The sequence below is a fragment of the Pan troglodytes genome, chromosome 20 (genome assembly GCF_028858775.2).
Source record: "Pan troglodytes isolate AG18354 chromosome 20, NHGRI_mPanTro3-v2.0_pri, whole genome shotgun sequence".
Classification (NCBI taxonomy): domain Eukaryota; kingdom Metazoa; phylum Chordata; class Mammalia; order Primates; family Hominidae; genus Pan; species Pan troglodytes.
In genome coordinates this window covers 12170059-12312873 of record NC_072418.2, presented here as the reverse complement: position 1 = coordinate 12312873, position 142815 = coordinate 12170059, and the positions used below count along the sequence as shown (strand labels likewise).

Sequence of the window (142815 nt, the reverse complement as noted above, 5' to 3'; positions counted from 1 at the left end):
CCTCATAAAGCAACCTTTTCCCAAACTGCTCACTTCATCACTCTCTTTAAATTAGTCAATCAGAATTAGTTTAGCCGTGAGGTCCAACCCTAGCCAATAGGGGAACGACATAGCAGTAGGGATCACGTGTGTCAGGAATAAGAACCCCTTTCCCTCCCTTGTCCAGGTGTGCGCCCACCATTGCTCCATCTGTGAGAGTGCACCCTTCTATAGAAGTATCTTGCCTTGCTGAGAATTAAAAAGAAAATTTTATATTCAAGTGTTATTTCTTTTGTGGCACCAAAACTTTATATATGACAGACTGGAAGTTCAAGAGCAGCCTGGGCAACATAGAAAGATCTCTTCTCTACCAAAAATATTTTTAAAAATTAGCTGGATGTGGTGGTGTACATATGTATTCCCTGGTACTTGGGCAGGAGGATTACTTGAGCTCACAAGGTAAAGGCTGCACTGAGCAATGATAACGCTACTACACTCCAGCCTGTGTGACAGAGTGAAACCCTGTCAAAAAGAAAAAAAAAAGTAGAATGTGATTTTAAACATCAGAACTAAACAGAATGATATGCTCAGAGAGGTTTCCCTATCCCTATCCTCTCCATTTTGTTCTTATCCCACCATTCTGTTCAAGCCCTTCCCATCTATCCCCGATAGATTCTGAATCTTATTATTTTCAGGATAGTCCTATCAGTGTTTCCCTGTACTCAGAATGAACAGATAATTACATATTTTATTTTTATTTTTTTGAGACTGAGTCTCACTTTATCGCCCAGGCTGGAGTGCAATGGCGCGATCTTGGCTCAATACAACCGCCGCTTCCCGGGTGCAAGCAATTCTCCTGCCTCATCCTCCCGAGTAGCTGGGATTACAGGCGCCCGCCACCATGCGCGGCTAATTTTTGTATTTTTAGTAGAGGCAGAGTTTCACCATGTTGGCCAGACTTGTCCTTCAGAACTTTTTAACTGGAAGATATGCTGCCAGGCTGCTGAGCATCGTCACTTAGTCATGTAAGCCCCCTCTTTGATTCCCCTTCTCCTCTGGGAGTCTTTCTTCCTTTCCACCCTTTCTGAGCAGCGACCCACAGGTAGAAGCCTGTGGATATTCTCTTGCTGTTTGCTACCTCCCGCCACTCCTAACCTGTCAAAGCACATCCCAAATAAAGCTTGTGTGCTACTGCCGCCTTGTGGTACGTCTTTTTCCTTTCTCAGCCAAGAAATCACTTACACCCTGAATGCGTATATGGTTTTATTTTTCACATTTAGATCCCTAGTCCATTTAGAGTTTATTCTTGTATATGCTGTGAAGTATGGATTTAATTTCATCTTTTCTCTGATGGCTACCCAGCTGTCTTAGACTTTCCATTACAAATGGCTTTTTTTGCCTCATTGATCTGAAATACCTTTTTTTTTTTTTTTTTGAGATGGATTTTCACTCTTGTTGCCCAGGCTGGAGTCCAGTGGCGCGATCTCGGCTCACTGCAACCTCTGCCTTCTGGGTTTCAGCGATTCTCCTGCCTCAGCCTCCCGAATAGCTGGGATTACAGAAAGCCCACCACCAAGCTTGGCTAATTTTATTTTTGTATTTTTATTAGAGACAGGGTTTCACCATGTTGGACAGGCTGGTTTTGAACTCCTGACTTCAGGTGATCCTCCCGCCTCGGCCTCCCAAATTGCTAGGATTACAGGTATGAGCCACCGCGCCTGGCAAAATACCACATTTATGAACCAAATTCCTACATGTTCTTGGGTCTGTTTTTAGATATTTTATTAGTCTGTTTCTGCTTCATGTGCTAGTACCACATAGTTTTAATTATAGAGGCTTTATAGTATGTCTTATTTATTTTTATTTTAATATAATTTAATTATTTGCCTTGTGTGAAAACTGTTAATAGTATGTTTTAACATCTGCTGCTCATCATTGCTTTTGTTTTTGTTTTCTTGGTTATTATCAGATATTTATTCTTCCACATAAACTTTAGTATCAACGTAACTAACTCCAGAAAAAACTTTTAATATTTTTACTGGGATTATGTTACATTTCTGAATAAACCTGGGGAGAATGTCTGGTGTCAGCGCTATTTTACAATGTAGGAAATGTGGTCCTGGCCCATGTGGGAAGATCAGAAAAATAACAATAGAAATACATGTTTTTGGCCAGGCGTGGTGGCTCACATCTGTAATCCCAGCACTTTGGAAAGGTGAGGCAGGCAGATCATGAGGTCAGGAGTTCGAGACCAACTGGGCCAATATGGTGAAACCCTGTCTTTACTAAAAATACAAAAATTAGCCGGGCATGGTGGCGCCTGCCTGTAATCTCTGCTACTCAGGAGGCTGAGAGAGAAGAATCGCTTGAACCCGGGAGGCAGAGGTTGCAGTCAGCAAGATCGTGCCACTGCACTCCAGCCTGGGCAACAGAGCTAGACTCCATCTCAAAACAAAAACAAAAACATATTTAAAAAAATTTTTTAAATAGAGACGGGGTCTTGCTGTATTGCCCAGGCTGGTCTCAAACTCCTGGCCTCAAACGATCCCTTGGCCTCCCAAATTGCTGGGATTATAGGCATAAGCCACCGTACCCAGCCAGAAATACATACTTGATGAAGACAAAAAAAAATCAAGATTTACAGAAAATATTATTATATTGAAAATGTGGCCGGGTGCGGTGGCTCATGTCTATAATTCCAGCACTTTGGGAAGCTGAGGGAGACAGATCATTGGAGGTCAGGAGTTCGAGATCAGTCTGGCCATCATGGTGAAACTCTTCTCTACTAAAAGTACAAAAATTAGCTGGGCGTGGAGGCAGACATCTGTAATCCCAGCTACTCGGGAGGTTGAGGCAGGAGAATCGCTTGAACCCGGGGGGCAGAGGTTACAGTGAGCCGAGGTCATGCCACTGCACTCCAGCCTGGGCAACGGAGTGAGATCTGTCTCAAAAAAAAATAAAAAAGGAAAAAGAAAAACGAAAAAAGAAAACGCAATGGAACCAGCAGGTTCTAAAAAATAAAGAATGAAGAAATAAAGGCCTACAGAAAGCCTGACGGAATAGAAGAGATAGACCATGCCATTCACTGGCAGCTTTATCAATATGGAAGAATCATGGAAAGGCTCTAGGAACATGAGATGTATACAAACAAGCTTTATATATATGTATACACATATATATATTTTAATAAAGGATGTTGCTATTTTGCCCACGCTGGTCTTGAACTCTTGGACTCAAGCTATCCACCTGCCTTAGCCTCCCAAAGTGTTGGACTTACAGGCCTTAGCCACTGTGCCCACCTGGGAAAAGCTCTGCAGGAGCATCCCCTGGGGTGCGTCCCATCCCCCACGCCCGCCCTTCCAGCAGGTCCGGCCACCTGAACCGCCGGCTAGCCGGGTCCCACCTCTAAACCGCCCCCAAGTACGGGCCTGTCCGCGCCCACCCGGGAAGAAACTACAATTTCTGTGTTTGACTGGGTCCTATGTGGCTGAAACTCGAACCCAGGAGCCCCGCCCGGCCCGAGGCTCGGAGCGGAAGTGACGTCAGCGCACAATCGCCATCTTTTCCGGCGCTGGCTCCGCATGGTCAGTGCCATTTCGCCTTTATCGTGGTGGAGTCCACCCTGGCTGTGGTGAGTTCCGCCTGCTTGGGGATCCCGGAGATAGCGGGGGGCGGCAAAGGAACGATTGGGTGCTGTCGCCCAGGAGCCTCTCCGATCTGCCTCGTTTCACTCTCTTCTCCAGGGGCTGTCGGTCCTCCCTGCGCGGCCAGTGGCTAGAGGCCGCAGGCTCAGTGGGTCCCAGTCAGGAGCCAGGTCGGGAAGTGTGTTTGTCCCGACTCCGCGCGTTTTCTGGAGTGGTTTCATCCGCTGTGCTCCCTTCTTCAAAAGCTTGGAAAGCAACCTTTGTGAGTTTCTTTCTTTCTGAAAGTAAAAGGATTTCTGCCGTTCCAGTCAGGTTGGCTCCGGCCCCGCATTTCCGCGCCTCAGGAACCTGGCGTTTCCGGCGTGTTCCTGGTGAACACCTGCAGAAAATTGGTTTCAAGAGGGCTCTGACTTCCATTTCTTTGCTTAAAAATGTCTCGTCTGAGAATCTGGCATTGATGTCCTATTCTTATTTTTGACACATTACTTTCTGATGGAAAAAAAATAGTCGTTTAGGGTGTGCCTATATCTGCATGTAAATATGAACACGTGTAGACTGTGAGCCTTTAGTTTCTTATTTTATTTTCTTGGACTTAATGTTTCTTGTTGTTACCAGCTACAAGCCTTTCTACAAAAGAAAGGCAGGCTGGGCGCGCTGGCTCACGCCTGTAATCCCAGCCATTTGGGAGGTCGAGGCGGGCAGATCACCTGAGGTCAGGAGTTCGAGACCAGCCTGGCCAACATGGTGAAACCCTGTCTCTACTAAAAATACAAAAAATTAGCCAGGCGCGATGGCGGGCGCCTGTAGTCCCAGCTACTTGGGAGGCTGAGGCAGGAGAATGGCGTGAACCCGGGAGGCGGAGCTTGCAGTGAGCCGAGATCGCGCCACTGCACTCCAGCCTGGGCAAAAGAGGGAGACTCCGTCTCACCAAAAAAAAAAAAAAAAGCCAGGCTTGGTGGCAGTCCCCTGTAATCCTAGCTACTTGGGAGGCTGAGGCAGGAGGATTGCTTGAACCTGAGAGGCCGAGGTTGCAGTGAGCCGAGATCTGCCACTGCACTCCAGCCTGGGCGATGAGAGCGAAACTCCGTCTCAAAAAAGAAAGAAAGGCAATAATACACAGCTGTTGTCTTTATCTGAAGTTCCTAGGTCTGTACCCCAGCACAGAGCTTCAAAACAGGGGCCCACAGGAAGAAAGGATGGAGGCTTTTGTTTGTTTTTTTCAGACGGAGTCTTGCTCTTGTCGCCCAGGCTGGAGTGCAGTGGCGCGATCTCAGCTCACTGCAACCTCCGCCTCCTGGGTTCAAGTGATTCTCCTGCCTCAGCCTCCGAGTAGCAGGGACCATGCCCAGCTAATTTTTTTTTTTTTTTTTTTTTTTTTTTTTTTTGTATTTTTAGTGGAGACAGGGTTTCACCATGCTCCCCAGGCTGGTCTCGAACTCCTGACCTTGTAATCCGCCTGACGGCCTCCCAAAGAGCTGGGATTACAGGCGTGAGCCTCCGCTCCTGGCCAGGATGGAGGCTTTATTAAACTGATACTAGAATTATTTATTATTAAAATCAGAATATTATTCTAGTATTAGTGTAATAAAGTAGTATCTATTGAATTTATTAACAGCATGTTTAGACTAAGTGTAGTTTTGACATTTTTTTCCGAAAAATTTGATCCTAGGGAAAACTTGAACATCTAACACACCCAGTCTAGTAGATTTTTTTTTTTTTTGAGACAGAGTCTTGCTCTGCTACCCGGGTCGGGGTGCAGAGGTGCGATCTTGGCTCACTGCAACCTCTGCCTCCCAGGTTCAAGTAATTCTCCTGCCTCCCTAGCATTAGGTGCGTCCATGTGAAGAGACCACCAAACAGGCTTTGTATGAGCAATAAAGCTTTTAATCACCTGGGTGCAGGCAGACTGAGTTCGGAAAAGAAGTCAGCAGAGGGAGATAGGGGTCGGGCAGTTTTATAGGATTTGGGTAGATAGTGGAAAATTACAGTTACAGGAGGTTGTTCTCTTGTGGGCAGGGGCGGGGATCACAAGGTGCTCAGTGGGGAGCTCCTGAGATTCATTGTCCAGGAGAAGGAATGTCACAAGGTCAATTGATCAGTTAGGTTGGGGCAGGAACAAATCACAATGGTGGAATGTCATCAGTTAAGGCAGGAACTAGCTATTTTCGCTTCTTCTTGTTGTTCTTCAGTTGCTTCAGGCCATCTGGATGTATACGTGCAGGTCACAGGGAGTCTGATGGCTTGGCTTTGGCTCAGAGGCCTGACACCTAGTAGCTGGGACACAGGCACATGCCGCCATGCCCAGCTAATTTTTTTTTGTATTTTAGTAGAGACAAGGTTTCACCATGTTGGCCAGGCTGGTCTCGAAATCCTGAGCTCAGGCAGTTCACCTGCTTCGGCCTCCCAAAATACTGGGATTACAGGTGTGAGCCACTGTGCCTGAACACTTACTTTTTAAGCATTGTGCTTGTTTTCTTTCACCTCAGGTAAATACATTTTATGGTGAACAATTTGAGTGTCAATTGAGCATAATTGCACACGTGATACTTGACCTTTAAATACTTGGTAATGCATCGCCTAAAAAAATGGCACTGTCATTCTGCAACCACAATACTAGTATTTCACTTAAATAAAAAATCATAATGTCATCTAATGTCTGCTTTTTATAATAACTAAAATTCTCCGCATTGATTCAACGTATGCTCTTGGATGTTTTTGGGTTTAAGATCCATTCAAGATTTTTACATTGCAATTGTTAATGTTTTCAGTGTCTTTTTACCTAGAACAGTTATTATTGTATATTATATTGACTTTTGGAGAGTCACACTGTGGGATATGAGGATATGATGAGGTTTCTCTTCAAATAATCTCATCAATCTTTTATTCTTTAATTCATAGTACCCCCCCCTTTTTCTCCTTTTTTCTCCTTTTTGCCTTTGTTAGATGCCCAGGCATGCCACAGTACAAAGCGTTATCAGTACCAGCTCACATACCTTTCCTTACTTGGAAAGAGGACTTTCTAGCTCATTACAGACATCCCTTCCCCTTCCTCTCCACTTTTCTTTTACGTGCCCACCCTATCTAAAAAAAATCAAGTGTTTCACCAACCGGGATTTGTTTAGATTGTACGACCTGACCCCGGCCAATAGGGAAAGGGTACAGGGGCAGGACTTGCATCAGGAGTAAAGGCTCTCATGCCCTTTTGTTCAGGTGTGCTCTCATGGCAACTGGTCAAGGAGGCACCCCTCTGCACAGAAGTAAAATTGCTTTGCTAAGAATCCTTTGTTCGAGTGTTCAATTTCCTTAGGATTTTGAGCGTTATTCCTAACACTCATTCTCTTAGAAAGTCATACAATCAGATATTTCTGATTGGATTCTCATGGTGTGTGTAAATATTCCTTTATTTCATGCGATTTCCTACAAACTCGGGGTTTTTGGCCTAAAGGAGAAGCTGACAACCTTTGTTTGATAAGGGCTGACAGTATGTACTTCATGCTTTGGGGACCAGAAAGTCTCAAATTACTCAGATCTGCCTTAGTTACTTCATGTCCCATGATTAGTTGTTCATTCTCTATCGCATGGTAGTGGCAAACCACAACCTGTTTCTCAAAAGAGAAACAGTTAATCTGCACAAGAGGGCATGGATTGACTCTGGAATACCAGAGGCCTCTACTCTACATCTTCTGTTGGTGTATGCCAGAGGCTTCCAATAAATAGGATGCCATTTAACATGGACACGTTGAGTATCATTGGGTCTGCTGGATCAGGTGGACCAAGTGCTTGGGAAGCCTGCAGTGCAGCCTGAAATTGCTCTTGTCTACAGTTGAAACTAGAATTCTTACAGGCAACTGTGTGGGGCGTTAAAGCACATACAAATGTATATGTTGCCTCCAAGATTCAAGAGGTTTACGGGTGGTAGCTCTATTGATAGTTCTATTTTTAGTTTTTTGAGAAACCCCCATACTGAGTTTTTTTTTTTTCTTTTTTGAGTCTTGCTGGATCACCCAGGCTGGAGGGCAATGGCATAATCATGGCTCATTGCTCCTTTTTAGTGGTAGGTGGTATTAGGTGAAGTAACTTGGAGGGACATCTTGCAGGGAATGTCTTTTTGTAGGGAATGTCTTTACATGATCCAGACAAGGGAATATCTATCTTTTTTTTTTTCTTTTTTTCTTTTTGAGACTAGTTTTTCTCTGTCACCCAGGCTGGAGTGCAGTGGCACAAACTGGGCTTACTGCAAACTCTGCCTCCCGAGTTCACGCCATTCTCCTGCCTCAGCCTCCTGAGTAGCTGGGACTACAGGTGCCCGCCAACACGCCCGGCTGATTTTTTGTATTTTTAGTAAAGACGAGGTTTCACCGTGTTAGCCAGGATGGTCTCGATCTCCTGACCTCGTGATCCGCCCGTCTCAGCCTCCCAAAGTGCTGGGATAACAGGTGTGAGCCACCCGCGCCTGGCTGACAAGGGAATATCTTTACCCACAGACATGATGGCCCCAGAATTTCCCACCCCCTATTTGAAAATTCAAAAAAAGTTTTTTGATTCATAATAGACGTACATGTTTTCTGAGTACATGTGATAATTTGATGCATTTATATTATCAAATCAGGGTAAGTAGAATATCTGTCACCTTAAATATTTATCCTTTCTTTATTGCAGGAAAATCAAGTTATTCTCTTAGCTGTTTTGAAATGTACAATAGATGAGTGTTAAATGTAGTCACCCTACTGATCTATTGAACACTAGTTCTTATTTCTTCTAACTGTGTATTTTACCCATGAATCAACCTCTCTTTTTTTTCCTAGAGACGGAGTCTCACTGTTGCCCAGGCTGGAATGCAGTGGCAAGATCTCGGCTCACTGTAACCTCCGCCTCCTGGGTTCAAGTGATTCTCCTGCCTGGGACTACAGGCGCACGCCACAATTCCCAGCTAATGTTTGTATTTTCAGTAGAGATGGAGTTTCGCCATGTTGGCCAGGCTGGTCTCGAACTCCTGACCTCAAGTGATTCACCTGCCTTGGGCTCCTAAAGAGCTGGGATTACAGGCATGAGCCACTGTGACTGACAGGTTTTATGTGTGCATATGTGTGCAGACAGGTCTTCCTGTGTTGTCCAGGCTGGCTCAAACTTCTGGGCTCAAGTGATCCTCCCACCACAGCCTCAAGTTTTGGGATTACAGGCATGAGCCACTACACCTGAGTATTGTTCTCTATAGTGGCTGTACTAATTTACATTCCCATCAACTGCATACAAGGATTATCTTTTCACCACATCCTCATCAGTATTTGTTATTCCCTGTCTATAAAAGCCACTCTATGAGGTGAGATGACATCTCATTGTGGTAATGTGTGATTTGTATTTCTTTGATGTTTAGCCATGTTGAGCATTTTTTCCGTATACCTGTTGGCCATTTGTATGTCGTTTTTTGAGAAACAACTATTCTGACCTTTTGCCAATTTTTTGATCGGATTTTTTTTTTTTGCTATCAAGTTGAGTTCCTTATATATTTTGATTACTAATCTTTGTCAGGTGGATAGTTTGTAAATATTTTTTTCCCATACTCTAGATTGTCTCTTCAGTTTGTTGATTGTTTTGCTGTGGAGAAGTTTTTAGTTTGATGTAATCTCATATGTTTATTTTTGCTCCTGTTGCCTGTGCTGTTGAGGTCTTACCCAAGAAATCTTTACCCAGACCAATGTCCTGGATTGTTTCCCCAGTTTCTTCCTCTAGTAGCTTTATAGTTTCAGGTGTTAGATGTCTTTAATCTGTTTTGATTTTGTTTATGCTGAGAGATGGCATCTAGTTCATTCTGCATATCGTTATTCAGTTTTCCCAGCAGCACTTATTGAAGACTGCTATTTTCCCATTGTATGCTTTTGGTGCCTTTGTTGAAAATGAACTGTCTATAAATGTGTAGATTTATATTTAGGTTCTCTGTTCTCTTCCATAGATCTATGTGTTTGTTTTTATGTCAGTACCATGCTGATTTGGCTATGGTAGCTTTGTAGAATATTTTGATATCAGACAGTTTGATGCTTCCAGCTTTTCCTTTCCTTCTTTTTTTTTTTTTTTTGAGACTAAGTCTTGCTCTGTCTCCCAGGCTGGAGTGCAGTGGTGCGATCTCGGCTCACTGCAATCTCTGTCTCCCAGGTTCAAGGAATTCTCCTGCCTCAGCCTCCCTAGTAGCTGGGACTACAGGCACGCACCACCATGTCTGGCTAATTTTTTGAGGTGGAGTCTCATTCTGTCACTCAGGCTGGAATGCAGTGGTGTGATCTGGGCTCACTGCAAGTTCCGACTCACTGCAAGTTCCACCTCTTGGGTTCACACCATTCTCCTGCCTCAGCCTTCTGAGTAGCTGGGACTACAGGCACCCACCACTGGGACTACAGGCACCACGCCAGGCTAATTTTTTTTTTTTGTATTTTTTTTTTTAGTAGAGATGGGATTTCACCATGTTAGCCGGGATGGTCTTGATCTCCTGACCTCGTGGTCTGCCCACCTTGGCCTCCCAGAGTGCTGGGATTACAGGCGTGAGCCACCACGCCCGGCCCACAGCTGGCTAATTTTTGTATTTTTAGTAGAGACGGGGTTTCATCATGTTGGCCAGGCTGGTCTTGAACTCCTGACCTAATGATCCACCTGCCTCGGCCTCCCAAAGTGCTGGGATTACAGGTGTGAGCCACTGCACCTGGCCACTCCAGTTTCGTTTTTTTTGGTCAGTATTTCTTTGGCTGTTTGAGGTCTTTTGTGATTGCATATACATTTTAGGATTTTTTTTCTCTTTTTGTGACGAATTTCATTGGTATTTTGAGAAGGGTTGCCCTGAATTGTAAATTGCTTTGGGTAGTATTGTCATTTTAACAATATTCTAATCCATGAGCATGGAATATCTTCCCATTTTTTTCTGTATCCTCTACAGTTTGTTTCATCAGTGTTTTATAGTTTTCCTTGCATAGCTCCTTCACATTTTTGGTTACTTTTTTTTTTATTTTTCTTTATTTTTCTTTTTTGAGACGGAGTCTTGCTCTGTTGCCCAGGCTGAAGTGCAATGGCTCAGTCTTGGCTCACGGCAACCTCCGCCTCCCGGGTTCAAGTGATTCTGCTGCCTCAGCCTCCTGAGTAGCAGGGACTACAGGCGCACATGCCTCCACGCCCAGCTAACTTTTGTGTGTTTTTTTAGTAGAGACAGGATTTCACCATATTGGCCAGGCTGGTCTCAAACTCCTAACTTAAGGTGATCCACCCGCCTCAGCCTCCCAAAGTGCTGGAATTATGGGCGTGAGCCACTGCACCCAGCCTGGCCTGTAGTTTTGTTGCTGTTGTGCTCTTCTCTGCTTTTGATATGAGAATAATGCTCACTTTGTAGACCAAGTTTGGAAATATTCTCTTCTCTTCAATTTTTTTTGAGGAATTCGAGTTGTATTATTCTTTCAGTTTTTGGTAGGATTTAGCAGTGAAGCCATCAGTTTCTGGGCTTTTCTTTGATGGGATTCATTTTGTTACGGCTTCAATCTTGTTATTGGTGTGTTGAGGTTTTCTGTTTGTTCATGGTTCAATCATGGTAGGTTGTATGCGCCCAATAATTTGTCCATTTCTTCCAGGCTTATCAATTTGTTGGCATATAGTTTTTTGTAATAGTTTCTAATGATTGGTTGTATTTCTGTGGTTTCTTTTCTGTTTTCTTTTTTCATTTTTTATTTTATTTGGGTCCTTTTTTCCCCTTAGTCTAGCCAAAGGTTGGTTGATTTTGTTTATCTTTTCAAGTAATCAACTTTATGTTTTATTAATATTCTGTATTGTTTTTTATTCTCAATTTTGTTTATTTTGGCTGTGGTCTTTATCCTTTTGATTTAATTGTGAGTCTGATTTGTTTTTGCTTTTCTAGTATCTTAAGGGTATCATTCGGTTATTTTAAATCTTTCTACTTTTTGTATGTACGTGTTTATTGCTGTAAAATACTCCCTTAGTACTGCTTTTATCCCATAGATTTTGGTATGTTGTAGTTTCACTTTAATTTGTTTCAAGAAATATTTTAATTTCCAAATTTCTGTGTGCTTTTGTACCATGGATTTTGATATGTCAACGTACCAAAACAATGTTCTGTTGTGTAATTTTTTTTTTTTTTTTTGAAGAGACAGGGTCTCCTTATGTTGCCCAGGGTGGTCTCAAAGTCCTGGGTGCAAGCAGTCTCCCCATGTTGGCCTCCCAAAGTGCCGGGATTATAGGCATGAGCCACCACTTTGAGCCTGTGAATCAAGGTTCCTCTTGTTAGTGATTTCTAGTTTTATTCCCTTGTGGTCAGAAAAGATGATATGATTTCTACATTTTTGAATTTGTTGTGACTTTTTTTTGTGGCCTAAGATATGGCCTGTTCTGGAGAATATTCCATATGCTGAGGAAAGGAATGTATCTTCTGTAGCAGTTGGATAAAATGTCCTGTGTTACGCCTTTTTGGTTTAGTGTATTGCTTAACTTCTTCTGTGTTTCTTTGTTGATTTTCTAGCTGGATGATCTGTCCATTACCGAGAGTGGGGTGTTGAAATCCCCTACTATTACTGCACTGCAGTGTGTATCTCCCTTTAGATTTATTAATGTTTGCTTTATATACTTAGGTGCTCCAGTGTTGGGTGCATAAATATTGACAGTTGTTATATCCTCCTGCTGAATTGACCCCTTTATCATTATATAGTGACCTTCTTTTTTTTTATTTTTGAGACAGAGTCTTGCTCTGTTGCCCAGGCTGGAGTGCAGTGGTGTGATCTCAGCTCACTGCAACCTCTATCTCCCAGGTTTAAGCAATTCTCCTGCCTCAGCCTCGTGAGTAGCTGGTATTACAGGCACACACCACCACACCCAGCTAATTTTTGTATTTTTAGTAGAGATGGAGTTTTGCCATGTTGGCCAGGCTGGTCTTGAACTTCTGACCTCGTGATCTGCCCATCTCAGCCTTCCCAGAGTGCTGGGATTACAGGTGTGAGCCACTACTCCCAGCTATAGAGACCTTCTTTATCTCTTTTTGTTTTTGTTTTTTTGAAACGAAATCTTGCTCTGTTGCCCAGGCTGGAGTACAGTGGCACAATATCGGCTAACTGCAACCTCCGCTTCCTGGGTTCAAGTGATTCTCCTGCCTCAGCCTCCAGTGTAGCTGGGACTACAGGCATGTGCCACCATACCAGGCTAATTTTTTTTTAATTTTTAGTAGAGACTGGGTTTCACCATGTTGACCACTCTGGTCTCTTAACTCGTGATGTCAGGTGATCCGCCTGCCTCAGCCTCCCGAAGTGTTGTGATTTCAGGCATGAGACATTGTGCTGACCTGAATACGGTATTCTTAGATATCAATTTTTTTCTTCCAGCACTTTGAAAATTTCATCCCATAGCTAAGCAAGGTGGCCCATGCCTGTAATTCCAGCACTTTGTGAGGCTGAGCCTGGTGGATTGCTTGAGCTCAGGACTTTGAGACCAGCCTGGGCAACTTGGTTGTAAAAAGTAAAGTAGAGATTTTTCTTTAAAGACTTTTTTTTCCATCTAATGAGGAATAAATAACTTCTTTTTAGAAGCAAAACTTATTCAAAGACCTGTGTTAACATTCTTAAATATCTGCTAGCTGTAATAAAGAAATCAATGTACTTTATGTTCTTGGCTCCCACAATTTAGCCTAAATATTTGCCCTGGCATGCTTATACTAGTCCAAGCAAGCATTAGGTCATAGCCTGTTCCTCTTCCTTATTTGAAGATGTTTTTGCCTTTCTCAGCATTCCACAAGTTACTTCCTCCTTCCTTTCTTCTCCTCTGCCTTTACGCCTTTTAAAAAGTTCTAAGCCAATCAAAACAAGTACAAAATGTGAGGTTCCATTCCAGCCAGTGGAAACTGGACACAGCAGTAGGGTGGATGCATCAGGTTATAAATGACCCTGTCTCCTTTGTTCGGTGTACACTCATGGCAAATCTGCTGGGGAGTGTACCCTTTCTGCAGAAAGTGTAAAAATGGCTTTGCTAGGGCCGGGCGTGGTGGCTTGTGCCTGTAATCCTAGTACTTTGGGAGGCCATGGTGGGCAGATCACGGGATCAGGAGATTGAGACCATCCTGACTAACACGATGAAAACCTGTCTCTACTAAAAAAAAAAAAAAAAAATACAAAAAATGAGCCGGGCATGGTGGAATGTGCCTGTAATCCCAGGTACTAGGGAGGCTGAGGCAGGAGAATCGCTTGAACCTGGGAGGCGGAGGTTGCAGTGAGCCGAGATCGCGCCATTGCACTGCAGCCTGGGCGACAGAATGAGACTCTGTCTCAAAAAAATGTATAAATAAATTAAAATGGCCTTGCTAAAGAAATAAAATTTATGTTCAAGTGCTATTTCTTTACGGCACCGGGAAACAAGCATTTCAAACATGGTGAAGCCCCGTCTCTACAAAAAAAAAAAAAAGAAAGAAAAATTAGCCAGGCGTTGTGGTGCACATTTGTAGTAACAGTTACTTGGGAGGCTGATGTGAGAGTATGGCTTGATCCTGGGAGATAAAGGCTGCATTGAGCCATGATTGTGCCACGGTACTCCAGCCTGGGCAACGGAGTGAGACCGTCTCACAAAAAAAGAAAGAAAATGTCATCCTACTCCCTTCTGGCCTGTGTGGTTTCCCTTGAGAAATCCTGTTGCCAGACCAGCTGGAGTCCTTCATATGTTATTTGCTTCTTTTCTCTTAATGCTTTTAAGGTCCTGTCTTTGTCCTTGACCTTTGAGAGTCTGAAGATTGTATGCTTTGTAGTAGTCTTATTTGGATTGAATCTGTTTGGTGTCATCTTCCCTTCCTGTACCTGGATATTTATATTTTTCTCAATTTTTGGAATCTTGTTATTTCCTTAATAAAGCTTTCAAAGCTTACCCCTTGCACTTGCTGCATTCCCTCTTGAACACCAGTGATTCCTAGGTTTGGTCTTTCAAGGTAATTTTCTGCATCTTGCCGACAATCTTAGTTCCTTTTCATTCTTCTCTTCTGGCTATATTTTCAAATAGTTTTTCTTCAAGCTCAGTGAATCTTTCCTCTGATCCATCTTGCTGTTGAGAGCCTCTACCATGAACTTTTGAGTTGAGTATTTCTCAGTTGTAAGATTTCTCTTTTTTGTTGTTGTTAATATATTCTAAAGTTTTTTCTGATACATTTCTGAGTTGCTCTTCTGTGTTATTTTGGAGATCACTGAATTTCCTTAAAACTGATATTTTGAATTCTTAGGGAGCTCACATATTGTCATTTCATTAGGTTCAGTCACTGATACTATTTTCGTCCATTTTAGGAGGTCGTGGTTCCCCATTTGCTGTTGTTTCTTGTGGATGTACATCTGTGTCTGTGCATTGAAGGATTAGTTATTTATTACAGTCTTTGTCTGGCTTGTGGTTTTTATTGGGTATGTTTTCTTTTTATCTTTGTTGTTGTTGTTGTTGTTGTTGTTTTGAGACAAGGTCTCTCTCTGTCACCCAGGTTGGAGTGCAGTGGTGTGACCATGGCTTACTGCAGCCTCTACCTCCCAGGCTGAAGCAATCCTCCCACCTCAGCCTCCTGAGTAGGTGAGGTGCACGCCACCACACCTGGCTACTTTTTGTACTTTTTAGTAGAGATGGGTTTTCATCTTGTTGCTGGTCTTGAACTCGAGCTTAAGCGATCTGCCTGTCTCAGCCTCCGAAAGTGATTTTCTTTCTTTAAAATTTCCCTAGGTCACTGCCTCGTTTTCAGCACTAGATGGAATCTTAAATCCACGTTTGCCTTTGCTATAGCAAACTATCAAGAATACTGCCCATTCAGAATGAGGGAGTCCTAAAGGGCATATTCCAGCACTGTGGGAAGGCTGGCTGTGTGTTCATGCCCAGGTGACCTGTGTAGCGTACCCCTATAGTATGGTGCTCCTGAACAGCCACTCTGACTTGGCTTCTCCTTTGGCCAAGTTATAAAACAGAGTTTCCAGGGCTGGGATGGTAGTCCTGCCTCCCCTCTTTGTCCCTGGATGTCCTCAGGGATGTTTCTCCCTTCAGGCATTTGTAATGCTTCCTGTGGGTTGAGACAGGGAGGGACTGATCTTTTACCAGGGAACCCAGGATGGTGGAGAAGGTGGTTGTCCACATTGATCTCAGTTTTTTCCAGTGTAGAAACTGTGAATTGGTAGAAATTTTCCACATTCTTGGAAATTTGATTCTCTTAACGTCTCCCTTGGAGTTTTTTCACTTCTTTGTAGCCCCAGAAACTGCCTAATTTTTATATTTTAGATCAGGGATATTGCTGGTGATAATTTTCACAATATGCATTTGGTTTTAGTTTTCTGTCAGGGGATTGAAACCAGCTTGCTTCTGTACTACCATTTTGGAACCGTAAATGCTGCATGCTTCTAATAAAGTTGTCTAAGGTATTTTCAGGCAGGGCACAATGGTTCATGCCTGTAATCCTAACACTGGGAGGCTGACGTGGGAGGATTGCTTGAGACCAGGTGTTTGAGACTAGCCTGGGCAACGTAGTGAAACCTCACGTCTATAGTAAAAAGAAAAAGAAAAACAATTAGCCAGGCATGGTAGTATGTGCCTATAGTCCCACATACTCGGGAGGCTGAGGCAGGAGGATTGCTTGAGCCCAGGAGTTTGAAGTTTGACGTTGTAGTGAGCTATGATCATGCCACTCTAATCCAGCCTGGGTGACAGAGTAAGACCCTGTCTCTAATTTTTAAAAATGTGTTTTCTACTTCCTATTCATTGGATATGATCAGTATAATGGTGTCAACATAGTGTACTAGTGTGTTTCATGGAATGTCATTTTCTCTGGGGATTAAGTTACGACAGAGACCTGGAGAACTGACACATTCTAGGGGCAATGTTATGAAGATACATTGTTGGTCCTGCCAGGTGAAAGGTAACCGAGTCTTGTTTTTTTCAAATTGGTATGGAGAAAAGACATTAGCTATGTCAATGCCTGCATACCAAGTGACAGAAATTATGTTGATTTATCTAGTAAAGGCATTACATTTTGAAAAATGGCGGTAATTGGAGTGATCACCTAAGTTCATGATTTATGAATGATTTCAGTGTGGTAATTGAGTGACAGGTTATGATTCTCCACTGGGATAAATCCAGTTTTTGGCTACTATAGTTTAGACTTTTTACATAGATGGAGCAGTATTCAAGTACAGAGATTGGCACACTATGGCCCATGGGCCATATCTGTCTCTCCATGTGTTTTTTGTATATAAAGTTTAATCAGAACACAACCGTGTTCATTTGTTTACATTTTCTATGGTGTTTTCCATGCTACAACAGCAGAGTTGAGTAGCTGCAACAGAGACCATGTGGTCCATAATGCCTAACATATATTTTGTGGCTCTTTAGAGTAGGCTTTGTTAACTGCTTATCTATTTCATTTCTAGGGACAGCACGATCAGTTAGCCACCACCACAGATCTCTGTAGGTCAGGGCATTCTGATTACTGGTACATTTCCGCTGTCCTTGATAGTTGATTTTCTCACCTTGTGTTTGGTGATTAAATACTACCTTCTTGATTTCTGCTATTCTGGGTCCCCTTCATCTCGATTGAAAGCAGGGAACTCGGCTGGGTGCGGTGGCTCACGCCTGTAATCCCAGCACTTTGGGAGGCTGAGGCGGGCAGATCACCTGAGGCCAGGAGTTCTAGACCATCCTGGCCAATATGGTTAAACCCCGTCTGTACTAAAAATACCCCCCGCTCCCCCACAAAAAATTAGCCAAGTGTGGTGGCAGGTGCCTGTAATCCCAGCTACTTGGGAGGCTCAGGCAGGAGAATCGCTTGAACCCAGGAGGCGGAGGTTGCAGTGAGCCTAGACTGCGTCATTGCACTCCATCCTGGGCAACAAGAGCAAAACTCCATCTCAAAAACAAACAAACAAACAAAAAAACCCAGGGAACTCATCTCAGTGATGGTATTCTTTGCAGTCATACCTGTCCTATGAAGGAGAATACCAACAGAGCTTTTCAAGGATTATGATACTCCTCCCACTACTCTCTTAATAACCTTTGTGAAGAGAGTGTCTTCTGCTCTGTCAACAAAGGGCGGGGGAGTGGGCTATACAGATGACACATAGTAAATCCAGTGCAACACTCCTGTCTCTCTAGGATTCCCTCCTTCACATTATGCCAGGGAAGCTCTGGCATATGAGCCTCATTAATTATAACAATTTCAGCCCTGAGAACATAAGAAATAACTTTATTTCAGGGGTGTCCTAAAGAAGCTCTCTGATTCTTTTGTTTTTGGATGGAATCTTGCTCTGTTGCCCAGCCTGGAGTGCAGTGGCATGATCTCGGCTCACTGCAGCCTCTGCTTCCTAAGTAAAAGCGATTCTCCTGCCTCAGCCTCCTGAGTGGTTGGGACTACAGGCACGTGCCACCACGCCCTGCTAATTTTTGTATTGCTTGAACTAGGGTGGGTGGCAGCAGAGGTTGTAGTGAGCGAAGATTGTGCCACTACACTCCAGCCTGGGGGACAGAGCAAAAATCTCTCAAAAAGAAAAAAAAGAGAGAGAGAGAGAGATGTAATACTAACCATGATATAAGAAAAGCTACAAAAGACACAATATTCGAGCTTTTGACGATATTGTAAAAAAAAAAAAAAAAAGATCTCGGCCAGGCGTGGTGGCTCACACCTGCAATCCCAGCACTTTGGGAGGCTGAGGTGGGCGGATCACCTGAGGTCGGGAGTTCAAGACAAGCCTGGCCAATGTGGTGAAACCCTGTCTCTATAAAAATACAAAAAAATTAGCCAGACCTGATGGTGGGTGCCTGTAACCCCAGCTGCTCACGAGGCTGAGGCAGGAGAATCACTTGAACCTGGGAGGTGGAGGTTGCAGTGAGTTGAGACAGTGCCATTGCACTCCAGCCTGGGTGACAGAGTGAGACTCTGTCTCAGAAAAAAAAAAAACAAAACCAGAAAACAAAATAATGATCTCTCTTTGCACTTGGATTATTTCCTATTTGAATACACGTTTTAATGGTTTATATATATATATTTTTTTAAGACAGGGTCTCACTTTGTCACCTAGGTTGGAGTACAGTAGTGCAATCATGACTCACTGCAGCCTCAGCCTCCCCAGGCTCAGGTGATTCTCCCACCTCAGCCTCCCAAAGTTCTGGGATTACAGGCATGAGCCACTGCGCCCAGTCTTTAATGGTTTTTAAATGTGTATTTAAGTCTGAATAGTGGGTATTTGGTCAGAGATAACCAATCTCCTCAGGGCACAAAAGGATGAGATATATGAAATTTGAGCTCTTTTAAAATAGTTTCACTACTCTCTTTAGGAATATAGTTAATTTTTTCTTGGTTACGTTTGTCATTTCCTTCATAAGCCTCTTCCATTGATGTATCTTTCCCTCTGTACAGGACCTATTCAAACTCAGTCTGTCTCTTGACTGGAGGAGGAGAAGGAAAAGTTGAGCACATTGCCAACCGGAGTTCCCCAAGGTGAGTATGAAGAACACTCCTGGTCAATGAGAAGTTCAGTATGTTTGGAAGCATAATGAAGATATATTTAAAAGATGTACTTTGTCACAGAACATGGGGCCATTGGACTTGGAAGTTTTAGGGTAACTTCAACTTTCCATATTCCTCTCTTTTTCATCTAACCCAGACTTTCATGTGATTTTGCAAATGAGTGCTCTTTTATCTTTTTGTTCATGACTTTAATGTGTGCTCTTTATCCAGATCATTTCTATTTTCCTTCCCTAATACTATTTCTGTTCATTATCTCATTTAATTTCTATAGAATAAATTGTTTAAAAAATTACTAAATTGCTGGGCATGGTGGCTTATGCCTGTAATCCCAGCACTTTGGGAGGCTGAGGCGGGTGGATCTTTTGAGGTCAGGAGTTGAGACCAGCCTGGCCAACATGGAGAAACCCCATCTCTACTAAAAATACAAAAATTAGCCGGGCCTGGTTGTGGGCACCTGTAATCCAAGCTACTCGGAGGCTGAGGCAGGAGAATCGCTTGAACCCAGGAGGTGGAGGTTGTAGTGAGCCGAGATCATGCCACTGCACTCCAGCACTCCAGTCTGGGTGACAGAGCGAGACTGTCTCAAAAAAAAAAAAAAATTACTAAGTTTAGACCCCAAGTCCTTATGATTGCCAAATGTTCGTCATGGATAAACTGTTCAAATCTATGTCTGTTTAATTTTTTTGAGTGTGCTGAATATGACAAATAAAAATGAGCTTTATAATTCTGACTTATTTAACCTACTGTTTTGTTCTCAGACCCTATTTTTTTTTCTTTTTTTCTGTTTTACTTCAGAATGGCAAGTTAAAACCAAAGTGTCAGCACCTCAACAACATTTTTTTTTGGCTTAACAAAACATCAAACGGCATACAAATGGTAAGATTAAGATTTCTTATTTACCACACTCAAAAAAGATTGGGATTCAATTATAAAAAATCAGCAAAAATGAGAGATATTTGAGAGAGGTAACATTTACTCAAGCAGGAGGAATGTCTCTAGAGCAAGGGTCCCCACTGGTACTGTTTCTGTTAGTGTTAGGAACTGGGCTGCACAGCAGGAGGTAAGTGGCAGATGAACGAAACTTCATCTGTATGTATAGCCATTCCCCATCGCTTGTATTACTGCTTGTCATATACTCCGCCTGTCAGTAGCAGCATTCGATTCTCATAGAAGCACAAATCTTACTGTGAACCACCCATGCGAGGGTTCTAGATTGTGTGCTCCTTATGAGACTGATGATCTGTCACTGTCTCCCATCACCTAGATGGGACTGTCTAGTTGCAGGAAAACAAGCTCAGGCCTCCTGCTGATCCTATTTTATGGTGAGTTGTATAATTATTTCATTATATATTACAATGTAATAATAATAGAAATAAAGTCACAGTAAATGTAATGTTGTTGAATCATGCTGAAACCATCCCTATCCCACCCCTATTCCACCCATTTGTGGAAAAATTGTCATCTACGAAATCAGTCTCTGGTAGCAAAAAGGTTGGGGACCTCTGCTCTAGAGGGATACTCTAAATGTAATGCATTTGGGGATACCTTAATCCTATCTTAAAACTTGGTGCTTCAGCATTCTCACAAGTACAAATTATCACATATGTAGCTAGATTATAAAAACAATTTCATGAAAATATACAGGAATTATTTCAAGGTTCTTAGAGCAAATGGCACAGGGTTCTTGCCAGTAGGTTTTCTTCATTCAACTTGTAAGAAAGACATGGGGCAGCAACTGTATGCATGTAATGAAAATGGCAAAAATTATAATCATAATAAACTGTCTGATTTCAGATGGGTAAAATCTATTGATAAATCTGAAAAATCCTTTAATCATCATTCATCCCTTTATTAACAGGCAGAAATCCACAATGGAGGGGAACTCTGTGACTTTATGGAAAATGGAGAAATCTTCAGTGAACACTCATGCCTTAATGCACACATGGGAACTGAAAATACAGGGGACACTTATGACTGTGATGAGTATGGAGAAAACTTTCCCATGTTACACAACAGTGCCCCTACTGGAGAGACACTTTCTGTGTTGAATCAGTGCAGAAAAGCCTTCAGCCTGCCACCAAATGTTCACCAGAGAACGTGGATAGGAGACAAATCCTTTGAATACAGTGACTGTGAGGAAGCCTTTGTTGATCAGTCACATCTTCAGGCAAATAGGATAACTCACAATGGAGAAACACTCTATGAACAGAAGCAATGTGGGAGAGCTTTTACTTACTCCACAAGCCATGCTGTGTCTGTTAAAATGCATACTGTAGAAAAACCCTACGAATGTAAGGAATGTGGAAAATTCTTTAGATATTCTTCATATCTTAATAGTCACATGCGAACCCATACTGGGGAGAAACCCTATGAATGTAAGGAATGTGGGAAATGCTTCACTGTTTCTTCACACCTAGTTGAACATGTAAGAATTCATACTGGAGAGAAACCTTATCAATGTAAGGAATGTGGAAGAGCCTTCGCTGGGCGCTCAGGCCTTACTAAACATGTACGAATACACACTGGAGAGAAGCCCTATGAATGTAACGAATGTGGGAAAGCCTACAATAGGTTTTATCTACTAACTGAACATTTTAAAACTCACACAGAGGAGAAGCCCTTTGAATGTAAGGTATGTGGAAAATCCTTCAGAAGCTCTTCATGCCTTAAGAATCACTTTAGAATTCACACTGGAATAAAACCCTATAAATGTAAGGAGTGTGGGAAAGCATTCACCGTTTCCTCAAGCTTACATAATCATGTAAAAATCCATACTGGAGAGAAGCCCTATGAATGTAAGGACTGTGGGAAAGCCTTTGCTACATCTTCACAACTCATTGAACATATAAGAACTCACACTGGAGAGAAACCGTATATATGTAAGGAATGTGGGAAAACCTTCCGTGCTTCTTCACATCTACAGAAACATGTTAGAATTCACACTGGAGAGAAACCCTATATATGTAACGAATGTGGGAAAGCCTACAATAGATTTTATTTACTTACTAAACATTTAAAAACACACTGAAGAAAAACTCTGAATGTAAGGAATGTGGAAATCTTTTAGGAATTTCTCATACCATAATTACCACATTTGAATTCACACTGAAGAGAAATTTTATTGGTACAAAGAATGTGAGGAGGCCTTCAGTTATCCCCATTCACTTCGAAGACATGAAAGAACTCATACTCTATGTGTCCCCTATAAATTTTAGGAATGTTAGGGAGCCAGTGGAATCTTTTTTTTATTATTTTATTTTATTTTATTTTATTTTATTTGAGACAGAGTTTTGCTGTTGTCATCACCCAGGCTGGAGTGCAATGGCATGATCCCAGCTCACTGCAACCTTTGTCTCCTGGGTTCAGGCGATTCTGCCTCAGCCTTCAAGTAGCTTGGATTACAGGTGCTGTCAACCACACCCAGCTAATTTTTGTATTTTTAGTAGAGATGGGGTTTCACCATGTTGGCCAGGCTGGTCTCAAGCTCCTGACCTCAGCTGATCCACCCGCCTTGGCCTCCCAAAGTGCTGGGATTATAGGAGTGAGCCACTGCTCCTGGCCTTTTTTTTTTTTTTTTTTTTTTTTTAAGTCGTTGTTAATACACATTCTTCTTTTCTCAAGGGATTGGATTGTGGTCACAATCCAACATTTGAGAACTCACCATGGGGCCATACAATGTAGAAAACACAGAAAGCCCTCATTATTTCCTTAGGCCTTTCGAAGTATATAAGATGTTGCAATGGAGAAGAGAAACCCTATTGATACAAGATACAGGCATGCCCTGTAGATATTGTGAGTTTTGTTCCAGACTACCGCTATAAAGCGAATATCACAATAACATGAATCATACAAATGTTTTGGTTTCCCAGTGCATATAAGTTAGGTTTACATCATATGGTAGTCTCTTGTGTGCAGTTGTGTTATGTCTAAGTAAAGTACCTTAGTTTAAAATACTTTATTGCCAAAAAGTGCTAATGATCATGTGAGACTTTGGTGAGTTGTAATCTTTTTGCTTGTGGTAGGTCTTGCCTCAGTGTTGATGGCTGTTGATCAGGGTGGCTGTGGCAGTTTCTTAAAATAAGACAGCAGTGAAGATTGCTGCATTGATTGACTCTTCATTACGTGAAAAACTTCTCTTTAGCATTCGATGCTGTTTGATAACATTTTACGCATAGTGGAACTTCTTTTAGAATTGGACTTAATCCTCTCAGACTTCGCCACTGCTTGATCAACTAAGTTGATGTAATATTCTAAGTCTGTTGTCTTTTCAACAATGTTCACAGCATCTTCAGGAGTAGATTTCATTTCAGGAAACCACTTTCTTTGCTTATCTATACAAAGCAGCCTCTCATCTGTTCAAGTTTTTTCACGAGATTGAAACAATTCTGTCACATCTTCAGGCTCCACTTCTAATTCTAGTTCTCTTTTTTCCATCACATCCACAGTTACTTTTTCCACTGAAGACTTGAACCCCTCAGAGTCACCTATGAAGGTTGGAATCAACTTCTTCCAAACTCTGGTTAATGTTGGTTTTTATATTTTTAATTAAAAAAATTTTTTTTAGAGACAAGATCTCGCTGTGTTGTTCATGCTGGAGTACAAGTGGGTATTCACCAGCACGATGAGAGCACACTGTAGCCTTGAACTCCTGGCCTCAAGTGATCCTCCTTCCTATGCCTCCTGAGTAGCCAAGACTCCAGGCACACACCACCACACCTGCCTTAATGTTGATATTTTGACCTCCTTCCATGAATCATAAATGTTGTTAATGGCATCTAGAATGGAGAATCCTTTCTGCAAGGTCTGCAACTTAATTTATCCAGATCCCTCAGAAGAAGCATTATTAGTGGCAGCTATAGCCTTATGAAATGTATTTCTTAAATAATAAGACTTGAAAGTCAGAATTATTCCAGAATCCATGGGCTGCAGTTAGCAGACATGAAAACGCCAATCTTGTTTATACCTCCATAAGAGCTCTTGCTTAGTAGGTTCATTATCAGTGGTAATATTTTGAAAGGAATCTCTGAACAGTATGTTTTACAGTGGGCTTAAAATATTCAGTAAACCATGCTGTAAATAGATGTAAATAGATACCATAGGAAGAGTAGATGTAGCATAATTCTTAACTGGCCCTTGGATTTTTGGAATGGTAATTGAATATTAGCATTCATTTAAAGTCACCAACTGCATTGGCCTCTAACAAGAAAGCCAGCCCAGGCTGGGAAAAGTGGCTTACACCTGTAATTCCAGTGCTTTGGGAGGCTGAGGTTGGAGGATCACTTGAGGTCAAGAGTTCAAGACCAGCCAGCACAACAGAGCGTGACGCTGTCTCTACAAAGTAAAGAGTCAGCCCGTCCTTTGAATCTTTGAAGTCAGATATTAGCTTACCTAGAGCTATGAAAGTCCTAAATGGCATCTCCTGAAGTAAGGCTGTTTTGTCTCTGTTAAAACTCTAGTAGAGCTACCTCTGCCATTTATCTAGATATTCTGGAAATGCTTGCTGCAGATTCCACATCAGCAATTGCTACTTCACTTTGTACTTTTATGTTATGGAAATGACTTGTTAAACCTCACGAACTGATCTTTGCCAGCTTCCAGCATTTCTTCTGCAGCTAACTCACCTCTCAACCTTCATAGAATTAGAGTTAGGGCCTTGCTCTGGATTAGGTTTTGGCTTAAGGGAATGTTGTGGCTGGTCTGATCTTCTATCCAGACCACTAAAACTTATTCAGTGTTAGTGGTGAGGCTGTTTTCCTTTCTTATTATGTGTGTGTGCACTGGAGTAGCACTTTTAGTTTCCTTCAAGAACTTTACATTCACAACTTGGCTAACTGGCACAAGAGGCCTAGATTTTGGCCTATCCCAGTTTTTTTTTTTTTTTTTTTTTTTTTTTGAGACATGGTCTCCCTTTTGCCCAGGCTGGAGTGTAGTACAGTTATAGCCCATTGCAGCCTCAAACTTACGGGTTCCAGTGATCTTCCTGTCTCCTGAGTAGCTAAGACTGCAGGTGTGCACCACCATGGCCAGCTAATTTTTTTTTTTTTTTTTTTTTTAAAGAGGCAGGACTTTACTGTTTACCCGGCTGATCTTGAACTTAAAACCTCAAGTGATGCTCCCCTATCTGCCTCCCAACACTCTGGGATTACAGGTGTGAGCCACTGCACCTGGCTCTTATCTTGGCTTTTGACATGACTTTCTCACTGAGGTTAATCATTTCCAGCTTTTGATCTAAAGTGAGAAATGTGCAACTCCTTCTTTCACTTGAACAGTTAGAGGCCATTGTGGGGTAATGAATTGGCCTAATTTCAATATTGTTGTGCCTCAGGGAATTAGGAGGCCTGGGAAGAGGAGGAGAGAGGGGAGAGTGGCCAGTTGGTGGAGCAGTGAGAACATAGCATTTGTTAAGTTTGCTATCTTCAAAGGTTGTGGTTTGTGGTACCCCAAAACAATTAAAATAGGAACATCAAAGATCACAGAGCAGCCGGGCACGGTGGCTCACACCTGTAATCCCAGCACCTTGAGAGGCTGAGGTGAGTGAATCATGAGATCAAGAGTTCGAGACCAGCCTGGCCACCATGGTGAAACCCCGTCTCTACTAAAAATACAAAAAATTAGCCAGGCATGGTGGCAGGCACCTATAGTCCCAGCTATTCAGGAGGCTGAGGCAGGAGAATCACTTGAATCCAGGAGGTGGAGGTTAGAGTGAGCTGAGATCACACCACTGCACTCCAGCCCAGGTGACAGAGTGAGATTCCTTCTCAAAAAAAAAAAAAAAAAAAAAATCACATAGCACCACAGTAAGTATAATAATAAGGAAAATGTTTGAAATATTGTCAGAATTGTCAGGATGTAAGAGACAAAGTAAGCACATGCTGTTGGAAAAAATGGTGTTATAGATTTATTCGACATGACATTGCCACAGGACTTCTACTTGTGAAAAATATCTGTAAAGTGAAATGAAGCAAAGTGAAGTAACATGAGGTATGTCTGTAGCTGTTGCTGTAGTGGTTTCCAAATGGTGGTTTTCTTTTCCTTTTTTTTTTTTTTCTTTTTGGTCTGCATTGGGGTCTTGCTCTGTTGCCTAGGGTGTGGAGTGCGGTGGCATGATCATGGCTCACTATAGCCTTGACCTCCTGGGCTCAAGCGATCCTCCCACCTGAGTCTCCTGAGTACCTGGGACCACAGGCACATGCTAACGCACCCAGTTAATTTTTTTATTCGTAGAGCCGAGGTCTCACTATGTTGCCCAGACTGGTCTCAAGCTCTTGGGCTCAAGCAGTCCTCCTGCCTCAGCCTCCCAAAGTGCCAGGATTATAGGTGTGAGCCACCACACCCAGTCCAAAAAGTGATTTTCTAATTCCATAGTTTCTTCTACATTTCTTAACTGGAATTTTGTAAGGAAGAGTTATCCTTATTCATTTATTTACCCATTTACTTGTAGGAGCATGTATCATAAATTCTTAATCTATGGGGTGTAGTTAGCTACTGTAAATTTGATGCACATATTTTTCCAGATTCAGTAAGTAGGATCCCTATCAAGCTATCTTCTGAATCTTTAAAAATGTATTCTCCTTATTTCATGGGTATATAATTATTTTCTGGGCAACAGTTTGTTCATGGTACATTTGTCTCCAGCCCTAGACTCAGAAAAATGTAATTTATTTTAATGGAGAATACTATTTAGAAGCTGCAGTCTCTGTGTAGGGAGGTGTTCCTAGGTAATAGTGCCCTGGCTTTTAGGTCCTCTCTATGGAGGATATGGCAAAGACATACAAAATTATATATACGTATCCACACATTAATAACTCTATTTCTATATTAAAAACATGACCACAAGCCAACACTTTTAATTCCACTGCAGCACTGCTGGGTTATTTCTTGCTTTCCAAATTCCCTTGTCTGTAGCTATCTTTCATCACTTGCAAAAATAGCACGTGCTCAATCCTAGATTAAAATATAAGCTACTCTCAGAATTGATAACTCATACCACTCTTTTTAAAAATCAACTAACCAGAATTCAGTTTTTATTCACAGTTCTTATCTTTAGCTCAGGGCGTAATATAAAAGCACTAGGTTTAAAACTTACTTGGTCAGCAGCAATCCACTTCTAGGTACATGTCCAAAGGAACTGAAGAAAGCATCTCAATGTGTGAATGCCTACCTGTGTTCATTGCAGCATTATTCAGAAGAGCCAAGAGGTGGAAGCAAAGTAAATGTCCATTGACAGATGAATTGGTAAACAAAATGCATTATATACATACAATGCAATATCATTTAGCCTTAAAAACAAAATTCTGCCATATGCTACAACATGGATGTACCTTGAGGACGTTATGCTAAGTGAAATCAGTTCCGAAAGGACAAATACACCCATTTCCACTTATATGGGGTATCTAACGTCAAACTCAGAAGAACAAAGTACTGCGGTATTTGCCACAAGCTGGTGGAGGAGAAAATGAGTTGTTCAATGGGTATTGAGTGTCAGCCACGCAAGATGGAAAAGCTTTTTGAGATTTGTTGTATAAAAATATGCCTATAGTTAACAATACTCTTCGGTACACACAAAGTATGTGAAAGGGTAAATTTTATGTGTTTTTATCACAATAAAAATTGTAATAAAAGAAGTTACTTGGGTCAATTTTGTGCTTTCCCCCCCCCCATTGTTGAATTTTTATCCATTTGATACAAAGTTCATTTCAGTAATTCCTGTTAATTTTCCATTTTGTGTCACACCGTTATCCTTGTCGATTTATTTTTAAATTAGATATATAAAACAGGCCAGGCACGGTGGCTTATGCCTGTAATCCCAGTACTTTGGGAGGCTGAGGTGGGCGGATCACCTGAGACTGGGAGTTGGAGACCAGCCCGACCAACATGGTGAAACCCTGTCTCTATCGTAAATACAAAAATTAGCCAGGCGGCTGGGTGCCGTGGCTCATGCCTGTTATCCCAGCACTTTGGGAGGCCGAGGCAGGCAGATCACAAGGTCAGGAGTTCAAGACCAGCCTGGCCAATATGGTGAAACCCCGTCTCTACTAAAAATACAAAAATTAGCTGGGTGTGGTGGCAGGCGCCTATAGTCCCAGCTACTCAGGAGGATGAGGCAAGAGAATCACTTGAACCCGGGAGGCGGAGGTTGCAGTGAGCCGAGATCGTGCCACTGCACTCCAGCGTGGGTGACAGAGTGAGACTGTCTCAAAAAAAAATAAAAGGCTGGGCGTGGTGGCTCATGCCTAGGTGGGCAGATCATGAGGTCAGGAGTTCAAGATCAGCCTGGCCAACACAGGGAAACCCCGTGTCCACTAAAAATAGAAAAATTAGCCGGGCGTGGTGGTGGGTGCCTGTAGTTCCAGTTACTGGGGAGGCTGATGCAGGAGAATTGCTTGAACCCCAGAGGCAGAGGTTGCAGTGAGTCAAGATTGCACCACTGCCCTCCAGCCTAAGTGACAGAGCGTGACTGTCTCAAAGAAAAAAAATAGGCGACATGACACCCACCTGTAATACCAGCTACTTGGGAGGCTGAGGCAGAAGAATCGCTTGAACCTTGGGGGTGGAGGTTGCAGTGAGCTGAGATTGTGCCACTGTACTCCAGCCTGTTAGAGAGTGAGACTGTCCCAAAAAAATTAATATGTGAAACAATAGTATGTTTTATTTTATACTGGTTTATCTTTTTTTTTTTTTTGAGTCGGGATCTTGCTGTGTCACCTAGACTGGAGAGCAGTGGCATGATTGTACCTCACTGCAGCCCTATGCTCCTGAGCTCAAGCACTCCTCCCACTTTAGTGTCTCAAGAGGCTGGGAGTACAGGCATGCACCACCAGGTGCAGGCAGTTTTTAAATTTTTTACCCTTATTTTTTTTTGAGAGAGGGTGTTGCTCTGTCACCCAGGTTGGAGTGCAGTGGTGCAGTCATAGCTCCCTGCAGCCTCACACTTCTGAGATCAAGCAGTCCTTCTCCCTCAGCCTCCTGAGTAGGTAGGACTACCAGCGTGCACCACCAGGACTGGCTAATTTTAAATTTTTATAGAGACGGGATGTGGCAATGTTGCCCAGGCTGGCCTCAAACTCCTGGTCTTAAGGGATCCTCCCATCCTGGCCTCCTAAAGTGCTGGTGTAACAGGCATTAGCCACAATGCCCACCTAATTGCATATTTTAAACATTAGAACTAAACATAAACGTTTTTCTTGCCTTATCCTTTCCAGTCTGTTCTAATCTCACTGTCCTTTACAACCTGTTCCTATCCCATCAGCTATAGGTAATGAACCTTTTTTTCTGAATAATCCTGTGTTTTCTATTAGCAAAAATGAACATATATATTTGTTATTGCCCATTTAAAAAAAGATTTCAGGCAGGTACGGTGGCTCACGCCTCTAATCCCAGCACTTTGGGAGGCTGAGGCGGGTAGATCACAAGGTCAGGAGATCGAGACCATCCTGGGTAACACGATGAAACCCCCTGTCTACTAAAACTACAAAAAATTTGCCAGGCGTGGTGGTGGGCGCCTGTAGTCCCAGCTACTCGGGAGGCTGAGGCAGGAGAATGGCATGAACCCGGGAGGCAGAGCTTGCAGTGAGCCGAGATGGCGCCACTGCACTCCAGCCTGGGCAACAGAGTGAGACTCCGTCTCCAAAAAAAAAAAGTTTCATACTATACTCTTGCAGTTTCTATTTTTGCCTAACAGTGTATTTTGATAACCATTCCATATAAATTCATAGATATATCTTCCTTTTTCACCTTCATTTTGTAGCTGCATAATACTCCTTTTGTGGATGTACCATGTAATATTCAGCTGCTCTACTACATGTCATCAATTAGAGAATTCAAATTTGCAATTACTAACAGGGATGCAGTTAGTATTCTTGAGCATGTGTATTTTTGTATATTTAGACATTTACATTCAGGACAAATTCCTAGAATTAGGATTGCTGGATTAAATAGGTAGTATATTAGACATTGACAAATTCTCTGTGCTAGGCAGCCTCCAAATTGGCCTCTAGTTTCTGCTTCCTGGTATTTGAGGACTACCCTTGTGTAATCCTCTCATACTGTACTATGATTGATATGTGTAACCACTAGAATATGGCAGAAGTTCTGGTAAGCCAGTTCTGAAATTAGGTTATGAAAGCCCACACATAACTGGAGCCCCAGTATTAAAAACAATTTTTAAAAAGAGCAACTCATGCTTCCTGATGTCAAAAGTTACTATAAAACTACAGAAATCAGGCTGGGCATGGTGGCTCCTGCCTGTAATCCCAGCACTTTGGGAGGCCGAGGAGGGCAGATCAAAAAAAATGTGTTCATAAAAAAATGAACACAATTTTTTTTTAAGTTCACATGACAATTCTTTTATAAATTAATTGGTTTTAAAGTTGTCGATAAAATTAGATATGTCTTCAAAATTGTCAGCATATATTTTTGTCTGGGTTTACTGGTCTGACAGTGTTATGTCTGTCTCTATTAGATACTTTAAGTTCATGAAGCTAAACCCAATCTAAAACGATGATCTTTGTGCAATTCTTTTATAAGTGAGATTTACTTAATATTTTTTATTTAATAACAATAGCTATATCTTCTGAGTTATTGACAGAATAACCATGTATTTAGGGTTTGAACTTTGGTAAACAATATTAACAGGATATAAAATTGGTTAATAAAAAATAATTTAAAACAATGACTAGCTGTGTCAAATCTTAATAAGTAATCTAGGTGTAATTAGAAATTAAAGGTAACTGTAAATGGAATAAATGTTTATAAATAAACTTTTCATGTAATTTAAAATCTTAAATAATATTAATTATCTGGGTCATATCCAAATAAGATATAAGGCAAACAAATTACTGAAAAAATATATATTCATTCTTGGCTTCTTAAAATTTCTTTCTTTTTTTTTTGAGACGGAGTTTCACTCATCACCCAGCTGGAGTGCAATGGTGTAATCTCAGCTAATTGCACCCTCTGCCTCCCAGGTTCAAGCAATTCTGCCTCAGCCTCCCGAGTAGCTGGGTTTACAGGTGCCCACAACCATGACAGGCTAATTTTTGTATTATTAGTAGAGATGGGGTTTCACCATGTTGGCCAGGCTGGTCTTGAATTGCTGACCTCAGGTGATTCACCTGCCTTCACCTCTCAAAGTGCTGGGATTACAGGCATGAGCCACCGTGCCCAGCTGGCTTCTTAAAATTTCTAAAAAGACTAGACATATTTTGGTCTATTACTCAAAATACAAATTTAGGAAAAAGTAATTTTTGTGTGAGAATCTTACGTGGTAAATTTTTGTCCTAAGGTAAAATGATTGGTTGTACCAATATAAAAGGAGAAAACTGTAAGTCTAAGACTGAAGGTTTAAGAAAATGATTAAACGTCTAAACAATTTGAATAGGATTTATAAAAGATAAGCCTTACCGACAGTTTATTGTATGATTGTGTTGGCTAGGATTGAAAAGAAATTGTACATAGGATATTTTTTTCCTAAAAATTAAACAGTGGTGTTGGGTGCACTGATACAGGACCAGAATCTGGTCCTCTATATTGAAAACAAGAAGGTGTTTTTTGTTTTTGACATATTTATCTGCACTTAATAAATTTGCAAGACGTTTTGTTTGTTCGTTCTAAAATCTGTTAGTAGCCATCTTCTAAACTCTAGTTTCTATTTCGGCCACATTTTTTCCTGAGATCGATTTAATTTCTGTAGTTTTCAGGTTTTAAATGCTGTCCTCGTCATTTAAAACAGTAATTTTATTTATTGAGGTGGAATTTCATACAGTTAAAAAAATTTGTAGAGATGATGATGTGGTTTGGATATGTGTCCCCACCCAAATCTCACGTTCAGCTGTAATTCCCAATGTTACAGGTTGTTCCTGGTGGGAGGTGACTTGATCATGGGGGGGTGGATTTCTCATGAGTGATTTAGCACTACCTGCCTCGGTACTGTCCTCGTGATAGATAGTGAGTGAGTTCTTGTCACTCGATTTGGTCGTTTAAAGGTGTGTAGCACCTCCCCCTCTCTCCTGCTCCTGCTTCGGCCATGTGACATGCCTGGTCCTCTGCATTCTGCTATGATTGTAAGTTTCCTGAGGCCTCCCCAGAAGCCAAGCAGATGCCAGCAACATACATCCTGTCCAGCCTGCAGACCTGTGAGCCAATTAAACCTTTTTTCTTTATAAATTACCCACTGTTAGTTATTTCTTTATAACAATGCGAGAACAGACTAATAAAGATGGCATCTAGCTATGTTGCCCAGGCTGGTCTCAAACTCCTGGCCTTAAGTTACTCTCCTGCCTCATCCTTCCAAAGTGCTGAGATTACAGGAACGAGCCACCAAAACCAAAACCAGCCAATTTGTTGAGGTAGAGTTTTGTTTTTTCAGATTTCTCATTCATGTCTCAGAGGCTCAACTTTACTTGCATCTCAGTGTATGTCATTTGCAGGTCATACATCATTGCCTTCTTTTTTTCACATTGAGAAGACCTGGGATGATGACTGTCTCCAACTTTTTTGTCTGCTCCTGTAAGTTTTTTCTTTGGTTCTAAATCGGCTATTATGGCCTGACACTGAAATATTTATCATGAAGGCCTAGAAAAGCAATGTATTTGCTCTGTATAACTTGATTCTGTACTCTCGGCTTTTCTTGATGTACCTAAATTTTTACACTCATAGCCTTGGACATATTCCTAACTAAATCCAAGCACACTTTTCATCAGGTTCAACTTCCAGGTTATTTTTATTTTTATTTTATTTTTTGAGATGGATTCTTGCTCTGTCACCCAGGCTGGAGTTCAGTGGCGCAATCTCAGCTCTCTGCAACCTCTGTCTCCTGGGTTCAAGTGATTCTCTGCCTCAGCCTCCTTGGTAGCTGGGTCTACAGGTGTGTGCCACCACCCCTGGCTAATTTTTGTGTTTTTTAGTAGAGAAAGAGTTTCACCATGTTGGCCAGGCTGGTCTCGAACTCCTGACCCAAGTGATCCACCCGCCTCGGCCTCCCACGTGCTGGGATTACAGGTGTGAGCCACCATGCCTGGCCAACTTCCAGGTTATCTAAATGCGCTTTGCATAAGGAGAAATAATCACACTGTAGAAGGTTTTTCTTTACCTTTTTGGTAGCTGGTCTAAGAAAGGTTTTACAAGAAATTATCGAGATAATTTCCTGTATTGCCTTTATTAAGTTTTTTATCACTTAAAAAAAAAAAACCTGGTTGGTTGGGCATGGTGTTTCATGCCTGAATCCCAGCACTTTGAGAGGCTGAGGTGGGAGGATCACTTGAGTTCAGGAGTTCGATACCAGCCTGGGCAACATGATGAAAGCTCATCTCTTAAAAAAAAAAAAAAAAGACACACACACAAAAATTAGCTGGGTGTGGTAACGTGTGCCTGTAGTCTCAACTACTAGGGAGGCTGAGGTGGGAAGATCACTTAGGCCTGGGAGATCAATGCTGCAGTGAGCTTTTGTGCTGCTGCACTCCAGCCTGGGCCACTGAGTGAGACGCTGTCCCCCATCTACCCCCGAAATAAATAAAAAGAATCAACAGAAAACTCTGGGCTTTAAAAGGATTCATTTTTTCCTAGTAACTCTATTTACTCCTACTAATGACTTTTGATTATCACTGTATTTACATGGATTACTAACAAGTGAGCTGTTATCCTGTTTCAATCAAATGTTTTGAGCCTTTTAACATCTTTGACAAACTTCCCCAAATGCAAATTCTTTTTATTTTATTTTATTTATTTTTTTTTTGAGACACAGTCTCGCTCTGTCTCCCAGGCTGGAGTGCAATGGCATAATCTTGGCTCATTGCAACTTCTACTTCCTGAGTTCAAGCGATTCTCCTGCCTCAGCCTCCCGAGTAGCTGGGATTACAGGTGTGCGCTAAGATGCCTGGCTAATTTTTGTATTATTAGTAGAGGTGGGGTTTCACCATGTTGGCCAGTTTGGTCTCGAACTCCCGACCTCAGTTGATCCTCCTGCCTCAGCCTCCCAAAGTGCTGAGATTACAGGTATGAGCCACCACGCCTGGGCTTCTTTTTTATTTTTTTGAGACGGAGTCATGCGCTGTTGCTGAGGCTGGAGTGCAATGTCATGATCTCAGCTCACAGCAACCTCCACCTCCCAGGTTCAAGCAATTCTCCTACCTCAGCCTCCTGAGTAGCTGGGATTACAGGCACCCACCACCATGCCCAGCTAATTTTTGTATTTTTTCTAGAGGTGGGATTTAATCATGTTGGTCAGGCTGGTCTCGAACTCCTGACCTCAGTTGATCTACCTGCTTCAGCCTCCCAAAGTGCTGGGATTACAGGCATGAGCCACCACGCCTGGCCTGTTTTTATGACTTTTATTCAAAAGATTGTTCTTTACACAAATGTTTTGTTTTTTTCGGAATTAAGAAACTGTTCTATCTTAACTTACCTCTAATATACCTCTGTTTGATAAAGTATATTTTTTGAGCCAGGGTCTCACTCCATCACCCAGGCTGGAGTGCAGTCATGCTGCTGTAGGACAAGCAAGCTTCAAATTGGGACTTAGCCAATGAGGGTTTTTGGCCTTGGCCAGGAAATAATTCAGGGTGAGCTGGTGGTAGAAGAAAGAAGCTTTATCGAAGAAGCAGTGTTTCAGCTCTGGTGGTGGTACAGCTTTGTGACTACTCCTATGGGAAACCTCATAGGCAGTGTGCTGAGAGTAGCAGCTCAGGGCAGTTTTGCGGTCATATTTATATCTACTTTTAATTACATGTAGATTAAGGGGCAGTTTATGCAGAAATTTGTAGGAAAATGGTGGTAACTTTGGTCATCGGGTTGTTGCCATGGAAAGGGGTGGAAACTCCTGGGTGTTGCCATGGCAATGTTAAACTGACATGGCTCACTGGTAGGTGTGTCTTATGGAAAGCTGTTTCTGCCCCATCCCTGTTTTAGCTAGTCCTCAATTTTGTCCAGGTCTGAGCCCCACCTCTGGAGTCAAATTATTCCTCCTACCTCAGTGTGATCACTGCTCACTGCAGCTTCAGCCTGCTGGGCTCAGGCAGTCCTCCTACCTCAGCCTCCTGAGTAGCTAGAACTATAGACATGCACCACTGTGCCTGGCTAATGTTTAATGCCTGCCCCAGCTGCCTGGCTTCTCCCTGCTGTCCACGCCCCCTCCTATCTTGGAGCAAAGTCAGGCCAAGCCGGGTCACCATGAACAGCAGGATAGACATGAGAGAGTCCCAGGGGGAAAGGGGTAGGTCCCTGGTAAGGTTCCTCCTTCTGGCCAGGGACGGCCTGAAGGCTGGTGGCTGGGCTGCCAGTCCCATGAACTGGAATGGTAATTGGTGCCTTTTCCAGGCCCGCCCATGGCCACCCATGGGCCAATTGGCATGCACTTCCTGCCCTCTGAGGCTCACTAAATGTCCCTGGCTCAGCCAGAGCTGAGCAGACAGTGCCACTAGCAGAAGAGAGGAGCTAGTGTCTCTGCTGAGACCCTCAGAGACCTGCAGAGACCACCGAACAACTTGCCTGAGGAGAGGAGCTACCCTGTCAAGGGCCTCCTCTCTGCTGAGAGCTGAACACTCGACAAATGACCTGCCTGCCCACAGAGGGGAGCTACTCACTGTGGGTCTCCTCTGAGCTGTTTTTTTTTTTTTTTTTTTTTTTTTTTTTTTTTTCCTGGAGACAGAGTTTCGCTCTTGTTGCCCAGGCTGGAGTGCAATGGCACAATCTCAGCTCACCGCAACCTCTGCCTCCTGGGTTCAAGTGATTCTCCTGCCTCAGCCTCCCAGGTAGCTGGGATGACAGGCATGTGCCACCATGCCTGGCCAATTTTGTATTTTTAGTAGAGATGGGGTTTCTCTATGTTGGTCAGGCTGGTCTTGAACTCTCAACCTCAGGTGATCCGCACACCTCGGCCTCCCAAAGTGCTGGGATTACAGGTGTGAACCACCGTACCCAGCTCCTCTGAGCTGCTCTAACACTAAATAAAGCTCCTCTTCTTCTTCTTCAACTTGGGTGAAGGTGCCACTGGCAACAGAGGATTTCCAGGGGAAGATAACTGACACCTCAAAGATCCCATAAGAGTAATAGTCAACAAACATTGGCTACCCTTATATTTTTACAACTAAATATTAAAATTTGATATAAAACCATTGGAATCAAAGGAATATAATAAGATTGGCTTGAGTAAATCTATGAATGGCACAGAAGGATCTAGAAACTGATACAGGTATATATAAGAATTACTGTTTTAAAAAGGTGGATACAATTGTGTCCATAATAATTCAAAAGTTTAATGTCATAAAATTAGGAGTAACAGAGTTTTAAAAACTTTAAGAATACAACTATTATGTATCCATAATGATGAAAAAATTGTTTTTTGAGATGGAGTCTCTCTCTGTCACCCAGGCTGCAGTACAGTGGTGCAATATTGGCTTGCTGCAACCTCTGCCTCCCGGGTTCAAGCAATTCTCCTGCCTCAGCCTCCCGAATAGCTGGGATTACAGGTGCGTGCAACCACGCCCAGCTAATTTTTGTATTTTTAGTACAGACAGGGTTTCACCATGTTGGTCATGCTTGTCTTGAACTCCTGACCTTGTGATCTGCCCACCTCAGCCTCCCAAAGTGCTGGGATTACAAGCATGAGCCATTGCACCTGGCCCAATTAAAAAAAAAATTAATAAGGTAGAATTTCATATCAGCAGGTCAAATGTAGTGCCTTAGTCTGTTCCTGCACTGCTCTAATTTAGAAAGAAATTTGAAAAGAGGTTTAATTCCACAGGCTGTACAGGAAGCATGGCTGGGAGGCCTCAGGAAACTTTCAATCATGGTGGAAGGTGAGAAGGAAGCAGGCAGGACTTTACATGGTGGAGCAGGAGAGAGAGAGCAAAGGGGGAGGTGCTACACACTTTTAAACAACCAGTTCTCCTGAGAACCCTATCATGAGACAGGGCTAGGGGGATGGTGATAAACCATTAGAAACCACCCCCATGATCCAATCACCTCCTACCAGGCCCCACTTCCAACATTGGGGATTACATTTGGGTGGGGACCCAGAGCCAAACCATATCAGGCAGTTTCTCTCAATAAGTGGTGCTACAAAAATTGGCCCTCTTTCTGGATGAGATAAAATTGGATCCACTACTCCACACCACATGCCCAAATACATTCCAATAAAAATATATACGTATATACACATATATGTGATCTGCACACCTTGGCCTCTCAAAATGCTGGGATTACAGGTGTGAGCCCCTGCACCCTAACAAAACATATAAATTTTTAAAGTAATACATTTCAAATGAAAAGATTGAAATCTCTGTCATCTAGAGTTTGAAAAGACTTTTTAGGCCAGGTGCGGTGGCTCATGCCTGTAATCCCAGCACTTTGGGAGGCCAAGGTGGGCAGATCACTTGAGGTCAGGAGTGTTACACGTGTCCGTGTGAAAAGACCACCAACAGGCTTTGTGTGAGCAACAAGGCTGTTTATTCACTTGGGTGCAAGTGGGCTAAGTCTGAGAAAGGAGTCAGCAAAGGGAGATAGGGGTGGGGCAGTTTTATAGGATTTGGGTAGGTAGTGGAAAGTTACAGTTAAAGGTGGTTATCATTTGTGGGCAGGGGCGGGGGTCTCAAAGTGCTTGGTGGGGAGCTCCTGAGACTCATTGTCCAGGAGAAGAATGTCACAAGGTCAAGAGATCAGTTGGGGTGGGGTAGGAACAAATCACAATTGTGGAACCTCATCAGTTAAGGCAGGAACTGGCTGTTTCACTTCTTTTGTGGTTCTTCAGTTGCTCCAGGCCATGTGCATATATACGTGCAGGTCACATGGGTTATGATGGCTTAGCTTGGGCTTGGAGGCCTGACATTCCAGTCTTCTTATATTAATCAGAAAAACAAAATAGTGGTGAAGTGTTGGGGGGCAGTGAAAATTTTGGGGGGAGCTATGGAGAGATAATGGGCAATGTTTCTCAAGGCTGCTTCAAGTGGGATGAGGGGCAGCATGGGAACCTAGAGTGGGAGAGATTAAACTGAAGAAAGATTTTGAGAAAAGGGGTGATATTGCGGGGTTGTTAAAAGGAGTATTTGTTGTATAGAATTATTGGTGATGGCCTGGATGTCGTTTTGTATGAATTGAGAAACTAAACGGAAGACACAAGGTCTGAATAAGAGAAGGAGAAAAACAAGTATTAGAGGACTAAGAAATGGGAGGAGCCAGGACATCCTATTAGAAAGTGCCCAAGGAGGTCCAGCATAATTATGTGCCTGGTTGGTGAGTTTTTTGGGCTCTACCTTTGAGTTTTTTATGTAGTCTTAATTCAGGGCACACTGATTCAGATAAAAACAACATTCTAATTTTAGAAATATGCAGAGTCCTCCTTTTTCAGCAGTGAGTAAGTCGAGGCCTCTTCCTGTCTTCTTATATTAATAAGAAAAACAAAACTGTAGTGAAGTGTTCATGTCCTGAGGGGAACAGGATGCTGTTCAGTCCCATTTGCAAATCAATTTTTTGGAAGAAGGAAAACTAGTGTACATGTGCCTGTCCAATTAATAGGTAGACACATGTAGGTGGAGGAGTCACAGGGAAGAAGAGACCTTGTGTAAGGCAAAACTGGAAATGTAAAGTGAAAAGATGAGAGGGAGCACCAAAAGAGGTGCACCCAGACTCCTAGGGATCCAGCTGTGTCCGGAATTGGTGGGTTCTTGGTCTCACTGACTTCAAGAATGAAGCTGTAGACCCTCAAGGTGAGTGTTACAGTTCTTAAAAGTGGTGTGTCTGGAGTTTGTTCCTTCTGATGTTCGGACGTGTTTGGAGTTTCTTCCTTCTGGTGGGTTCGTCATCTTGCTGGCTTTAGGAGTGAAGCTGCAGACCTCCGCAGTGAGTGTTACAGCTCTTAAGGCGGTGAGTCTGGAGTTGTTCATTCCTCCTGTCCAGAGTTGTTCATTCCTCCTGGTGGGTTTGTGGTCTTGCTGGCCTCAGGAGTGAAGCTGCAGACCTTCACGGTGAGTGTTACAGCTCATAAAGGCAGTGTGGACCCAAAGAGTGAGCAGCAGCAAGATTTATTGCAAAGAGTGAAAGAACAAAGCTTCCACAGTGTAGAAGAGGATGTGAGCAGGTTGCCACTGCTGGCTCAGGTAGCCTGCTTTTATTCCCTTATCTGGCCCCACCCACATCCTGCTGATTGGTGCATTTTACAGAGAGCTGATTGGTCCTTTTTGACAGGGTACTGATTGGTGTGTTTACAATCCCTGAGCTAGACACAGAGTGCTGATTGGTGCATTTACAATCCTCTAGCTAGACATAAAAGTTCTCCAAGTCCTCACCAGATTAGCTAGATACAGAGTGGTGATTGGTGTGTTTACAAACCTTGAGCTAGACACAGGGTGTTGACTGGTGCATTTACAAACCTTGAGCTAGACACAGAGTGCTGGTTGGTGTATTTACAATCCTTTAGCTAGACATAAAGGTTCTCCAAGCCCCACCAGATTAGCTAGACACAGAGCACTGATTGGTGCGTTTACAAACCTTGAGCTAGACACAGAGTGCTGATTGGTGCATTTACAGTCTTCTAGCTAGACATAAAAGTTCTCCAAGTCCCCACCCGACACAGGAGCCCAGCTGGTTTGCCTAGTGGATCCCGCCGCAGGCAGAGCTGCCTGCCAGTCCCATGCCATGCCTGCACTCCACAGCCCTTGGGCAGTCAATGGGACTGGGCACCATGGAGCAGGGGGCGGCGCCCGTTGGGGAAGCTTGGGCCATGTGGGAGCCCACCACAGGGGGGCTCGGGCCTGGTGGGCTGCAGGTCCTGAGCCCTGCCCTGTGGGGAGGCGGCTGAGGCATGGCAAGAATTTGAGCATGGCGTGGGTGGGCTGGCAGTGCTGGGGGACACGGCGCACTCTCCGCAGCTGCTGGCCCAGGTGCTAAGCCCCTCACTGCCCAGGGCTGGTGGTGCCAGCCGACTGCTCCGAGTGCAGGGCCCACCTGGAACTTGCGCTGGCCCGTGAGCGCCGAGCGCAGCCCCGGTTCCCACCCATGCCTCTCCCTCCTCACCTCCCTGCAAGCAGAGGGAGCCGGCTCCAGCCTTGGCCAGCCCAGAGAGGGCCTCCCACAGTGCAGTGGTGGGTGGAAGGGCTCCTCAAGTGTGGCCAGGTGGACACCAAGGCTGAGGAGGTGCTGAGAGCGAGTGAGGTCCGCCAGCATGTTGTCACCTCTCACAGCAAGGGCAGCAGCCGTTAGAAGTTGTAATGGGGATTGATAGGGCAACTGGGTAGAGGGAGAGGTTCAGTATTCATGGTGCATTAGAAAACTCATAGTGTCTACAAGCAACCTTTCATTGCTATTCATGGGGTTGTGTATAAGTAAACAAGAAGGGGGCCTGGGAGGAGAGGCTGAAGAACAAGGGGAAGGTAGCCAAGGATGGAGTGAAGTGCAGGACAAATGTCTTCCTAAGTAATAGTAACTGCTAATGTTTTTAAGTTTGCCAGTATTGATAGAGGGCTTATCTATAATGTGGAGCTAAAAAGCCCCATTGGTTTTGGTAATATGTGTAGTTGGGCTTTGGAGATGAAGAGTGAAGAAGCATAGAGAAGGTGAAATGTTACCTAGGGGAATTCCAGTCGGTCTTTGCTGAGAGATGCACAAAGGAGTGACAACAGGGATAGTAGTTTATGTTGTGAGGGGTTCAAATATGGGTGGAGTAGAATTGATATAAGGATAAAGGTTGTTGTTTTTTTTTTTTTTTTTTTTGAGACAGAGTCTTGCTCTGTCACCCAGGCTGGAGTGCAGTGGCACGATCTCGGCTCACTGCAAGCTCTGCCTCCTGGGTTCACGTGATTCTCCTGCCTCAGCCTCCTGAGTACCTGGAACTACAGGTGCCTGCAACCATGCCCAGCTAATTTTTTGTATTTTTAGTAGAGACGAGTTTCACCGTGTTAGCCAGGATGGCCTCAATCAAGGATAAAGATTTTTAAAGTAGATGCGGAGAAGAGCATCAGCTTGCTGATATGAAATGTCTGAGGTTTTGCTAGACCTGTCTAGAAAGTAAAGAAGTTCTTCAGAAGGGTAAAGATGAGGGCTGTTAAAGGAGGTTCAGAGATGTAGGGAGACAGGAGATGTTGCCCAGTCGGTATGTAAGGTGGGGACAGCTGTGTAAGAGCAGGAAAAAAGGGAAATGCAAAGCCAGCAATTGTTCACTAAGGAGGGATTAGAAAGAGTGAGGAGGGAGTGAGCGAGATTGATAGTATGTTGGAGGTAATTAGGGAGGGGTAGAGGATGGCAGGAGAATGGGAATGAGGAAAAGTAAAGAAAAGGACTTCATCAGGGTGAAAGAATTGGAGTGTGCCTTGCCAGCAAAGGTCATCTATCCACTCCAAGGGGGAGTTAAGAGTGGTGGTTAGGGGCTAAGACCAGGAGATATCAGCTATGATGGTTTGGAGAAAAAGTGTAAACTGGCAGTGTAGACAAGGGCAGGACATTTACGGGTAGGTGAGAATGAAGAGTAGGAGTATGACTAGACAGAAGATAGCAGGGATGAAAAGTTTTGGGGTACAGTCCAAGTAGTGGGGGTGACTGTGTGAAGCCCTGTTGTAAAGATCAGGGTAAGGAAGAATAGACCTAACAAAATGAAAGGGTGTATTAGGCTCATAAGTGTCACTATTGTTCTTCAGAAATGCGGGTGAGTTTAAGGGAAGTAGGGGTGAGTACTTGCAACTTCCAGGAGGAAGAGGAGAGATCAGGCTGTCTGTCCAATGGGCACAGCTTTATCCTGGAATGGTGAACCCAATGGGCAGGGTCCTGCAGATGGATGGCCATTGGCGTACTATAGATGACTAAGTGGGGTCCAGTCCACCGAGGTTGTAGAGTTTGAGGGGTCAGATTCTTAAGAACTGATCGTCCAGCTAGGGTGTCCTCATATGGCTGGGAATCTGGAGTAGGCAAAAGAAGATTAGCAGCCTGGTAAATTTCCTGTCTAGCCTGCTGGAGGACTGGAAGGTAGTCCCCTAGAGGGCTGGTGTCTGGAATGAGGTTGGGGCCCAGCAAGAAGGTATGTCCATATAAAAGTTCAAATGGACTGTACCCTGTAGCATCCCGAGGACAGGCTCAAATTCTGAGGAGGGCAGGTGGTAAAAATACTGTCCAGTCCTTTTTAAGTTGAAGGTTGAGTTTGGTGAGGTGTGTTTTTAAAAGACCATTATTCCTTTCTACCTTTCCAGAAGGCTGAGGGCGGTAGGGGGCATGAAGTTTCCATTGAATGCCCAAGGCCTGAGAGACTGCTTGAGTGACTTGACTAATGAAGGCCAGTCTGTTGTCAGACTGTATAGAGGTAGTAAGTCTAAATCGAGAAATTATGTCTGACAGAAGGGAGGAGATGACCACGTTGGCCTTCTGAGGCCCTGAGAGAAAGGCCTCTACCCATCCAGTGAAAGTGGCTACCAGACCAAGAATATTTTAGTTTCCTGACTCAGGGCATGTGGATAAAGTCAATTTGCCAGTCCTGGGCATGGGTGAACCCCTGAGCTTGATGTGTAGGAAAGGGAGGGGGCCTGAGAAATCCCTGAGGAGTGGTAGAATAGCAAATGGAACACTGAGAAGTGATTTCCTTGAGGATAGATTTCCCTGATGGAAAGGAAATGAGAGGGTCTAAGAGGTGGGCTAGTGGCTTGTAACCCACATGGAAGAGGTCACGAAAGGAAGATAGAATGAAATGAGGCTGTGAGGGTGGAAGGAGGAATTTTCCTTGATCCAAGAACCATTTGTCTTGTTTGGGAACAGATTGATAGGTGGAAGTTTCAGTGGGAGAGTAGGTGGGAGTGACTGATGAGAAGGAGAAAAACTGGCCATCAGGGACAGAAGTTGGAAGGCTAGCTGCTTCTTTAGCTACCTTATCAGCATAATTGTTGCCTTGAGCAATGGGATCTGATGTCCTTTGATGGCCCTTGCAGTGAATGAAACAAGCTTCCTTGGAAGTACAGCAGCTTTAAGAAGAGTTTTTATTGAGGAGGCATTAATGATGGAAGACCCTTGTGTAGTAAGGAAACCTCTTTCTGCCCATATAACAGGATGGTGGTGAAGGATGTGGAAGGCATACTTGGAATCAGTATAGATATTGACACGTATTCCCTTTGCAAGAGTGAAGGCTCGAGTTAAGGCAATGAGTTCAGCTTGTTGAGAGGTAGTGGAAGGGGGAAGGGCCATAGCCTCAATGATAGATGTGGAAGACACTATAGCCTAGCCTGCCTTTGCCAGTGATTGGTGATTGGGCCTGGAAGAACTACCATCAATAAACCAAGTGTGGTCTGGGTGGGGAACAGGAAACAGGGAAATATGGGGAAATGGGGAGAATGTCATATGGATTAGAGAGATACAATCATGGGGTACAGATGTAGTATCAGGAATAAGATGAGAGGCCGGATTGAAGTCTGGGCCAGGAACAATGGTAATTGTGGGAAATTCAACGAATGGTGAGTACAGTTGAAGGAGCCAGGGGGCAGAAAGTATATGTGTCAAGTGTGAGGAACAAAATAGATATTGAAAGTTATGGGAACTGTAGAGAGTAAATGGAGCATAGCTTGTGGTTTTGAGGGCCTCTAAAAGTATTAAAGTGGTGGCAGCCACCACATGGAGACATGAGGGCAAGCCTAAAACAGTAAGGTCAAGTTGTTTGGACAGAAAGGCTACAGGGCGTGGTCCCAGCTCTTGTGTAAGAATTCCAACCACACAGTCCTGTACATTGGCTGTGTGTAATGAAAAGGGTTGGGATGAGTTAGGGAGAGCTAGTGTGGGAGCAGCTTCTAGGGCTGTTTTTAAGGAATGGAAAGAGGAGTGGGGAAAGGATTTAGGATCTATAGGGCCAGCTAGGTTTCCTTGTGAGTTTATATAATGGTTTAGTCAGGATGGCAAAACCAGGTATCCAAAGGTGAAAGTACCCAAGCATTCCTAGGAAGGAAAGGAGTTGTTGTTTTGTAGAAGACATTGGGGTTTGGGAGATTAGCCAGACATGATCAGCAGGGAAAGCACGTGTGTTTTTATGAAGAATTATGCTGAGATAGGTAACGGATGAAGAAGAAATTTGGGATTTCGAGGGGGATACGCGATATCCCTTTGAGAATAGATGTTGGAGGAGCCGGAGGGTGTCCTGTTGGGAAGATTTGTAGGAGGGGCTATAAAGTAGGAGGTCATCAAAATATTGAATAAGGTGAGAAGCAGATGGATGGAAAGAAAGTAAATCATGAGAAAGTGCTTGACTGAAGTAACGGGGGCTGTCCCTGAAGCCTTGCGGCAGTACAGCCCAGGTAAGTTGCTGAGACTGACAGGTGTCAGGGTCAGTCCAAGTTAAAGTGAAGAGAGGCTGGAATTAAGGGTGTAAAGGAATAGTAAAGAAAGCATCTTTGAGATCCTGAACAGAATAATGGGTTGAGGAGGGAGGTATTGAGGATAGGAGAGTATATGGGTTTGGCACCATGGGGTGGATAGGCAAGACAATTTGGTTGATAAGGCAAAGATCCTGGACCAGCCTGTAAGAGTTGTCCAGCTTTTGGACAAGTAGGATAGGAGAGTTGTAAGGAGAGTTTGTAGGCTTTAAAAGGTCATGCTGTAACAGGGAAGTGATAACAGGCTTTAGTCCCCTCAAATCCTGTTGTGGGATGGGATATTGGCATTGAGCAGGGTAAGGGTGATTAGGTTTTACCCCCAAGGGATGATAAGGGGTGCACGATCAGTTGCTAAGGAGGGAGTAGAGGTATCCCATACTTGTGGATTAAGGTAGTGAGACACAAGGGGAGGAGGCAAAGGAGGCTTTGAACTGGGGAAAAGGGTGGCAATGAGGTGTGGCTATAGCCCAGGAATAGTGAGGGAAGCAGAAAATTTAGTTAAAATGTCTTGACCTAATAAGGGAGCTGGGCAGGTGGGGATAACTAAAAAGAGTGCATAAAAGAAAGTTGTTCAAGTTGGCACCAGAGTTGGGGATTTTTAAGAGGTTTAGAAGCCTGGCCATCAATACCCACAGCAGTTATGGAGGCAAGGGAAACAGGCCCTTGAAAAGAAGGTAATGTGGAGTGGGTAGCCTCTGTATTGATTAAGAAGGGGACAGACTTGCCCTCCACTGTAAGAGTTACCCAAAGCGTCTGTGATGGTCCAGGAGGCTCCCGAGGTGATTGGGCAGTGTCAGTCTTCAGCTGCTAAGCCGAGAAGATCTGGGAAGGAGTCAGTCAGACAGCCTTGGGCCAGAGTTCCAGTGGCTCTGGTAGTGGCTGCCAGGTGAGTTGGACAGTCCAATTTCAAGTGGGGTCCCACAGATGGGACATGGCTTAGGAGGAATCCTGGGCTGCGGGCATTCCTTGGCCCAGTGGCCAGATTTCCAGCACTTAAAGCAAGAACCTGAGGGAGGAGGTCCTGGAGGAACACCTGGCCTCTGTGGTTTAGGCATTTTGAAGTTCTTATGTGCTGGAGATGTGGCTGGGGTTTATCTCACAGCAGAGGCAAGTAATTGCAACTCAGAAATACAACGCCACTTGGCTGCCTCTTCTCTATTATTGTACACCTTCAAGGTGAGGTTAATTAAGTCCTGTTGTGGGGTTTCAGGGTCGGAATCTAATTTTTGGAGCTTTTTCTAGTCTTGGGAGCAGATTGGGTAATAAAATGCATATTGAGAATAAAATGCATATTGAGAATAAGATGGCCTTCTGGCCTCTCTGGTTCTAGGGTGGTAAACTGTCTAAGGGTTGTTGCCAAACAGGCCATGAACTGGGCTGGGTTTTTATACTTGATGAAAAAAATGCCTAAATGCTAACTGACTTGGGAGAGGTCGGATGAAGAAAAAGGAACATTAACCTCGACTATGCCTTCAGCTCCAGCCACTTCTCTAAGAGGATATTGTTGGGCAGGTGGGGGAGGGCTAGTCATGGAATGAAACTGTAAGCTGGACCGGGTGTGAGAAGGGGAGGTGATAGAAAGATCACAGGGTAGGGAGCAGAGGCTGAGGAAGAATTAGTGAGAGGTGACAGCGTGCTGGCAGTCCTCACAGCCCTCGCTCACTCTTGGCACCTCCTCTGCCTGAGCTTCCACTTTGGCGGCACTTGAGGAACCCTTCAGCCCACTGCTGCACTGTGGGAGCCCCTTTCTGGGCTGGCCAAGGCTGGAGCCAGCTCCCTCAGCTTGCAGGGAGGTGTGGAGGGAGAGGCGCAAGCGGGAACTGGGGCTGCGCATGGTGCTTGCGGGCCAGCTGGAGTTCCAGGTGGGCGTGGGCTTGGCGGCCCTGCACTCGGAGCAGCCGGCCGGCCCTGCTGGCCCCAGGCAATGAGGGGCTTAGCACCCAGGCCAGCAGCTGCACAGGGTGTACTGGGTCCCCTAGCAGTGCCAGCCCACCGGTGCTGCGCTTGATTTCTCGCCAGGCCTTAGCTGCCTTCCCACAGGGCAGGGCTCAAGACCTGCAGCCCACCATGCCTGAGCCTCCCACCCCCTCCATGGGCTCCTGTGCAGCTCGAGCCTCCCTGATGAGAGCTCCCCCCTGCTCCATGGCGCCCAGTCCCATCAACCACCCAAGGGCTGAGGATTGTGGGCACATGGCGCGGGACTGGCAGGCAGCTCCACCTGCAGCCCCAGTGCGGGATCCACTGGGTGAAGACAGCTGGGCTCCTGAGTCTGGTGGGGATGTGGAGAACCTTTATGTCTAGCTCAGGGATTGTGGAAACACCAATTGGCACTCTGTATCTAGCTCAAGGTTTGTAAACACACCAATCAGCACCCTGTCAAAACAGACCACTCGGCTCTACCAATCAGCAGGATGTGGGTGGGGCCAGATAAGAGAATAAAAGCAGGCTACTGAGCCAGCTGTGGCAACCCGCTTGGGTCCCCTTCCACGATGTGGAAGCTTTGTTCTTTTGCTCTTTGCAATAAATCTTGCTACTGCTTACTCTTTGGGTCCATGCTGCCTTTAAGAGTTGTAACACTCACCGCAAAGGTCTGCAGCTTCACTCCTGAGCCAGCGAGACCACAAGCCCACCAGAAGGAAGAAACTCTGAACACATCCGAACATCAGAAGGAACAAACTCCAGACACGCCGCCTTTAAGAACTGTAACACTCACCGCGAGGGTCCACGGCTTCATTCTTGAAGTCAGTGAGACCAAGAACCCACCAATTCTGGATACATTAGGACCTGGCTCAGCTTGGCGAGGAGCAGCCTGAAGGGGAGGGGAGAGGTCAGATGGGTCCATAGAAAAGGAGGATTCAAAGGACAGGAAAGAAACAAAGATTTGGGATGAGTCACATTGGGAGCAAAGACTAGGGAGGGACCAATGTGTAAAGAATGCCTGGATGTCAGGCATCTCAGACCATTTGCCCATTTTATGACAAAAATTATCTAGATCTTGTAGGATGGAGAAATCAAAAGTGCCATTTTCTGGCCATTTAGAACCATTGTCAAGTTTGTATTGGGGCCAAGTGGTGTTGCAGAAGAAAATAAGGTATTTAGGTTTTAGGTCAGGTGTGAGTTGAATAGGTTTTAAGTTCTTGAGAACACAGGCTAAGGGAGAAGAACAGGGAATGGAGGGCAGAAGATTGCCCATAGTGAAGGAGGTAAGTTTAAAGAGAAAGGTAGAGACATGGAGAAGGCAGTGGAGTGGGGTGGGGGTGAGCAGCCCTGGGCTGTAATGTGGGTAAGCAGCCAAAGCAGGCAGCCCTGCAATTGACTTGCCACCAAGGGAATGTGGGTGAATGATCAAGGCAGGCATCCCCGCAGTGATCAGACACCAATGGAATGTAGGTGAATAATCAGGCAGGTATCCCTACAGTGATTAGCCACCAAGGAAAGACTGTCTTCCTGAGTCCGTGACTGGAGCTGGAGTTTTGGGTACACAGATAAAATGTGTCTCCTTTGTCTCTACTGGAGAGGAAAAAGAACTGGAATTGGAAGGACAGAGAGATGGAAGGGTAGTGAGAGAGGCTGGAGAAGAGAGTGAAGAGACTGCTTACCCAATTTGAAATTGGTGAGATGTTCCTTGGGCTAGTCTGAGGACCCGAGGTAGTAGGTGGAGCTCCTCACGGAGTGAGGGTGAGGACGGGGCCGATCTCCCAAGGGAGTCTCCCTGTCCCAGGTTTCAGAACCAAATGTTACACACATCCATGTGAAAAGACCACCAACAGGCTTTGTGTTAGCAACAAGGCTGTTTATTCACTTGGGTGCAAGTGGGCTGAGTCCGAGAAAGGGGTCAGCAAAGGGAGATGGGGTGGGGCAGTTTTATAGGATTTGGGTAGGTAGTGGAAAGTTAAAGGTGGTTATCTTTTGCTGGCAGGGCCGGGGGTCACAAGGTGCTCTGTGGGGAACTCCTGAGACTCGTCCAGAAGAAGAATGTCACAAGGTCAAGAGATCAGTTGGGGTGGGGCAGCAACAAATCACAATGGTGGAACGTCATCAGTTAAGGCAGGAACTGGCTGTTTCACTTCTTTTGTGGTTCTTCAGTTGCTCCAGGCCATCTGGATGTATACGTGCAGGTGACAGGGTTTATGATGATTTAACTTGGGCTCACAGGCCTGACAAGTAGTTCAAGACCAGCCTGGCCAGCAAGGCAAAACCCTGCCTCTACTAAAAATACAAAAATTAGCAGGGTGTGGCAGCATGCACCTGTAATTCCAGCTACTTGGGAGGATGAGGCAGGAGAATCGCTTGAACCTGGGAGGTGGAGGCTGCAGTGAGCTGAGATGGCTCCACTGAACTCCAGCCTTGATGACAGAGTGAGATTTTGTCTCAAAAAAAAAGAAAAGACGTTTTAAAGCAAGGCAGAAAACCTAGAAATTATTTTTAAAAACAATTCTTTTAGCTGCATAGAAAATATTTTTTACATCAAATGTTGAAATAGTAACAGAGCAAAAGACGTAGTTACCTATTTTCTACATGCATAACACATTGGCTCCTTCCCCTATGGCCGCCCTGCTGCGGCCTCGCCCACAGGCCTGGCTATAACTTCAACCCTTTCCTCTGGGCCTGGACCCACATTCCTCCCCGCCCCCTGCCCGTAGCCCTGCCCACAGGCTTGGCTCTAACCTCGACCTTGCCTTCTGGACCCATTTCTGCCTGCAGCCCCCACGCTGAGCCCACCCCAAGGTCCTCCGCAGCCAAGCAGATGGAAAGTAGAATTTTTCTGCCTCGAGGAGGTCTTACACGGCAGAAACCCTAGTCCCGAAACCCCGCCTGGCCCGAGGCGGAGAGCGTAAATGACGTCAGCGGTGCGCCGTTCCTTTTGTGACGCCGGCTGTGAGCGTCTGAGAGTCTTTTTGCCTTTCAGAGTTAAGGCCTCACTGGCCTGGGTGAGTTCCGAGGAGATGAACTGGTTTTGGGGTGATGGACGGGTTTGGCCCGGACGTTAGAGAGGCCTGGCCCGCTCCGCTCGTGTCTGCTGGGCCCGCTAGCGTCCGCTCGGACCGTCGCTCCTCGGGAGGAGTCGGGTTTATAGTTACGGTGTCCGCAGGGTGTTTTCATCTGTGCGCCCCTCTCCAAAGGCCTCCAAAGCAGCGTTTGTGAATTTTTTTCCAGCGGGAAAATAATTGCTGCCTTTTGCATCCGCGTTGGCTCCGTCCCCAGGATCTTCCCGGTTCAGGGACCTGGCGATTTCTGAGTGTTCCGGTGAGCACTGGGTGAAAGTTGGTTCTAGGGGGCCTTTTCTGTCTTCTCTTATGCAAACGAATGTTTCATCTGTAAGTTTGGTTTCGTCTTATTGTGTTGTGTTTTATTTTTGACCATTACTTTCATGGCGAAAGATAAAGATGCTTTTTAGGTTTATAGGGTGTGCGTATTTGTGTATGTGAATATAAACGTTTGTAGACCGCAAGTCTTTCTGCTAAAGAATACTAAGAATAATAACTCATTCTCTTCGAATGGAGTTCCTAGGCCTGTACATCCCAAGAGAGCTTCTTAATCAGACCTCCAGAGGGAAAGGATGAAGGCTTTATTATTCTAGTATCACAATAATCAAATTTACAATGAACAGGATGGTTGGATTAAGGAGTTTGAAACCAGCCTGGCTAAGATGGTGAAACCCCGTCTCTACTAAAAATAGAAGAAAAATTAGCCGAGCGTGGTGGTGGGGTCTTGTAATCCCAGCTACTTGGGAGACTAAGGCAGGAGAATCACTTGAACCCAGGAGGCGGAGGTTGCAGTGAGCTGAGATCGTGCCACTGAACTCCAGCCTGGGAGACAGAGTGAGCCTCCGTCTCAAAAAAAAAAAAAAGAAAAAAAAAAAGAGAAACGAAGGATGTGTGCATTTTAAGCTACATTGATTGTATATCGATGAAAAAAAAAAAAGCAGGCTGGGTACAGTGGCTCACACCTGTGATCCCAGCACTTTGAGAGGCTGAGGCAGGAAGATCTCTTGAGCCCAGGAGTTTAAGACCAGCCTGGGCAACATAGCAAGACTCCATCTCTCCAAAAAAAAAAAAAAAAAAAGAGTTAAATATTCTATACAGATGCCACCAAACTGAATATTTGTGGGCCTAGTCAGCCCTAGGACCCCCAGTTTGAGACCCCTGGGAGTAGGTGTGATCTATACCAGGAGTCCAGAACTGTGGTTTTTGTGACTTTAGGGTTTTAGTCTTATTGGTAGAAGGACGCCTATAGAGTTTTTGTGAATTTGGTTTATGGATAATGAACTGCGGAACTTTCACTGTTTATCATCATTTGACTCCCATTCTGTAGGTGATTGTTTGAGCCACTGTTTCATGTTTGATTAATTAATGATTGTCATTAATTCTTTTTTTTTTTTTTTTTTTGAGACAGAGTCTTGCTCTGTCACCTAGGCTGGAGTGCAGTGGTGTGATCTCAGCTCCCTGCAACTTCCATTTCCCAGGATCAAGCGATTCTCCTGCCTCAGCCTCCTGAGTAGCTGGGATTACAGCCGCACACCACGCCCGGCTAATTTTTGTATTTTTAGTAGAGATGGAGTTTCACCGTGTTGGTTAGGCCGGTCTTGAACTCCTGACCTCATGATCTGCTGGCCTCAGGCTCCCAAAGTGCTGGGATTACAGGCGTGAGCCACCCTGCCCAGCCAAATAAAACCAAACTTTGGTGGAAAAAAATTAACCAGATAAATACTATGAAAAGGTAGTTCTCTTTGAAGACCCATAAAACAGACCAGTGTTAGGCACAGAGTGGTTTGGCCTTGCCTCTCTGACAGTGTGAGCTGGGGATGCAGATTTGATTTGAGTGTTTCCAATCAAGGCCCAGTTGAGGTGCTACCCAATACTTAAAAGTGTATTGTGAGATTATTTTTTCTATGTGTGTGTGCAAAACTTGTACTTGCATTCAGGTTCTGGTTTACCACTTCATTTTTTTTTGTTTGTTTACTTATTTTTATTTTTGTTTCTTTAGAGATAGGGTCTTGCTATGTTGCCCAGGCTGGTCTCAAACTTCTGGGCTGAAGCAGTCCTCCCACCCTGGCCTCCCAAAATGCTGGGATTACAGGCATGAGCTACTGCCCCAGCCGGTGTATATGTTTGACGGCTGATGATTAAGTACTGCTTGTTGATTATTGATTAATACCAACAGGAATCCCAATAACCCTGTTTAAAGAGGAATGGAGATTGCCACTGTCCATTTAGATTAATGAAGTGTCCTGAAGTGATGGTGACATCAATGAAAGGAGGGTTCTGACACGTTCTCACCTCGCGGGATGGCAGCTGTTGATTTGTCCCATGGTAAGCCCTGTTGCTCTTTTTTGGATATCCTGCTCTAGGTTCCCTTTACACAATATAGGGTCTAGTGGTTTGGGCAGCTGGTCATGTTGCTGATTCATTTGGGAGGTGCTGAGGGGTGCCAGAACATGCTGTTTTGTGAGTCAGCCCCTGCCTGTGAATTTCGGAAAGAGGTACTGCATAATCTCCTTCATGAATTCTAATCAGCATGATAGAGTCCCATGCTCTGGGTATATGTTTCCTTACGTGTGAAATGAGACTATTGTACTTTTCCTGATGGGCAGCACAGCTCATCATCACGTTTAGGACTGCTCTGGCATTGTATGGTAGTAGGTTGTATGTTTGCGTTTTGTTTCTTTTCTTTTTTTTTTTTTTTCTGATACAAAGTCTCGCTCTTTTGTCCAGGCTGGAGTGCAGTGGTGCATTCATAGCTCACTGAAGCCTCAAACTTTTGGGCTCAAGCAATCCTCCCACCTCTGCCTCCCAAGTACCTGGGACTGCAGGCACATGCCACCATGCTTGGCTGATTAAAAAAAATTTTTTTTGTAGAGATGGGGAGTTTATGTTCACTATGTTGTCCAGGGTAGTCTCGAACTCCTAGGCTTAAGCAATCTTCTTGCCTCAGCTTCCCCAAGGAGATGGGACTACAGGTGTGTGTTACCACACCAGGCTCATTTTAAAATTTTTTTGTAGAGACGTCTCACCGTGTTGCCCAGGCTGATCTCAAACTTCTCGCCTAAAGTAATCCTCCCACCTCAACCTCCCAGAGCACTAGGATTACAGATGTGAGCCACTGCAACTGGCCTTATGTGTGTTTTCCTGATTTTGCAGGAATATGTGGGAATTTCATACTAGGAGGTAATGACCTCTAGGTAGGTGGATGTGGGGATTATGGTCAGCTCGGGGTTCTCTTGCCTTCATTTTCTTACAGGACATTATCTTTCTGGGGATGAAGAAAAGACACCAGCAGGAAGAATAGTGGCTGACTGCCTAACAGATTGTTATCAGGTAAAAAGCAGCTGTATTCTTATACATAGTGACATACTTGCATCCACCAGGTAGACACATTTCCCTCTAGGCAGAGTTGTCTCCAGACTTCTTTTTTTTTTTTTCTTGAGAGGGAGTCTCGCTGTGTTGCCAGGCTGGAGTGCAGTGCTATGCTCTCGGCTCACTGCAAGCTCCGGTCTCCAGGCTTCTTAAAGCAAATAAAGTGTCACTCAAGGACTGAATCCCCATTTGAATTTCCCCAAGGGTTGGGGCCACCCATATAGGGAGGTGTTAACTTGGAAATCATCCCAGGCCGGGCATGGTGGCTTACACCCATAATCCCAGCACTTTAGGAGGCTGAGGCAGGCAGATTGCTTGAGTACAGGAGTTCAAGATCAGCCTGAGCAACATAGTGAGACCCCGTCTCTACAAAAAATTTAAAAATTAGCTGGGCAAAGTGGTACATGACTGGACTCCCAGCTACTTTGGAGGCTGAAGTGGGAGGATCACTTCAGCCCTGGAGGTTGAGGCTGCAGTGAGCTGTGATTGCACCACTGCACTCTAGCCTGGGCAACAGAGCAAGACTCCGTCTCAAAAAAACTAAAAAAAAAGTGTCCTTTAAGTTGTTTATCAGCATTGATCAGATGTCTGGAATGTGCTGAGCAATGCGCTCAAATAGATGGAAATAAGATGAGATCTTGGGTGGGCACAGTGGCTCATGCCTGTAATCCCAGCACTTTGGGAGGCTGAAGGGGGCGGATCATGAGGTCAGGAGTTCGAGACCAGCCTAGCCAGTATGCTGAAACCCTATCTCTACTAAAAATACAAAAAATTAACCGGGCATGGTGGCGTGTGCCTGTAATTTCAGCTACTCGGGAGGCTGAAGCAGGAGAGTTGCTTGAACCTGGGAGGTGGAGGTTGCAGTGAGCCAAGATTGCACCAGTGCACTCCAGCCTGGGCAACAGAGTTAAGAGTCCATTTCAAAAAAAAAAGAGATCTCCTAGTCTGGTTGTGCTGAGATAAATTCATATTCAAGAAGTGCCATTAATGCACTATGAGTGGAGGAGATGACAGTGAGTATGTTTAGGGTGCGAGGAGTTTCTAGGACCCTTAAAACCTGGGGCTGGTCACTGCAGCCCTTGGAATCCTGCATAGGCATTGGGTCCCCCTTCCTCATCCTCCAGCGAACGCTGATGGGCTTGTTACTTGGCTCCAACCAGCATGTGTGTGATGCTTTAGGATTCAGTGACCTTTGACGATGTGGCTGTGGACTTCACCCAGGAGGAGTGGACTTTACTGGACTCAACTCAGAGAAGCCTCTACAGTGACGTGATGCTGGAGAACTACAAGAACCTGGCCACAGTAGGTAAGACTGGCCTCATCCCTTGCAGCCTTCTATGGAACTGATATGTTTTGTACTTACTGTTTTGCAGCATTGGCAATGTCAACTCTGAATGCAAAGAGAAATAACAGAGACATAGTCCCTGTCCTAAATAGATTTTAATCTACTGTGACCATTCTGAAAATGTGGTCCAAGATTAATAGCAACACCATCTGCCTGTTAGAAATATACATTTTCCTTCTCCACCCAGAAACCTGGAGTTGAAGCCCAATAATCTGTGTTTGAACAAGTTCTCTGGATGACTCTGATGCACAATAATGTTTTAAAAAACACTGGGGTAGTTGTTTCCCCAGAAGAATGAAGATCTCTGTTATACTTCCTTATTCCTTATTTGTTGTTGTTCTTGTTTTGAGACAGTTTCACTCTGTCACGCAGGCTGGAGTGCATTGGCATGATCTCAGCTCACTGCAATCTCTGCCTCCTGGGTTCAAGCGATTCTTGGGCCTCAGCCTCCCGAATAGCTGGGATTACTGGCATGCACCACCACACCCGGCTATTTTTTTTTTGTTTTTTTTGTATTTTTAGAAGAGATGGGGTTTCACCATGTTGGCCAGGCTGGTCTCGAACTCCTGACCTCAAGTGATCCACCTGCCTCAGCCTCCCAAAGTGCTGGGATTACAGGCATGAGCCACCACACTCGGCCATTATTTTGTGCTTGAATAAAAGTCTTAGTGCTTTTTAAATGTGTACATAAGCCTGAATTTTGGTTTAGGGGACAGAAGTAACCAGACTGTTTGGGGCACAGTCAGAGTTGTTATTTGCATTTTTAGCCCTTTTGAAATAGCTTCACCACTTTCATTAGATCTGTAGTTCCTGAATCACAGAAAGGTTTGTAATTTTTTATGAGCCTCTTCCATTAATGTATTTCTCTGTGCTCAGGAGGTCAGATCATCAAACCCAGTCTAATCTCTTGGTTGGAACAAGAAGAGTCAAGGACAGTTCAGGGAGGAGTTCTCCAAGGTCAGTGTTCATGAAGAACAACTCTGGTTGATGAGAAGTTCAGTATGTTTGAAAGCATAATTAGGAAACTTTTTAACATGTACTTTCTCCCTGCACTCTAAACCCCAAGGTTTAGAGAAAGTTAGGAAATATTTAACTTCCCACACGCTTTTATTTACAGAGCAGTCCCCCCTTGTCTGTGATTTCACTTTTCACGGTTTCAGTTATCTGCATTCAACCATGGTCCAAAAATATTAAATGGGAAACTCGGCCAGGCATGGTGGCCCACGCCTGTAATCCCCACACATTGGGAGGCCTAGGCGGGTGAATCATTGAGCCCAGGAGTTCAAGACCAGCCTGGGCAACATACCGAGAACCTTGTTTCTACAAAAAATACAAAAATTAGCCGAGGGTGGTGGGACGCACCTGCTGTCCCAGTAACTCAGGAGACTGAGCTGTGAGGATGGATTGAGACTAGGAGGTCAAGGCTGTGGTGAGATGTGATTGCACCACTGTACTCCAGCCTGGGTGATAGAGTGAGACCCTGGCCACTGACCCCCACCCCACAAAAAAAAAAAAAAAGAAAAAAGAAAAAAAAATTTCCAGAAATAAACAAAACAATTCATAAGTTTTAAATTTCTCACCATTCTCAGTAGTATGATGAACCGTTATGTCATCCTGCCTGGGGTGTGAATCATCCTTTTGTCCAATATATCCACACTGTGTACACCACCTGTGAGTCACGTAGCGGTCATCTCAGTTACCAGATCGAAGAATCATAGTATGTACAGGGTTCAGAACTAGCCATGATTCAGGCATCCACCTGGGGTCTTAGAACATTTCTTTAAGTTAATCATGGCTTTTGTTTGTTTGTTTTGTTTTTTGAGATGGAGTCTTGCTCTGTCGCCCAGGCTGGAGTGCAATGGTGCAATCTCAGCTCACTGCAAGCTCCACCTCCCGGGTTTATGCCGTTCTCCTGCCTCAGCCTCCCAAGTAGCTGGGACTACAGGTGCCTGCCACCATGCCTGGCTAATTTTTTTGTATCTTTAGTAGAGATGGGGTTTCACCGTGTTAGCCAGGATAATCTCAATATCCTGACCTCCTGATCTGCCTGACTCGGCCTCCCAAAGTGCTGGGATTAAAGGCATGAGCCACCGTGCCCGGCCAAGTTAATTGTTTAGATATACGCTCTTTTTTCAGAAATTTCCTACTTTCATTCCCTGATTCTCTCTATTCACTATCAGTTTTAATTTTCATAGCATCAATTTGTAATAAATGATCGAAAAGTTTTACCCCATGTCCTTGTCTTGGCCAATTTTTCCCCCTTTGGATCATTTACATCAAAACCAAATTTTTGATATAGCCCAAATCCCCAAATGTCTTCTGCTTTTTCTTGCCATGTTTAATTTGAAACAAATAGAAATAAGCCATATTGTTTTGAACTCTTTCCATTTCTTTCTCCAAATCCTTTCATTTGTTCTTGTTGTGGTTCACTCTGTTTGTTGCCAAGGCTGGAGTGCAGTGGTGTGATCTGAGCTCCTTACAACCTCTGCCTCCTGGATTCAAGAGATTCTCCAGCCTGAGCCCCGTGAGTAGCTGGGATTACAGGTGCTCACCACCACACCCAGCTAGCTTTTGAATTTTTAGTAGAGGTGGGGTTTTGCCATGTTGGCCAGGCTGGTCTCAAACTCCTGACCTCAAGTGATCCACCTGCCTTAGCCTCCCAAAGTGCTGGGATTACAGGCATGAGCCACTGTGCCTAGCTTGAGTCCTTTTATTTGTTTGTCTGTTTTATTTCAGGATGGGAAATGCGGCTTGAAACCCAGTGGTCTACACTTCAGCAGGACTTTTTGAGGGGTCAGACATCCATTGGGATACAATTGGTAAGGTTTGCATAGGATATTTTTTATTTTCCACCCTCAGAGAAAATCAAGAATTCTGTTATGGGAAGTCAGCAAAAATAAGAGATATTTGAGAGAAGTTGCATACACATGAGAGGGAGCAAAGAATTTAGGGATGCTCCAATTGTGAAACTTGTTTCTTTGGAGCTTTCACACATTCCCACAAGTGTAACTAGACGTTGAGTTTTGTTTTGGTGTTTTTTTGAAACGAGATATTGCTCTGTCACCCAGGCTGGAGTGCAGTGGTGCAATCATGGCTCAGTATAGTCTTGACCTCCTGGGCTCAGGCGATCCTCCCACCTCAGCCTCCCTTGGTAGCTGGGACTACAGGCATGCACCACCACACCCAGCTAATTCTTTAAAATTTTGTGGAGACAGGGTCTTGCTGTGTTTCCCAGGCTAGTCTCAAACTCCTGTGCTCAAGTGATCCTCTGCCTCAGTTTACAAAAGCGCTGGGAGTACAGGCATGAGCCACCACATCTGGCTTAGACTATGAATTTTTTTTTTTTTTTTTGGTCGAGACAAGGTCTTGCTGTGTCACCCAGGCTGGATTGCAGTGGCACAAACATGGCTCACTGAAGCCTTGACCCCTTGGCTCAAGTGATCCTCCCACCTCAGCCTCCTATGTGGTTGGGACTACAGGAACACACCACCATGCCCAGCTAATTTTTTGATATTTTTTGTAGAGATGGAGTTTCGCCATGTTGCCCAGGCTGGTCTCTAATTCCTGGGTTCAAATGATCCACCCACCTTTGCCTCCCAAAATGCTGGGATTACAAATGTGAGCTACTGCACCCATCTAGACATTGAATTCTACAGAAATCTGTTATTATTATTATTATTTTGAGACGGAGTCTCGCTTTGTTGCCCAGGCTGGAGTGCAGTGGTGTGATCTTGGGTCACTGCAACCTCTGCCTCCCAGGTTCAAGCGATTCTTGTGTCTCAGCCTCCCAAGTAGCTGGGATTACAGGCATGTGCCACCAAGCCCAGCTAATTTTTGTATTTTTAGTAGAGACAGGGTTTCACCATGTTGGCCATGCTGGTCTTGAACTCCTGACCTCAGGTGATCTGCCCCCCATCGGACTCCCAAAGTGCTGGGATTACAGGCATGAGACACCATGCCTAGCCAAGATTAAAGTAGATGGCACAACATTCTAGAATAAGAGTTAAGTCATACCACTTAAAATAAATCTACAGGGAAGGACCTGAATGCATGTAATAAAAATGGCATCAATTATAATCACCATTATAATGTTTCTAGCTTCAGATGGGTATGTTCTGTTAATATGTTTGAGAAAAATCCTTAAATCATCATCTTCCCTTCAACAGGAAGGAAAACACAATGGAGGGGAACTCTGTGACTGTGAGCAATGTGGAGAAGTCTTCAGTGAACACTCATGCCTTAAGACGCACGTGAGAACTCAAAGTACAGGGAACACTCATGACTGTAATCAGTATGGAAAAGATTTCCTTACCCTGCATGAGAAAACCTCTACTGGTGAGAAACTTTCTGAGTTTAATCAGAGTGAAAAAATCTTCAGCCTGACACCAAATATTGTATACCAGAGAACTAGCACACAAGAAAAGTCATTTGAATGTAGTCACTGTGGAAAATCCTTCATTAATGAGTCATACCTTCAGGCACATATGAGAACTCACGATGGAGAAAAACTCTACGAATGGAGGAATTATGGGCCAGGTTTTATTGACTCTACAAGCCTTTCTGTGCTTATAGAAACCCTCAATGCAAAAAAGCCCTACAAATGTAAGGAATGTGGAAAAGGCTATAGATACCCAGCCTACCTCAGTATTCACATGCGAACCCACACTGGGGAGAAACCATATGAATGTAAGGAATGTGGGAAAGCCTTCAATTATTCCAACTCATTTCAGATACATGGAAGAACTCACACTGGAGAGAAACCCTATGTATGTAAGGAATGTGGGAAAGCCTTCACTCAGTACTCGGGCCTTAGTATGCATGTACGATCTCACAGTGGAGACAAGCCCTATGAATGTAAGGAATGTGGGAAATCCTTCCTTACATCCTCACGCCTTATTCAACATATAAGAACTCACACTGGAGAGAAGCCTTTTGTATGTGTTGAATGTGGGAAAGCCTTTGCAGTTTCCTCAAATCTTAGTGGACATTTGAGAACTCACACTGAAGAGAAGGCCTGTGAGTGTAAGATATGTGGGAAAGTATTTGGGTATCCCTCATGTCTTAATAATCACATGCGAACGCACAGTGCCCAGAAACCATACACCTGTAAGGAATGTGGGAAGGCTTTTAACTATTCCACCCACCTTAAAATTCACATGCGAATCCACACTGGAGAAAAACCCTATGAGTGTAAACAATGTGGAAAGGCCTTCAGTCATTCCAGTTCATTTCAAATACATGAAAGGACTCACACTGGAGAGAAACCCTATGAATGTAAGGAGTGTGGGAAAGCCTTCACGTGTTCCAGTTCCTTTAGAATTCATGAAAAAACTCACACAGAAGAGAAACCCTATAAATGTCAGCAATGCGGGAAAGCTTACAGTCATCCCCGTTCACTTCGAAGACATGAACAAATTCACTAGTGAGAAACTGTCCATGTAATAAATGTGGGAAAGCTCTCATTTGTTCCAGTTGTTCCAGTTCACTTCAAAGACATGAATGAACTCACTCCGGAGAGAAGAAGCTGCATGAAAATTAACTTAATTCCTGTAATCCCAGCATTTTGAGAGGCTGAGGTGGGTGGATCACTTGAGGTCGGGAGTTTGAGACCACCCTGGCCAACATGGTGAAACCTTGTCTCTACTAAAAATACAAAAAATTTAGCCAGGTGTGGTGGTGGGCACCTGTAATCCCAGCTACTTGGGAGGCTGAGGCAAGTGAATCACTTGAACCCAGGAAGCAGAGGTTGCAGTGAGCAGAGATCATGCCACTGCACTCCAGCCTGGGCGATGGAGTGAGACTCCATCTCAAAAAAAAAAAAAAAAAGAAAATTATTTGATTAAATTGAGTCTGTTAGAGTACATCCCTAATCCGATATGATTGGTGTCCCTATAAGAAGAGAAAGACACAACTGAGACAACAAATAGAAGCTGATGTGAAGTCATCAGATGATGGCCATCTGCAAGCCAAAGACAGAGCACTGGGACAGATCCTTCTATCAAAGCCACCAACCCTGCTGGCACCTTCATCTTGGGCTTCCAGAACTTTGAACAAATAAACTTCTCTTGTTTGAGCCACCCAGTCTGTGGTATTTTGTTGTGGTGGCTCTAGCAAGTGAATACAGTAAGCAATAAGCAAAAACGTTTATAGATTGTCCAAAAGCCTTAATATTCACATGCAAAGCCACACTGGAGAGAAACTATATGAATGTAAGACGTGGGAGAGCCTTCATTGAGTCTTCAGTCCTTTCTACATACAGGAGAAATTACGTAGGAGAGAAATTGTATGAATGTAAGGAGCATGAAAAAGCCTGTGAATGTTCACTATATTTTAATATTCACATGCAAGTTGTCTGGTCGTAGACCATGTGAAAATAGAGGAGAAAAAAGGAAAGAAAGTTTCTTTTACTGTGAACGCAAGGAATGTGACCCCATACACCATACTGGAACTTGGAGTGGACTGAAATCCCATTAGGATTGTGGAAAAGCTTACATTAATGTTTTCTACCTTCTAGAAGGTGTAAGAAGTCGAACTGGAGAGAAGCCTTTTACCTGTAATGCATGTAGGAAGCCTTACATTAATTCCACAGAATTTTTTTTACACATGTAAAATTACCTCAGAACCCTGGGAAGGTAAGGAATATGGTATAACCTTTAAATATTTCACATGCCATAATAAGTACATGAATTCTGATAATACTGTACTGTTTCTTGAGTAGTGTTAGTACCTTATACTATCAAAATAATCCTAAATCCTCCCTCTCAGACCTTCCATCATTACTATATTTCACTTTTATGCCTATACACACACACAAATTAGCATATGTAATCTAATACATTGTAGCTATTTTTCAGAAGTTATCAGATCAATTAAAAATTAGAAAAATAAACATTTTTATTTTACCTTCACTTCTTCCTTCTATGCTCAAAGTTGGATGTAATTCTTATACTTGATCCTCAATACTTAAAGCATTTCCCCCCCTCTGGCTTCTATGAAAATTTTTTGTTATCTTTGATATTCTGTTATTTTTAAATGATATGCCTAAGTATAGGTTTTTGGTGCTCGTCCTTCTTGGTGTTTGCTTAGCCTCCTGGATTTGCGTTTTGGTGTCTGAGTTAATTTTGAGAAATTCTGTCATTGTTTCAAATATTTCTTTCCCTTTTTTTTTCTTTCCATCTGGTATTTCCTTTATATGTAGGATACATCTTTTGTAGTTATCCCACAGTTCTTATATCTTGTTTTTTTATTCTTCTCTTTGCTTTTCAGGTGTGGATGTTTCTGCTGATATATTCTCAAGCTCTTTAGTTGGCTGTTTCTTGGCCAATAATAAGCCTACCAAAGACATTCTTCATTTCTGTTACACTGTCTTCAATCTCTAGCATTTCTTTGTGGTTCTTAGAATTTCCATCTCTGTGTTTACACTGCCTGTCTGTTCTTGGATGCTGTCTGCTTTATCCAGTAGAACCCATGGCGTATCAATCATAATTGTTTTAAATTCCCAGTCTGATAATTTCAGCAATCCTGCTATATCTGGTTCTGGTTCTTACTCTTTCTCTTTAAACTAACTTTTGCCTTTTAGTATGCTTGTAATTTTTCCTTAGCTGGACATGGCATACTGGATAAGAGGAAATGCTGTAAGCAGGCCTCTAGTAATCATGATAAGCTGTGGGGAGAGGGGCAGCATTCTATTGTCCAGGGATTAGATGTCAGTCTTGCAGTGAGTCTGTGCTTCTGCACTGTGAACTTCAGTTTTTCCCACCCTTTAGTTGGGTCAGGATGTATAGAGTTGGCTGGAGTTGGATATTTCCCTTCCTCCAGGTCACTGAAGCTCTGACTAAAACTCCAGGTATGGTGGCTTATGCCTGTAATCCCAGCACTTTGGGAGGCCAAGGCAGGTGGATCACCTGAGGTTGGGAGTTCATGACCAGCCTGAATTGCTTGAATCCAGGAGGTGGAGGTCACAGTGAGCCGAGATTGTGATACTGCACTCCAGCCTGGGAAACAGTGAGACACTGTCTCAAAAAAATAAATAAATAAATAAAAGGCTAGGCGCAGTGGCTCACCCCTGTAATCTCAGCACTTTGGGAGGCAGAGGTGGGTGGATCACGAGGTCAGGAGATCAAGACCATCCTGGCCAACATGGTGAAACCCTGTCTCTACTAAAAATACAAAAAAATTAGCTGGGTGTGGTGGCGGGCACCTGTAGTCCCAGCTACTTGGGAGGCTGAGGCAGGAGAATGGTGTGAACCCAGGAGGTGGAGCTTGCAGTGAGCCGAGATCATGCCACTGCACTCCAGCCTGGGTGACAGAGTGAGACTCTGTCTCACAACAACAACAACAACAAAAACAACCCATCATCAATGCTCAGCCTTTCTTAAACATGAACTCATGGTGGACAGTGCCCTATGAATGTAAGGAATATAGAGAAGCCATCACTAGTTACTCAAACCTTATTGAATGTGTGAAAATTTACTCTGGAGAGATGCCCTTTCAGCATAAGAAATGTTGAAAAGGATTTATATAATCCTTCCTTTTTAATATCCACATACAAACTCACTGAAGAAAAACCCTGAAAATGTAAAGCAATGTTGAAAAACCTAGTTATTTAAATTCATTTCAAGTATATGAACTCACATGGTAAAGAAACCCTGTGAATATAAGTAGTATGATAAATTCTTGAATTTTTTTTTTTTTTTTTTTTTTTTGAGGCAGAGTTTTGCTCTTGTTGCCCAGGCTGGAGTGCAATGGCTCGATCTTGGCTCACTACAACCTCTATCACCCAGGTTCAAGTGATTCTTCTGCCTCAGCCTCCCAAGTAGCTGGGATTACAGGCATGTACCACCATGCCCAGCTAATTTTGTATTTTTAGTGAAGGCAGGGATTCTCCATGTTGATCAGGCTGGTCTCGAACTCCTGACTTCCAGTGATCTGCCTGGTTTGACCTCCCAAAGTGCTGAGATTACAGGCATGAGCCATCACACCCAGCCAGTTCTTCAATTCTTACAGTCCCTTTCCATGTCATTAAAGAACTCACACTGGAGAGAAATCTTATCAATGTTAGAATTGTGGTAAAGCTCTCTGTTGTTCCCATTTACATGAAAGATGTGAACAGTCACATTGTAGAAAAATGCTGTGAGAATTGGGAATCTGGAACCACTTCTTTATTATCTCAGGTCATAATGAACTTGTAAGAATTCACAGTGGCAGGAAACCCTATGTAAATGGAAAATATGGGAAAGGCTTCATTTAATCCATAGGACTGATACCACAAAACTCCCACTAGGAGAAAACCTATGTTTATACGGAATGTGGGAAAATCTTCACTTATTCCTCAAGCCTTAAAGTGTATGTCAGGATTCCCAGTGGAGAGAAGCCATATTGATGTAAGGAATGTGGGAAAGCCCTTGCCTGCCACTTAGTCCTTGATAAACATTTTAGAACACAAACTGGAGAGAAACTATGAATTCAAGGATTGTGGGAAAACCCTTTTATGTTCCACAAGCTTTAATATTCATATGCAATGTATGCTGGAGAATAACTTGATGACTATAATAAGTGGAATGGCCTAGATCAGGGATCCCCAAACCCCTGGGCCATGGACTGGTACTGGTCTGTGGCCTGCTAGGATCCAGGGTGCACAGCAGGAGGTGAATGTAGGATGAGCAAACATTACTGCCTGAGCTCAACTTTCTGTCAGATCAGCAGTGGCATTAGATTCTCATAGGAGCATGAACTTTATTGTGAACTGCACATGCAAGGGATCTAGGTTGCACACTCCTTATGAGAATCTAATGCCTGATGATCTGAACTGGCACAGTTTAATCCCCAACTCCAGTCCGTGGGAAAAATGTCTTCCACGAAACTGGTCCCTGGTGCCAAAAAGTTAGGGGACCACTGATTTAGATTATGTCACATGTCCCATCCACCCATTAACATTAAGGCTTTCATCCCTGGGACCTCAAGATAATGGTGGTATTTGGAGATGTGGTTTTTTAAAGAGGTGATTTTAAAATGAGGCAGTTAGAATGGGGCCCTCATTCAATATGACTGGTTTCCTTATAAGAAGTGAAAGAGATACCAGGGTAGCAGGAACAGAATTTTATGTGAAGTGACCGGAAATGGTTACCTTCAAGGCAAAGAGAGATTCCTGGAGGAGATCCTTCTTTTAAGGCTCATTATAGAGGAAATCATCCTTATCTACAGTTTGATCCTGGACTTCCAGCCTCAAAAATTATGAGCAAATAAATTTCTATTGTTTAAGCCATTCAATGTGTGGGGTTCCTTTTTTTGGTCAACTCTATCAAAATAATACAGTAAAGAATGTGAGAAAACCTTTAGATATTCCATAGTCTTTAATATTCATGTTCAGAGTTAAAATGGAAAGAAACCTTATGAATGTAAGGAATGAAATGTTTTCTGTCTGTGTAGTGTGTGTGTGTGTGTGTGTGTGTGTGTGTTTGTGTTTGAGACACAGTCTCCCTCTGTTGCCCAGGCTTGAGTACAATGGCATGATCTTGGCTCACTGCAACCTCTGCCTCCTGGGTTCAAGCATTTCTCCTCTCTCAGCCTCTGGAGTAGCTAGGATTACAGGCACGTACCACCATGCTCAGCTAATTTTTGTATTTTTAGTAGAGCTGGGGTTTCATCATGTTGGTCAGGGTGGTCTCGAACTCATGGTCTGAAGTGATCTGCCCACCTTGGCTCCCCAAAGTGCTGGGATTACAGGCATGAGCCACCACACCTGGCCTCTTTTCAATCTTTGGTCTGCTAAATGTAAGAAATCACGCAGGAGACCATTTCAGTGAATCTAAGGCATGTGAAAAACCATTTTATTATCCCTTAGAGCATCTGAACTCATCTGGTGAAAGAACTTATAAAACTCACATGAGAAAAAAGAATACAAAGAAGAGGTTTCTTGTAGTATGAAATCAAAGAACGTGATCTTGCACAAAATGGGAAGAGCTTAGAGTGGATTGAAGCCCCATCATAAGGAATGTGGGCCGGGCACAGTGGCTCACACCTGTAATCCCAGCACTCTGGGAGGCTGAAGTGGGCAGATCACTTGAGCCCAGGAGTTCGAGACCAGCCTGGGCAACATGGTGAAACCTCATCTCTACAAAAGTACAAACATTAGCTGGTCATGGTAGTGTGCGTCTGTAGTCCCAGCTACTGAGGAGGCTGAGGTGGGAAGATCACTTGAGCCCAAGAGGTGGAGGTTGCAGTGAGCCGAGATTGTGCCAGTGCACTCCAGCCTGGGTAACAGAATGAGACCCCGTCTCAAGAAAATGTTGACTGAAAAATAAGAGAAACAAAAGGAACGTGGCAGGGCTTTTAAAAACTTCATACCTTATAGAAGGTGTAGAAACTCAGTGGAGAGAAACCTGCTTGTAAATCAAGTGGAATCACCTTTGTTCATTCATAAGGCTTCTTTTGTGCATTGTAAATTGCTGTGAAGCCATGGGAAGGGGAAAAGTGGGATACAACCCTTAGATATTTCACATGCCATAATATCTGCCTGATGGAGCCACCAAGCATGTCCCTTCTTTAAAAGGTCAGGTAAGGGGCCTGGCATGGTGGCTCACACCTCTAATCCCAGCACTTTGGGAGGCCGAGGCAGGTGGATCACTGGAGGTCAGGAGCTCAAGCCCAGCCTGGTCAATATGGTGAAACCCCATCTCTACTAAAAATACAAAATTAGCCAGGTGTTGTGGTGCATGCCAGTAATCCCAGCTACTTGGGAGGCCAAGGCAGGAATTGAAGACCAGCCTGGCCAACATGGCAAAACCCCATCTCTACTAAAAATAGAAAAATTAGCCAGGCATGATGGTGGGGACCTGTAATCCCAGCTACTCAGGACGCTGAGGCAGGAAAGTTGTTTAAACCCAGGAGGTGGAGGTTGCAGTGAGCCAAGATTGCGCCACTGCACTCCAGCCTGGGCGACGAGCGAAGCTCCATCTCAAAAAAAAAAAAGAAGAAGAAGGTGAGGTAGGGGCTGGGCCCAGTGGCTCATGCCTGTAATCTCCGCACTTTGGGAGGCCAAGACAGGAGGACCACCTGAACCCAGGAGTTCACAACCAGCCTGGGGCAACATAGCAAGACTCTGCCTCTTAAAAAAAAAAAAAAAGATCAGATAGGGACGTAGTACTAATCTCTTTCTGAAACTGAATGCTTGACATCTCCAAAGAATTCAGTGACCAGCAAGGGAATGTCCCAGTAAGCTTCGCTGGTCACATAGAAATGGAAACGGAATGAGTGCAGCAGCCTGACATTAGCAGCCTTGTGGCTTTACCTATTGGCAGCTACATCTTTTGGAAAAACTTTATCATAATTTTATCATGCATTTCTCCACCTGAAGCTAAGCTGCTGGCTCAAGGGGACCCTTATTGCCTGGCTGGGCCTCTTCAGTCATGATTGGAATAAGCTGAAAGCTGAATGTGTCCACTGGGTTTCTCCAGGCATCCAGCCTTGGAGTGCAATGGTGGGATCTTGGCTCACCACAACCTCCACCTCCCAGGTTCAAGCGATTCTCCTGCCTCAGCCTCCTGAGTAGGATTACAGGCATGTGCCACCACGCCCGGCTAATTTTTTTGTATTTTTAGTAGAGGCGGGGTTTCTCCATGTTGGTCAGGCTGGTCTCGAACTCCCAACCTCAGGTGATCCACCCACCTCAGCCTCCCAAAGTGCTGGGATTACAGGCATGACCCACCCTGCCCAGCTCTGGAAGCCTTTCTGTATCACTCTTGTTGCCAATAAGATAATTCATTTTGGGGATACATTCAAATAAATGACATGAAGATGAAATTGTCTTTCTGTTTGTCCTATTCTCAGATAAGACGTGTGGCCCCTTAGTTTTCTGTGGTGGTTTTATATGATTAAATTTGTTTTTGAAAGAGTTTCTGAATATATTACTTGTTCTGTTATGCACATTTTATAAATTAGCACTTTCTTCATGACTGCAGTTGTAAACACTTTCTCATTTGCATTATATATTCATTTAACAGTGAGCGTGTGTTTAACTGCCAAGATAAGTTTTTTTGTTTTTGTTTTTTCTTTTTTTTCCCATAAAATCAGATTCTGCAAAACTTGGGGATTTTTTGGTTTTGCTTTGAGATGGAGTCTCCCTCTGTCACTCAGGCTGGAGTCCAGGGGTGCAATCTCTGCTCACTGCAACCTCTGCCACCTCACCTGGCTGTCATGAGGGATTATTAATAGATGCTTTTAGATAGTCCTCTCTAGTGTCATTGATAATTGGTCATACCATGGGTCTACATGGAATTTCTTTTCTTTACTTTTTTTTTTTTTAAGGTGTGCACTTTCATTCAACTGCTGTCAAGTCAGTGTACAGGTAAGCCCTGGCTGCCTCCATTCCTCCACCCACCCCTAGGGAGACCAACAGCCTTTATACATCTCAAGTTGGGGGACAAAAATGGGGGGACATGATGGCTGATCATTCAAAATTAAAAATACAAAGGCAAAGATTTAAAAAATTTTATATAATTTACACAAAAGCAACGCTATCACCACCCCATGTGAACTTGGGAGAGGACTGGGCATTCTCCTTAGAAATGGGGTGGCTTTTGGGAGGGCAAGGGACTTCCTGTAAGAATGCACCTCCCAGCCGGGCGAGGTGGCTCACGCCTGTAATGCCAGCATGGGAGGCTGAGGTGGGTGGATCATGAGGTCAGGAGTTCGAGACCATCCTTGCCAATATGGTTAAACCCCATCTCTACTAAATATACAAAAATTAGCTGGGTGTGATGGTGCACCTGTAATCCCAGCTACTTGGGAGGCTGAGGCAGAAGAATCGCTTGAACCTGGGAGGCGGAGGTTGCACTGTGCCGATTTGCACCACTGCACTCCAGTCTGGGCGACTGAGTGAGACTCTGTCTCAAAAAAACAAAAAAGAGAATGCACCTCCCGATATTTGGAATGACTATTTAAAAAAAGAACAATGTATAATCAAAGTCCTCAGCCACATTGTAGAACGTTTGGGATTCCTCGCTCCAACTAACTGCTGTCACTTGCACCATTCCAGGTTTTAAATCTTAAGCCAAAAAAAAAAAAAAACCAATCTTATTTTCTGCATAAGTTAGGTTTTTGTCAAGAAAGGTTATAATGTAAGTCACCGTCCGCCTAGAAGTATTTGTGGTAGGGTGGACAATACTGAGGCCGGACTCCTCGTATTCCTGCTTGCTGATCCTCATCTGCTGGAAGGGGGACAGCGAGGCCAAGATGGAGCCACTGATCCATACAGAATATTTGTGCTCAGGAGGAGCAATGATGTTGATCTTCTTCATGCTGGGAGCCATGATGGTGATCTCCTCCTCCATCCTGTCAGCAATACCAGGGTACATGGTGGTGTTACTGGACAGCACTGGGTTGGCATCCAGGTCTTTGCAGATGTCAATGTCACATTTCATAATGGAGTTGAGGGTAGTTTCATGGATGCCACAGGATTCCATGTCCAGGAAGGAAGGCTGGAAAAGTGCCATGGGACAGCGGGGACCGCTCGTTGCTGACGGTGATGACCTGGCTGTCAGGCAGCTGGAATCTCTTCTTCAGGGAGAAGCTGGAGGCCACGTGCAGGGACAGCAGAGCCTGGATGGCTATGTACATGGATGGGGTGTTGAAGGTCTCAGACATGATCTGGGTCATCTTCTCATGGTTGGCCTTGGGGTTCAGGGGGGCCTCGGTCAGCAGCACCGGGTGCTCCTTGGGAGAAACATGCAGCTCATTGTAGAAGATGTCGTGCCAGGCTGAGCACAGTGGCTCATGCCTGTAATCCCAGCACTTTGGGAGGCCGAGGTGGGTGGATCACTAGGTGAGGAGATCGAGACCATCCTGGCTAAGACGGTGAATCCCCATCTCTACTAAAAATACAAAAAATTAGCCGGGTGTGGTGGCGGGCGCCTGTAGTCCCAGCTACTCAGGAGGCTGAGGCAGGAGAATGGCATAAGCCCGGGAGGTGGAGCATGCAGTGAGCCGAGATTGCGCCACTGCCCTCCAGCCTGAGCGACAGAGCGAGACTCCGTCTCAAAAAAAAAAAAAAAAAAAAAGGTGTGGTGCCAGATCTTCTCAATGTCATCCCAGTTGGTGACAATGCTGTGCTCGATGGGGTATTTCAGGGTCAGGTTGCCTCTCTTGCTCTGGGCATCTTCACCCACGTAGGAGTCCTGACCCATGCCCACCATAACGCCCTGGTGCTTCAGATGCCCCACGATTGAGGGGAAGATGGCCCGGGGGGCATTGTCGCCCACGAAGTTGACCTTGCACATACCGGAGCCATTGTTAACTACAAGCACCTCAATATCATCATCCATGGTGAGCTGACAGCGGGCGTGTATAGGCGGCAGAGTGGCCAGGGCAAGGCTTTGTGCTCGCGGGATAGATGCAGTCTCAGCGGTCGCATTTCTTCTTTAAAAAAAAAATTAAAAAAAATAGAGATGATGGGGGGCCGGCCACAGTGGCTCACTCCTGTAATCCCAGCACTTTGGGAGGCGGAGGCAGGCAGATCACGAGGTCAGGAGATCGAGACCATCTTGCTAACACACTGAAACCCTGTCTTTACTAAAAAAATACAAAAAAATTAGCCAGACGTTGTGGGGTGCCTGTAGTCCCAGCTGCTCAGGAGGCTGAGGCAGGAGAATGGTGTGAACCCGGGAGGCAGAGCTAGCAGTGAGCCAATGTCGCTCCACTGCACTCCAGCCTGAGCGACAGAGCGAGCCTCTGTCTCAAAAAAAAAAAAAAAAAATAGAGATGGGGGTCTCACTATGTTGCGCAGGCTGGTCGAGAACCACTGGCCTCAAGAGAGCCTCCTGCCTTGGCCTTCTAAAGTGCTGGGATTACAGGCATAAGCAACTGCACCTGGCCTTTATTTTATTTTATTTTAAGACTGAGGCTTGCTCTGTTGTCCAGGCTGGAGTGCAGTGGTGCAATCTCAGCTCACTGCAGCCTCTGCCTCCTGGGTTCAAGCAATTCTCCTGCCTCAGCCTCCCGAGTAGCTGGGACTACAGGTGCCTACCACCACGCCTGGCTAATTTTTGTATTTTTAACAGAGATGGTGTTTCACCATGTTGGTCAGGATGGTCTCGATCTCCTGATCTCGTGATCTGCCCACCTTGGCCTCTCAAAGTTCTGGAATTACAGGCGTGAGCCACTGCTCCTGGCCCTTTATTTTTATTTATATATATTTTTTGAGACAGAGTTTTAATCTTGTTGTCGAGGCTGGAGTGTAATGGCACGATCTCAGCTCACTGCAACCTCTGCCTCCCGGGTTCAAGTGATTCTCCTGCCTCAGCTTCCTGAGTAGCTGGGATTACAGGCACGTGCCACCATGCCTGTCTAATTTTTTGTTTTTTTAGTAGAGATGGGGTTTCACCATATTGGGGTGACAGGCATGTCTGGAACTCCTGAACTCAGGTGATCCACCTACTTCAGCCTCCCAAAGTGCTGGGATTACAGGCATGAACCATCGCGCTCAGCTTCCTTATTCTTTTATTTATTTATTTTTGAGGTGGAATCTTGCTCTGTCACCAGGCTGGAGTGCAGTGGTGCAATCTTGGCTTACTGCAACCTCCACCTCCTGGGTTCAAGCGATTCTCCTGACTCAGCCTCCTGAGTAGCTGGAACTACAGCTATTAATACAGGCGTGCATCACCACACCCAGCTAATTTTTAGTAGAGATGGGATTTCACCATGTTGGCCAGGATGGTCTTGATCTCTTGACCTCGTGATCCACCTGCCTCGTCCTCCCAAAGTGCTGGGATTATAGGCGTGAGCCACCACTCCTGGCCTCTTTATTCTTATTTATAAGAATATTCTCTCTGACCTCGCAGGTCAAATAATAGCTAGTTGTCTTCTCAATATTCATTCTCCCCTACTCCCCTCCCTTTTTTTTTTTTTTTGAGATGGAGTCTCGCTCTTGTTGCCTAGGGTGGAGTGCAATAGTGCAATCTCAGCTCACCACAACCTCCACCTCCCAGCTTTGAGCAATTCTACTGCCTCAGCCTCCCAAGTAGCTGGAATTACAGGCGTGTGACACCATGCCAGGCTAATTTTTTATTTTTAGTAAAGATGGGGTTTCTCCATGTTGGTCAGGCTGGTCTCAAACTCCCAGCCTCAGGTGATCCAACCACCTCGGCCTCCCAAAGTGCTGGGGTTACAGGCATGAGCCACCATGCCTGGCCACTTGATGAGTTTTTACAACATACTGGAAAAATCAGGTCAACTATATGCTAGTGAAGCCATTAAAGCTTCTATCTAGAAGGTGGTTCAGTGTCTGTGGGTAAAAGAGGAGAGAAGTGAGTCATGGGGCAGATAATAAGTGGCCTCAAGAACATGTCTGAATTCCTGTTTTGAGTCTCCTTCCCTAGTGCTACCAGCCCATCCATCATCCTCCTGCGATATCCATCCTGGTACATTCTTGAAGATGCTCATTGCCTGAGCCAGAATATATGAGTGACGTTTTAGAACTCCTTGACCTTCAAGTAAATGGCAGTAGACTTATTGTTGGAGGAGTGGGTATTACTGGACTTTGGGAAAACCTGTACAGAGACATGTTGCTGGAGAACTTTAGAAACTTAACCTTGATGGAGCAGGCTGGCCTTTTTCCTTCTTCTTTCGTAATGCAGCAAATAGTTGTTCTTAAGCATGTCTTGTGTTCCAAGATTTGCCATAATAATGGCAAGTTAGTGGTGAACACAAAATGGATGGTTCCTGTCCTTGTGAGGCAGTCTAGTGACTTCCCAGGAAAATAAAAATCTGTTCATTGCACGGATTTCATTTTCTCTGTTATGGTTTTCAAGGATTAGTTCTATATGGGGTAGTGAGTGAGGGTATTTGCTTTTGAGTCCTTGTGAAAATTTTCTACTCTTATTATTTTGCTGTTTCTAAAATTGGACTTGTCTATCTTCAGAACGCTTTAAATCCAAAGTGTTAGAATTCTTTTTGTGCAAAGTTCTTGTCTCCTACTCATGACTCCCACATCCTGTGTCTTGTCCCATGAGCAGGGTATCAGCTCTGCAAATGTAGTATGATTAAGAAGGTGTAGCACAAAATGGTGAGGTCAGAGAAGAGAGGAATCCTTCAAGTCACCTGTACAGGTGAGCCCCAGGCAGAAAAGTGTCATTGTGTGGGATAACCTTGTCTAGTGAGAAGCCAGTGGAGAAAGATAACAGACAAATAAAGGGGAAGAATTAAAATGTGAAGAAATAATGGGTAAAACTTTCCAAATTTGATGAAAGGCATGAATCTCTAAATCCAAGAAGCTCAGCAAACTCCAAGTAAGAGAAACTCAGAGAGGCCCACAGTGAGTCACATCATCATCAAAATGTCAAATAGCAAAGACAAAGAGTGCTGAAAGAAGTAATTCCTTACATAAAGGAATTCTCTATAGTGAAAAATTTGGGGAGCTGAAAGCCTGAGGGTTGTGACCAACTCAGCATTCCACTGGAGGCTATATGATCAAACAGCAAACTGTTTATCATAAATGCAGCATGTGGGCAAACTCACATCTGCGCCTGCCACCAGAAGTTATGCCTAGGGCAATCGCTCCCTGGTGCTGTGCTCCTTGAGGTTATCTACTGGAATATCTGGAGCCTACTGTTCAAAGAAAGCAGTCATGGAGACCTGCACTAAATCAAGAAACTGACTGACAATCACCCCCTCCTCCCTATTTCCTTTACTCAATAAATATGAAGGGCTCTAGAAGCTCAGGGCCCTTGTTCACTAGAAGCAAGGAGCCCCCAACCCCTTCTTTTAAAACAGATATTTTTGTTTTTGTCTTTATTTCTGTTTGTCCCCCTTTGTTCAGTCCACCAGGGTCTGTGGCAAAGTGGCGTCATGAACAGGGACTTCAAGGACGTGAATGAAGAAGGTCTGCTGGAGCAGAGGAAGTGAAGCTAACAAGATGAACGAGGACCTTGGGACAAATCTGCCAGCAGGGAGTATAAGGTCAGTGCTCTAAAGAAGTACTGGGAATGGGAAGTTCTGAATGAGGGTAACATGGGGCAGAATTTGTCTGTTGAAGTAAAACATTATGTGCAATTGCTTAAAGTTCTGTTGAAACAGTCTGGAGCTCAAGTTAATTCACAGACATTAACTAGGCTTCTGCAGGAGGTTATTACACATAACCCATTGTTTCTGCAGGCAGGCACTCTCAATGTAGAAAATTGGGACAAAGTAGAAGAGGGATTGAAATGGGCTCATCAAAATGTCTCAAAGTAGACCCTTCTGTTTTTCTGCTTGGGTTTTGGTTCACATGGTCCTACTGCCATTGTCTTCTTATTCTGTCAGACAACAGGAGTCAGGTTCTGAGTCTCAAGAATTAAAAACATCATTTGTTTCTCTGACAGTGCCTATTGAAAATAATGAGCAGGAGAAAGGGGAGAATTGGCTGTTTGCTAAGCAGGAAATAGGAGAAGAGAATTGACCTCTGCCACCCCATTCAGTAACCGAAGTAGAAACCCATGTACAAAAAATTTTGCGTGCTGCTGCTACGGCTGGGGAACCTTTAGGACCTTGCAGTTTTGCTATTACTGTAAGGCCTGATCCGAATGATCTGCAACATCTTTTACATGAGCACAGTCCTGTAGAGTTTAAATTACTAGAAGAATTAAAAGCTAGTGTGGTTAATAATGGGTTGCAAAGCCTGTTTACTATAAGGCTGTTAGTATCAATGTTTGGAGCCATGTGCCTCCCACCCTTTGATATAAAACATTTGGCTCGCACTTGCTTATCTGTCAGTGCATATCTCACATGGAGTTTAAATTGACAAGAAATGTGCACAGACCAGGCTGGGCAGAATCATGCCTCTGGTCAAGGAAACACTACAGAGAAAATGCTGACAGGCTGTGACCCCTTTTCAGATCTGGTACAACAATTAACACTCCCAGAGGCCGCTTACCTCCAGTCTGCCTTAGCCGCTAAGCATGCTTGGAGCACAATTCCTGAAGAGGGAGTTCCAGTGCAGTCTTTTCTACTTGTCATGCAGGGATCATGGGAACCTTATGGACAATTTATCACGTGGCTGCAAGAGGCAGTGCAGCATCAGGTCCCTCAGGCCTCTGCTACAGAAATGCTTACCATAACTCTAGCCTATGAAAATGAAAATGCAGATTGCAAGCATGCAATGGCTGCTCTGAGATCCACAAAGAGCTTGGGGGATTACCTTAAAGCCTTTCAGGGTGTAGGAACTGAATCATCATTCTACAATGTTAGCTCAAGCAATGGCTAGTTTAGTAGTTGACAAATCTAAAGGGAGCCAAGGGTCAACCCCCAAAGTGGGAAAATCTTAAAATTGTGGAAAAACTGGAAGTTTTAAAAAGGAATGCCACCAGATCTCAGAAAAGAAAGGACTTTACAATGTGGTGTCCTTTCCAGCAGAAAAAATGCCAGGACTCTGTCCTCGCTGTAACAAAGGAAATCACTGGGCTAATCAATGCCACTCAAAATTTCATCAGAATGGCACCCCACCTGTTGGGAAACGATAAGGGGGCCTGGACCTGGGGCCCTCAAACAATGAGGGCATTCCCAGTTCAGACCACAACCCCACTTCAGGGGTGGGTCCCAAGACAAATATTGATTCCCTTTCCCCAGGAACACCAGGAAGTGCAGGATTAGATCTCCCCACCAGAGAAAGAATTACACTAATTGGAGGAGACAAACCTACCAAAGTCCCCACTGGCATTTGGGGACATATACCAGCAGGATACATGGGACTAATTTTAGGCAAAGCTGCCTTAACTTGCAAGGCATCAGTGTAGTCCCCAGAGTAGTTGACTCTGATTATGAAGGAGAAATTAAAGTAGTTTTAATGTCACAAGATCTTTGGGTTTTTGAACCAGGTGCATATATAGTGCAATTATTGCCTATCCCCTGCAAATTACACCCTTCTCCATGAAAGGAGAAATGAGGAAATAAAGGATTTGAGAGCACAACTGCATGAGAAATCTATTTATCACAACCCATAGCCTCTAATAGACCCACCTGTGTAGTGCAAATTAAAGGAAAAAAATTTTATGAGCTTATAGACACAGGAGCTGATGTGTCAGTAATATCTAGTAAGGATTGGCCTCCATCTTGGCCCCTCAGATGAACCTCCACATCCCTAGTGGGAATAGGAGCTGCTCAAAGCATTCAACAGAGTGCTGAGATTTTACCTTGTCTTGGTCCGGATGGACAATTGTGTACTTTCCAGCCTTATGTTGCAAATATAGCTATCAATTTATGGGGTCGAGACTTACTTACAGCTTGGGATATGAGACCTACAAATGAACACTTTGATAACCCAGGATTTAAAATGTTGAAAGACATGGGATATCAGAATGGGAAAGGTTTAGAAAAATTCCTACAAGGAAACCCTAACCTGATATCAATAACTGGAAAGACAGAAAAAGATAGGGACATCAGGATTTATGATTGGAGTCATTAATATTTCTCCTCTCCCCACTGCTTTGTTGCTAGAATGGCTGACTGACAAACCTGTGTGGGTGGATCAATGGCCCCTATCACAGGAGAAACTAGCTCAACTCCATCAGCTAGTAAAAGAGCAATTAGATGTGTGACATATTGAAGAGTCAGTTAGCTTCTGGAATACACCAGTATTTGTAATTCCAAAGAAGTCAGGGAAATGGTGATTGCTACATGATTTGGGAGCTATTAATGCACAGATTAAACCAATGGGTGCATTACAGCAAGGTCTGCCATCCCTGGCAGCCATCCCAAGGGACTGGCCTCTTGTAGTAACAGGTCTTAAAGATTGTTTCTTTACTATACTATTACATGAGAAAGATAAGCCTCGATTCGCCTTCTCTGTGCCTTCTATTAATAAAAAAAGAACCTGTTTCTCATTATCAATGGAGAGTTTTACCTCAAGACGTGCTTAACAGTACCAAATTATGTCAGCATTTTGTGCAAAGAGCATTAAAAGAGCCTCAAAATATGTTTCCCACTGCATATATCATTCATTACATGGATGATATTCTTTTGGTTGCACCTACAGATCAAATATTGCATCAATTATTGAGAGAAGTAAAGCAAGCTCTTGTTAAATGGAAGCTCAAAATTGCTCCAGAGAAAGTGCAAACAACTTCCCCATACCATTACTTAGGAACTATTGTTATGGAGAGGAGTGTATGGCCTCAGAAAATGGTTCTCTGTAACGACAGGTTACAGACTTTAAATGATTTTTGACAATTGTTAGGGGACATTAATTGGTTGCTACCAATTAAAACCACATAAAGGTGTTCTTAAACCACAAACAATAGAATGAACAATCTGTGCATTAAGGACATGCTCCTGCTGCAGATAACTAGCGAGACCCATCCCTTTATTTCAGCCCATCCCTTTGTTTCCCATAAGGAATACTTTTAGTTAATCTATAATCTATAGAAACAATGCTTATCACTGGCTTGCTGTTAATAAATATGTGGGTAAATCTCTGTTCGAGGTTCTCAGCTCTGAAGGCTGTGAGATCCCTGATTTCCTGCTCCACACCTCTATATTTCTGTGTGTGTGCCTTTAATTCCTCTAGCACCGCTGGGTTAGTGTCTCCCTGACCGAGCTGGTCTTGGCAAATGGACCTGCTTGTACTAGTAATGCTTTTCAAAATTTCCTACAGCTTTGAGCTATTACTCACAAAACAGGAATTGCTTACAACCCTTGAGGACAAGGAATTATAGAGTGGGCACATCAAACATTACAATGCATGTTGAAAAAACAGAAAGGGGGAATAGCAGACCAGCTACTACCTCAAACAAAACTACATTTAGCCCTATTTACTTTAAATTTTTTGACTCCTGGTATTGGTGGTAAGACTCCAGCAGAAAGACCTTGGCAAGTGTTAGAGAAAAAGAGGAAAGTTCTTCTGAAAGTGTTATGGAAATCCCTGGAAGGACAATGGAAAGGCCTGGTGGACTTATTGACATGGGGATGAGGGTATGCTTGTGTTTTTACAGAAGATGGACAAACCATTTGGGTGCCCTCAAGGTGCATGCAACCATGGAACAGGAGACTGGAGGGATCCATGGCGGCCAACCATGGGCCTGGTCCCTCCGGTATGGGCCATGAGCCAGCTGAGCCTGAGTGCGAAGATGGAGAAAAGGCTGACCGGAGTCACGAGGACATCAAACCCCATAACCTGAGGGCAACTCAAGAAAACCACGCAGGAAGCTGAGAAAATGCTGGAGCGTCAGGGCCAGGCAAAAACCCCTGAATCCATGTTCTTGGCCATGTTAGCCATAATGTCCTGTGTGGTATGTTTTCTCTCTGCAGAGGCAAAAACATATTGGGCATATGTTTCTAATCCCCTAATAGTATGGCTTATACTTTGGAGTGGCACTCCCCCTGAGATCTATCATGATCAGGGAGCATGGGCTCCAGGACCTCTAACTCCTCCTGACATAGAACAGTTAGACTCTCAGAACAATGTCATCAATTATATGGCCCCACTGGAAGGACTCCCCTGGTGTATCACTACAAAGATATTGCTCAACTGTAGTAGCTGTCTTACAATTCAAGCTCAAGCATGGTTGAGTCACCATGGAAAAGTCATGTGCTTATTAGGTCTTAGTTCTATTAATGTAACTGGTGTGCTAACCAACCATTCCCGGCCCAATCACCCCAATTGTGTTGACTATATGGAATGGATTCCCTTCAATAGTTCCTACCCCGCTCCATGGACCCAGTGTCTTGGCCCACTGGCTAGAAAACAATCTATGTTAACTGAAGACATTGTGACTTGGGGACCTAAAGGTCAACTAGATGGTAAAGATAAAATCAGACATCATGGGACAAACTTCACTGACATTGGTAGCAGACTTTCAATGCTTCTTCTTTATACCACACCAGGATCCAATCCCATTCTGCTGCCAGGGTTGCTTGGCATGGAACAGGCTTTATCCCACCTCTTCTTCAGTGGCAATATCTAGGTAGGAAAGGTCCAATTCAAGAAACAATATGGAAAGCAGCAGTCCCATTTACAAACGGTACTATCTGGGTAGGGGTACTCTCTAATACTAGTACTGCTACTCGACACAGTTTTGATGTTACATTTGTAAAGAGTATCACCACTAAATTTACGGTTTGTGTTTTTAATCCTTATGTCTTTATGGCAGCTAAGAAGGACCAGCTCCAGGTAAACAATACCCAATTGACCTGTAAATCTTGTCAGTTATATCACTGCATTAATCATAGCACATTGCAAACACATCTCTACCTTGATAATTATGGGTCGCATCCCTGGGATATGGATTCCTGTTAATCTGTCAGAGCCTTGGGCCTCCACCCCTGCTTTGCACTTCATGAAACTTCTAACTCAGCTTACTCATTGTACCCGTAAAGCCTTAGGCATGATAATTTTTGCTATTATTTCCTTGGTCACACTAATAACTTCTGTAGTAATGTCCTCTATAGCTTTGCATAGTTCTGTTCAAACAGCTCAGTACGTGGAGAACTAGACATGTACCACCAAGAAAATATGGCTACTTCAGAGTAAAATTAACACTGAGTTACAAACTGAAGTGGCAATGTTGAAATCCATGGTTCCATGGTTAGGGCAACAAGTACAAAGCTTACAATTGCAACAGCAATTGTGCTGTCATTTTAATCACACTCATATTTGTGTAACCAACTTAGAATATAACCAAAGTGGGTATCCATGGGACCTTGTGAAAGCCCATTTGCAGGGAGCTTTCACATCCAATATCACCTTTGATATTGGTGAATTACAAAACAAAATTCTTGGTTTAAATAAGCAAACTCAAGAGTTTCAGCCTTCTTTAGAAGCCTGGACCAAATTCCAGTGAGGTCTGGAGAGCCTCAATCCTTGGACCTATCTAAAGCGCCACATTAACATCTCATGTATAGTTCTGGGAATAATGCTGTTCTGTCTTTGTTTTCTGTTCATAGTCTATAAAATTGGATGGACTGCCAATCAGAAAATGAGAGCTGCCCAACCTGGCCTTACATTCATTCAATTAATGCAAAAACAGAAAGGGGGAGATATTGGGAGCTGAAAACCTGAGGGTCATGACCAACTCAGCATTCCATTGGAGGCTATATGATCAAACAGCAAACTGTTTATCATGAATGCAGGATGTGGGCAAACTCACATCTGTGCCTGCCACCAGAAGGTAGGCTGAGGGCAATCACTCTCTGGCACTGTGCACCTTGAGGTTATCTACTGGAATATCTGGAGCCTACTGTTCAAGGAAAGCAGACATGCAGGCCTGCACTAAATCATACAACTGGCTCATGATCACCTGCTCCTCCCTATTTCCTTTACTCAATAAATACAAAGGGCTCTAGAAGCTCAGGGCCCTTGTTCACTAGAAGCAAGGAGCCCCCTGACCCTTTCTTTTAAAACAGATCTTTTTATCTTTGTCTTTATTCCTGTGTTCATCCTCCTTTGCTCAGTCCTCTGGGGTCTGTGGCAGAAGATAAAAAACACTATTACATGAGATTTTCCACCTTTTCATTGTCTATCCATTTATTCACATTTTCATTTATTCTCAGAGAAGGAACTGTTTTAATTCCTTTTAAACGTTTTTATTTAGTGTTCTTTGTAAAGTTTTCTGTACTTTGCTTTCTAGATTATATCCTTTTTTACTTTCTTTTCAAAATACTTTCTAAATAAAATACCTACCAATTCTAAATAAGATAACATGGAGCTATTTTCTTTGTAAAGCCAAACTCCTAACATTAGTTCTTTGGTCACTGGTTGCATCTTCTCTTCCATAGAAGATGTGAGCATGCAGAAGAAAGAATCCACAAATTTGAAGATAGAACCTTTGAAAAATATCAACTCTGAGGGGACTAAAGGAAAAAGAATGAAGACCAAACAGAACTTAAAGGACCTGTAGTACACCATGCATCAGACCAACATACACATTATGGAAGCTGAAGAAAGATAACAGAGAAATAAAGGGGAAGAAGTAAAATGTGAAGAAATATGAAGCAAAACTTTCCAAATTTGATGAAAGACATGAATCTTTAAATCCAAGAAGCTCAACAAACTCCAAGTAAGAGAAACTCAGTTGGGCGTGGTGGCAGGTGCCTGTATTCTCAGCTACTCGGGAGGTTGAGGCACAAGAATCCCTTGAACTTGGGAGGCAGAGGTTGCAGTAAGCTAGGATTGCACCATTGCACTCCAGCCTGGGCAACAAGAGCAAAACTTCATCGCAAAAAAAAAATATTAAAAAAAGAGAAACTCAGGCCTACAGTGAATCACATTATCATCAAAATGTCAAATGGCAAAGACAAAGAGTGCTGAAAGAAGTGATTCTCAATACTATTAATAACAAATATGTCATCAGAAATCATGGGGGACATAGTCGGTGAGATGACATATTTAAGAGCTGAAAAAGAAACACTATCAACCAAGAATTCTGTGCTCACCAGAAATGTTCAAAAATGAGGGAGAATTTAAGACATTCCTGGAAAAACTAATGCCAAGGACAGTTACCACTACACTTGCCATACAAGAAATGCTGCTGGACGTGGTAGCTCATGCCTTTAATCCCAGCACTTTGGGAGGCTGAGGCAGGTAGATCACGAGGTCAGGAGTTTGAGACCAGCCTGGCCAACATAGTGAAACCCCGTCTCTACTAAAAATACAAAAACTAGCCAGGTACAGTGGTGCATGCCTGTACTGCCAGCTACTTGGGAGGCTGAGGCAGGAAAATTGCTTGAACCCGGGAGGCAGATGTTTTGGTGAGCCAAGATCGTGCCACTGCACTCCAGCCTGGGCAACAGAGTGAGACTCTGTCTCAAATGAATAAATAAATAAACAAATAAAATAAACATAAAAGAGATGCTAAAAGGAGTTCTTCAGGATGGAATAAAAGGATGCTAGACAGTAACTCAAGCTGTGTGGAGAAATAAAGATCTCTAGTAAAGGTAAGTATACTGGAAAATATAAAACCACATTTATGGTATTTTTGTATCTAATTCCAGTTTTTACTTTTTACTGAATTTTTAAAAAATCAATAAAAATTATAAGTGTATGTTTTAGGCATACAATATATAAAGATATATTTTGCAAAAAAAAAACCAACAGAAGCGTGCAGTCGTATAGCAGAATTTTTGTATGCTATTGAAGTTAAGTAGGTACAAATTTAAATAATATAACTTTGGAGTGGTAAATGTAATCCTTATGAGGGCTGTTAAAGTTTTGGCTGGGTGCAGTGGCTCACTCCTGTAATCCCAACACTTTGGGAGGCTGAGGCAGGCAGATCACCTGAAGTCAGGAGTTCGAGACCAGCGTGGCCAACATGGTGAAACCCTGTCTCTACTAAAAATACAAAAATCACCCAGGCGTGGTGGTGCGTACCTGTAATCCCAGTTACTTCGGAGGCTTAGGCAGGAGAATCACCTGAACCCAGGAGGTGGTGGTTGCAGTGAGCTGAGATCACACCACTGCACTCCAGCCTGGGCAACAGAGCAAGAAGACTCCATCTCAAAAAAGAAAGAAAGAAAGAAAGAAAGAAAGTAAATATGAATGAAAGCCTGGTGTGGTGGCTCACACCTGTAATCTCAGCACATTGGGAGGGTGAGGTGGGCAGATCACATGAGGTCAGGAGTTAAAGATCAGCCTGGCCAACATGGTGAAACCCTGTCTCTACTAAAAATACAAAAATTAGCCAGGTATAGTGGCACAAGCCTGTAGTCCCAGCTACACAGGAGGCTGAGACATGAGAATCACTTGAACCTGGGAGGCAAGATTGTGCCACTGCACTCCAGCCTGGATGACACAGCAAGACTGTCTGAAAAACAAAACAAAACAAAATCAATGAAAATTAGAAGAGAGTTAAATGATTCACTCTAAAAATCAAGTAAACACAAAAAAATCAGCAGTGGAGGAAATAAGGAGCTAAAAGTATAAGACATTCAGAACACATATAGCAAAATGGCAGGAAGAAAATCCTTCTTTATTTTTACTTTAAATGTAAATGAATCAAACACTCCAAGAAAAAGTCATGCTGTTGAAGAATGGATGAAATAATAAAGACCATGATCAAATCGTATTCTGTCTACAAGAAATTCACTTTATATAAAAAGCAACAGATAGGCTGTTAGTGAAAGGATGGGAAGAAGATATTCCATGCAAATAGCAACCAAAAGATAATTGGATTGACTATAATGATATCAGACAAACGAACTTTAAGTAAAAGACTTTATAATATACAAAGGATGGCAATATATTGATAAAAGCTTCAATTCATCAAGAGATGTAATAAGCCATGCATGATGGTATATGCCTTTAATTCTAGCAACTTGGGATGCTGAGGCAGGAGGATTGCTTGAGCCTAGGAGTTTAAGTTCAGTGTAAGCAACATAATGAGACTCTGTCTTTTATTTATTTATTTATTTATTTATTTGAGACAAAGGCTCACTATGTCGCCTGGCTGGAGTGCAGTGATGCAATCTCGGCTCACAGCAACCTCCACCTCCCAGGTTCAAGCGATTCCCCTGCTTCAGCCTCCTGAGTAGCTGGGACTACAGGTGTGTGCCACCACACCCAGCTGATTTTTGTACTGTTAGTAGAGATGGGCTTTCACTATGTTGGCCAGGATGGTCTCAATCTCTTGACCTTGTGATCCACCCTCCTTGGCCTCCCAGAGTGCTGGGATTACAGGAATGAGCCACTGTGCCCAGCCGAGACTCTGTCTCTTAAAAAAATTAAAAATTAGAAAAAGAAGATGTAGCAATCATAAACATGCATGCACCAAAAACAGACCCCAAAGTTATATGACAAAACTTAAGGGAGAAATAGATTGTTCTATGGCAATAATTGGAGAGTTATGTATGACACTTTTAATAAAAGGACATCTACATAGAAGATCAGTAAGGACATAGCTTGAAAAATACTGTAAGCCAACTAAGCCTCAGAGACATGTAGAACAGTCCATCTGATATCATGAGAACACACATTCTTAAGTTCACATGGAACATCTTCAGGATATGTCAAATGTATATGCCACAGAATGAGTCTCAGGAAATTTATTTTTTTTTATTTTTATTGTTTTTGAGACAGAGTCTTGTTATGTTGCCCAGGCTGGAGGGCAGGGGTGCAATTTCGGCTTACTGCAACCTCCATCTCCCAGGTTTAAGTGACTCTCCTGCCTCAGCCTCCCAAGTAGCTGGGATTACAGGCATATGCCACCACACCTGGCTAACTTTTGTATTTTTAGTAGAAGCAGAGTTTCACCATGTTGGCAAGGCTGGTCTCCAACTCCTGACCTCAAATGATCCATCCACTCTTGGCCTCCCAAAATGCTGGGATTACAGGTGTGAGCCACCACACCCAGCAGAGTCTCAGTAAATTTAAAAGCACTGAATATATATAAAGTACCTGTCAGAACACAACAGAATTAAGCTAGAAATCTATAATGGCAGAAAAACATTAAAATACATAAATATGTGTGAATTAACACACACTTAAAAAACAGGGGATCAAGAACAAATTACAAGGCTCCTGTTTTTACCACAAAATATAATAAGTACTTGAGGTGGTGGATATGTTAATTAGCTTCGTTTAATTATTCTGTATTATATTCATAAATTATAATATCACTTTATACTCCATTAATATGTACAATGAAAATTTGTCAATTAAAGCAATTAGGTTGGGCACAATGACTCATGCCTGTAATTCTAGCACGTTGGGAGGCTGATGCAGGAGGATCACTTGAGGCTGCGACTTCATGACCAGTCAGGCAACATAGTGAACCCCTGTCTCTACAAAAAATTTTCTAAAAAATTAACTGGGTATGGTGTCATGTGCCTGTAGTCCCAGCTACTCTGGGGATTGAGGTGAGAGGATTGCTTGAGCCCAGTTGGTTGAGGCTGCAGTAAGCTGTGATTTTGCCACTCTACTCCAGCCTGGCCAAGAGAGCAAGATCCTTTCTCAAAACATATCAAAAAACAAAGTAATTTTAAAATGAGAGGCCCAGATAGCTGCCTTTCCCTTTGCACTACGTGAAGACACAGTAAGAAGACAATCATATGAACCAGGAAGCAGGCCCTCCTGAGACATTGAATCTGCTTGTGCCTTGTTCTTGGACTTTCCAGCCTCTAGAGCTATAAGAAAAAAATTTCTGTTAGTCACAAACAACAACAACAACAAAAACAAATTACAAAAGAAAACATGTAGAGAAAAACAAAAATGGACAGGACAGACCTAAACTTATAGGATGCAATGAAGAGAGTGCTCAGTGGAAAATTATTATTATTATTATTTTAGACAAGGTCTGGCTCTGGTCCCCCAAGCTGCAGTGCTGTGGCATGATCACAGCTCACTGCAGCTTTGAATTCCTGGGCTCAAGCAATCTTCTCACCTTGGCCTCGCAAAGTGCTGGGAGTACAGGTGTGAGCCACATTACCTGGCCTCAGTAGGAAATTTATAGCTGTAAATACCTATAAATAATTTTATATCTTGAGGAACTACCAAAAAAGAGGAAAGTAAACTAATCTAACAGAAGAAAGGAAATAATAAAGAAGGGAAATACGTGAAATGGAGAATAGATAAGAATCTATTCAATGAGAATCAATGAAACTAAAAGTTACTCTTTGCAATGATCGATAACATTGAAAAACTTCACCTAGATTGACAAAAAAGGCAGAAGATGCAAATAATTAAAATTAGAAATGAAACTGGGGCACACTACAACAAACTATTCAGAAATAAAGATTATAAGAGGATACTATGAACAATTAATTGTACAACTAGTTAGATAACCTAAATGAAGTGGACACATTTCTAGAAACACAGAAATTAACTGGATTAAACAGTAATGAAAAATCTCAAGAGACCTATAACAAGAAAAGAGATTAAATCAGTATTTCAAAACTTTCCAACAATGAATTGTCAATTCACAAATTAATTGTACTAAACATTTAAAGAATAATCAACACCAGTGTTTCTCAATATCCTCCAAAAAAGTAGAACAGGAGGCCGGGTGTTGTGGTTCATGCCTGTAATCCCAGCACTTTGGGAGGCTGAGCCAGGTGAATCACAAGGTAAAGAGATCAAGACCATCCTGGCCAACATGGTGAAACCCCATCTCTACTAAAAACACAAAAATTAGCTGGGCATGGTGGTATGCACCTGTAGTCCCAGCTACTCGGGAGGCTGAAGCAGGAGAATTGCTTGAACCTGGGAGGTGGAAGTTGCAGTGAGCCGACGTTGCGCCACTACACTCCAACCTGGCAACAGAGCGAGACTCTGTCTCAAACCAAACCAAACCAAACCAAACCAAACCGAAACAAAACAAAACATGAGAGAACACTTTTTTTTTCTTTTTTTCTTTTTTGAGATGAGATCTTGCTCTGTCACCCAGGCTGGAGTGCAGTGGCATGATTTCAGCTCACTGCAACCTGCGCCTCCCGAGTTCAAGCGATTCTCCTGCCTCAGCCTCCCCAGTAGCTGGGATTACAGGTGCATGCCACCATGCCCAGCCAATTTTTTGTATTTTTAGTAGAGCCTGGCTTTCACCATGTTGGCCAGGCAGGTCTCAAAGTCCTGACTTCAAGTGATCCGCCTGCCTTGGTCTCCCAAAGTGCTGGCATTACAGGCATGAGACACTGTGCCTGGCCAGAGCGAACACTTTCTAAATCCATGAGGCCATTCATTACATTGTTACTGAAGCCAGATAAAAAATATCTCTTGCTGGGAGTGGTGGCTCATGCCTGTAATCCTAGCACTTTGGGAGGCCCAGGGTGGTCAGATTGCTTGAGCTTAGGAGTTGGAGGCCAGCCTGGGTAACATGGCGAAACCTCATCTCTACAAAAAAAAAATACAAAAATTAGCCAGGTGTGGTGGCTCATGCCTGTAATCCCAGCACTTTCGGAGGCTGAGATGGGCGGATCACCTGAAGTCAGGAGTTTGAGACCAGCCTGGCCAACATGGTGAAACCCTGTCTCTACTAAAAATAGAAAAAAATTAGCCAGGTGTGGTGATGCACACCTGTAGTCCCAGCTACTTGAGAGGCTGAGGCAGGAGAATCGCTTGAACCCGGGAGGCGGAGGTTGTGGTGAGCCGAGATCACACCACTGCAATCCAGCCTGGGCAACAAGAGCAACACTCCACACAAACACACACACACACACACACACACACAAAGTAGCCAGGCATGGTGATGCGTCTGTGGTCCTAGCTTCTTGAGAGGCTGAGGTGGGAGGATGGCTTGAGCCTGTGGTGGTCGAGACTGCATTGAGCCAAGATTGTGCCACTGCACTCCAGCCTGGGCAATAGAGTGAGACTCCATCTCAAAAAAAAAAAAAAAAAGCTAAAGAGAAAGAAATTAGAGACTATCTTTCATGAATATAGATGCAAAAATCCTTAAAAAATATTAGCAAATCATATCCAACAGCACATTAAAAGCACTATACACCATGACTAGTGAGATTTATCTAGGAATGCAAGGTTGGTTCAACAAAAGGAAATTTAAAAAATGTAATTCTTCACATTAGTACAAAAGACAAAAAATCCCACAGAATCACCTCAACTAATGCAGGAAAGGCATTTGATAAAACCCAACACTTTTCCTTGATAAAAATTAAGAAAACTGGCCAGGCGTGGTGGCTCACACCTGTAATCCCAGCACTTTGGGTGGCCAAGGCAGGTGGATCATGAGGTCAGGAGTTGGAGACCAGCCTGGCCAAGCTGGTGAAACCCCGTCTCTACTAAAAATACAAAAAAATTAGCCAGGTGTTGTGGTGGGCACTTGGGAGTGCCCACCTACTTGGGAGGCTGAGGCAGAGAATTGCTTGAACCCGGGAGGTGGAGGTTGCAGTGAGCCAAGATCATGCCACTGCACTCCAGCCTGGGTGACAGAGCGAGATTGTCTCAAAAAAAAAAAAATTAAGAAAACTAGAAATAGAAGGGAGTTTATTCAACGTGACAAAATGCACTTACGAAAACACAGCTAACATGATATTCAATAGTGAATGCCTGAAAATTCTCCCTAAGACCAGGAAGGAGAGAAAGATGTCTGATTTTTCTATTGTTATTCAACATTCTACAGGAAATTCTTTTTTTTTTTTTTTTTTTGAGATGAAGTTTTGCTCTTGTCACCCAGGCTGGAGTGCAATGGAGCCATCTCCACTCACTGCAAACTCCGTAACCTCCGCCTCCCAGGTTCAAGTGATTCTCCTGCCTCAGCCTCCCGAGTAGCTGGGATTACAGGTGCCAACCACCACGCCTGGCTAATTTTTTGTATCTTTAGTAGAGACGGGGTTTCACCATGTTGGTCAGGCTGGTCTTGAACTCCTGAGCTCAGGTGATCCACCCACCTCGGCCTCCCAAAATGTTGGGATTACAGGAGTGAGCCACCGTGCCCAGCCTCTACAGGAAATTCTAGCCAGAGCAATTACACAAGAAAATAAAATAAAAGGTTTCTCAATTAGAATAGAACAAATAAAAATATATTTATAGGTGATATTTGATATATAGAGAATTTTGAAGAATCTACAAGAAAACTAGCAGAGCTTGTAATAAATTCCGTAAAGTTGCACAGTACAACATCAAGAGATGAAAATTAGTTTTGTATCTATACACCAGCAATGAACAATCAGAAAAGGAAACTGAGAATGTGATCCCTTTTACAAATAAGTTACATGGGAATAACTTTACCCCAAGAGGTAAAATATTTGTAAACTGAAAATTTCAAAACATTACTGAAAGAGTTTAAAGAAGACCTAAATAGAGAGATATTGTATATTCACACATAGGAAGACTCAGTATTATAAAGATACCAATATAACCCGAAGATTCAACTAAATCTCTACCACAAGTCCAACAGTCCTTTTTTTTTCTGCACAGAATAAGTGAAGAATGCCTGGTATCAGTGGTATTTCATAAAGTAGTACAGGAGGCTTTGAATCATTTGATAAGATTTGAGAAATAGTAACAAATACATTGCTGAAGAAGAAAAAAAAAATACAATAAGGCCAGGCATGGTGCATGATGGCTCACGCCTGTAATCCTACTTCGGGAGTGCAGGGCGGGCGGATCGCTTGAGCCCAGGAGTTCCAGACCAGCCTGGGCAACATGGTTAGATCCTGTCTCTACAAAATAATAATAATGATGATAATAATAATAATACAAAAATTAGCCGGGTGCGGTGCGCCCGTGGTCCCAGCTACTCGGGAGGCTTAGGTGGAAGGATGGCTTGAGCCTGGAGAGGTCGAGACTGCAGTGAGCCATGTTCCTACCACTGCATTCCAGCCTGGGCAACCGAGCCAGACCCTACCTCGAAGAAGAAAAGAAAAAAGAAAGAAAAGAAAAAAATTGCAATATTTACAGAAAGTATCGATAATTGAAAACGCAGAGGAATCAATGATTAGAGTTTAGCAAGGTCAGATAAATAAAAAGAAATAAGAGAAAATAAAGTTCTAAAGACGTGATCGAATGCAGGAAGCAGGCCATTTTGTGGATTGGCAGGTTATCAACTGGAGAGAATCCTGAAAGGGGTCCAGGAACGTGGGGAAAGTTTCTAATGAGCATCCTGAGGGGCGAGTCCATCGCCCGACATTTCGCCTTCCTGGTCCATTCTGCCACCGAAGCCACCCGCTGGGTCTGGTCCCACCTCCAGCCCCGCCCCCGGGCATGGGCCCCGCCCACAGCCCTGATTTAACCCCCACCTTTCTCTGTGGGCCCATTTCTCTCTTGTCCACCCAGGCACTGAGCCGACCCCTTGATACCTCCGCACCCACGCGGAGGGAAACTAGAATCCTGAAGAGTTCCATCCTGTCCAACTGCCCACACAACGAGCCACGCCCCTTCCAATGCCTCAAACGGAAGTGACGTTAGCGGCGCGCCAGTTCTCTCTTTTGGTCGCTGGCGCCTGTTTCCTCAGAGCCACTTTTTCCTTTGTGTTGTCTGGTCGTTCACTACTTTGGTGAGGCTTGTGTGGACTAGTGGGTTGGGCGGTGTTTCGGGGGGTGGCAGAGGTCACAATCGACCCAGGGTAATCGAGGAACCTCCTTACAGAGGCCTGGACCACTCCACAGGAGTCCGCAGGAGTCGCGGAGCCATCGGGTGAGGCCACGTCGAAGAGGCCATTGGGACCTTTGGTCCCCTAGAGGAGCCGGGTGGGAAGTGCAGTATGGGCGCGTCCGAGGGCTGTTTTCAGCCGTGTGTTCCCGTCTTCAAAAGTGTCCAAGCGTTCTGAGGCCTTAAAAAATAAGTCTCCAAGGCAACGTTTGTGAATTGTGTTTCAGAGGGAAAAGAATTTTGCCGTTCGCGTTCGATTGACTCCGTCCCCAAGATCCTGTAGCCCCACGGACCTGGCGACTCCACCGTGTTCGGGTGAGCATTGGGAAAAAGTTGGTTTAAGGGGGCAGCTGCTTCCTTTTTTATGCAAACGAGTGTTTCATGTGAGATTTTGGCATTTTGCCTTTGTGAAACCTGTATATTTTTTATTGACACATTACGTTCCAGTAGAAAGGTGCTTTCTTAGTTGTCTAGGGTGTGCGTATTTCTGCATGTGCATATAAACGTTTGTAGACCGCGAGTCTTTCTACTAAAGAAACCTAAGAATACTCAGCCATTCTTTTCATCTGAAGTTCCTAGCTCTGTACGTCTCCAAAGAGCTTCATAACCAGGCTTCCTGGAAGAAAGGATGGAGGGTTTACACACTAATACTAGAATAATCGAATTTACCATTAACAGGATGACTGTACTAAGGGTATTTTTCCCGCATTTTTCTTTCGAAAAAACTTAAACCTATGGGTATGTTGACCGTCCAGTACCACGAATAAATATCCATTGTAGCTGCACCTGTTTTTAGCGTTTTGTGTATTCGCCGTCTCGTAAATAAATTTTATGGTGAACAGTTTGAGAGTCAATGGGAAATTCATTGCAGAGATGAAGCTCGACTTTTTTTTGTTTTGTTTTGTTTTTGAGAGGGGGTCTAGCTCTGTCGCCCAGGCTGGAGTGCAGTGGCGCGATCTCACCTCACTGCAACCTCTGCCTCCCGGGTTCAAGCGATTCTCCTGCCTCAGCTTCCCAAGTGGCTGTAATTACAGGGGTGTGCCACCATGCCCGGATAATTTTTTGTATTTTTAGTAGAGATGGGGTTTCACCGTGATAGCCAGGATGGTAAGCTCGACATTTAAGTAGTGGGTAATGCCTGACTCAATGATAAGAGTGTTGTTTTACTAAAACCGTAATACTATTTGCATCAATAAAATTAAAAATAATAATGTTATCTAATATTTACTATGTATAATAAATGAAAATTCTCCAAATTGTTCTAAAATATAACGGAATGTTTTTGGATCTGAGCTCTATTCAATATTTTTTTTTTTTTGAGAGTTTTTTTGAGGCAGGATGTTGCCTTGTTGCCCAGGCTGGAGTGCGGTGGCATGATATTGGCTCACTGCAGCCACCGCTTACCACGCCCTACTTTGTGTTTCTGTGCCTGGTTTATTTCACTTAACGTACTGTCCTCCAGTTCTATCTACGTTGTTGAAAATGACAGGATTTCATTCTATTTTTTTTTGAGACACAGTCTCGCTCTGTCGCCAGGCTGGAGTGCAGTGGTGCGATCTCGACTCACTGCAACCTCTGCCTCCCTGGTTCAAGCGATTCTCCTGCCTCAGCCTTTTGAGTAGCTGGGATTTCAGGCACGTGCCACCAAGCCCAGCTAATTTTTGTATTTGTAGTAGAGATGGGGTTTCACCATGTTGGCCAGGATGGTCTTGATCTCCTGACCTCGTGATCCGCCTGCCTCAGCCTCCCAAAATGCTGAGATTACAGGCGTGAGCCACCGCGCCTGGCCAGGATCTCCTTTGTTGTCTTTTGTTTTTCTTGCCTTCCTCCCTGTACCCCCCACCCCCACCTTTTTTTTTTTCCAAGTTCAGCTTTTTATTGAACACATTTCAGAAGAGGTTTAGTCAAAAAGACCAAAGCCAGGCCTGGTGCGGTGTCTCACGCCTACAATCCCAGCACTTTGGGAGGCTGAGGCAGGTGGATCATGAGGTCAGTAGTTCTCTACCAACCTGGCCAAGATGGTGAATCCCTGTCTCTACTAAAAATACAAAATACAAAAATATATATATATTTGCGGGTTTTTTTTGTTTTTTGTTTTTTTTTGAGATTCATTTTGTCGCCCAGGGTGGAGTGCAGTGTCACGATCCTGGCTCACTGCAGCCTTGAACTACTGGGCTTAAGTGATCCTCCCACCTCAACCTCAGAAAATGTTGGGATTACAAGCATGAGCCACCATCCCTTGCAGGACACCCAGAATATCTTGTTCCCCGGCAACGTTCCTACTAATTATTTTAGCATCCATGAGTAAGCTGCAGTAAATGAACTTCTTTATATGTAGTTAACATTTTTATAAGTGTATTACTAGGTTAAACCTTTAATATTGGACTTTAGGTCAGAGGACAAATATACATTTAATTTTGCTGGATATTATAAATTCCCATCCATAGGTCTTGTAACATTTGGCAGTTTCTGAATGGATGTATTGTAAAGTGTAAAAATTATTCTGGAAAGAAATAAGGAACAGACTTTAGTTTGTTTTTTGTTTGTTTTTTCTGTTTGTTTGTTTTACTGTTGCTACATCTGAAAATAGATTTTAGTTTTAACTGAAAGCCACTTGTTTTCAAAAAGAAAGTCAGTGTCTTGTTCAGTTTCATCCTGAATAAGTATACTCAAATATATTTTCAGAAGTATAGTGTTCTTTCTTTCTTTTCTTTCTTTCCCTGCCCCCGACTTTTTGAGACAGATTCTTGCTCTGTTGCCCAGGCTGGAGTGCAGTGGTGCCATCTCAATACACTGCACCCTCCGTCTCCTGGGTTCAAGCGATTCTCATGCCTCAGCCTCCCCAGTAGATGGGATTACAGGCATGCACCACCACGCCTGGCTAATTTTTGTATTTTTTTGTAGAGATGCGGTATCATCATGTTGGCCAGGCTGGTCTTGAACTCCTGGCCTCAAGTGATCTGCCCACCTTGGCCTCCCAAAGTGCTGGGATTGCAGCCGTGAGCTACTACTGTGGCTGGCCAGAAGTGTAGTGTTTTGGTTTATATTTTATGTGTGAGACATTTTGTATGAGTGTTGTTTAATTCTTGTGTTGTATATTCTATTTCTTTTTTAAAAATAAATATCCTATTTATTCAGTGTATCACTCCAGCCTGTGGCAGTAATTTTGAATCCAGTTCTATCAGTCATCAAATTCTATAGTCCATTTACAAATTTGATAAGCATGCTGTGTCTTGTTTAATTGCCTTAGCTGAAACCTACAGTACAATTTTATTATTTTTTTTTTATTTTTATTTTTTTTGGTGATAGAGTCTTGCTCTGTTGCTCTGGCTAGAGTGCGGTGGTGCGACCTCGGCTTGCTCCAACCTCTGCCTATAGAAGAATGTATTTCCACACTCAGTCAAGAGGCAAAATTCATTTCCTTGTAGTTATAGGACTTGTTGCTGGCTGTTGCTGGAGACTGCTCAGCTCCTAGAATCTACCTGCAGGTTTTTTGTTTGTTTGTTTGTTTCTTTTTTTTTTTTTTTGGTTTTTTGGTTTGAGACAGAGTTTCACTCTTATTACTGTCTGGAGTGCAATGGTGTGACCTTGGCTCACCACAACCTCTGCCTCCCGGGTTCAAGTGATTCTTTGGCCTCAGCCTACTGAGTAGCTGGGATTACAGGCATTCGCCACCATGCCTGGCTAATTTTTTGTTTTGTTTTGTTTTGAGACGGAGTTTTGCTCTTGTCGCCCAGGCTGGAGTGCAGTGGCGTGATCTTGGCTCACTGCAACCTCTGCCTCCTGGGTTCAAGCAATTCTCCTGCCTCAGCTTCCCGAGTAGCTGGGATTACAGGCACCTGCCACCATGCCTGGCTAATTTTTTGTATTTTTAGTAGTGACGGGGTTTCGCCATGTTGGGTAGGCTGGTCTCGAACTCCTCACCTCAGGTGATCCACCCACGTTGGCCTCCCAAAGTGCTGGGATTACAGGGGTGAGCCCCTGCACCTGGCCTCCCTCCCATCTTTTAATGCAACATGACAAAGCTTAACATGTTCCATTAAAAGATAAATGCTTAAGGAATGCAGCCCTTTGTTCCATAGCAGATATGATCGTGAATTTGGAGCTGAGATGGATAAATTGGTAACTGGCATGTTCACAGTTTTGCCTAGTCAGCATCCACATGTGCCTATCTATACACACTTTGATTCTCTTATAATGGTTAAGTCTGCATTTCCACTTAACAAGATTGAAGGGAGAATTTCTCACCCCTAAGTGAGAATGTGCACAGCCCCTCATCACAGGCCTTATTAATTTCTGTCTTTTTTTTTTTTGTGAGATGGAGTCTCACTCTTTTGCCCAGGCTGGGAGTGGTGGTGTGATCTCAGCTCTCTGCAACCTCCACCTCCCAGGTTCAAGTGATTCTCCTGCCTCAGCTTCCAAGTAGCTGGGATTACAGGTGCACACCACCACGCCCAGCTAATTTTTGTATTTTTAGTAGAGACAGTGTTTCATCATGTTGGCCAGGCTGGTCTGGAACTCCTGACCTCAGGTGATGTGCCCGCCTCGGCCTTCCAAAGTGCTGGGATTACAGGTGTGAGCCACCACGCCCGAAGCCATGTTAATTTCTACTGAAATTTAGTCATATTCTCCTTGAATATTCTGTTACCTGAAGACTAAATTAAAAATTTAACCTCTAGTAACTTATATACAAAAGAGAAATAGAAAAGAGACAGAAGTGAATGATTGGTTTATGTAAATACATGCTTAGAAACTAACATGTATACATAACAATCAAAGAGAAAACCTGGGGCTGGGTGTGGTGGCTAACACCTGTAATCCCAGCACTTTGGGAGGCGGGTGGATCACTTGAGGTCAGGAGTTTGAGACCAGCCTGGCCAACATGGTGAACCCCTGTCTCTACTGAAAATACAAAAATTAGTTGGGCGTGGTGGGCGCCTGTAATCCCAGCTACTTGGGAGGCTGAGGCAGGAGAATTGCTTGAATCTGGGAGGTGGAGGTTGCAGTGAGCTGAGATGGCACCACTGCACTCCTGCCTGGGCAACAGAGTGAGATTCCGTCTCAAAAAAGCAAAAACAGAAAACCTGCCAGACTACTGCAGTTGTTGTTTCTGTCATTGATCTTGAAGTTATAGTTGATATCCATGGTTTTACTTTTTCAATGAACATTTTTTGTATTTTCCTTGCCCTCAGCCAGAAACTCAGCAGCTCTGGGTTCTGTACCTGATGGAGTGACTCAAACCTTCCTTCTGAAGGGATCTTGGGCCTCCATTTTCCTGCCTTTTTTCTACTGTAATTTTTTGTTAACCTTTCTAAGTGGTATGGAAGTGCTAGGAGGTTCTAGACATCATTCTTTTTGCCTCAGTTGTATAGCGGTACCCCAGTTTCCCTTTGGTAGTTGAGACTAATCCCTTCAGTTAATAGATTATTCCCTCTCACCTCCTTATTTTTCTTTTTCTTCTTGGTTTAATGGATATGAAACTTATAAGGGCCAGATGTTAATCTCACTTTCCAGTGTATTGGGACCAAATAGTTGCCCCTGGGGAAGCATTCCCCATTATGGACTCAGATCTCCAAATTACAGTGCTCTACATTGCTGGGATTGGAAGCAAAATTTTTGTCTTAGAGCTAATTCTGCCTTCACCCATCAATTCCTGGGCCTGTTTGTTCTGACTGTGGTGAGATAGTAGTATCTAGTGATCTCTGATTCAGAGCATACACTGTGTCTTGTGAAACAGAATCCCATTCTTTCAGAGGTTGTCTCCCAGTTGGCCCTGTATCTGAATTTTCAGTAAGCTATTTCACCTTTCATTTAGACTAGCTGCTTCTGAGTGATGGGGTGTGTGATGAGACCAGCTGATGAGAGGGACATGTTCCCACTGTTGCACTTCCTTTGCAGTGAAATGGGTTCCTTGATGAAAGATGGTATTGTGTGAATGCTGTGACTGCAGTGAAAGCATTTTGTGAGTGCATGGATTATGCATTGTATAGGCAAAAGCCTAGTGGATTTGCCTCTCCCCTGTACAAATCTGCCTCTATACAAATCCTATATGGATTTGCCTCTCTACTAGTTAGGCTTCTGGCAAATCCATGTCCAGAACACGAGTCTATTCCAGTGAAGATGAATCTTAGTCACCTTCATGATAGGAGTGGTCCAATGTAATCATCTTGCCACCAGCTGGCTCCCCTGGTTACTCTAGAAATTAATGCCCTTGGTTCAAGACTAACCTGGGCAACATGGTGAAACCCCATCTCTACAAAAACAAAAAATCAACCCCCCCACGAAAACCACCCAGATTAGCCAGGCTTGGTGATACATGCCTGTAGTCCTAGCTACTCAGGAGCATGAGGCAGAAAGATTGCTTGAGCCCAGGAGATTGAGGCTGCAGTGAGCTGTGATCATGCCACTGCGCCCCAGCCTGGGTGACAGAGTGAGACCCTGTCCCCCTCCCCGCAAAAGAAAAAAAAGAAATTAATGCCCTTATATATTCAGTTTTGGTTTTTGCTTTTAGCAGATTAGGCACCTAGCAGTAGCATTAGCTGCATTAGCTTTGGTAAATGGAAGTCCATACTGTTGAGCCATAGTAGCCTTTATCCCTGTTTTTATGGCCATCTTATTCAAGGGCCTATGGAGCAAACATTGGGGTGGTAGGGGAAAGCAATTGACTTCTATATAGAGTATCATTTTGTCCGTCTGATTATTAAAAGTCTCATTTTCAGTGGATTGCCTTTGCTGGCCATTTACATGGGACACAAATATCTTCACGGCCCATGTCCTTTAAAAGAGATCTATCCATACATGTTTTTCTAGACTTACCAGTCTTGTTCTATATACATCCTTGACCATTCAGTGAAACCATTAGCAACTGCTCATGGATCATTGTTTACATGTCCTTCTGGCCATGTCCTCCAGACCCAGAGGATAGTCAAATATACTGCGAGAAGTTCTGCCACTGGGATGCTATTTTTATCTGAAAGATATTACAGTCTTTCGGTGTCATCGTTCAGCTGAGCTATTGTGTTTGTGCTCCCACTTTTGGGTCGTGCTAGCATATTGTGCAGACACATCCGTAAACAGGACTTGTCTCAGATAGGCATAAGAAATAGCTCAGGAAGCCACAGGCATGGATTGAGGGAAATGAGACAGTGGGAATGGAGCTTGTGTTGAGTCTTTGCCATTTGCTCATGCAGTTTACTTGTACTCGCTGGAACTTCTAGAGCTCAGTGTCTTCTGTGCCATTTCCATTTGATAACAGATTGCTGCTGCATTTTCCCCAAACTTGGAGTTTTGTGGGTCAGACAACCTCAAGTTCATGGTAGGAAGCTCAGGCCACTTGGTCACTTGATGTCCCATGTACAACTTCTGTGTTGAACCCAGTGGTAACTGTTTACTCAAAAGGAGACTAGTTTCCTGCAGAAGAGGGAATATATTTATTCTGAACTACTGCTATGATTTTCCTACTGGTGCTTGCTAGAGGCTTCCAGCAACATATTATTTACTATGGATACTTTGAGTATCATTGTATCTGGTGGATTATATTGACCAAGTGCTTAAAAATCTTGTACTGCAGTCTGAGCTTGGTGCACTGCAATCACTTGGTGTTCACTCACCTGTAAGCATTATAACCATCTCTGTAGATGGGTTAAAGCACATTGAAATGTGGTATATGCTGTCTTAAGAATTTTTTTTTTTTTTTTTTTTTTTTTTGAGACGGAGTCTCGCTCTGTCGCCCAGGCTGGAGTGCACTGGCGCAATCTCGGCTCACTGCAACCTCTGCTTCCCAGGTCCAAGCGATTCTCTTGTCTCAGCCTCCTGAGTAGCTAGGACTACAGACGCGTGCCACCACACCCAGCTAATTTTTTGTATTTTTAGTAGAGATGGGGTTTCACCATGTTAGCCAGGATAGTCTCAATCTCCTGACCTCATGATCTGCCAGCCTCAGCCTCCCAAAGTGCTGGGATTACAGGTGTGAGCCACCATGCCTGGCCAAGAATCTTATAGGTCTGCCAAGTGTTGCACCTAATTTTGGGGAGCACTAACTAGAAATGACACCTTGGAGGGGATATCTTGATATGGTCTAGACAACTGAACCCCCAAATCTTTGCTGATTGGATGGGGCATGGTGGCTCAGGCCTGTAACTCTAACACTTTGGGAGGCCAAGGCAGGCAGATTGCTTGAGGCCAGGAGTTCGAGACCAGCCTGGCCAACATAGTGAGATCCCATCTCTACCAAAAAAGATTAAAAGAAAAAAAATTACCTGGCGTAGTAATGTGCACCTGTAGTCCCAGATGCTTGGGAGGCTGAGGTGGGAGGATCACTTGAGCCTAGAAGGTGGAGGTTGTGGTGAGCCATGATCACACCACTGCACTCCAGCCAGGGCAACAGAGCAAGACCCTGTCTCAAAAAAACAAAACAAAACCAACTTTGTTTATTTAGCTGGCTCTTGAATCTCCCATTCTCTACTTTGTAGCCTGTAAAGGTATCCAAACTATTTACTGTTTCCTGTTCATGGGATATCATATACAAAATATTTTCAATGTGATGGAGTGTTGCAATGTTTTGTGTAATAGCAAAACCTCTGAAGACTATTTTGGTGGAAAACAGGAGAATTGATATAAGTTATGATAGTCCCCCGTAATTCTCCAAAGTTGATGTGACTTCTACACAATCCTGAGTGGTGTGTTACCTAGGTCTGGTGATTGGGCGAGAGACTTTGAATCTCCCCTGTGGTGACACTTATCAGGTTTTTGGCCATTAGACTTGAGACTTCTTGTTACATAGATCAAGCAATATTCCAAGACTTACATTGGCAAACTATGGCTTATGGGACACACCTAATCTTCAACCTGTTTTTGTAAATTATAATTGGAACAGAACAACCATGTTCATTTGTTTATATATTTTCTGAGGCTTCTTTCATACTACAAGGACAGAGTTGAGTATTTGTAACAGAGACTGTGTGGCCCACAAAGTATAACATTTACTATATGTCACATTACAACAAGATTTATTAATCCCTGTTGTAGTAGGGTTCTTATCTGTTTCATGCTAGGGATGAAATGTGATCAGTTTGCTAACACCAATAATCTCTGCAGGCCAAAGCATTCCAATTACTGGTACATTCAGTATGCCCTTGACATTCGATGTAGCCTCATTGTCTTTGATAGTTAAGTGCTACACACTTGGTTTTTGGCACTCAAGGTTCTCATCATCCCCATTGAAACAGGGAACTCATCTTAATGATTGTTATCTCCTATAGTCTTAACAAATGTTTAAAGGAGAATAAACAGAACTTTTCAAGAATGGAAGTATTCCCTTCAGTTATCTATTTCTGAATGCCTTTGTGAAGAGGGTGTCTTCTGGACCCTTAATGTAGGTTGAAGAAGGGAAGCTGTGCAGATCACATGTGATAAATTCAGTGCAACCTTCCTATGTGTCTAGGATTCCCTCCTTTACATTAGCCAGGGAAGCTCTTACATATTAACTCTGTTAACTAGGTCATGAGTACAAGTTTCAATCATCCAACCAGTTTAGCTATTAGAATCATGCCATGGTCCATTAGCTAATATGTAAAATTCAAAATGTCTAGTAAGTACCTGTATTAGGCTATTCTCACATTGCTATAAAGAAATACAAGAGACTGGCCGGGTGCAGTGGCTCACACCTGTAATCCCAGCACTTTGGGAGGCCGAGGTGGGCGGATCATGAGGTCAGGAGATTGAGACCATCCTGGCTAACACAGTGAAACCCTGTCTCTACTGAAAATACAAAAAAATTAGCCGGGCGTGGTGGCAGCTGCCTGTAGTCCTAGCTACTCAGAAGGCTGAGGCAGGAGAATGGTGTGAACCCGGGAGGCGGAGCTTGAGGTGAGCCAAGGTCACGCCACTGCACTCCAGCCTGGGCGACATGTCTCAAAAAAAAAAAAAATACATGAGACTGGGTAATTTATAAAGAAGTTCCCGGCCGCCCAACTGTCTGGGAAGTGAAGAGCACCTCTGCCTGGCCGCCGCCCTGTCTGACAAGTGATGAGCACCTCTGCCCGGCAGCCCCACTGTCTGGAAAGTGAGGAGCATCTCTGCTCAGCTGCCTACCGTCTGGGAAGTGAGGAGTGCCTCTGCTCAGCCGCCACACTGTCTGGGAAGTGAGGAGCACCTCTGCCTGGCCGCCACCCTGTCTGGGAAGTGAGTAGCGCCTCTGCCTGGCCACCACCCTGTCTGGGAAGTGAGGAGTGACTCTGTCTGGCCACTGCCGTGTCTAGGAAGTGAGGAGTGCCTCTAACTGGCTGCCACACTGTCTGGAAAGCGAGGAGCGCCTCTGCCTGGCCGCCCCACTGTCTGGGAAGTGAGGAGCACCTCTGTCGAGCCACTGTGCAAACCTCCAAGTGTGAAGTGACAGCCTTGTGTGTGATCTTTCTGCCCTCTCCAAGTTTGCATTTTCAACATTAAAGTTTATTTTTTAATTAAAAGTTTTAAATTGCAGAATAAAAAAAAGTTTAATTGGCTCACAGTTCTGCAGGCTGTACAGGAAGCATAGTGACTTCTGCATCTGGGGAGGCCTCTGGAAGCTTCCAGTCATGGCAGAAGGTGAAGCAGGAGTAGGTACATCTTATATGGCAGGAGCCAGGAGCAAGGGAGAATGAGGGGGAGGTGCTGTACACTTTTAAATGACCAGTTCATGAGGACAGTATCAAAGGAGATGGTGCTAAACCATTCATGAGAAATCTGCCCCCATGATCCAATCATCTCCCACCAGACCTCACCTCCAACACTGGGAACTACAGTTCCACATGAGATTTGGTGGGAACACAGATCCAAACCATACAGTGCTTCATATCAATGAATTTGGGCATATCTAATGTTACATTTTAACCTTCTTGATCTAATACCCTTAGAATCCATCCCATACATGTTCCCTGGGTTTCTTGTGATACGTTATCAGAGTTGGAATTTTTTTGTTGTGTGAGCTTTTTTCTCTTGCATTATGTTGTATATCTTTGCCCCTGGATTTTGGAATAATTAGGACTCTAGTGATAAAAATAAGTGATAATGGTGTGGATCTTGAGGAGAATATATATTACCTTCCAGGGTATCTGGACCAAATGAGATTGTCACAAAAATTTCAAGCAGAAGGCTTTCTCCTCAGAAACCAAAGGGTAAGCTATATCCCTGGTAAGGGAGGCTCAAAGTGTCTTAGGCTGTGTTAGTCTCTTTATTGTTGCTATGACATAATACCTGAGTAATTTATAAAGAAAAGAGGTTTCTTTGGCTCAGGATTCTGCTGGTTGGAAAGTCTAAGAGCATGGCCCCAGCATCTGCTCTACTTCTGATGAGGCTCACGTGTTGCAGCAAAACATGGTAGAGAGGCAGAAGAGGAAGCAGGCTTGTGCAAAAGGGGCCAAACACAAACAGCAGCCTTGCTTTATAACAATTAGCTCCTGTGGGAACTAATTCAGTCCTGTGTGAGCTAAAATTCACTTCTGCCTGACAGCATTAATCTTTTTTTTTTTTTTTAGAATTTTATTTTATTTTATTTTATTATTTTTTTAAATTGATCATTCTTGGGTGTTTCTCGCAGAGGGTGATTTGGCAGGGTCATAGGACAATAGTAGAGGGAAGGTCAGCAGATAAACAAGTGAACAAAGGTCTCTGGTTTTCCTAGGCAGAGGACCCTGGGGCCTTCCGCAGTGTTTGTGTCCCTGGGTACTTGAGATTAGGGAGTGGTGATGACTCTCAACGAGCATGCTGCCTTCAAGCATCTGTTTAACAAAGCACATCTTGCACCGCCCTTAAACCATTTAACCCTGAGTGGACACAGCACATGTTTCAGAGAGCACCGGGTTGGGGGTAAGGTCATAGATCAACAGCATCCCAAGGCAGAAGAATTTTTCTTAGTACAGAACAAAATGGAGTCTCCTATGTCCACCTCCTTCTACACAGACACAGCAACAATCTGATTTCTCTATCTTTTCCCCACATTTCCCCCTTTTCTATTTGACAAAACCGCCATCGTCATCATGGCCCGTTCTCAATGAGCTTTTGGGTACACCTCCCAGATGGGGTGGCGGCCGGGCAGAGGGGCTCCTCACCTCCCAGAAGGGGCAGCCGGGCAGAGGCGCCCCCCACCTCCCAGATGGGGCGGCGGCTGGGCAGAGGCGACCCCCACCTCCCTCCCTGACGGGGTGGCTGGCCGGGCGGGGGCTGGCCCCCACCTCCCTCCCGGACGGGGCGGCTGGCCGGGTGGGGGCTGCCCCCCACCTCCCTCCCGGACCGGGCGGCTGGCTGGGCGGGGGCTGCCCCCCCACCTCCCTCCCAGACGGGGCGGCTGGCCGGGCGGGGGCTGCCCCGTACCTCCCTCCCGGGTGGGGGCTGCCCGCCACCTCCTGGATGGGGCAGCTGCCGGGAGGAGACACTCCTCACTTCTCAGACGGGGCGGCTGCTGGACGGAGGGGCTCCTCACTTCTCAGATGGGGCAGCCGGGCAGAGACGCTCCTCACCTCCCAGACGGGGTCGCGGCCGGGCAGAGGCGCTCCTCACATCCCAGACGGGGCAGCAGGGCAGAGGCACTCCCCACATCTCAGACGATGGGCGGCCGGGCAGAGATGCTCCTCACTTCCTAGACGGGATGGCGGCCGGGAAGAGGCGCTCCTCACTTCCCAGACTGGGCAGCCGGGCAGAGGGGCTCCTCACATCCCAGATGATGGGCAGCCAGGCAGAGACGCTCCTCACTTCTCAGACAGGGTGGCGGCCAGGCAGAGGCTGCAATCTCAGCACTTTGGGAGGCCAAGGCAGGCGGCTGGGAGGTGGAGGTTGTAGCGAGCCGAGATCATGCCGCTCCTGGGCAACATTGAGCACTGAGTGAACAAGACTCCATCTGCAATCCCGGCACCTCGGGAGGCTGAGGCTGGCAGATCACTCACGCTTAGGAGCTGGAGACCAGCCCGGCCAACACAGCGAAACCCCGTCTCCACCAAAAAAATATGAAAACCAGTCAGGCGTGGCGGCACGCGCCCGCAATCGCAGGCACTCGGCAGGCTGAGGCAGGAGAACCAGGCAGGGAGGTTGCAGTGAGCAGAGATGGCGGCAGTACAGTCCAGCTTCGGCTCGGCATCTGAGGGAGACCGTGGAAAGAGAGGGAGAGGGAGACCGTGGGGAGAGGGAGAGGGAGAGGGAGACCGTGGGGAGAGGGAGAGGGAGAGGGAGCATTAATCTATTTATGTGAGATCTACCCCCATGACCCAAACATCTCATTAGGCCCCTCCTTCCAGTGCTGTGATATTGAGGACCAAGCCTCAACAGGAGTTGTGATGGGGACAGACCGCATCCAAATCATAGCGGAGTTTAAGATCATGTCTTTCATCTGGATCCAACCAGATGTCTTCGTTCCAGGTTCCATATTGTCATTCTTCCCTGAATACATTGTACATTTTAAAAAAATTCATATTTTCTTGATGCCTCAGCATTCTAACAAACAGGCTGTGAGCTCCCTGCTCAAGTGACCAGATGTACAAGGATGATAAGGTACTTATGCTACAAGTTCTTCTGTTGGCCCTCCCCTGACCATGACCTAGTAACATTCAAATGCACCAATGAAATCTAATGCCTTTTGCTTTAGTACTATACCCCAATCCCCAGTAAAGGCAGTTGCCCTCAAGGGAGGCTTCTCTCTCAGCTCCCTACATGCTTGTCAGAGCCTCCTGCTTTGGTCCTCCTCCAGCATGGACCCCTGCATGGCATGGCATGCCTCCCTCTCTAGGATCTATGAGTGTAATAAATCTAATATCATGAGCCTCTCCAAGTGTAATTGCAAGAGTGTGTTGGAGGGATCCTGAAACATCCCACAAAAGTGACTTAGTGCCCCATTTACAACACAGTTGGTAAAAAGGGTGAAGATCACTTTGAACTGGGGTGGAAAGTCTCTTGTAAGTGCCCTTTGACCTTTCGTGGCTTGCTGATTGGTCATATAAGTAAAATGCTTATTCCTTTAGAAATGCTTGTTCCTAGGTGCTGAGAAGAACTAGCACTCAGACAAAGAATTTTCTCAGCAAGGCAATTTTACTTTCTGCAGAAAGGGTGCTCCTCGCAGATGGAACAGTGGCGAGATGACACATGAACAAAGGAGGGAAGCAATTTTTATCCCTTATGGAGCTTGTCCCCGCTACTGTGTCCTGTCTTCATTGGCTGGAGGTGGACCACACAATCTAAGCTAAACCTGACTGGCTAATAACTTAAAACTTTCCTAAATAGGTAAAGGCAAGGGAAAACAAAGGAAAAGAGGAAGTTGCTTACGAAAAGACTTAGAGAAGTAATAACATTTCCAAATAAGGAAGGGGCATAAGCTGTGAGCTGGGACATGGCTGAGCATGTCTAGAATAAATACCTTGGTTAAAGTACAAGGACATAGAATGTACTCATTCCCTTACATCTAACAGCTGCATAGGATAGGGCTTAACAAAGAGTTATTAGCACAAAGCAAGGAGGCTTGAAGGAAGTTAGTCTTTAAAAGAAACTATTATTTCTTTTTTTTTCTTTTCTTCTTTTTTTTTTTGAGACAGAGTCTCACTCTTGTTACCCAGGCTAGAGTGCAGTGGCATGATCTTGGCTCACTGCAACCTCCACCTCCTGGGTTCAAGTGATTCTCCTGCCTCAGTCTCCCAAGTGTCTGAGATTACAGGCACCTGCCACCACGCTTGGCTCATTTTTGTTTATTTGCTAGAGACAGGGTTTTGCCATGTTGGCCAGGCTGGTTTCAAACTCCTAACCTCAGGTGATCCACCTGCCTCAGCCTCCGAAAGTGCTGGGATTACAGGTGTGAGCCACCGTGCCCAGCCTAAAAGAAAATATTATTTCTAACACTTATGATTTATTCTTTAACAAGAAGGGAAACTTTGAAGAGGAACTTTTTTACTTTCCACCCTGTACCATTTGGGAAGGCTGCCTGTCTTGTTGGAGTTTATGTGTATTGCTGTGTCATGCTTTGTGTTGTCCCTTCCAAGTGTTGGCCAAGAGTCTTTGTCATAAAGTTTGGACCCTGTGCTAGTCCCCGTAATGCACCCCAGGATACTGCTTACCAGCCATGATCCCAGGAAGAGGGGTAATTATCCTGTTCTTCTCCAGGATCTGGAGTCATTTGTTCATGTGAATTGGGCATTTCTTAGTGCACATACAAGTGACTGTGATTTGAAGAAGGGATGCTGGCAATAGAATTGGGCTCCTCTTTTGTATATTTGCACCAGCTACACCTTGCTAGGTGCCTCCTATGTTGCGATGCTATTCTGGTTTGGTGCTGATGCTCCCTGCCCCTGCCAGCTCCATGGGTTATGGCAGATGCCTTTCATGGAGAATGGTAGCTCAATGTGTTTTAAAAAGATGAATGGAAGGAGTACTTGATCCCTCTCCCCCTAAGATACTTGAGCATGTTTCTCAACTTATTTGAGGTTACAAATCTTTTGGGGCTGGGCATGGTGGCTCATGCCTGTAATCCCAGTACTTTGGGAGATAGAATCGGGAGGATCACTTGAGGCCAGGAGTTCAAGACCAGTGTGGCCAAACCCTGTCTCTACTAAAAATACAAAATTAGCTGGGTGTGGCAGTGCACGCCTGTCATCCCAGCTACTAGGGAGGCTGAGGCATGAGAATCAATTGAACCCAGGAGGTGGAGGTTGCAGTGAGCTGAGATCACACCATTGCACTCCAGCCTGGGTGACAGAGTGAGACTCTGTCTCAAAAAAAAAAAAAAAAATCTTTTGGTTAATGTTCTTCAGCACTTTTTTTTTTTTTTTTTCTTGAGGTGTAGTCTTGCTCTGTCGTCCAGGCTGGAGTGCAGTGGTGTGATCTCATCCTTTTTCTGCATCTGTTGACAAGATCATATGATTCTTATACTTAATTCTGTTAATGTGGTTCTAATCACATTGATTTGCATATGTTGAACCATCCATGCATTCCAGGGATAAATCCTACTTGATCATTATGAATGATAATTTTAATGTGCTGTTGAATTCAGCTTGCTAGTATTTTGTTGAGGATTTTTGCATCTGTATACTTAGAGATATTGGCCTGTAAGTTTCTCTTTGTAGCATCCTTCTTCAGTTTTTTGGAATAATTTCAGAAGGATTAGTTTAGATATTCTTAGATGTCTTATATAATTCAGCCATGAAGCAGTCAAGTCCTAGGTGTGTGTTTGATGGGAGATTTTTAGTTAGTGATTTGGTCTCCTTCTTCATTATTGGTCTGTTCAGATTTTCTCCTTTTTAGTATTTAGTGTTTGGTAGGTTGTGTGTGTCTAGAAATTTGTACATCTCTGCTAGGTTATCCAGTTTGTTGGCATGTAATTTTTCCAAGTAGTCTTTTATGATCCTTTGTATTTCTGTAGTTAACAGTTGTAATGTTTCCTCTCTCATATCTGATTTTGAGTGTTCTTTTTAATTTTTTCTTTTCTTTTTGAGAAAGGGTCTTGCTCTTGCCTGTGCTGGAGTGCAGTGCTGCAGTCATGGCTCAATGCAGCCTTGACTTCCTGGTCTCAAGTGATCCTCCTGAGTAGCTAGGACTACAGGTTTGTGCTACCATGCCTGGCTTCCTTCCTTTCTTTCTTCCTTCCTTCCTTCCTTCTCCCCCTCCCCCCCTTCCTTATTTTTATTATACTTTAAGTTCTAAGGTACATGTGTACAATGTGCAGGTTTGTTACATATATATACATGTGCCATGTTGGTTTGCTGCACCCATTAACTCGCCATTTACATTAGGTATTTCTCCTAATGCTATCCCTCCCCCATCCCCCCACCCCACAACAGGCCCTGATGTGTGATATTCCCCACCCTGTGTCCTAGTGTTCTCATTGTTCAGTTCTCACCTATGAGTGAGAACATGCTGTGTTTGGTTTTTTTGTCCTTGTGATAGTTTGCTCAGAATGATGGTTTCCAGCTTCATCCATGTCCCTACAAAGGACATGAACTCATCCTTTTTTATGGCTGCATAGTATTCCATGGTGTATATGTGCCACATTTTCTTAATCCAGTCTATCATTGATTGACATTTGGGTTGGTTTCAAGTGTTTGCTATTGTGAATAGTGCTGCAATAAACATACATGTGCATGTGTCTTTATAGTAGCATGATTTATAATTCTTTGGGTATATACCCAGTAATGGGATGGCTGGGACAAATGGTATTTCTAGTTCTAGATCCTTGAGGAATCGCCACACTGTCTTCCACAATGGTTGAACTAGTTTACACTCCCACCAACAGTGTAGAAGCATTCCTATTTCTCCATATCCTCTCCAGCACCTGTTGTTTCCTGACTTTTTAATGATTGCCATTCTAACTGGTGTGAGATGGTATCTTATTGTGGTTTTGATTTGCATTTCTTTGATGACCAGTGATGATGAGCATTTTTTCATGTGTCTGTTGGCTGCATACATATCTTCTTTTGAAAAGTGTCTGTTCATGTCCTTTGCCCACTTTTTTATGGGGTGGTTTGATTTTTTTCTTGTAAATTTGTTTAAGTTCTTTGTAGATTCTGGATATTAGCCCTATGTCAGATTTGTAGATTACAAAAATTTTCTCCCATTCTGTAGGTTGCCTGTTCACTCTGATGGCAGTTTCTTTTGCTGTGCAGAAGCTGTTTAGTTTAATTAGATCCCATTTGTCAATTTTGGCTTTTGTTGCCATTGCTTTTGGTGTTTTAGACATGAAGTCCTTGCCCATGCCTGTGTCCTGAATGGCATTGCCTAGGTTTTCTTCTAGGATTTTTATGGTTTTAGGTCTAACATTTAAGTCTTTAATCCATCTTGAATTAATTTTTGTATAAGGTATAGGGAAGGGATCCAGTTTCAGCTTTCTACATATGGCTAGCCAGTTTTCCCAGCACCATTTATTAAATAGGGAATCCTTTTCCCATTTATTGTTTTTGTCTGGTTTGTCAAAGATCAGATGGTGTAGATATGTGGTGTTATTTCTGAGGCCTTTTTTTTTTTTTTTTTTTGAGATAATCTCTGGCTGTATTGCCCAGGTGGAATGCAGTGGCATGATCTCAGCTCACTGCAGCCTCTCTCTCCTGGGCTCAAGCTATCCTCCTACCTCAGCCTCCTGAATAGCTGGGACTACAGGCGTGCACCACCACACCCAACTAATTTTTGTACTTTTTGTAGAGAGGGTTTTACTGTGTTGCCTAGGCTGGTCTCGAACTCCTGAGCTCAAGCAATCTTCCCACCTTGGCCTCCCAAAATGCTGAGATTACAGGTGTGAGCCACCATGCCCAGTCCCAGCTATTTTTGAAAGCATTTTTTGTACAGATGAGGACCTTGCTATGTTGCTCAGGCTGGCCTTGAACTCCTGGGCTCAATTGATCCTTTTACCTCAGCCTCCCAAAGTGCTGTGATTACAGTTGTGAACCACTGTGCCCAGCTTTTTTTTTTTTCTTCACCCCTTGATCTATCTAAAGGTTTGTTCATCTTTTCAGAAAACTTTTAGTTTCCTTTATCTTTTGTGTTTTTTTTTAGTTTCATTTATTTCAGTTCTGGTCTTTATTATTTCCTTCCTTCTACTAACTTACAGCTTAGTTCTTGTTGTTCTTCTAAGTCCTCAAGGTGCAGTGTTAGGGTGTTTACTTGTGATTTTCTTTTTTCATATAGGCATTTATTGCTATTAACTGCCCTCTTAAATCCTTTGCTTGTTCAGGTGTGTGTTACTTCATTTCCACTTATTTCTGAATTTTCTAATTTTCTTCCTATTGTTGATTTCTATTTTCTTACAGCTGTAGTCAGAAAAGATGTTTGATATGATTTTAAGCTTCTTAAATTTGTGAAGACTTGCTTTGTTGTTGTTGTTGTTGTTTTGTGGCCTAATATATGATCTATCTTGGATAATGTTCTGTGTGCACTTGAGAAGAATGTGTATTTTGCTGCTGTTGGATGGAATGTTCTGTGTATGTTGTTAGATTGTTTTGGTCTAAAGTGTAGTTCTAGTCTCATGTTTATTGATTTTCTGTCTGAATGATCTGTCTGTTGTTCAAAGTAGGGTATTAAAGTCTCCCATTATTTTATTGCAATCTATCTCTGTCTTCAGATCTATTATTAATTTGCTTTATATATTTACGTGCTCTGTTGTTGTTGGCATATGTAGTCATCCTTTGGAATCTGTGGGGGATTTGTTTCAGGATAACCCCCCTTCCTATAACCCCTCCCCCACCTGTGGATACCAAAATTTAGGCATGTTCAAGTCTCTTATAAAATGATGTTGTATTTGTTTGAAAATCATGCACATCCTCTCATGTACTTTAAAATATCTTTAGATTACTGTAATACTTAAAGTAAATGCTATGTAAATAGTTGTTTTGCTGTATTATTTGGGGAATAATGAGCAGGGAAAATATGTGCACATATATAATAAAGTTGGACCCATGCATTTTTTTTTTCTGGATATTTTCAATCCATGGCAGGTTGAATCTACCCTAATAAGTAGAGATGTGGTACTCATGAATTCAGATGGCCAATTGTATATTTATAATTATTCTATCTTATTGATTGGTAGATCCCTTTATTATCATATAACGACCTTTGTGTTCTGTTACGGTTTTTGACTTAAAGTTCACTTTGTCTGATATAAGTAATACTTAACCTAGCTGTCTTTTGGTTTCTATCTGTGTGGAGTGTTTTTTCCCCTGCCCTTTTGTTTTTAATTTATGTATGTCCTTAAGGATGAAGTGAGTCTCTTGTAAACAATGTATCATTTGTGTCTTTGTTTGTTTTTTTAATCCACTTGGCCATTCTGTCTTTGAATTGGAGAATTTAGTGTGTGTACATTCAGAGTAATCATTGTAGGTAGGTACCTACTACTGCCATTTTGTTAATAGTTTTCTTTCTTTTTTTTTTTTCCATTTTGGAAAAAAAAAAGCCCAGGCTGGAGTATAGTGGCATGATCTTGGCTCACTGCAACCTTCATCTGCTGGGTTCAAGCGATTCTCCTGCCCATTCAAGTGATTCTCCTGCCTCAGCCTCCTGAATAGCTGGGATTACAGGTGCCCGCCACCATGCCTGGCTAATTTTTGTATTTTTAGTAGAGGCAAGGTTTCACCATGTTGGCTATGGCTAGTCTTGAACTTCTGGCCTCAAGTGATCCACCTGCCTCCACCTCCCAAAGTGCAGGGATTGGTGGCATAAGCCACTGCACCTGGCTCGTTAAGTTTTCTGGGGTTTTTTTTTATATTCTTTGTTTGTTTCTTCCTTTGTCTATTTTTGTGATTAATAATTTTCTCTAGTGGTGTACTTTTGATTCTTTAATTTTTATCTTTTGTGTGTTGGCTATACATTTTTGCTTTGTGGTTACCATAAGACTTATATGAAACATCTTATAGCAGGATATTTTAAGCCGATAACTGTGATCACATAAAATAACTATACTTTAACTCAACCTCTCCTCATTTTATTTTTCTGATATTGTAATTTACATATTTTTATATTGTATATCCCTTAACAAATTATTTTAGCTCTTACTGTTTCTAATACTTTTATCTCTTAACCTTCATAGTAAGGATATAATTCATTTATAAACCGCCATTACAGTGTTTGAGTATTGTGAATTTAGCTACGTGCTTATTTTTACCTGAGTTTTGTGCTTTGTTTTCTTGTTACTAATTAGTGTCCTTTTTTTAAGCTTGAGAACTCCCTTTAGCATTTCTTATTAGGTCTGGTGTTGATGAACTACCTCTGCTTTTGTTTTTCTTTGAAAATCTTCATCTCTTTTTCATTTCTGAAGGACAGCTTTGCTGGGTATGGTATTCTTTGTGAGCAGTTTTTTTGTTTGTTTTTCCTGACAGCAGTTTATATATGTCATCCCATTCTCTCCTGGCCTGTAAGGTCTTTGGTGACAGGTCTGCTCATAACCTTACTGGAACTCGTTCATATGTGATTTGCATCTTTTTTTCATGCTGCTTCCAAGATCTTCACTTTGCTTTTCATTTTTGACTGTTTGATTATATCTTAGGGTAGCCTTGTTTGGATTGAATGTGATTGGAGATGTTTGCCCTTCCTGAGTATGGATATTTATATATTTTCCTCAGTGTGGAAACGTTGTTATTGGTTCTTTAAGTATGTGTTCTCTTTGTTTCTTTCTTGTCTTGTACTCCTGTAACTCAAAAATTTGCTCTTTTGATGATGTCCCTTGAATCCTGTAATTTTTCTTCATTTTTGTTTTTTCTCCTTTATGTATTTCTAAATAGTCTGTTTTCAAGTTCAAAGATTTTTTTCTTTTCCTTCTCTACTGTTGATGATCTCAATTGCGTTTTTCATTTGATTTGTAAGAACCATAAAGAAAGGAAGGAATAAAAATACAAGCAGAAATTTTAGGAAAAAGAGAACTCATGAATAATAATAAAAGGTGATTTTCTGAGAAGACCCATCAAATAGTCAATATAGGGGGCAGAGTCTGATTTGTGATTGCTGCTCTGCATGTTTTTTGTCCTCTTGCAGGAGCAATGGGCAGGACTCTGAACACTAACTTCAGTGTTTCTACTTGGAACCCTGTTGAAGCAACCAGAGTTGGAAATGAGTTCTGACTTGTTTGTAAAGGATGACATTCTTGTTCTAATTCTTTATAGTCAAAAGTAGAATAGCACATTTTAAGTAAGCCAGGTATCAATTCCCAGAGTCCTTTATATGGCAGTCATTATGGGGGAGTAACAACAACCACAGAGGATTAGACTTAGGGACAAACTTGACTGCATTCAAGTCCTGGTTCACCACTTCCTAAGTAGATGATATTAGAAGAGTCATTTGTGTTTTCTGAATTTAGATTTTTTTCAGCACTAAATAGGGATATTGTTCAGATATGTGAGCATATATATATGTATATATGTATATGCACATATATGTGTATATATATGTAATGTCTAACATATAAACAGTCCCTAGTAAATGGCAGTTGGTGTTATTAATACTCATTTTATACAGAACATATACTATTTCTAGTGGGTTTCACACATATCACCAGCAGTAAAGATTTAATATATGGTATTTGATGACTGATAAGTAACGCTTGTTGATTAATGATTGATGTCTACATGAGCCCAGATACTCTATATAAAGAGGAATAGATTGCCAGTTATCCACTTAGATTTATAAGCTACCCTGACATGTCCTTGGAATCACAAAAAACTGTGTCCAGACATATTTCACTGTCAGCCTCACAGGATAGAAGTCATGGATTTGCCCTATGGTAAGTTTTTCCAAAAATCTGCTTTAGGTAACCATATTAGTCTGTTCTCGCTGCTATGAAAAAATACATAAGACTGGATAATTATAAAGAAAAGAGGTTTAATTAACTCACAGTTCCACATGACTGTGGAGGCCTCAGGAAACTTACATCAATGGCAGAAGGCACCTCTTCACAGGGTGGCATCAATGGCAGAAGACACCTCTTCACAGGGTGGCAGCAGAGAGAATGGGTGCAGGCCGGGGAAATGCCACATACTTATAAAACCATCAGATTGGCCGGGCGCGGTGGCTCACATCTGTAATCCAGTACTATGGGAGGCCGAGGCGGGTGGATCACAATGTCAGGAGTTCGAGACCAGCCTGACCAACATGGTGAAACCCTGTCTCTACTAAAAATACAAAAGTTAGCCAGGTCTGGTGGCACATGCCTGTAATCCCAGCTACTCAGGAGGCTGGGGCAAGAGAATTGCTTGAACCCGGGAGGCAGAGGTTGCAGTGAGCCGAGATCTCACCATTGCACTCCAGCCTGGGTGACAGAGCAAGACTCTGTTTCAAAAACAAAAACAAACAAAAAAAACCCACCATCAGATCTTGTGAGACTCACTCATTATCACGAAAACAGCATGGGGGAAGCTGCCCCCATGATCCAATCACCTCCATCTGGTTCTGCCCTTGACATGTGGGGATTATCACAATTCAAGATGAGATTTGGGTGGGGACACAGAGCCATACCATATCAGTACCCCATGCAGAATATGTAGTCCAGGGCTCTAGGCCTTAGTATTCACACTAGTAGTTCCTTTCTGAGGTGTTGAAGTGCGCCAGAGAGGGCTGTTGTGTAAGTTAGCCCCCTTATGTGTGTACTTTGAGAAGAGGTGCTGCATAATCTCATTTGTGAGTTATATCACCATGGGCACAAAAAGACTTACATTCCTCAGGTCTTAAGTTTCTTTACCTGGCTAGGTGCAGTGGCTCATGCCTATAATCCCAGCACTTTGGGAGGCCAAGTTGGGCAGATCACGAGGTCAGGAGATTGAGAACATCCTGGGTAACACGGTGAAACCCCATCTCTACTAAAACTACAAAAAATTAGCCGGGCGTGGTGGCGGGCACCTGTAGTCCCAGCTACTTAGGAGGCCGAGGCAGGAGAATGGCGTGAACCCAGGAGGCAGAGCTTGCAGTGAGCTGAGATCGTGCCACTGCACTCCAGCCTGGGCAACAGAGTGAAACTCCATCTCAAAAAAAAAAAAAAAAAAGTTTCTTTACCTGTGCAATGAGGATATTATACTTTTACTTACGACAGCTTGGCTCACAATTCCTTTTTCTTGCTCTAGGTTAGACAGAAGTACAGTGGCATTTTATGGATGTAATGTATATTTATGTGAGTTTATATGAATTATAAGAGAATTTCGAACCAGGTTGGAATAACTTCCATGCATGCGAATGTTGGAACTGTGATTATGTCTGGGCTCTTATGCCTTCTTTCTTTTCCAGGTCTTTCTAGGAACCCAATCTGCCTTCATGAAGAAAAGACAGAGGCAGAAAGGAAGATGGCTTACTGCCTGACCAATTGTTATCAGGTATGCAGAAAATGTATACTTCCACAAAATGACATACTTGCATCACCAGGTAAACACATTTCCTTCTAGGCAGATGTGTCTCCAGAGCTTCTTTAAGTAAATAAAGACTCACTCAAGCACTGAGTCACTTGTTGAATTTCCCCAGGGAGTGGAGGTTCTCATACTGATAATCCTTGAAAAGCATTTCAGTAATTGTTAATTAATTTTGTCCCTTATGGTGCCAGATATATGTTTCTTATTTTGCTGAGTGGTCTGGCAGATGGAAAGGAAGATGAAAGCATCCTTTACTCAAAGGCTAATCCTGGCCAGGTGCAGTGGCTCACACTTGTAATCTCAGCACTTTGGGAGGCTGTGAGTGGCATTATCGCTTGATCTTAGGAATTTGAGACCAGCCTGGGCAACATACTGAGACATTGTCTCCACAAAAAAAAAAAAAAAAAAAATGCCAGGCATGGTGGTGCATGGCTGTAGTCCTAGCTACTCAGGAGGCTGAGGCAGGATGATCACTTGAGCCCAGTAAGTCAAGGCTGCAGTGAGCCATGATCACACTGCTGCAGTCCAGCCTATGTGACAGAGCAAGACCCTGCTTCCCAAAAAAATAAAGGCTAATCATTCATCGCTGTTTATCAAGTATATGATGCAGTGTACTCTGGGATATCTTTTAGTAGAGGGAAATAAGTTGAGAAAGCACTCACAGTCTGCTTGTGATGAGAAGTTCATGTTTGAGATGTGCCATTAAAGCCATACAACTGGAATTGTTAAGTAGTGAAAGAGCAAGGATAGAGAGAGGAATACCTGAGATTTACCTGGGATTATTAAGCTTTGGGTAGATAATGAGAGACCTCACAACTCTTTATAGGCATTGGGGTCTGTTAACTGATTCTTCAGTGAACACTGGTTAATCTGTTACTTGGCTCAAGTCAACATGTATGTGATGGTTTAGGACTCGGTGACCTTTGAGGACACAGCTGTGGACTTCACCCAGGAGGAGTGGACTTTACTGGACCCAGTTCAGAGAAACTTATACAGAGATGTGATGCTGGAGAATTATGAGAACGTGGCCAAAGTAGGTAAGACTGCCATCATTTTATGCAGCCTCTTAGGGAAGAGATATACATTGTGTACTTGCTGTGTTCCAGAATTGGTTTGTTCCACACTGAATTCACCAGAGACGTTGTCCCTGCCATAATAGGTCTTAATTACTGTGGTCGTTTTCAAAGTGTGGTCCAGTTTTGACAGCATCGCTGTTACTCCCTTAGAAATGTACAGTCTTAGTCTCTGCCTTTGACCTACTGAATCAGAAACTCTCCACTTGGATTGTCATCTGTGTGTTAACTATCCTTCCACATCAATTTGATGCACTATAATATTAAGAATCACTGGTGTAGTTTTATTCTCCAAGTATACAAGGGTCTCTTTGTTTCACTTTTTTTCTTTTTTTTCTTCATTCAGGAGTTTGACAACATACTTTATTTCTGTGACTAAAAGGTTATTGCTTTGTAAATGTGCACATAAGCATGAATTTGCATTTCAGAGGTCAGAGATAGCCAATTTTGGGGTGCACAGAAATAAGAGATATTTTCAGTTTTAGTCCATTTGAAATAATTTCACTGCTTTCTCTAAGAACTATAGTTCTATAATGTAAAGTTTATCATCTCTTGCATGAGCCTCTTCCATTATTTTTTTTTTTGAGATGGAATTTTGCTCTTGTTGTCCAGGATGGAGTGCAGTGACATGATCTCGGCCCACTGCAACCTCTGCCTCCTGGGTTCAAGCAATTCTCCTGCCTCAGCCTCCCAAGTAGCTGGGATTATAGGCACATGCCATCACACCCAGCTAATTTTTGTATTTTTAGTAGAGACGGGGGTTTCACCATCTTAGGCTGATCTTGAACTCCTGACTTCAGGTAATCCACCCACTTCAGCCTCCCAAAGTGCTGGGATTACAGGCATGAGCCACTGTGCCTGGCCTGAGCCTCTTCCATTAATGTACATTTCTTCATGTAAAGGATTTCAGCTCCTTAAACCTAGTGTCATCTCTTGGTTGGAAGAGGAAGAGTTGAGAACCTTGCAGCAAGGAGTTCTCCAAGGTGAGTATTTGTGAAGAACAACCTTGGTCAGCGAGAAGTTCAGTATGTTTGGAAGCTGTGTTAGTCTGTTCTTGTGTTGCAAGAAAGAAATACCTGAGACTGGGTGATTTATAAAGAAAATAGGTTTATTTTGGCTCACGATTCTGCAGGCTCTACAGAAAGCATGGTTCTGACATCTGCTTCAGGTGAGAGCCTCAGAAACCTTACAATCATGGCAGAAGGCAAAGGAGGAGCAGTAAAATTACATGATGAGAAAGGGAGTAAAAGAGAAGTTGGGGGTGGTGTCATAGTGTTTTAAACCAGCGGTCCCCAGCCTTTTTGGCATCAGGGACCAGTTTCATGGAAGACAATTTTTCCACAGACCAGGTGGCAGGGAGATGGTTTCAGGATGATTCAGGTGCATTACATTTATTGTGCACTTTATTTCTACTATTATTACGTTGTAATATATAAGGAAATAATTATACAACTCTACCATAACTCTACCGTAATGAAATAATTATACAATTCTACCATAATGTAGAATCAATGGGAACCCTGAGGTTGTTTTCCTGTAACCAGATGGTCCCATTTGGGGATCTGGGGGTGATGGGAGACAGTGACAGATCATCAGGCATTAGATTCTCAAAAGGAGTGCGCAAGCTAAATCCTTCACAAGCACAGTTCATGATAGATTTTGCTCTTTTATGAGAATCAAGTGCTGCCACTGATCTGACAAGAGGCGGAGCTCAGGAGGCAATTAGGATGGAGAGCAGCTATAAATACAAATGAAGCTTCACTTGCTCTCCTGCCACTCAACTCCTGTGCTGTGGCCTGGTTCTGGTCCATGGCTCTGGAGTTGGAGACTCCTGTTTTAAACTACCAGGTCTCACATGAACTCAGAACAAGAACTCACTTATTACTCCGAGTATGTCACTAAGCCATTCATGAAGGACCCACCCCCATGATCCAAACATCTCCCACCAGGCCCCACCTCCAGTATTTGGTGTTGCATTTCCATATGAGATTTGGAGGGAACTAACATCCAAACCATCAGAAACATAATGAGGGAACTTTTTTTTTTTTTTTTTGAGACGGAGTCTCACTCTGTCCCCCAGGCTGGAGTGCAGTGGCGCGATCTTGGCTCACTGCAACCTACGCCTCCCAGGTTCATGCCATTCTCCTGCCTCAGCCTCCCGAGTAGCTGGGACTACAGGTGCCTGCCAACATGCCCGGCTAATTTTTTGTATTTTTAGTAGAGATGGTGTTCCACTGTGTTAGCCAGGATGGTCTTGATCTCCTAACCTTGTGATCCACCCACCTCAGCCTCCCAAAGTGCTGGGATTACAGGCGTGAGCCACCACACCCAGCCCTCTGAGGGAACTTTTTAAGATGCACCTTCTCTCACAAGCTTAAGGCCATTTATCTCAGAAGTTAGAAAATATTCAGTTTCTGATACTCTTTAAATTTCCATCTACTCCAACTTTCTATGATCTTATGAAACTATATATTTTGTTTTTCAAGTTCTTTGCTTTGAAATATGGCTTTGGCCCAGATCTTTCCTACTTTTCTGATAACATTCTTTCTGTTTAACATTAGTTTTAAATCTAAATGAGTCAATTTGTAGCAAATTAGCTAAAATTTTGACCCTTTAATCTCATTATTGCCAATTTTTTGACACAATCTAAATGTTCAAATTTAGCTTTCTTTTTTTCTTATGTTTATTTTAAAAACAAATATGAATGAGGCCTATAATTTTTAACTCTTTCATTTTACCTTTTTTTAAAAAAAAAAAAAACCTCAGTTTATGTTTTTGTTTCAGACTGGGCAATAAAACATCAGACCAGTGTTTCAGCACTGCAGCAGGACTTTTGGAAAATACAAACTTCTAATGGGATACAAACGGTAATGTTAAGAAAGGGTATTTCTTATTTTTCACACTCAGAGAATATTGGGACTTCCAATGTAGAAAATAAGCACAAAAGATAATTGAGAGGAATAGCATTCACTCAAGAGGGAGCAATGTCTCTGGAGAGATGCTCTGATAATGATGAATTTGGGGAGATCTAAACTTAGTGTGAAAGTTGTATCCTTCTAAAATTGGAGTAATGATATCAACAAAGACTCATTTTCTTGTAGGTACTCCTGTCTGTTTTCTTCTTTAAAGCAAATATAGACCCTAGTTGAATTTTTCCCAGAAAGTCATACCTCTCATATTGGTGAGGAATTACCCTGGAAATTATCTCAGTATTTTTGTATTTATGAATTAGTGTTCATTTTCCTGGTGCCAACTGCATATTTATTTTTCTGGGTGCCAGGACAGATGGTAAGGGGTATGAAAGTGTTCTTTTCTTAAGGAATTTATCCATATCCTCATTTATCAAGTATTTGTCATGTGCTCAGGAGTGTATTGCAGTAGAGAGGAATCAAATGAGATGAGCTCCCGGTCTAGTTGTGGTTGATAAGTTTCCGTGTAAGAGGTTCTGTTACAGCCATGTTATTGGAGGAAATTGACAGTGAGTGAATGTGGATAGAAGAGTTCCTAGGGCCACTGAACCTTGGGGTGTAGATAGTGGGAGCACTCAGTACCCTGTACAGGGATTGGGTCCCCCTTCCTCATTCTTCAGCCAACATTGGTGGAGATGTTGCTTGGCTCAAATCAGCATGTGTCTGATGGTTTAGGACCTGGTAACCTTTGACAGTGTGGCTGTGGAGTTCACCCAGGAAGAATGGACTTTACTGGACCCAACTCAGAGAAACCTGTACAGTGATGTGATGCTGGAGAACTACAAGAACCTGTCCTCAGTAGGTAAGTCTGGCATCATCCCTTATAGCCTATTCTGGAACAAGATACAAATTATGTACTTACTGTATTCTAGGATTAGTGATGTCAAATCTGAATACAGTGGGATATATACACACTGAAAAAAGATTTTTTTTAATGAGTAAAATAGGAAATAACAGAGACAGTTCCTGTACTAATGGGTTTTAATCTTATATGGTAGTTTGCGTCAGTAGCATCACCATCACTGTCTTAGATATGTGTACATTCTCAGACTCGATGTACTAAATCAAAAAGTCTGCTGTTGGGGCCCTGTATTCAGATGAGTAATTCACTCTAAAGTTCAGAACTACTGAATGGGAGTTTTCCCAGGAGAATCAAGATCTCTCTTTGAGCTTCCATTAGTTTCTATTTTAATAAAGGTTTTAGTGGTTTTTAGAATTTGTATTTAACATTTGCCATTGAGAAAGAAAAAGTGCAGCTCACTGCTAGTGCTTATTTCTTGGGGCAAACAGGAAATGGGTTAAGCTTGAATGTGAATTTCAGAGGTCAGAGATAACCAGTGTCTTCAGAGAACAGAAAGATGGGATATATGCAATTTAAGTGCTTTTCACTGCTTTAATTAGAAACGTAGTCCCTGTTTCATGGAAAAGTTTGCCATTTCTTGCATGAGCCTCTTCCATTGGTGTATCTTTCCCTGTGTACAGTTTACCAGCTCTTCAAACCCAGTCTGATCTCTTGGCTGGAGGAAGAGGAAGAGTTGAGCACACTGCCAAGAGTTCTCCAAGGTGAGTGTTTGTGAAGAACAACCCTGGTCCATGAGAAGTTCTCAGTACGTTTGGAAGCACAATGAAGTTTTATAAGATGCCCTTTGAATCGGAAGGCTGTCCACTTGACTTGGATGTTTTGGGATATCTTAACTTTTCATCCTCCATTGCTTTGCATCTATCCAGACTTCCCTAATACCTAACAAATGACCTTCTTTATGTTTATGGATTTATTGTATGCTTTTCTTCCAATTTTTCCGACTTTTCCTTCCCTGATAGTATTGTTTCTGTTCACCATTGTGTTTAATTTTCATAGAATAAGTTGTTTTAAAAATTACTAAAACTTGACCCCATATGATTGCCAAATTTTAGACATATATAAATTGCTCAAATCTATCAGCTTTTTATTTAACCTACCATTTCATGTGTAAACTCTCATGTATATTTTTCTCTTTTATTTCAGAATGGAAAATGTGCCTGAAAACCAATGGGCCAGCCCTTTGGCAAGATAATTTTTGTTTAAAAACATTAAATGGGATACAGTTGGTAAGATTAACAAAAGAACTTTCTTATTTTTCACATTCAGAGAAGACTGGTATTGCATTATAGAAATCAGCAGAAATGGCCAGGCACGGTGGCTCATGCCTCTAATCCCAGCACTTTGGGAGGCTGAGGCAGGCGGATCATGAGGTCAGGAGTTCGAGACCAGCCTGGCCAATATGGTGAAACCCCATCTCTACTAAAAATACAAAAATTAGCTGGGCGTAGTGGTGTGCACCTGTAGTCCCAGCTACTTGCGAGGCTGAGGCAGAAGAATTGTTTGAACCCAGGAGGTGGAGGTTGCAGTGAGCTGAGATCGTGCCACTGCACACTCTAGCCTGGGCAACAGAGCATAACCCCATCTCAAAAAAAAAAAAAAAAAAAAGAAATCAGCAGAAATGATAGATATTTGGGAGAGGTGGCATTCACCCAAATCACCCAAGGGGAGAAATATCTGGAGAGAGATCCCATACCTTGTGTGAAGCTTGGTACTTAAGACTTCCCATGAATGTTCATTCCGACATGTATAACTAGACATTTGAGTTTTTAAAATAACTTCATGAAAAGCTACAGGAATCTTGCCAAGATTAGAGCAGATGACATAGGATTCTTACAGTAGGGTTCCATTATTCAAGTTGAAGGAAATCCAAAAGGTAGAAACTATATGCATGTTATAAAAGTGGCAAAAATAATAATTATCATGTTTCTTAGAAGAGTGGTATCTATTAATAAGTCTGCTAAAATGCTTCCTTTATTGTTCATTCCTGTGTTAACAGGCAAGAAACCAAAATGGAGAGGAACTCTATGACTGTAAGCAATGTGAAGATGTCTTCTGTAAACATACATGCCTTAAGACCAACATGAGTACTCAAAATAGAGGCAACACGTCTGAATGTATTCAGTATGCAAAAGACCTCCTTTCTCTATACAATAATACCTCTACCATAAGGAAAGTTTCTGTGTTCAGTAAGCATGGAAAATCTTTCCGCCTGATTTTAAATGTTCAGGTCCAGAGAAAGTGTACACAAGATAAATCCTTTGAAGGTACTGACTATGGGAAAGCCTTCATTCATCAGTCAAACCTTGAAGCACACAGGAAAACTCAGAGTGGAGAAAAACTCAATGAATGGAAGCAATGTGGGGAAGCATTTACTCACTCCACAAGCCATGCTGTAAATGTTGAAACACACATTATTAAAAACCCCTATGAACATAAGGAATGTGGAAAAGATTTTAGATACCCTACCCACCTTAATAATCACATGCAAACCCACATTGGGATAAAACCTTATAAATGTAAGCACTGTGGCAAAACCTTCACTGTGCCGTCAGGCTTTCTTGAACATGTACGAACTCACACTGGAGAGAAGCCCTATGGGTGTAAGGAATGTGGTAAAGCCTTTGGTACATCTGCAGGCCTTATTGAACATATAAGATGTCACGCCAGAGAGAAAACCTTTAAATGTGACCACTGTGGGAAAGCCTTTATTTCTTACTCATCTCTTTTTGGACATTTGAGAGTTCATAATGGAGAGAAGCCATATGAGCATAAGGAATATGAGAAGGCCTTTGGTACATCCTCAGGTGTTATTGAAGATAGAAGAAGTAACACAGGACAGAAATGCTTTGATTGTGACCAGTGTGGGAAAGTCTTTGTTTCTTTCTCATCTCTTTTTGCTCATTTGAGAACTCACACTGGAGAGAAGCCCTTTAAGTGTTACAAATGTGGGAAACCATTTACCTCTTCTGCCTGTCTTTGTATTCACATGCGAACTCACACAGAAGAGAGACTCTATCAATGTAAGAAATGTGGTAAAACTTTCACTAAGTGCTCATATCTTACCAAACATTTACGAACACATGCTGGAGAGAAACCCTATGAATGTATGACATGTGGGAAAGCCTTCACTGAGCGCTCATACCTTACTAAACATTTACGAAGACACAGTGGAGAGAAGCCATATGAATGTAAGAAATGTGGAAAAGCCTTCACAGAACGCTCAGATCTTACTAAACATTTACGAAGACACACTGGAGATAAGCCCTATGAATATAAGGACCGTGGGAAAGCCTTTGTTGTCACCTCCAGGCTAGTTGATCATTTAAGAACTCACACTGGATATAAACCCTATAAATGTAATGCATGTGAAAAAGCTTACAGTAGGTCTTGTGTACTAACTCAACACTTAAAAACTCATGCAGCAGAGAAGACCTCTGAATGTAATGCATGTGGAAATTCCTTTCGAAATTCCATGTGCTTTCATGATCGCTTAAAAACTCTCACCGAAATAAAACCCTATAAATGTAAGGACTGTGGGAAAGCCTTCACTTGTCATTCAGATCTTACTAATCATGTGCGAATTCACACTGGAGAGAAGCCCTATAAATGTAAGGAATGTGGGAAGGCCTTCCGTACATCCTCAGGACGTATTCAACATTTAAGAACTCATATGGGAGAGAAACCCTTTGAATGTGACCAATGTGGGAAAGCCTTTGCTTCTTTCTCTGCTCGTATTGCACATTTGAAAACACACTAGAGAGAATCCCTGTGGATGTGAAGAATGTGGAAAAACCTTTGCTGTTTCCTCAAGCCTAACTGAACATGTAAAAATTCACAGGAGAAAGTAACACAATCAATGTAAGGAATGTGAGAAAGCCTGAACAGTTGAATCTTTCTAGATACGTACAAACTCACACTGTAGAGAAACCCTGTAAATGTAAGGGATGTAGGAAAACACTAGTTCTTCTCTCTCTTTTTTTTTTTTGACGAGTCTCGCTCTGTCACCTAGGCTGGAGTGCAGTGGCATGATCTTGGCTCACTGCAACCTCTGCCTCCCAAGTTCAAGCAATTCTCCTGCTTTAGTCTCCTGAGTAGCTGGGATTACAGGCATGCACCACCACACCTGGCTAATTTTTTATATTTTTGGTAGAGACAGAATTTCACCATGTTGGCCAAGCTAGTCTCAAACTCCTGACCTCATGTGATCATGTGCTTCCACCTCCCAAAATGCTGGGATTACAGGCATGTGCCACTGCACCTGGCATTCTTCTCATCTTACTGAACGTGTAGAAACACCATGGAGAGAAACCATGTTTTTTTTGTTTTTTTGTTTTTGAGATGAAGTCCCACTCTGTAGCCCAGGCTGGAGTGCAGTGGCACGATCTTGGCTCACTGCAACCTCCGCCTCCTGGGTTCAAGCGATTCTCCTGCCTCAGCCTCCCGAGTAGCTGGGATTATAGACACGCACCACTGCACCTGGCTGATTTTTTGTATTTTTAGTAGAGACGGGGTTTCAACATTTTGGCCAAGCTGGTCTTGAAGTCCTGACCTCAGGTAATCTGCCCACCTTGGCCTCCCAAAGTGGTAGAATTACAGGTGTGAGCCATCGCGCTTGGCCAAGAAACCCATTTTATGTAAGGAATGAAGAAAATCCTTTTGGAAGTCTATATGCCTTAATAGTCACACTGTAATTCACACTGGTGAGAAAACATCAATGTAAGCACTGTGTCAAAGTGCTCATTTGTCCCTGTTCACTTCAAAGATAGGAAAGAACTTACACTCTGATGATCCTCCATAAAGTTAAAGGCATGTGGGAGAACTGTTGGAATCTGCTGACAGTACACTGTGTAAGAGTTCATCCTGAAGCTGTACAATGTTAGAAACATAGAAAACTGGCCAGGCGCAGTGGCTCATGCCTATAATCTCAGCACTTTGGAAGGCTGAGGCAGGTGGATCACAAGATCAAGAGATCGAGACCATCCAGGCCAACATGGTGAAACCCTGTCTCTACTAAAAATACAAAAATTAGCTGGGCATGGTGGTACGCCCCTGTAATCCCAGCTACTCGAGAGGCTGAGGCAGGAGAGTCACTTGAACCAGGGAGGCGGAGGTTGCAGTTAGCCAAGATCACGCCACTGCACTCCAGCCTGGTGACTGAGCAAGACTCCATCTCAAAAAAAAAAAAAAAAAGAAATAGCTTTCACTGTTTCCTTGGGTTCTTGGAATGGAGATAAACCCTTTTTATGTAAGATGTTTGATGTAAGATATGTTCAGAAGTTTTATTCTTGCCAAATACTTTGGTGTTTACCTGTAATTTTATAGTGGAGAAAAACTTCATGAAGGTAATAAATGTTGGAAAGTAATTTTTTATATTCTTCATCCTTTAGTGAATATGAGGGGCATTCACACTTATGAGAAACTGGGTATGTATGGAATATCAGAATTGCTTCTCTGAAACCTGTCAAAGACATGGCTTTCTGGGTGGTTCTATAGAACTATTTTGGGAGTTTCTTATACCCCGCTGCTCATTCCTGGCATGGTATGTCTTTCTCCTATAGCAACACCATTCTAGTTGCTATACATCCTCTGGGTTACAACTGACCTAAAGTGGGCCTTCAGGATTCAGACAATCCTGTTTTAACAGTGTAGATTCTCTTTTTGGTTTGTCATATTTTTAGACATGGTCCACCTGTAGTGGCTCACACTGGCCAAGGTGTAAAAGTTATAATACAGCTTTAAAATGTAAAAATACTCTTGTTCCTCTTTTCAAACCTGATCTTTTCAGATAAATGGTCAGGGTTGAAGAAGGGTCTGAGTGGAGAAAGGTTGCACTAACAGATAGTAACTTAAGATACTGTGATTTCATGGCCGTGGAGGGACACCCATAACCCTTCACCTGGAGAGGTGGGAACTCTTGTACTATCAGGCAGTGCAGAGAGGTGGTGGGAACCACGAATGTTGTCTTTGATGCCACTGTTTGGCAAAGCAGTCATATATGCCTGACTCAATTAACTGCTATGATTGGCAGTATGACCTATTTCTGGGGTTTCATTTTGCCCATGTGCTATGAAAACAGAAAAACTCCTGTGAACATGGATGATCATGATATTCTGCTGTGCTTGACACCATCACTGGCACTTCCCGAACGTGGCCCTGGAATACACACACACACACAAGCTGCATAACCAGATTCCAGTCTGAGTGGTACAAATTTAAATATTTCTGTTATATCATGTGCAGCAATTAAGGCTGTTTCTTGGTGATTCTTTCTGTGGTTCTTAATCCAGCCAGTGTAATGGTAATCCAAAGCTTCAGGTAAGTTTACCAATCCTGAGTCAGCTGGGTGTAATAGCTGATGCCTGTAATCCCAGCACTTTGGGAGGCCAAGTCAGGCGGATCACTTGGGCTCAGGAGTTCAAGACCAGCCCGGGCAACATGGCAAAACCCTATCTCTACAAAAAATATAAAGATTAGCCTGGTGTGATGGCACGTGCCTGTAGTCCAACCTACTCAGGAGGCTGAGATAGGTGTCTCACTGACCCCAGGGAGGTCATGGTTGCAGTGAGCTCAGATCATGCCATTGGACTCCAACCTGGGTGACAGAGGCCTTGTCTCAAAAACAAAACAAAACCAAAAAAACTGAATCAAGGTCCGTGCATTTTCATGTTACATGTTTTCTTATGGAGAGGAACGGGTTTTAGAGTGGTTCTCTTGTGGTATAAGTGTGATTATTTTAACCCATCTTTGTTGCGTTTAACTGTTACCAGTGACACAAAAGACGCAGATTAGTCTTAATTGCCTTGTGTGACTTCTGTCACCTCATAGACTGTCCTTAGATGCCATCCTGATTGTCTCAAATAAAACCTGTAAGTTCTTCCTGAAACTTTTTCACAGTTGTTGGAGTATGAGCACTTGTGGGTCATGGGTGAGGTCAATACTGTAGGTTGGCCTCATCCTGGTGCTTGGACTAATAGTGATGTATCACTAAGAAATGATACCCTAGTCTCACAGCCTAGAAATTGCCTAGCTTCAGAAGCTGATTTCCTTTTTTATTTTTTTTAGAAGCTGATTTCTGATTGTTTATATAAAGTCACTTGATCTTTGTATACTGAATTTTACTAGAAGCCTTGTTCAACATTCTTTAACATCCTAGTTTTATGTATTGTTTTGGGTTTTCCACATTTCATATTATCTGTAACTGACTTAACTTGTAACCTTCAGTCATTTATGTCTTGTCTAGGCAGAAAATACTAGAATAACAACTAGAAGTAGTAAAACAAGCATACTTTTATTTCTAATCCTAATGGCAGATGTTTTCCATCATTACTAATCACTGTGTTGGTTGCTGTAGATTTTTAAAAGGTCAAGGCTTTTTTCTACTTTTCATTGCTTAGGGAATCTTTCCCATGAATGGCTTAAGAATTTATTGAATGCTTTTCCCTGATTCCTCTTTGATGATCTTGCCTTACTCAGAAAATTCAGGTACCTAGGACTGACTGTACTTGCCCTTGATAGATACCTAATATTTAAATGTGTAAGTAAATAAAAGTTTTTTTTAAATGTGGAAAGATAACTGATTGACATTCCAATGTTATATTATCTTTGTAATTCCAGAAAAATGCAATCTGAGTATAATGGATTAACTTTTTTTTTGCTAGAATATTTTATATACCTATAGTGTAAAGATTTTTTAAAAATATTATTAACATTGGCATGTAATATTTGCCGAGACCAGGTCGGTCATGGAGACCACAATCCAGCAGCACTAGAGGAATAAAGACATAGACAGAAATAGAGTGCAAAGTGGGATCAGGGGGCTAACAGCCTTCAGAGCTGAGAGCCTCGAACAGAGTTTGACCCACCTATTTATTGACAGCCTGTGATAAACATCGTTTCTGTAGTTTATAGATTAACTGAAAGTATTCTTTAAGAGAACAAAGGGACAGGCTCTGGCTTGTTATCTGCAGCAGGAGCATGTCATTAAGGCACAGATTGCTTATGCCATTGTTTGTGGTTGAGGAACACCTTGAGCGGTTTTCCGCCCTGGGTGGGCCAGGTGTTCCTTGCCCTCATTCCGGTGAACCAGCAGCCTCCAGTGTGTGCATCATAACCATCACGAGCATGTCACAGTGCTGCAGAGATCTTGTTTATGACGTTTCTTATGGCTTGTTTATGGCCAGGCTTGGGGCCTATTCCCAGCATGTCCCCCTTTTTGTTTTACCAGGGCAATAAAAGCAAAGGTGGCTTTATCACAGTGAGCTACTTCTTGCAGGAGTCAGGATCTGCATCTGCAGACTACACAAAGACAAACAACACAGATTAATAGGACAACCATCATAGAAATCACAGAGCCTCCAAGTGTTTTTATGCATTTCATAGGATTTATGGCTGCCAATCCATCTGCAACTCCTTCAAGCACTCCAGTTCCTGGCATTAAGGTCAGGTGTGCCTGGGATGCTTGAAGTATTTGTTCTCTTAATTTTGCAACATCCAAAGACAAGTTTGTAGAGTGTCCTTCCAGATACTTTTTTTTATTCTTTCCCATTCATGGTCTAATTCATTGTAAGGGTGAGGAGTGATACAAAAGTCAGAAGTATTCCAGTCGCATTTCAGCTGCATTCCATGTTCCAAACTAGCTACTTGATCTCCCAGCCACATTACAGTTGGTTGGAGATCATTGATTGGATTAACTATCTTTTGGTCTATTTTAGTTTGAGAGTTCCACAGCAGAGTAGAGTTCTTTTGCCATTATTTACAAAATCTGCTGTCTGCACTGATGAATGTAGTGCCACTCCAGCTACTGTAGCAGTAGCTGTGACAGCAATCAGTCCCATAATAATCAAGATTAAAGTAGCAATGAAACACTGAGAACTTCTTAGAATTTTCTGAAGAATTTCAGTAATAATATGTACAGAGGGAGAGGGTTCCCAAGGATGGGAAAGCTTCGCCGGTAACCAACTCCTTCTTGAGCTCTCACTGCTAGTATAGAATGATTAGTATTAAACAAGGAAGAGTTCACACAAGAGGACAATCTACCTTCCTGGCAAGTTACATGATAATTAGGGGTGTCAAACTTTAGATCGCCCATTACCAACAAAAGGAGGGTGAACACAACTTTGTATCCAAATTGTATTATTTTCAACAAGTTCTAAAATGTAATTAGGATTATATTGTGACAGCATAGTATATTTTCCTTCCCAAATCTTGATCTTATCAAGAGCTATTAATAGTTTCCACAAATCCTTATGTTTAGCTCCTACAGTGGGCCATATCATTTGAGGTGCCACTATACCGCCATGTTTCCAGATAATAGGAACTCTTGCGGTACTTCTTATCATTTTTACCATCTGATCGTTTTATTCAGACCAGCTGAACATACTGTGGCCATCACATGCAGACGGAGGTGCAATTCATGCTAAACATCCCCTTAGGGGACCAATAAATAATGATTCCATAGGAATCATGCAGCACCTCTGCCTGTCCTGCAATGCAATCTTCCCAAATGAGTACATTCATTTTTTCTGACCGGGTCCAATCCTGTTTACAAATAGGTTTTTGAGGGCGGTATGCCTCAATTAGAGGAGCAGATTCATTATGGTAAATACTGAGACCAGAAAGCATGTGTAACTGTGCCATAGAGTGATTATGTCTAGGCATTATTGCCAGCCAAGATTGATACTGAGGGGGTGGGCAACTAGCGGCCTTTCCCAAACAGATGGGTGGATGTTTAAATCCTAAAGAAATACTCATAACAGTTCCTTCCTTGTGTGGGTGAGATGGGCCTCTATCATCTGTAGGACCAGGTATCCAAGAGCTATTATTAGTGTATACCTCCACTGGGGGGTCCAGCCAAGTTACAGGCCATAGAAGTGGTGGAAAAGGTAAATATGCCCAATGAGTATAATTGCTCTTTTTGTCAGTCCTTGCTGAAGGAACACTCATGGCAATGGTGATCACCGCTGTCATAAAATTACCCACTGTGACTGCTTGTCCTGCTTTCCTCAGGTTTTCTTCCACCATCTGTGACAGCTTCTTGATCTGTCCCCAGGTAGGTGGCTGCTTTCGATGAGTGTTGCTCGTGACAGTTGGGGGTCATCCTCAGCATCAACTTGGACAATGCTGCCACCAATGGGTGTTTGGGATCCTCCCAAAACCTCTTCCTCGTTATCTGGCTCATAGTAGGGCTTTAGATATCTCAATGGCACCCAAATTGGCTGTTGATTCTGTCCTGGAGAAACACAAGCATAACCTCTGCCCCATGTTATTATTTTACCTGTTTCACAACCTTTTGTTATCGGGTCTTTCCACCAAACCCGTTGTTCCACTTCTGTGTCAGTAGAAGGGCTGAGGCAGGGCCTGCTTGTCTGACATAATGTAAAAGAGTCTTGGAACATGTCCTGGGTCCAGGGTCTAAAACCCCTTGCGGCCTATGGAACACCAAGCTCTGTGCCTAAGGATGGAAGGCTGCCCCGCTGCACTACAGTCTAAGCCCAGGGCATAAAACCCCTTGTGGCTCATAAATTGATTGTATCTTGAGTTAGAAGAACCTATTCTCCATTATCTCAAGTAGCAGAGCATATGCTAAACCATCACAGCTACCTTTCTACCCCCACATCCTCACCTGTCTACCCCCACATCCACACGTCCTCACCACCTGCTTCTTTGATCACCAATAAATAGTGTGGGCTCCCAGAGCTCAGGGACTTCGCAGCCTCCATACTAGTGTTGGCCCCCTGGACCCACCCTATGAACTCTTAACTTGTCTCATTCCTTTGACTCTGCCATACTTCGTAGCCCCCATGGCCTGGTGTTCGGTCTGATCACCCCAACATAGTAGGGCTTTAGATGTCTCAATGGCACCCAAATTGGCTGTTGATTCAGTCCTTTAGAAACACAAGCATAACCTCTGCCCCATGTTATTATTTTACCTGTTTCCCAATCTTTTGTTATCGGGTCTTTCCACCAAACCCATTGTTCCACTTCTGCCTTTGCAGCTGTCTTCTGTAAATGTTTTTCAGCTGCTGGTAACAATCGGCCTTTAGCCTCAAAAATTTTAAAGTTAATAATGCTAGATTTAGTTGCATGTGTGGAGTCCTATAGTCACTGTCTCCCCCTTTCTGTTTTTGCAACTGCTGTTTTAGGGAGAGATTCATTCTTTCCACTATAGCTTGTCCTTGAGAATTATATGGGATACCAATAATGTCTTCAATACTCCATATAGAGAAAAATGTAACTACAGCTTGCCTAGTATAGCTTGGGGCATTATCTGTTTTAATAGAAGCTGGAATGCCCATCACCACAAAACACTGCAAAAGGTGATGTTTAACACAGGCAGAAGACTCTCCTGATTGGCATGTAGCCCAGACAAAGTGAGAAAAGGTGTCTACACATACATGTACATAAGCTAGTCTCCCAAACGAGGGAACATGTGTGGCATCCATTTGCCAAAGAGAATTAGGTTCCAATCCTCAAGGAATCATTTGGCAAGTTGGGCATCGCTGGTTAATAGCTTTAGCTTCTTTCCAGGTAATGCTGTATCTGTGTCTGAGACCAGAGACATTAACATGTGTTAAATTGTGGAAGTGTCTAGCATTAGATATTGCAGTAGCAACTAGGTGATCAGCCATTTGATTCCCTACAGTCAAAGGTCCTGGAAGAGGTATATGAGCCCTAATGTGAGTGATGTAAAAAGGGTGCATTCTACTCCTAACTGCTGTTTGCAATTGGGTAAATAAAGTCATCAGTTGCTCATATGTGTGGAATCGTAGCTGAGCATTTTCAACTAACTGTGTAGAACCACATATGAAGAATCAGAAATCATATTAATAGGCATATTAAAAGCAGTCAATGCCTCAATTATGGCCTCAAGCTCCGCTTTTTGAGCTGAAGTATAGGGCGTCTGAAAAACTTTACCTTTCGATCCAGAATAAGAGGCTTTACCATTACTAGACCCATCTGTGAAGACATTCTCAGTACCTTCAATTGGTTTGATTTAGTTATTTTAAGGAGAATCCAATTAGTTAATTTCAAAAATTGAAACAGTTTCATGTTAGGAAAATGGTTATTGAGAATACCCACAAAGTCAGCTAAATGGGTTTAACAAGTAAGACTATTTATAAAAGCTTGCTGTATTTGTGTCTTTGTGAGAGGGATAATAATTTTTCCAGGATCATATCCATGTAATTTAACAATCCGAGTTCTCCCATTTCCTATCATAGTAGCAATTTGATCCAAATAAGGAGTCAAAGTCCGTGAATTAGTATGTGGAAGGAAAAGCCATGCCACAAGATCTCGCTCTTGAACAATAACACCAGTAGGTGAATGCTGAGTTGGAAAAATTAGCAAATCTAGAGTATTCTCTGGATGTATTCTATTTATTTGGGCCTTATGGACTTGCTTTTCAATTAGCTGCACTCTGCCTCAGCTTCTTTTGTTAATTGCCAAGGGCTTGTGACACTAGGATCTCCTCTAAAGATAGAAAACAGAGTACTCATGGCATAAGTCAGAATGCCTAGAGCAGGCGGTATCCAATTAATATACCCTAGTAAATTTTGAAAGTCTGATTCAATGTTTTCAATTGATCCTACATATGGCTACTTTCTGTGGCACTATTGTGGTGACATTTACTAAGGTCCCCAAGTAGATGTAAGGAGTAGTAGTCTGAATTGCGTCAGGAGCTATAATTAAACTGGCATGAGAAATTGAATTTTCCAAGTGATCGTAACATTGGAGTAATATTTCCGAAGTGGGGGAAGCACAAAGAATATCATCCATATGAGGAATAATGTAACACTGTGAAAATCTTTTATGAGTAGGTTCAATTGCTTGCCCTACATAAGTCTGGCAAATTGTTGGACTGTGTAACATGCCTTGTGCAACACTTTCCAATTAAAACGCTTAGCAGGCTGCAAGTTGTTTACCACAGGAATCGTAAATGCAAACTGTTCATAGTCCTGCTGAGCTAAGGGGATAGTAAAGAAACAAGTCTTTTAAATCTATGACTATTAAAGGCCAATTTTTTGGAATCATAGCAGGAGAAGGCAGTCCTGGCTGTAATGCCCCAATAGGTTATATAGCTGAATTAATGGCCCTTAAGTCAGTTAACATTCTCCATTTACCTGGTTTTGTCTTAATTACGAAAACTGGGGAATTCCAAGGGGAGAGCGTTTGAGCTATATGTTCCTTTTGAAGCTGTTCTTTGACTAGTTCATTTAAAGCCTCCAGTTTCTCTTTACTCAGCGGCCACTGTTCTATCCATATTGGCCTGTCTGTCAGCCATTTTAACGGGATAGGCTCTGGAGGTTTAACAATGGCCACCATCAAAAATGGTATCCTAAGTCTTGGCGGGAACTTTGTCTTTCCGCTTGAAGAGATTCCTTCAAACCTTGCAAATTTTTTCCTAGTTCCATACCATGGACATACCCCATTTCATGCATCATATGTTGACTTTGAGGGCTGTATAATTGCTCAGGAATTAGAACTTGTGCTCCCCATTGTTGTAATAAATGTATGGGGGGAGAGCCCCCATAAATTTATAGGTATAGAAGTTATAATTGGTTGAACAGTCCCAGGTTGTCCATCGGGCCCTTTACAATGCAAAGTATAACTACTTTGATATACTTCAGGGGCTTTATCAACTCCAACTATGTTAAATTGAGTGGGCTGAATTGGCCATGCAGATGGCCAGTGATGTAGAGATATGACTGAAATGTCCACTCCTGTATCTACCAAACCTTTAAATTTCTTTCCCTGAATAGTTATTTCACAGGTAGGATGGTTATCAGTAATTTGATTTACCCAGTAGGTGGCTTTCCCTTGTTTATTTGTACTGCCAAATCCCCTTGTTCTTTTAGTTTCACTTTTTCCTAGTCCCACATACGGTAAAATCAGAAGCTGCACTATACACTCTCCCGGTTCTGCCTTTTAAGGAACGGAGGGAGATATAACGATTTGAATTTCCCCATTACAATCCAAATCAATTACTCCTGTATGAACCTGCACTCCTTTTAAATTTAAACTAGATATTCCCAGAAGTAGTCCTACCATTCCTGCTGGCAGAGGTCCGCAGACTCCTGTTGGTACTTTCTGCAGTGGCTTTCCAGGCAGGAGACTCACAGCCCTGGTGCAACACAGATCTACTGCGGCACTACCAGCTGTGGCGGGGGACAAGCATTATACAGGGTTGAGGGAGTGGTCTGAGCCAGGAATGCCCTGGTTTGGAATGTGGCTCAGGATTGGCCCCTCATGGCATTAATCGAAATCGGGTTTCCGTCTTTATCAAATTTAGAATGACACTGATTGGCCCAATGCTTTCCTTTTTTACACTTCAGGTATAGACCTGGTTCAGCAGTTTTCTTTTTTCCATCAATGGGCAGTTGGACCCTCTGATTTTTTCTACATTCTCTCTCATATGCCCATGTTTCCTGCAGTTGAAACAAGCTTCAGGAAATGGAGCATTTCCTTTACCCACTCTCAGTCCTCCCATGGCTTGCATTAACAGAGTAGCTTTATGCAGATTACCTCCAATACTGTCACAGGCCTTGATATAATCAACTAAATGTGCTTTCCCTCTAATAGGTCACAGAGCAGCCTGGCACTTGGGATTAGCATTGTCAAAAGCTAATAACTGCAACACTGTATCCTGAGCAGTTGAATCTGCAATCACCTTTTTAAGAGACTCCTGTAACCAAGCTATAAAATCTGCATAGGGTTCTTTTGGCCCCTGCTTAACAGCACTAAAATAAGGGTATTGTTCTCCACCTGAAGAGATTTTTTTCCCAAGCTCTAATGCACACTCCTCTAAGCTGATCTATAGCATCATCCTGCATGACCACTTGTGTGTCTAATGCAGCCCAGCCACCAACTCTCAAAAGTTGGTCGGTAGTTACATTAATTGGAGGTTGAACTTGTGCACTGCAGGCAGCTTGAGTAGAAGCTTCATCTGGCCACCAGGTCTTAAACTGTAAAAACTGAGCAGGAGCCAGACAGGCTCGAGTAAGAGTGTCCCATCAATGGGAATCATCTGACTGGAGGTAGCAACATTCTTTAACAGACCCATCATGAAAGGAGAACGTGGTCCATACTGATTGATAGCCTGTTTAAACTCGTTCAGTAATTTAAAGGGAAAAGCCTCAAATATAGCCATAACATTCCCGTTGATCTGGGGGATGTATCCTAACAGGGAACTGCCAAGCCTCTAAATTACCCTCTCTTCTAGCTTGCTGAATTCCTGCCTGAATAGAACTGAGGGCGGTCACTCGGGGCGCTGCTCGAACAGTTGCTGGGGAGACTACTTTTCGCTCAGTGTCCTCCAGAAAAGAAAGATCCAGAGGGTCAGGCCATTCCCTATCTTCAAGGTATTGAGGAGGTGCTGAGGGGCAGGGACAAGCTTCCCCTTCTTGGGTCTCTTTAAGTGGTTGACGGATCTGTTCTTTTATCTCTTCCACAACATTATCACACTCCCTCTCTTCTTTGTCTCCTTCCTCCTCATCATCAGTGTGAAAAGCTTCCAAGGTGGAATGAATCAGAGCCCACACTGACCACACAGTTACAGGAATATCCTCAGCACCATCCTTATATGCCTTTTTCAGTGCGCTGCCTACCTCCTCCCAGACCTCTACATCCATATTTCCTCAGTCGGAAACCAGGGGCAATATTTCTCTACCACACTAAAAAGCTGCATAAGTCGGCTAGTGCTAACTTTCACTCCTCCTTTTCTGAGGAGCTGCCGAGGCAGACTCAAATAAGCCTTGTGCCTGCTTGACCCTTGTCCCATTGTTACCCTGATGCTTCCGAGCTCCCCTTCTTACTCACCACGGGGATTAAGAGTACTCAGGTGTGCTCCAGCGTAGTTCCACGTTCTCCAACCATCGCTCTGGCGACCCTTCAACCCGGGTTCGAGCCCCATGTTTGGGTGCCACTTGCTGAGACCAGCTTGGTCATGGAGACCTCAACCCAGCGATGCTAGAGGAATAAAGACACAGACACAAAAATAGAGTGCAATGTGGGATCAGAAGGCTAACAGCCTTCAGAGCTGACGGTCTCAAACAGAGTTTGACCCACCTATTTATTGACAGTAAACTCATGATAAACATCGTTTCTGCAGTTTATAGATTAACTGAATGTATTATTTATGGAGAACCAAGGGACAGGCTCTTGCTTGTTATCTGCAGCAGGAACATGTCCTTAAGGCACAGATTGCTCATGCCATTGTTTGTGGTTTAGGAATGCCTTGAGCAGTTTTCCGCCCTGGGTGGGCCAGGTGTTCCTTGAGCTTATTCTGGTGAACCAGCAACCTCCAGTGTGTGCATCATAGCCATCACGAGCATGTCACAGTGCTGCAGAGATCTTGTTTATGGCCAGTTTCTCATGGCCTGTTTATGTCCAGGCTTGGGGCCTGTTCCAAGCAGTATTCTTTTCTTAGTCTATCATTGCCTGTTTTTTGTGTGAAGGTTGGAGTATTTTCTCCTTTCTTTAACTCATACAGTACTTTCTTATTACAAGTATTATCAGTCATAATTCACTGGCAGAATCAGCTGAATCTGGATTATTTGTTGCCATTGTTATGGGATTTTATTTTCATGTTTTGGAATGAATTCAAAGCATGGACTCAATTATTTTTATATTTTGTAGGCACTAGTAAGGTTTCCAACTTCATCTTTTTAAAGTTTTTATTTATTATTTTCCAATTTCATCTTAAGTCTGTTTTGGCAAGAGTTTTTATAGGTAGTTTTGTATTTTAAAATTTATACTCAATGTTTATAATATTTTCTGATATTTTAAGTATTTGTGCCTTTTGCTGTTGCATACCTTTTGCATACCCCTTTTCATTCCTGATATCATTTCCTTGTGCCTTTTCTCCTTTATGAAAAACATTAATGTTGCTAGAATTTACTTAGTTTTGTTAATTCCTTTCAAAATAAATGGATTTGATTAGTATATTTTTGGTTTGATTTCTGTAGTAAAGTTGTGTTGACATAACAAATTATCACAGGATGGCTTAAGCAACAGAAATTAATTTTCTCAGTGCTATGGAGGCTGTAAATGTTTTCAGGGTGCCAACATGGTTGGTTTTTGGTGAGGGCATCTTCTTGGCTTGTAGAGTGCTGCTTTCTCATTATCTCTCATTCTGCTGGCTCGCCTTTGGCTGACAGATACAGCAAACACTCTTGTGTCTCTTCTTTATAAGGTACTAATACTATCATGAGAGCCCCATCATCATGATCTCATCCAACCCTAATTACCTCTAGAAGCCCCCATATTCAAATATAAACACCTTAGGAGTTGGGATTCGAAGATATGAACATTGTGGGGGGAAGAGGGTATACACAGTTCAGTCTATAGTGTTCTATTTTGTTAGTTTCTATTTTTAATTTTTGCTTCCATTGTAGTACATTATTTTTTCTCACCTTTAGGTTCAGGGCATACATGAGCATGTTTGTAACATGGGTAAATTGTGTATTGCTGGGGTTTGTGATATGAATGATCCATCACCCAAGTGGTGAGCATAGTAGCCCGTAGGTAGTTTTTCAACCCTCTCCTCCTCCCCCAGCCTCCCACCTACCCGCCCAGTAGTCTCCAGTGTCTATTGTTCCCATTGTTGTATCCATGATTACTCGCTTAGCTCTCACTTACAAATGAGAACATGTAGTATTTAGGTTTCTGTTCTTGTGTTAATCTGTTTAGGATGATCACCTCCAACTTCAACCATGTTGCTGCAGTGGATATGATCTTGTTCTTTTTTATGGCTGCGTAGTATTCCATGGTGTATATGTACTACGTTTTCTTTATCCATTCCACTGTTGATTGGCATTTAGGTTGATTCCATGTCTTTGCCATTGTGAATATTGCTGTGATGAATATATGAGTGTATGTGTCTATTTGATAGAAAAATCTATTTTCTTTTGGGTATATACCTGGTAATGGCATTGCTGGTTAGAGTGGTAGCTTTGTTATAAGTTCTTTTGAGAAGTCTCCACACTCCTTTCCACAGTACATTCCAACCAACAGTGTATAAAAATGTTCCCTTTTCTCTGCATCCTGGCCAACATGTTTTTTGACTTTTAAATAGTAGCCATTATGACTGGTGTGAGATGGTATCTCATTGTGGTTTTGATTTGCATTTCTCTAATGATTAGTAATGAGCATTTTTTCCTATGTTTATTGGCTGCATGTATGTCTTCTTTTGAGAACTGCCTGTTTATGTTCTTTTGCCCTGCCCCCCACTTTTTTTTTTGGCTTACATGGAGTCTCACTGTGTCACCCAGGCTGGAGTGCAGTGGCACAATCTCAGCTCACTGCAACCTCCGCCTCTTGGATTCAAGCGATTCTCCTGCCTCAGCCTCATGAGTAGCTGGGATTACAGATGTTCGCCACCATGCCCAGCTAGTTTTTGTATTTTTGGTAGAGACGGGGGTTTCACCATGCTGGCCAGGCTGGTCTCGAACTCCTGAACTCAAGTTATCCTCCTTACTTGACCTCCCAAAGTGCTGGGGTTACAGGTGTGAGACACTGTGCCAAACCATTTGCCCATTTTTTAATGGGGTTTGTTTTTTGCTTGTTGAATTAAGTTTCTTATAGATTCTGGATATTAGACCTTTGTCAGATGCATAATTTGAAAATATTTTCTTCTGTAGGTTGTCTAACTCTCTTGATAGTTTCTTTTGCTGTACAGAAGCTATTTAGTTAAATTAGGTCCTACTTATCAATTTTTGTTTTTATTGCAGTTGCTTTTGGGGACTTATTCACAGATTCTTTGCTAAGGCTGATATCCAGAATGGTATTTCCTAAGTTTTCTTCAAGGATTGTTACAGTTTTAGGTTTTACATTTAAGTCTTTAATCCATCCTGAATTTTTGTATATGGTGAAAGGTAGGGATCCAGTTTTATTCTTCCGCATATGGCTAGCCAGTTATTCCCAGCACCATTTATTGAATTGGGAATTCTTTCTCTATTGCTTGTTATTGTCTACTTTGTAGATCAGATGGTTGTAGGTATGTGGCTTTTTTTATTTTTTAACCTTGATCCATTGGTGTATGTGTCTGTTTTTGTAACAGTACCATGCTATTTTGGTTACTGTAGGCTTGTAGTGTAGTTTGGAATCAGGTAGGGTGACGTCTCTGGTTTTGTTCTTTTTGCATAGGATTGCTTTGGCTATTTGGGCTCTTTTTCAGTTCTGTATAAATTTTAGAATAGTTTTTTTTTCTAATTCTTTGAAAAATGACACTGAGAGTTTGATAGGAATAGTGTTGAATCTGCAGATTGCTTTAGGCACTGTGGCCATTTTAATGATACTGATTCTTCCTGTCCATGACCATGGGATGTTTTTCCATTGTTTTTCAGCAGTGTTTTGTAGTTCTTCTTGCAGAAACTTTAACCTCCTTGGTTAGATGTATTCCTAGGTATTTTATTTTGTGGTTATTGTAAATGAGATTGCATCTTGATTTGGCTCTCAGCTTGAACATTATTGGTGTACAGAAATGGTGATTTGGTGTGGTGGCTCATGCCTGTAATCCCAGCACTTTGGGAGGCTGAGGCAGACTGGTCACTTGGAGGCAGGGATTCAAGACCAGCCTGGGCAACATGGTGAAACCCTGTCTCTAGTAAAAATATAAAAATTATCTGGATATGGTGCTGCACGCCTGTAATCCCAGATACTCGGGAGGCTGATGTGCAGAGGTTGCAGTGAGCCGAGATCGTGCCACTGCACTCTAGCCTGGGCAACAGCGAGACTGTATCTTTAAAAATAAATAAACAAACAAATAAATGCTGATTTTTACATATTGATTTTGTAATCAGAACCGAATTGAGTTTTCTAAATTCTGAAGTTGTTTATCAGCTCCAGGGGCCTTTTGTCAGAGTCTTATAGAGTTTTCTATGTACAGACTCATATCATCAGTGAAGACAAATAGTCCTATTTGCGTGCCTTTTATTTCTTTGACTGATTGCTCTGGCTGGGACTCCTAGTACTATGTTGAATAGCAGTGGTTAGAGTGCGCATCCTTTTCTTTTTTCAGTTTTTTTTTTTTTTTTTTTGGAGACAGTCTTGCCCTATCACCCAGGCTGGAGTGCAATAGCGCGATCTCGGCTCACTGCAACCTCCGCCTCCCGGGTTCATATGAGTCTCCTGCCTCAGCCTTCTGAGTAGTTGGGATTACAGGCGCCTGCCACTGCGTCCAGCTAATTTTTGTATTTTTAATAGAGACAGGGTTTCACCATCTTGGCCAGGCTAGTCTTGAACTCCTGACCTAATGATCCAGCTGCCTCAGTGTCCCAAAGTGCTGGGATTACAGGCACAAGCCATCGTGCCTGGCCTTTTTTCAGTTTTTTTTTTTTTTTTTTTTTTTGAGACAGAGTTTTGCTCTTGTTGCCCAAGCTGGAGTGCAGTGCAATGGCGCAATCTTGGCTCACTGCAACCTCCGCCTCCTGGGTTCAAGTGATTCTCCTGCCTCAGCCTCCTGAGTAACTGGGATTACAGGCACAGACTGGCACACCTGGCTAGTTTTTGGACTTTTAGCAGAAACGAGGTTTCACCATGTTAGCCAGGATGGTCTCGAACTCCTCACCTCAGGTGATCCACCCACCTTGACTTTCCAAAGTGCTGGGATTACAGGCATGAGCCACTGTGCCCAGCCTTTTCAGTTCTTAAGTGGGGTGCTTCCAGCTTTTGCCCATTTAGTATGATGTTGACTGTAGCTATGTCATAGATGGCTCTATTATTTTGAGGTATGTTCCTTTTTTGTTTTTTTCACTTCATATGGTGCTGACTTTCTAAGTTTTTGCTGTAGGTGTTTTAGCACTCTAAACATTTCTCTTAACCCTGCTTTAGCTGCATCCCAGAGATTTTGGTATCTTGTTTCTTTGCTTTCATTAATTTCAAAGAATTTTTAAATTTCCACCTTAATTTAGCTGTTTACCCAAAAGTCATTCAGAAGCAAGTTGTTCAATTTCCATGTAATTGTGTGATTTTGACAGATCTTGGTATTGATCTTTATTTTTATTTCTATTTCACTGTGGTCTGAGAGTATAGTTGGTATGATTTTCAAATTTTGAATGAATTTATTGAGACTTGCTTTATGGCTGAGAATGTGGTCTTTGAGTGTTCTGTGTGCAGACGAGAAGAATATGTATTTTGTGGTTGATGGGTAGAATGTTCTGTGGATATCTATTAAGTCCAATTGGTGAAGTTTCAAATTGAAGTCCAGAATTTGTTAGTTTTCTGCCTCAGTGATCTAACACTGCCAGTGGGGTGTTGAAGTCTGCCACTATTCTTGTTTGGCTGTCTGTTTGTAGGTCTAGAAGTACTTGTTTTATGAATGCGAATGCTCCAATGTTGAAGGTTAAGTCATCTTGTTGGATTGAACCCTTTATCATTATATAGTGCTCTTTGTCCTTTTTTCCTGTTGTTGGTTTAAAGTCTATTTTATCCAACAAAAGAATAATGATCCGTGCTCTTTTTTGTTTTGCATTTGCATGATAGCTCTTTCTCCCACTTTTTGAGTCCATGGGTGTCTCATATGTGTGAGATAGGTCTCAGAAGGATAGTACTTGTTTTTATCCAGATTGCCACTCTGTCCCTTTTAAATGGGGTGGTAAGACCATTTACATTCAAGGCTAATATTGATATGTGAGGATATGATCCTATTATGAAGCTGTTAGGTGGTTGTTTTATAGTTTCTATTTTGTTTTTGCTTCAAAAGGTCTGTGGGCTGCGTACTTAGGTTTGGTTGTTTTGCGGTAGCATGTATCATTCTTTCATCTTCATGTTTAGAACTCTGTTAAGGGGCCAAGTGAGGTGGCTCATGCTTGTAATCTCAGCACTTTGGGAGGCTGAGGAGGGTGGACACCTCAGGTCAGGAGTTCAAGACCAGCCTGACCAACATGGAGAAACCCTGTCTCCACTAAAAAAAAAAAAAAAAAAGCCAGGCATGGTGGCGCATGCCTGTAATCCCAGCTACTCTGGAGGCTGAGGCAGGAGAATCACTTGAACCTGGGAGGCAGATGTTACCGTGAGCCAAGATCGCGTCATTGCACTCCAGCCTGGGCAATAAGAGTGAAATGTCTGAAAAACAAACAAACCTCCCCCCCCAACATGCACACACAAAAACTCCATTAAGGATTTATTGTAAGGCTGGTCTACTGGTAATGAAATCCCTTAGTGATTGCTTGTCTCTAGAAATGTTTATTCTACTCTTATGAAGCTTAGTTTGGTCAGGTTTGAAATTCTTGGTTGGAGTTTCCTCTTCAAGAATGATGAAAATAGGACCCCAGTCTTTTCTGGCTTGTAGGGTTTCTCCTGAGGAGTCTGCTATTAGCCTGATGACGAGATTCCCTTTGTACCTGATGTGCTGTTTCCTCTAGCTGCCTTTAAGCTTTTTTCTCTAGCATTGACCTTAGGCTGGTGACTGTATGTCTTGGTGGTGTTCATTTTATGTAGTATCTGGCAGGTGTTGTCTGGATTTCTTATATATGGATGGCTACCTCTCTAGCACAATTAGGGAAATTTTCTTAAATTATTCTCTCAAGTATGGTTTCCAGGTTGCTTACTTTTTCTCTTTCTCTCCCTGGAATGCCAGTAATTTGTAAATTTGATCACTTTACATCATCCCATATTTCTTGGGGACTTTGTTCCTTACATTTTTTTCTTTGTGTTTGTCTGACTGGGTTAGTTGAAAGACCAGTCTTCAAGCTCTGAAATTCTTCTGCTTGGTGTAGTCTGTTGATGAAGCTTTCAATTTTATTTTAAAATTCCTTAAGTGAGGTTTTCAGTTCCTGTAGCTTTGATTAATTACTTCTTAAGATGTTTATTTCTTATTTTGTTGATTGCTTTATGTTTGTGTTGATTTTCAATCTTGTCTTGGATCTAGCTGAGTTTCCCTGCAGGCCAAGCTTTGAATTCTCCACCTGTCATCTCTGTGCCTCCATTTTGGAAAGGGACCATTGCTGTAGAGTGAGAGTGACCCTTTGGTGGTGTCACAACATTCAGCTTTTTCATGGTGGCAGAATTCTTACAGTTTCCTTCTCATCTGGAGAGGGTTGGGGCTAAAATATAGAAGAATGTGCTTCTAATCTGTGTCAGATTGTTGGTAGAATTAATTTTGTTATGGCTGTAGAATTCCTTACAGCTTATTTTGTCAATGCCAGCAACAGAGAGTATGTCTGCTATTTTTTTTTTTTTGCGATGGAGTCTCGCTCTGTTGCCCAGGCTGGAATGCAGTGGCGTGATCTTGGCCCACTGCAACCTCCGCCTCCCAGGTTCAAGCGATTCTCCTGCCTCAGCCTCTCGAGTAGCTGAGACTATAGCCATGCGCCACCATGCCCAGCTAATTTTTGTATTTTTATCTAGAGATGGGGTTTCACCATATTGGCCAGGCTGGTCTTGAACTCCTGACCTTGTGATCTGCCCACCTCGGCCTCCCAAAGTGCAAGTGTGAGCCATGGCGCCCAGCCGTCTGCTATTTTTTAGTCACTGATATCCAGATCCCCTTTGAAGGGACTCATCTAATTTTGTCAGGTGAATATCTCTAGATATCTCTATACTATAAGTAAATCAAGTTCTCCTAGGAATATTCTAGGAGATTATTCGCTTTGTGTAATGTGTAATCGACTGAATAGGGACTTGAATTGTATCTGGAAAATTCCTTCATTGTTGCCACATAATGTAATACAGGGTTGATTGACATTGCATCACTTTTGCTATATTTTCTTGATTAGGAGGAAACTGTTTATCCTACCAACACTCAACAGGAGGGGATTATACCAAGGCATACCAGAGTGCAGGACTCATAAGCACCATCTCAGAATTCTGCCTACTATACAGGTAAACCCCCTAATGTGGATGAATCTCACAAACATGATGTTGTGAAAGAAACCAGAAGTAACAAGAGAATGCATCCTATATTTTATGTGTGTGTGTGTGTGTGTGTGTGTGTGTGTGTGTATGACTTGGCAAAATTGGTTCTGGTTTAGGGAAAGGTGGAGTAAATGCAGTTATCCTGTCTGTCCCACTGAATGCAGGTGTAACACCTGGACAGAATGCATCAGCTATGTGAAGAATCTGAAAAGTAAATAGCAGCAGGGAGATGGAAAAAAAAGTCAGCGTTCAAAGTACCACCAAGCAGGCAGTAAGTTTACTAGTTTTCCCCCTTCTGGTTTCATCTGGTCTGTACTCAGTGTGGCTGAAAAACCAGAGGCACACATCATGACCAACATGGAGAGCTCCAGAAGAAGCCCTCTGGTTCTGGTAATATCAACAAGGGGGTGGGAGGGGTGGTTTCTAATGCTCAGTGAGAAAGAGAGGGAGATAAATACCTTCGTTTGTTTTCTCCATTTACTTGGTTCCAGCCTCCAAGCAATCCTGTGGTGGCAATGAGACATACCATAGACTTTGAGAGCTGGAATGTGAGATAGATGACCTTCCGTGTAGTCTAGCCTCCAGGTAGAGACACAAAGAGTACAACAAAATCTTTGAAAATAAAGCTCCCATTGAAACCACAACTCAGAGTGTTGACTAAAACTTGCAAGCTGAACCCAACTGGGTAATTGTCCAGATTAAAAAAAAAAATCAGCTGAGTGCAGTGGCTCATGCCTTTAATCCCTGCACTTTGGGAGGCCAAGGCGGGTGGACCACGAGGTCAAGAGATCGAGACCATCCTGGCCAACATGGTCAAACCCCGTCTCTACTAAAAATACAAAAATCAGCTGGGAGTGGCAGTACATGCCTGTAATCCCAGCTACTAAGGAGGCTGAGGCAGGAGAATTGGTTGAATCGGGAGGCGGAGGTTGCAGTGAGCCACGATCGCACCACTGCACTCCAGCCTGGCGACAGAGCTAGACTCCATCCAAAAAAAAAAAAAAAAAAACTACGTTCTCCATAGGACTTAAAGGCCCAGAGTGTTATAATATTCAAAGTGCCCTGAATATAAACCCAAACTATTCAGCATACTAGTAGCAGAGCCTCAC

The 142815-nt window shown here is 43.1% G+C and overlaps 3 protein-coding genes, 1 long non-coding RNA gene and 1 pseudogene across 28 annotated transcripts; 3 read left to right on the top strand and 2 right to left on the bottom strand.

Annotated features, from left to right (window-relative positions):
* The first annotated feature begins 3519 nt into the window (after positions 1-3519).
* ZNF121 (zinc finger protein 121) lies at positions 3520-27743 on the top strand. 4 transcript variants are annotated; one of them, XM_024351138.3, is made up of 5 exons: positions 3531-3610; positions 3723-3885; positions 19009-19089; positions 19915-19995; positions 20978-22636. In XM_024351138.3, the coding sequence occupies exons 4-5, from the start codon at positions 19993-19995 to the stop codon at positions 22145-22147; spliced, it is 1173 nt and encodes a 390-aa protein (XP_024206906.1). In that variant the 5' UTR covers positions 3531-3610; positions 3723-3885; positions 19009-19089; positions 19915-19992; the 3' UTR covers positions 22148-22636. The 4 variants fall into 4 exon arrangements, with proteins under 4 accessions (XP_001161005.1, XP_009432878.4, XP_063657189.1 ...); XM_001161005.5 differs by lacking the exon at positions 3723-3885 and having other exon boundaries at positions 3520-3610; positions 20978-27743; XM_009434603.5 differs by lacking the exon at positions 3723-3885 and having other exon boundaries at positions 3520-3610; positions 19009-19211; positions 20978-22775.
* Positions 27744-48213: 20470 nt separating this feature from the next.
* On the bottom strand, positions 48214-49104 carry LOC104003251 (uncharacterized). The gene is made up of 2 exons (XR_675823.5): positions 48949-49104; positions 48214-48811 (listed from the first exon to the last, which is right to left on the bottom strand). It is a non-coding gene; the product is annotated as an uncharacterized LOC104003251 (long non-coding RNA).
* Positions 49105-49255: 151 nt separating this feature from the next.
* ZNF426 (zinc finger protein 426) lies at positions 49256-61193 on the top strand. Of its 10 annotated transcripts, XM_063801117.1 has the most exons (9): positions 49256-49372; positions 49599-49688; positions 51606-51754; positions 52445-52536; positions 52683-52759; positions 53978-54104; positions 55020-55100; positions 56880-56962; positions 58310-61051. In XM_063801117.1, exons 6-9 carry the CDS (start codon positions 54071-54073, stop codon positions 59564-59566), a joined length of 1455 nt encoding a protein of 484 aa, XP_063657187.1. In that variant the 5' UTR covers positions 49256-49372; positions 49599-49688; positions 51606-51754; positions 52445-52536; positions 52683-52759; positions 53978-54070; the 3' UTR covers positions 59567-61051. The 10 variants fall into 10 exon arrangements, with proteins under 10 accessions (XP_063657187.1, XP_063657181.1, XP_063657188.1 ...); XM_063801111.1 differs by lacking the exon at positions 52445-52536 and having other exon boundaries at positions 58310-61193; XM_063801118.1 differs by lacking the exon at positions 55020-55100.
* A 6968-nt stretch (positions 61194-68161) lies between these two features.
* LOC744996 (actin, cytoplasmic 1-like) lies at positions 68162-69520 on the bottom strand (annotated as a pseudogene).
* Positions 69521-88912: 19392 nt separating this feature from the next.
* Positions 88913-142349, top strand: ZNF560 (zinc finger protein 560). Of its 13 annotated transcripts, none has more exons than XR_001711616.4 (13): positions 88942-89041; positions 89364-89451; positions 112834-112919; positions 113863-113989; positions 114928-115008; positions 116810-116892; positions 117670-117796; positions 118477-118557; positions 119000-119082; positions 119853-121714; positions 141568-141673; positions 141871-141977; positions 142198-142349. XR_001711616.4 is itself a non-coding variant. In XM_524101.8 (10 exons), exons 3-10 carry the CDS (start codon positions 112890-112892, stop codon positions 121611-121613), a joined length of 2373 nt encoding a protein of 790 aa, XP_524101.2. In that variant the 5' UTR covers positions 88942-89041; positions 89364-89451; positions 112834-112889; the 3' UTR covers positions 121614-121862. The 13 variants fall into 13 exon arrangements, 6 of the variants coding, with proteins under 6 accessions (XP_524101.2, XP_054529999.1, XP_063656588.1 ...); XR_010153529.1 differs by lacking the exon at positions 88942-89041 and adding an exon at positions 89151-89181; XR_008541142.2 differs by lacking the exon at positions 114928-115008.
* The last annotated feature ends 466 nt before the right edge of the window (positions 142350-142815 follow it).

Coding starts and splice junctions, on each gene's coding strand:
- ZNF121 (XM_009434603.5), top strand. CDS start 19,164: ATGTACTTTGTCACAGAACATGGGGCCATTGGACTTGGAAGTTTTAGG. Junction 19,212..19,914: donor TTGGACTTGGAAGTTTTAGG/GTAACTTCAACT, acceptor GTTTTACTTCAG/AATGGCAAGTTAAAACCAAA. Junction 19,996..20,977: donor CATCAAACGGCATACAAATG/GTAAGATTAAGA, acceptor CTTTATTAACAG/GCAGAAATCCACAATGGAGG.
- ZNF426 (XM_063801111.1), top strand. CDS start 51,730: ATGGCAGCTGTTGATTTGTCCCATG. Junction 55,101..56,879: donor TCAGGGAGGAGTTCTCCAAG/GTCAGTGTTCAT, acceptor GTTTTATTTCAG/GATGGGAAATGCGGCTTGAA. Junction 56,963..58,309: donor CATCCATTGGGATACAATTG/GTAAGGTTTGCA, acceptor TCCCTTCAACAG/GAAGGAAAACACAATGGAGG.
- ZNF560 (XM_524101.8), top strand. CDS start 112,890: ATGGCTTACTGCCTGACCAATTGTTATCAG. Junction 118,558..118,999: donor ACTGCCAAGAGTTCTCCAAG/GTGAGTGTTTGT, acceptor CTTTTATTTCAG/AATGGAAAATGTGCCTGAAA. Junction 119,083..119,852: donor CATTAAATGGGATACAGTTG/GTAAGATTAACA, acceptor CTGTGTTAACAG/GCAAGAAACCAAAATGGAGA.